Source organism: Callorhinchus milii, unplaced genomic scaffold (assembly GCF_018977255.1).
Source record: "Callorhinchus milii isolate IMCB2004 unplaced genomic scaffold, IMCB_Cmil_1.0 Scaffold25, whole genome shotgun sequence".
NCBI classification, from domain to species: Eukaryota; Metazoa; Chordata; class Chondrichthyes; order Chimaeriformes; family Callorhinchidae; genus Callorhinchus; species Callorhinchus milii.
Window position 1 is genome coordinate 5391294 of NW_024704766.1, and position 144179 is coordinate 5535472.

Here is a 144179-nt window from a genome sequence, read left to right on the forward strand (position 1 = left end):
GTAAAAGTAATCCTAAAATACTTTAGGATGTAATCAATAATAATAACAATCCTTGCATTTGATATAGAGTTTAATAGCATGGAATCCTGTAGTGTAGTGACTAGAGCTCTCGCCATGCAAACCAACAGACCCTGGTTTGATTCCCAGGCGGGGCAAAACCATAAACAAGTTTCCTTACTCCATGTGCCTCTGTTTACCGTAGTAAGTAGGAACCCACTTGTCAATCGATTGGCAGATAGCTCGCTTTTCCAGGGGTAATAATGCTTTCAAAAAAAAATACATGTAATAATGATGGTCACTCGATCCACGATTGTTTGTGGGACGCTGCTGTGTGCAATTGACTGCCGTGTTTCACCCACAAAATATGCAGTCGAATCACTTTATAGTATATTCTGTAAGCGCTTTGAGAAGTCTCGAAGACGTGATAAGGTGCTGTATTAAATGTAAGGATTATTCTTATTATTATTAGAGAAGGTTAAAAGCCCACAACATGATTTCAGATCTCGGCCTTGGTCACTGCCCCCCTCCCCCCATTCCCCACCTCCCCCCCTCTCGACGCTCGGAGCCCCTGTGTTCTTCATTCCGACCTGTGTTTCCCCGAGACATTATGAAACAGCCTTTGTTCTTCCCCACCGCACTCCTGGGTTGAGCAGGGATATGGGTTTGATCAGTCAGTCAGTCCCTTTGCAATCTTATCCCCTTTCCAAATTCTTCCAATATTTCCCCCACATGGCCTCCGGCTACCAAACATTCCAGCCGCCGCTATTCTAATTCTGTCCAGCGCGGGAACATGCAGTTACAGTTGTAAATATCCCTAAACATGGTTTTATTAATAATAATCATCAGCATCATCCTTGCACTTGATACAGCGCCTTATCCCGTCTTCGAGACGTCCCAAAGCCCTTCACAGAATATACTGTAAAGTGAATTGACTGTATATATTGTGGGCGAAATGCGGCAGCCAATCTCATACAACAGTGACCCAGAAACAATCGTGGATTAAGTAAACCCCAATTATTTTTTAAAAGGGATTATTACCCTTTTTACTCCTTGAAGACATGATATCAAATGCAAGGAAAAGCGATCCGCCAATCGACTAACAACTGGGTTCCGAGTTACTGCTGGGTAAATAGAAGCGTGCGGCGTAAGGAGACTTGCCTAAGGTTTCGCCCTGCCCGGAAATTGAACCTGGGTCCCCTCGCTTATGATACAAGCGCAATGACTACTACACCACAGGACTCCACGTGTTATTCACACCCGCGAAAAAAAATCCCGAATTGGCGACACTCTCACCCGGTCTGAAATTTCAGCTCCACATCCTTAAATCCTGGGGTTAAAAGAGGACAGAGCTGTTCTTCTAAATAAGCTATAAAGCTCTCTTGGCTCACTGCCACGGTGTGTGGCTTAGATTTTATTTTATTTTACCTGCTTTTAACTTTTATGAGAAAGTTGCCGTTTAAAGGATTTTTTTTTTTGGATCAGGATCAACACATCACCATTTTGAGTCATACATCCCTTTGCCCCTATCTGTCCCTCCATCCCTCCCTCCCTCCATTCTCACACACACACACACACACTCTTTCCTCAGAAGTCCTGGAGCGTAGCGGCTGCTGAGCTCGCCTCGCAAGCGAGAGGATCCAGGTTCGATTCCCAACCAGGGCAAAACCTTAGGCAAGTTTCCTTACTCCACACGCCTTTGTTTTCCCAGCAGTAAGTTGGAACCCGATCGTTAGTCGATTGGTGGATCACTTTCTGGGGGTATTAAACCCTTCCAAAAAAAAATGTGATCACTCAATCCATGACTGTTTGTTGGACACTGTTGGGAGCAAATGCGTTTCGCCCACAACATGAACAGTCACGACTTTACAGTATATCCTGTGAAGCGCTTGGAGATGTCACAACAACGTGATCAGGCGCTGTATCATATTCAAATATTATTATGATTATTATTATTATTAGTCTCCATTGGGTGGAATGGTTCTTAATGCAGCACCGTTGCCATCCAACAGGGGGTGGGCTTGTGACAAAGCGAGCGAGTCAAAGTGACTCAGCTTTAGCACAGTTTGCCCAAAATGAACATTTCTTAAGCATTTCTTTTGAGCTTCGAGTGGTTCTGGGCTAACCTTTCCTCCACTTGTCCTGAGTTTTGGAAAAAGTTTTCAACAACTTTTGGAGACATCACTTCTCTACCTTTCCCTCCACCATCGCTCCAGCCCCCACCTCCCACTCTCCCCCTTCCTCCTTTTCTCCAGCCCCCACCCCACTCCCTCCTTTACTCCTGCCTCCCTCCCCACCACCCACCCATCCACCCCAAGACGAGAGAGAGAGAGAGAGAGGGAGGGGAGAGGTTGTCAGGGTCACTGTAAGAGTGTGATTAAACCTCCCCCCTCCTAACATTTTGTAAAACGGGTGAACTTAGGTATGTGCGGAGAAGCTCACACTCACTATCACGTGGGGTGGCATTGAGTGTGTGTGTGTGTGCGATGGGTGGGGGGGGGGGTCTGTTAAACGATTCATTGGGTGGGGGAGAAAAGGGGAGGAAACAAAGTGTAGTCGTTCAAAGGTGAAACTTTCTATTAAAAGCGAAGAAAAAAAGTTAGGAAGTAAGGAAACCCTTAATAAAAAAAAGTTAATTTGAGGAACGTCTAAAGGGTTAAACCCTAAACTGGGGGGGTTGTTTGGTGGGTGTGTGGGAGGGGCGGGGGCAGTGTTTGGTGTGTGTGGGGCACGGGGGGTGGGGGGTGGGAGTTGGTGTGTGTGTGTTTGTGTGTGTGTGGGGGGGGGGGCGGTGGGGGTTGAAGCTTTGGTGTGTTGGTGCGGTTTGGTGTATGTGTGTGTGGGGGGGCCGGGGGTTGGTGTGTGTGGGGGGGGGCGGTGGAGTTGGTGGTTTGATGTGTGTGGGGGGTTTTGGTGTGTGTATGTGTGTGTGTGTGTGTGTGGGGTGGGGCGGGGGTTTGGTGTATGTGGTGGGGTGGGGGGGGCGGGGGGGGGGGGTTTGAGTGTATGTGTGGGGTTGAAAGAGTCTTAACAGCTGCTTCGCTGTTGGTAAGAGAGGGTCGAGACTCACGGAGAGAGTCTGAAGGGTGTAATTTCTGAGAGAACAGAATGAATCTGGCAATCATCAAAACCTGTTACAGTGGGGCCTCTAGTCTCGGCACACCCTCTGTGACAGATCAAATTTAATGAGATTGCACAGAGCCGAGATCTGGGACAGAGGCCGTTGTGTGTGTGTGTGCGCATTTCTATGTGTGTATGTATGTGTGTGTGTGTGTAGAGTCCCGTAGCTCAGTGGTTAGAGTGCTCGCCTCGCAAGCGAGAGGACCCGGGTTTGATTCCTGGGCGGGCAGGGTGAAACCTTAGGCAAGTTTCCTTACTCCACACACGCGCACGCCTCTATTTACCGAGCAGTAAGTCGATTGGCGGATTGCTTTTTTCAGGTGGTGATAGTCCCTTCAAAAATAATTGATAATTTTGTCACTCACGACGACTGTCTGTGGGACGCTGCTGTGCGCAACTGGCTGCCGCGTTTCTCCCACAAAATATAGAGTCAATCCACCCCACAGTATATTCTGTGAAGCCCCAGCCCGAGAACTGAACCAGGGTCCTCTTGCCTCGCGGTGAAGATCAGCCATGATCTAACAGAATGGCGGAACAGGCTCGAAGCCCTTTGAGACATCTCAAAGACGTGATAAGGCGCTGTACCAAATGCAAGGATTATTATTAATATTATGTGTGTGGAGGTGGGAGGGGCTTTGGGAAGAAGTGATGTCGAAAGAGTTTGCTTTTTACAAGGTCGGTGTCTGCATTTATTCCTTCCCGTCTCATTCCATCCCTCCAACTCACTCCCTCCCATCCTCCCGTCCCAGGTTCCCCTTCGAATAAACTGCGGCATTGACTGCATGACTAGCTCCTTCTGCTGGGAGATATTTGCAGTAACCTTAAACGGGGTGAAGAACGCTTTCATCTGTTCAGCAAAGTGCCTCAATTATGGGGGGGGGGGATTGGAAAGAGGCTGGAAAAGGAGGAAAGTTAAAGGAAGTGGGAGGAAGGAACGAATGGGAGGGTGCATTAGTCCAAGTGCATAGCAACGCAGGAACAGGAGAAGGCCATTCAACCCGTCGAGCCTTTCCCCCATTCTTATAGATCATGGCTGATCTGTACCTCAACTAAAATCACCACCTCGGACTGGGTGGCCTGAACATCCCTTCTCTGTGTCGCAACCTTCTCCCTCCTTCCTTCCTTCGAAGCTTAAAGTTCACAAAAGGAGTGAGGCAATTTGACCTGCCCTCAAACCCTGCTGCCTTTGCCGATAAACAAACTGTCAGATACCCTCAACTGCCATTTCCCAGGAAGACGTTCGAGGTGTTAACTGTAGTGCAGTGGTTAGCCTCGCAAGAGAAAGGACCCAGGTTCGATTTCCAGGTCGGGTGGGGAGAAACCTTAGGCAAGTTTTGTTTAATCCACACCTCTGGAGAATCCGCGCCTCTGTTTACTTAATGGTAAGTAGGAGGTTAGGAGCCCAGTTGGGTAATAAGAGATATGGAGTAAAGGCGGGTATTTGGAGTTGAAGTACAGATCAGCCATGATCTATTCTAAACGACTGGAGAAAGCGGCTCGACGGGCTGAATGGCCTCCTCCTGTTGCTGTGTTCCTATGAGATGGTTTCTTTATTCGACAGAGATGAAAGCGTAAGAGACTAGTATGGAGCGAGACCCGCTCTGTGTGTGCTGTGTGCACACCAACCACCCCATTGGCATTCCAGCCTCTGGAGAGCAGTATTCAGGGTCTTGTTACCATCTATTCGTCACCACCTCCCCCTCCCAGAGCCTCTGACTAAACCCAATCCAACTCCGAGCGGTTTCTTAGAAACCGGAGATCGAGATGTCCTGTGTTTCACTCCGCGTGTAACCCTTCCCGTGCTGGACAAATGATACGATTTATAACTTACCTTTAGGCTTTTGAGTGCTTTAAGACTTGGGATGCACAGCTTGATGACAATGATAACAATTGACTTGACAACAATGTGACTGGTGAAGCAAAGAGGTTGGAGATAGATTCTGTGTTGAATTCGATGATGATTGTTAGTGTAAGTTATTGTAGAAATGTCTCTCCGCCTCCCAGGGAACTCACTTTCCTCCTCTCTCCATAATGCTGCTTGACCTGCGACCTCTGTTTTTATTTCAGATTTCCAGCATTTGCTATATTTTGCCTTTTGTGGGTAGATGTTTGTTAGGTCAGGGGATCAAGAGATATGGGGTGAGGTTGGATAATTGGAGTTGAAGTACAGATCAGCCATGATCTAATAGAATGGCGGAACAGGAAGCTTATGGTAAATGTCATGGCCCAAGATACTAGATAATCAAATAGAAGATAGAAAGTACAGAGGAGGACTGAAAAAGGAAATTAGAGGGGCAAAGAGAATGTATGAGAAAAGATTAGCAAGTAACATAAAAGGGAATCCTAAGGCATTTTATAAGCATATAAAGAATAAAAGGTGAGTCAAAGATAGGGTGGGTCCAATTAGAGACCAAAGAAGAAATCTTCTTGTGGAGGCAGAGGGCATGGCTGACGTACTGAATGAGTACTTTAAAGGACAGTTAATAAAGTTAATAAAGGAGAGCCAACATGGGTTTGTTAAAGGCAAATCGTGTCTAACAAACCTGATAGAGTTTTTTGATGAAATAATGGAGAGGGTGGATGAAGGTAGTGCATTTGATGTAGCTTATATGGACTTGTAAGCAAAATAGGAGCCCCCGGTATTAAAGACACAATGGCAGCGGATACCGAACTGTCTGGGAGACAGAGAGCAGAGAATAGTGGTGAACGGTTGTTTTTCTGACTGGAGGGAAGTGTGCAGTGGTGTCCAACAGGAATCAATATTGGGACCACTGCTGATTTTAATCTACATAAATGACCTGGACTTGGGTACAGGGAGTACAATTTCAAGTTTGCAGATGATACTCAGCTAGTAAAAGAAGTAAACAGTGAGGAGGATGGTAGCAGACTGCAAACGGACATAGACAGACTGGTAACATGGGCAGACACGTGGCAGATGGAGTTTAATAATAATCCTTGCATTTGATATAGCGCTTTTCACGTCGGGAGGACGTCCCAAAGCGCTTCACAGAACACACTGTAAAGTGAATTGACTGTATATTTGTGGGCGAACGCGGCGGCCAATTGCGCACAGCAATGTCCCACAAACAGTCGTAGATTGAAAATGACCAATTTATTATTGTTTTTGTTTTTTTGGAGGGATTATTATTAGGCTCTGTGTGGAGTAAGGAAACTTGCCCGAGGTTTCGCCCTCTGCCTGGAATTGAACTCAGGTCTCTCACTTGCAAAGCGAGTGCTCTAACAACTGAGCTACAGGACTCCTGTAATGTGGAGAAATGCAAATTGATGCACTTTGGGAGGAAGAATGAGGAGAGGCAATATAAGCTGATGGTACAATCTTAAAGGGGGTGAAGGAACAGAGAGACCGGGGGGTCATATAAGTAAATCTTTGAAGGTGGCCGGACAGGCAGATAAAGCTGTTTAAAAAAAGCCTATGGGATACACGGCTTTATAAATAGGGGCATAGAATACAAAAGTCAGGCAGCTTTGATGAATCTTTATAAAACACTGGTTAGGCCTCAGCTGGAGACTGGGTTCAGTTCTGGGCCCCACACTTTAGGAAGGATGTCAAGGCATTGGAGAGGGTGCAAAGGAGTTTAACCAGGATGGTGCCAGGAATGAGGGGCCTCAGTTATCAGGAGAGGCGAGAGAAGCTCGGATTGTTCTCCTTGGAGCAGAGAAGGTTAAGCGGAGACTTAATAGAAGTTTTCAAAATTGTGAGGGGGATTCAATAAGGTGAACAAGGAGAAACTATTCCCACTGGCGGTAACCCGAGGGCACAGATTTAAAATAGTTGATTTAAAATAGTTGTTAATAGAAACAGAGGGGAGGTGAGGAGAAATGTTTTCACACAATGAGTTGTTGGGACCCGATATGCGATGCCTGAAAGGGTGATGGAAGCCGATTCGTTAACAACTTTCAAGAGAGAAGCAGATAATTATTTGGGGAGGCCAAGTTTGCAGGGTTATGGGGAGAGCGCGGGGGAGTGGGGTTGATCAGGGCTATGGGGAGAGATCGGGGGAGTGGGATTGATCAGGGCTATGGGGAGAGCGCGGGGGAGTGGGGTTGATCAGGGTTATGGGGAGAGCGCGGGGGAGTGGGGTTGATCAGGGCCATGGGGAGAGATCGGGGGAGTGGGATTGATCAGGTCTATGGGGAGAGCGCGGGGGAGTGGGGTTGATCAGGGCTATGGGGAGAGAGCGGGGAGTGGGGTTGATCAGGGCTATGGGGAGAGATCGGGGGAGTGGGATTGATCAGGGCTATGGGGAGAGCGCGGGGGAGTGGGTTGATTAGGGCTATGGGGAGAGCGCGTGGGAGTGGGGTTGATCAGGGCTATGGGGAGAGCGCGGGGGAGTGGGGTTGATCAGGGCTATGGGGAGAGAATGGGGGAGTGGGGTTGATCAGGGCTATGAGGAGAGAGCGGGGGAGTGGGGTTGATCAGGGCTATGGGGAGAGAGCGGGGAGTGGGGTTGATCAGGGCTATGGGGAGAGCGCGGGGGAGCGAGATTGAATTGGAAGCTTTTTTCAAAGAGCGGCACAGACACGATGGGCCAAATGGCCTCCTTCTGTGCTGTATAATTCTATGATGCATGAACAGGCTCTTGGGGCTGAATGGCCTCCTCCTGTTCCCGTGTTCCTAGGTTTATGCTAAAACTCTCGTCAGGAGCAGATTTCCTTTTACAGACTTTTTATGACTGGTTTAATCCGCTGACTGGTTGACTGGTGAGAAGCTATATTTAGTGTTGCAGGAGCTGAGATACAGACAGCATTAACCTAGATTTTTGCTTTGCCACTTTATATCTCCCTTCTCTCCACCACCCCCACCCCTCCCACACACACCCGCCACCCACTCGCCCCAACCGTTGTGCATGACAACATCCCTTAGCAACCTTTCCTGGTCTGTGATTTAAAGGAGCACCATACATTGACTGGTCGATGACAACAGGAAGATTGTATGAAATACACAGTCACTACACTCCAATTTGACGCTCCCATCTCAGGCCACCTCTAATAATAATAATAAGTGATCTCGCGTTTGATATGGCACCTTATCATTTGGTTGAAACCTCTCAAAATGCTTCACAGGATTTCGCCCTGTAGTGTAGTGACTGTGTGTTTTGTCGGCCGATGCAGCAGACGACTAGGTCGCATGGGGACGTGCTGAGTTGGGTTGGGCATCTTTACAGTCTCTTACCCAGCCTCCCCCCGTGACCCGTCCCATTCCATCCCACCTCCCCTCCTTTCCCTCCACATACTCACCCCCGGTCCGCCCGCCCGCCCGCCCGACCGTCAAAGCCTCGTAAACTGAAACGAAACAACAGGTGTGGATAGTGCAGTGTCCTAATTGCATCCAAATGGGAGGCCGACAAAAGACTGCTTTGAGGAGACAGGTTACAGTAAAGGGTGGCGGAGGGTAGTTTTACACTCGTTGGATACCGTCCAACATTCCTCTAACTCACAACACTGTAGCTGTGTTTGTATTTCAGACCTTTCCGTGCCCTCTTTGTCTCTTGTGTGCTCAGGTACATCATCCTGGGCTCCACGGACATTAACCCTTTCAGCATCCATTCATCGGCAACAACAATAATAACATTAATCCTTGCATTTGATAGAGCGCCTTATCACCTCTTTGAGGCGTCTCAAAGTGCTTCGCAGAAGATACTGTAACGTCTATTGATTGTCTATTTTGAGGGCGAGTGAATTACGCACAGCAGTGCCCACAAAATGTCGGGGATTGACTAAATTATTATTAGTTTGACGCGTTTTTTTAAGGGATTATTACCCTCGGGGAAAGCAATCCACTAATCTACTAAATCCAGGTTCCTACTTACTGCGAGGTAATACAAGGCATGTGGAGTAAGGAAACTCGCATGAGGTCTTAGCTGGTCCTCGCTGGACAACCAGTGGGAAAGCTTGCCAGACATAGCAATATCAATGGCAACCTATGTGGTTTTAGTTGGTTAGACTCCAGAACTTACCCCAGTGCACACTCTGGGGTCCCCCAAGCCTTGGCTCTTGGCAATCTGTGCCGAATACTTTCCAGGGAGAGAGTTCCAACAATCTATCTCTGGAATTTCCTTGTGTATGTGGGATGGATGGAAATCTCAATTTAGTTTGGATGCTCTTAAGCATCGTGATGGGTTTCCATGTGTGTCACCCGGCTGACCAAATAAAAACCTTTCAGCGTTCATAGGAACAGAATGAGGCCATTCAGACCATGAGTCTGGTCCGCCATTCTATAAGATCATGACTGATCTGTTCCTTAACTCCAACTACCTGCTTTACCCCATATCCCTTGATACCCTGATCTAACAACCATCTATCCACCTAAGTCTTGAAAATGTGTATGGATCCAGCCATAACCCACAGCCTTTTGGGGGAGAGAGAGAGTTCCAGATTCTGACCGGCCTTTGTGTGAAAAAGATGCGAGAATAAACCAATCTCCCCATCTACCTATGAACACTTTGGGAACACGCAGCAGGTCAGGCGGCATCTATGGAGAAAGGAAAGCGAGTCAACGTTTTGGGTCCACGACTCTTCGTCAGAACTGGGGGGGGGGTATGTTGGGAGGGAGAGGCTTTTAAGGACTAACGGAGAGGGGGTGGAAGGGGGGGGTGGTGAGAGGCGGGGCAAGGAAGCCAAAGGAGAAAATGGGGTAGAGGACAGGGGACGATGGGTTAAAGAGGTGTTAATGATGCACCTCCTTACCTCCCCTTCTACCTCCGAGCTTTGTATACATTGAGAGAGAGCGAGAGAGAGAGAGAGAGAGAGAAAGAGAGACTGACACGGAATCACTGGGCGATCGGTTGCCGTGGTAACCGTGGGATCATATTGGATGTAACAATGCCATGAAAAAATGCCGCGTTTGATGTGAGAATATGTTTTCCCTTCCCTTCCCAAAGCCTGCGCATTCCCACCGTATCTGATTGACAAACAGGTGGCGACGTATTCAATATCCTTTCAACAACGACGGCAACCACTGCGTTAAAATGGCGCCCCTCACTCAAGGTAGCGTCCCAGGGCGCTTGACAGTGGCGGAGTAGGGACGCCCCTTGCCTCGCTCCCTCCCTGGCCTCCTTTAAGGCCCGTCTCAAGACCCTCCTCTTCGATCGCGCCTTCGGTCACCCTCCGATTCCCACCCTCCCAGCCTTCCACCCCCTCCTGATCCCAACCCCCAGCTCGGGGTCCAAATCCCAACAGAAACGGGGTCGAGTGAGCTCCCTGCAGGTACGGGTGCCACAGGTGGGGGTGGGGGGGATGCGGGGGGTGGTGGGGCGAGGTGGAGGTGGAGCGTGGAATATAAAGCGATAACAGTCCCTCACACACACACTCCCACAATCAGAGCAGCGCAGAAGAGTATCACTTCAAGGAGACACAAAGAGATAGCGACCGTACAATCTGTGATCTGGGAGTGAGCTATTAATATCTGCTGATTTGTTGCGGGGCTGTAACTTGATCAAGTGATCTCTAAATCTCCAGAGTGAAGCTCGGAGCAAACCGAAGAGCCTAGAGATTGGCACTGAGCACCAGAGCTAAAAAGACAGACAGAAAGACTGACTCTTACGATTGGTTAGTCCTGTAACGTAGCGGTTAGGGAGCTCGCCCTCGCATGTGAAAGGACCTGGGTTCGATTCCCTAGTGGGGCGGAAATCTAAGGCAGGTTTCCTTACTCCACACGCCTCTGCTTACCAGCAGTAAGTAGGAACCCGGTTGTTAGTCGATTGGTGGATCGCTTTTCCAGGGGTAAATAATCCCTTCAAAAAATAATTTATCAAACGCAAACGCTTTATCACATCTTCGAGACGTCTCAAAGCGCTTCACAGAATATACTGCAAATTGAATTGACTGTGTATTTTATGGACGAAACTCGGCAGCCAATTGCGCACAGCAGCGTCTCACAAACAGTCGTGGATTGAGCGACCACATTTTTGGAAGGGATTATCACTCCCCGGAAAGTGACCCACCAATCGACCAACAAACGGGGTCCTACTTACTGCTAGTGTAATGTTTAACCATCGATAGCTTGTGGACGTCCTCCTGACGTGAAAGGCGCTTTATAAATGGAATCTTGTTGTTGTTGTTGTGCATGTAATGGCTCCCCTCTGACGCAGGGCTTAGACAATTGGCCTCAGTTGGCCCTGAGCTAGTGACGAGGGGAATCAGTCGAGATTCCCGCTACTGGGCTCTTTGTTCAGTGATCACTAGTGGACAGTGCAAAGGTGGGCGAGAAGGGGTGATGATAGCAAGATTAAGACTGGCCATATGGCCAATTACCCTGAAGGTTGGAGCTGGTGAAAGGGTGGTATTACCATGTGCTGCCCTGCCCTGATGCCCTGCCCTGCCCTACCGTGCCCTGCCCTGCCCTACCGTGCCCTGCCCTGCCCTGCCCTGCCTGCCCTGCTAGCCCTGCCCCAAGCCTGGGATGCATCGTTAAACCTGTGTTGCTGTTGACACTGAGGGCTGCTGCACGCCTCACTGGCTCAATAATAACCCAACAGGTGAGTGGGAATGTAGGTGGACAAGGCGTCCATTCATACTCGCTGTGGGAGGGACAACGTCCTTCAATTAGCAACAGTCCTTAAATTACATTCATTCTCCTCTTCCCTTGACTGGGATAAGGCAGGAGCCTGTTTATGGAGCCAGTCTATACCACTCCGTGCATTTGCAGAGAGAGAGAGAGACAGAGAGAGGGAAAGCGAGAATATGGGAACATAGGAAATGCTCGGCGAAAAAAAGACCAAGGTCCATCCATTCAGTTTGCCTTCAACTATCCTGACAGAGTGTATCCCAAGATATCATTTCCTGAAAGAAATCTAACTCGTTGAAGTGCTGCTAGAATGATTGATTGTGCGGTCGGTTGATTGACTGATTGATTGATTGATTAATCGATTGACCGATTGATCAATTGATCAATTGATTGAGGTCCGGTGGGATCCAGTGATTTATTGATTAATCTGTGAGTTGGGTTAAGGCGGCTTTGATTATGGGATTCACAGCCAATGCCCACAATGACAGACTTGCCAATGTTCATCAATTCCAAAATGCACTTGGAGCAGCACAGGGGGCAGGAAAGGGTTAAAAGTTCCTTTAATACAAAGAATAATATTAATAATAATAAGCCTTGCATTTGGCACAGTGCCTTATCATGTCAGAAAGATGTCTCAAAGTGCTTCACAGGACATTACTATTAAATGGAGTGACTGTGTATTTGTAGGCAAACACGGCAGCACAATTGCGCACAGCAATGTCCCAAAAAAAGCCGTGAAATGAGTGATCATTTTTTATTTATTTGGGGGTGGGGTGGAGCGGGGGGTGTTGGTCAGGACAGGACGCCGGGAGAGAGAGAGAGAGAGAGAGAGAGAGAAAGAAACTCCCTCCTCTTTTTGAATAATGCCTTGGGATCTTTAACGTACACCTGAACATGCAGTGAGGTTTAACATTTCATCTGAAGTACGGGGGGGAAATACTTTCCAATCACCTCTCTGACCTGGTTACCACTCCCCCCCCACCCCCCCACCCACCAACCCGCAACTCGCTGCTCCACTCGACTGGCTCTGGCCTCCTGCAGACCCCTCGTGCCCTCCGTTCCACCATTGGTGGCCGCACTTTTAGCCACTACGCCCCAAAACTCGAGGAACGCTCTCCCTCTATTCCTACGACTTGCCCCTTGCTTCTTGCCCCTTCAAGTTGTGCGACTGTGCCTACGGTCACCTCCCCACCCCCCTCCCCAGCTTGGCATCGTGCTCCACCACCGTCAAGCGCTATGGGACACTACCTGGCATGAGGTGGGGCAGAGGGGGGGGGGATGCGCTGCGTAAATGCAAGCTGTTGTTGTGGCTGTTTCTCCCGCTTCTTCGCTTTCGTTTACTCTCTCTCGCTCCCTCTCTCTCTCTCTCTCTCTCCCTCTCTCTGTGTGTCTCTGTGTCTCTCTGTTTCTCCAATAAACGCATGGGATTATTTTGCTTTTTAATTCAAATGACCCAACCCTCCTGAATTCCACAGGGCTTTGCGAAGCCGCATTAACGCGCCCAGTCACTCGTGAAAAGAATGTTCCTAGTGAATGGGTTAGGGTCCGGATCTCCGCTTGGCTGGATCGCCAACGAGGGACCTGAATTTCGGAGTTTATTTAAAAAGAACCAGTTTGTCTGGCAGGTGGATTAAACGGCTTTTGGCGGTTCCATCTTATTTTTATGTGGCTTGGTGTCACATTTCATAACTAGAGAGGGATTAATTAAAATGTTAGTGGGCAAACGGTGACCGTGGAATAGAGGCCCAAACATTCCCATGGTCGGTGATTACTGGCTCCAGCCTCCGCTCAACCTTCTGTAGGTCATATCTTCCACGCAATCCAACCAAGACACACACACTCTCTTGTGTCGTTTTGGGGGTCAGCCGGGTGGGTGTCTGACGCACCCGGAAACCCATCACCGTTGCTGAAGAGTCTCCAAACCAAACTGAGAATTCCCCGCCTCCCACCTACACACGGAAATCCCAGAGATAGATTGTTGGAATGGAATGTTCTCTCGTTCTCTCTCTCTCTCTCTCTGGAGGGAAGTAATAATAATAATAATAATAATAATAATAATAAAAATAATAATAATAATCCTTGCATTTGATATAGCGCTTTTCACGTCGGGAGGACGTCCCAAAGCGCTTCACAGAACACACTGTCAAGTGAATTGACTGTGCCAATTGCGCACAGCAATGTCCCGCAAACAGTCGTAGATTGAAAATGACCAATTTATTATTGCTTTTGGTTTTGGATTATTATTAGGCTCTGTGTGGAGTAAGGAAACTTGCCCAAGGTTTCGCCCTCTGCCTGGAATTGAACTTAGGTCTCTCACTTGCAAAGCGAGTGCTCTAACCACTGAGCTACAGGACTCCTGTTTATCTAATTCTGGATAGTATTAGGCGCAGGCTGGCAAGAGCCAAGCCTTTGGGGGGGCCCAGAGTGTACGTTGGGGGAAACAGCTGGAGTCTAACCATTGCTTGCCATTGATATTGCAGTCTAGGAAGCTTTCCCACTGCTTGTCCAGTTAGGACCACCCTACCCGTTTGGGTTTTGCCCTGCAGGGTTAACAGGATCTGAGTGGGATGACTCCCTGCCCCCATTAACTGGTCCTTGTAGGGTTGGCTGTTGGCTCTCTTGTAGAGTCTAATGGGATCCCATGGGAAGCATCCCAAACCTCGGAAGCTTTTTTCTTGTTCATAAGTTCTGTGTTGAGTAGAATATATTTACTGTGAAACTTTATAATACACAATGCGTTAGATACCATATAGTTCAGATACTGTTATATTACATCTACCTATAATAATAATAATAATACATAATCCTTTCACATTGGGAGGACGTCTCAATGCGCTTCACAGACAGGACACACTGCAAAGTGTAGTGACTGTCAGTGAACCTATGCTATTGAGTTGAAGAGTAACACGGAGCATATACAGTACACAATCTAGGATTTGGGGTGAGAGTTAAAACTAATACATAAGAACATAAGAATTAGGAGCAGGAGTAGGCCATTCAGCCCCTCAAGCCTGCCCCGCCATTCGATAAGATGATGGCTGATCTTCAGACCTAACTCTAATTACCTGCCCTATCCCCATATCCCCTAATCCCTCTACTTTCTAAAAATCTATCAGTCTCAGCCTTGAAAATGTTCGATAAATAGAAATGTTTCATCAACTCTGTTCTAAAAGGCTGACCCTTAATTTTAAGACTGGGACCCCTGGTTATAGATTCTCCTACCAGGGGAAACAGACCCTCAGTGTCTACTTTATCAGCCCTTTAAGAATCTTATAATTTTCAATAAGATTCCCACCCTCGCTCGCCTCCACTGGCTCCCCATCCCCCAGAGGATCGAATTCAAGATCCTCATCCTCATCTACAAGGCCATTCACAGCCTCGCTCCCTCCTACCTCTCCGACCTATATCCCCCTACTTACCTGCCCGTACCCTCCGTTCCTCTGGCTCTGGTCTGCTCCACATCCCCCGCCCCAACCGCCCTACCATCGGTGGCCGGGCCTTCAGCCTCTCAACCCCGAGGCTCTGGAACTCTATCCCCCAGTTCCTCCGCCGCTTCCTTCCTTTCCTCCTTCAAGGCCGGTCTCAAGACCTTTCTCTTTGACTGTGCCTTCAGCTCCCCTCTCGACTCTCTACCCCCTCCTCGCTCCCTCCCTTCCCTCCCCTCACCCTGACCATTTCACCCCTCCTCGCTCCCTCCCTTCCCTCCCCTCACCCTGACCATTTCCCCACTGCTTGGGTCCTGATCCAACTGTACAGCGCCTTGGGATGTCCTCCCGACGTGAAAGGCGCTCTATAAATGAAATCTTGTTGTTGTTGTTGTAAGATCTCCCCTAATTCTACTGTACTCTAGAGAATATAACCCTAGTTTATTCAGCCTATCCTCATAGGTCAGTCCCTTCATTCCAGGAACTAACCTACGCTGCACCCCCTCTAGGGCAAGTGTGTCCTTTGTTAAATAAGGAAACCAAAATCGCACGCAACACACGTCCCCTTTAAGACGTCAAAAGTATGAGATTGGGACTTGGTTGACAGGTTTGGGCTCTACCCTCCCCTGCCCCTGCCTCCTGCCCCCTCCCCAATTGTAATCTTGCTTTAAGGTCTCGGGCTATTTTCCACGCAATTTATTTTGGGTTGTTAAGCCATATCTTACATCAACACAACTGTAGGGAAATAATTGTCCCCGGGGGAGGAGGGGAGGGGAGGGGAGGGCGGAATTGTGGCTGCAATAACACTGCTATTCAACCTCCTCCCCCATGTGAACACTGAGCTCACAGTCCGTGCTGACGTTCCATCACGATACTGGGGTGTATGTGTGTGTGTGTGTGTGCTGCATTGTCAGAGGTGCTGTTATTGGGGTGAGATGTTAAGCCGAGGTCTTGACTGGAGGTCACGAAAGATCCATCTCTTAGATAAGAGAAGGGAGTTTTCTCCTCCGCGGTGTCCAATTCCTCAGATTAAAACGGGCTGTTTTGCGGGAAGTCGCTGTGTGCAAATTCGGCGGCTGCGTTCGTTCGACGTCAACAGTTACGCATGACTTGACGGAGTCAATGGGAAGCACTTTGAGTCACATTCAGAGAAAGGAAGAAGGAAAGAGAGAGAGAGAAAGGAAAAGAAAGTCTCATATCAATTCTGTGTAATATGTTATAATAATCTTTTTGCATTTGATATAGCTCCTTATCACATCGTTCAGACGTCTCAAAGCGCTTCACGCAATATACTCTAAATTGGAGTGACTGTATTTTGTAGGTGAAATGCGGCAGTTTCTGTTAAGTGCTTTCCGCCCCATTGTTTCTGATTAGACTGAATCGCTGAATGAATGAATGAATGAATGATTAAACAGGCCGGGGAACTAAGCTATTGCTTTAGCAAGTTGGCTGCGTTCATCCCCAGTCTGTGAAAGGATTGGCAGGGTCCCTCTGTGTCTCCGCACTCAACGCTGAGCTCTGAATGCGAAATGTTCTGGGTGAGACGAGACCCATTCTTTACCCCGTCTCCCATTAGTTTGATTGGGACACGCACACACACAAACACACAAACACAAACATACACCCACTTGCGTGCACACACATACGCACTCACACACACAAACACACACACCACACACATACAAACACACACACCACACACACACACACACATACACACACCACACTCACACACTCAAACACATAAACACACACACAGGTCCCCACAGAGTGGGCAGTGAACATAAGAATTTTCTGCATGAACGAAGACCGAGGTCCTTCCAGTTCACCTTCCACCATCCTGGCACTCAATCGCTTTCACATGCCGTGTATACTGTATCCATGAGATATTATTTCCTACAAAGAAATCTAATTTATTTTAAGGACGTCTTAAAACCTGATCCAGTGGGGAAGTGGGGGGGGGGGGGGGAGAGGGCACATTAGTTACGATGTGAGCCAGACTGATATATGGGCAACAGTCAATATTGGGTGGCACATTGGCAAAGCTACCTTGTACTGGTAAACCAATAGCACTGAATCGCTCCCCCATCATAAGGTTTAGTAAGGGCACTCGATCTAGGTGTGTGTGTGTGTGTGGGGGGGGGGGGGGGGGGGGGGCGTCGAGGGGTGTGAGCTCCTGAGGGATGCGGGAGGAGTGCAGAGCTCAGGCCCTGGGGTTAAGCTGCTGGAAAGGATGAACAATCTACACCCAACGCAACACACTCCCGCCAGCGCTACGTTGGAGCGTCAGCTTAGACTGTCCCTCTAGAGTGTGTGATGCCGAGTCCCGACATGGGGGCTTGAACCCGCAACCTTCTTTCTGACTCAGTGGCCAGAGGCAGAAGGTTGTGGGTTCAAGCCCCCACGTTGGAACTCGGATTGACACAGTCTAAAGCTTCCCTCTGATGTCATCGAAATAAAACCCACGGATAAAAATCTTTTGGCTCCTTTCCTGGTAGAAAACAAATAAGTTTTGGCCGTTAAATAAAAGCCCCGTTAATGTCCCCCTATCTCATCTGTGGTCCATTTCTTAACCCTCAGCCGTGACCTTTTGTGCTTTACATTTAAGAGACGACCGCACTTGCTGGTTTGACCCGTGTCAAACTTTGGCGTTTGACCTCGCCCTCGACCATGTTCAGTCTCTACAGTTGGATTGGCTCCTTGTGTGACTGAGCGTCCGAGTCGATCTTTAGGGTTCACTGGATGGTTGCTCGTTCGCCAGGGTTAGGGGGACGCTAACATTTGTGTGCCAGCTCACTCTCTCTTTCTCTCTCTCTCTCACTCTCTCTCGACTCTGAGTCAGAAGATTGTAGTTTCAAGCCCCCACGGCGGGATTTGAACTCACAAAGGCTAAGCTGATGATGCTCCAATTCAACGCTGGGGTGTGTGTTCCATTGTCGGAGGTGCCGTCCATCAGCTGAGACGTTGATCTGAGCCCCAGCTCCGCTTGTTCAGGTGCGTGTTGAAGATCTCCCGCGGTGCTATTCGAAAAGAGAAGGGAGTTTCTAAGTGAGAGCTAAACAAGGTTGGAAACGGAGGGAGGCCTTGGCTGTACGTCACTCTTACTTTAACGCACAAGGCGTGATATTTAGCCCCGCCATTTTGTGCTCCGCTGGCACAATAAACAGAGAATAAAAAGGAAAAGACAGTCAGTGTGGATGTGATTTATAACTGCAAGAAAACAGCGATTCAATAATGTTTGTGGTTGCCTTGACTGTCTTTTATTTGGGCCATGAGACAGGGATTATACCTTCCTCTGATTTTCTCTCGCACAGAGATGGGGTCATGGCAGCTGCCTCTCTCTCTCTCTCTCTTTCCACCCCTCTCCCCTCCTCTCTCCCCTTCTCTCTCCCTCCTCTTATGCTCTCTCTCCCCCCCATGTCTCTCCCCATCTCTCTCTTATGCTTTCTGTTTTACTCTCTCTCTCTCCCACCCCTCTCGCTCTCTCACTCTTGCTCTCTGCCGCTCTCTCTCTCGCTCTCTAGCCCTCTATTTCTCTCCCTCTCCCTCCTTCCCGCGCTCTCTCGCTCTCTGATCCTGGCCACCGCCCACTGCGCAGTCTCTCCTCATGGTTTGAGTGTGGAGCCTGGCTTCGCCCCCCTCAGCCTTTCCCCAGGAACATTAACGAGAGCTGACACAGGAGATTAGAAGCAGACAGTTGGAAATTCCAGGTCTTTGTGCCGCATGGACCCAAGCCAATGCTGTGTGCTCTCGCTTGCACTCAGGAGGGAACGGCTACAAGCAAAGGGGCACTGTCAGGGGTGCTCAGCTCGGCAGGGCTGGGGGCTGGGCTGTGGGCTGTGCTGGGCGCTGTGCTGGGGGTTCGGCTGAGGGCTGGAGCTGGGCTGGGGGCTGGGGGCTGTGCTGCGCTGGGGGCTAGGGTGGGCTGGGGGCTGAGCTGGAGGCTGGGGGCTGTGCTGGGCTGGGGGCTGGGCTGGAGGCTGGTCTTGGGGCTGGGGCTGGGCTGGAGCCTGGGGGCTGGGCTGGGGACTGGATGCTGGAGGCTGGGGGCTGTGCTGGGCTGGGGGCTGGGCTGGGGACTGGAGGCTGGAGGGTGGGCTGGGGGATGGGCTGGGGGCTGGAGGCTGGAGGCAGGGCTGGTGCTGGGGGCTGGGGCTAGGGCTGGGCTGGAGGCTGAGGGCTGAGGGCTGGGGGCTGGGGGCTGGGTTGGGTTGTCCTGCCTGATACCAACCCCCAGCTTTGCCTTCAATTCCCCACCAAACTTCAACGTCAACAACAACAGCAACTTGCAGCACTCCTCACTTACGCAGGGTAGGGTCCCAGAGCGCTTGGGGGGGGGGGGGGGAGGGCAGGGGTGGGGGGGGGCGAGTAGAATCTAGAACCAGGGGGGCATCATCTTAAAACAGACCCCGGCCATTTAGGAGTGAAATCAGGAGGCATTGCATTCACACAAAGCGGAGTGGAAATCTGGAACTCTCTCCCTTCGCAGGGAAATCCTGCAAAGCTCCTTGAGACTTGTTTGGGTAATAATGAAATAATAATAATAATAATAATGATAATAATAAAGCTTGCATTTGATTTAGCGCCTTATCACATCATTGAGATGTCTGAAATGGATGCCGGATCTATTCAAATTTTCGAGACTGAGGTGGGGGCTGTGCCGTGGGGAAGACCTGACCTTAAACCCAAACCTTTTTCATTTCTTTCTCTCTCCCTCTCCCTCTCTCTCTCTCTCTGTATATATATATTAACCTCCCCCCCCGTTTTCTCTCTCTCTTCACTTTTGTTTCTCTATCTCTTTCTCTTTCTGAGACTCTCTTTCCGTCCCCCCCCTGTTCCTCTTTCTGTTTCTATTTCCCTCTCTCTCCCTCTTGTATCCTGATCGCCATGTGAGAAAATTCAAAACAGGTGCCAGCAATTTTTGTTAACCTGTTCAACACCAGAACTGTGCTCTCACTCACAATCCCCGCCACGCCACACACCCCCCGCCCCCCACCCCCCACTCCCAGATTATAGCACTGTAAGAAATCTTGTCTCTCCCCGACGAACGAGACCAAAATCAATTTAAAAACCTCAATCAGATCAAGCCTCAACCTTCGAAACTCTCTAGCCCTCTCCTTCATCTCTCCGCCTCTCCATCTCCCTCCTTCTCTTCATCCCTCTCCTCTCTATCCACCTCCTCTCTATCCTTATTCTCTTCCTCTCCATCATCTCCCTCGTTCTCTCTATCCCTCTCCTCTTGTTCCTCCATTGGCCTTTTGAGCCGGTTGACGTCTGCGTCTCACACTGACCAGTCTGTGCAACGTGTGAGACAGACAGAGACTAACAGTCCCCCAGAGAGAGAACTCCCCACCTCCCCCCCCCCCCCCCCCGCCCCACACACACATGTTTACTCCACTTTCAAGGGCAAGTCCTGCGAAGCTGTTTGAGACTTGTTCAGCTAATTGATAATAATAATAATCCTCACATTGGGTTCAAAGCACTTCACAGCATGAATTGTAAAGTGTAGCGACTGTATTTTGTACGTATCAACTCCACATTAGGGTATGGAATTTTATTGGAGACCATACTCCAAATCTCCCCACTCCCCCGATGCTGGAGAAATGAAAGAGTTTTCACGTCGAGATGTTGAGCGTTGTTTAGCAGTGGCTCTGGTCTGGTTGTTGGGTTATATTATTAATCCTTGCATTCGGCGTAGCCTCTTTTCATGTCTTCGAGACGTCTCAAAAACGCTGTAAAGTGAATTAACTCTATACTTTGCGGGAAAAACGCGAAAGCCAATCGCGCACAGCAGCGTCCCACAAACAGCAGCGCGGTATTGAGTGACCAAATTATTGTTATTTATTATTTTTTTGAAGGGATGGAAAAACCCCTGGAAAATCGATCCGTCAATCGACTAACAAACCGGGCTCCTACTTACTCCTGGGTCAACAGAGGCGCGTGTGTGAGTGGGCGCGTGTGGAGTAAGGAAAGTCGCCCGACGTTTTGCCCTGGCCGGCCAGGAATCGAACCTGGTATCCTCTCACTTGCGAGGCGAGGGCTCTAACCACTGAGCTACAGGACTCTCAGCGGCTTGTTTTACAGTACATGTATTTAGGGCTTTGCAAATGCAGACAGACGCTCGCTTCAGGTGCCATGTCTGGTCGCATCTGCGTTTAATTTACTGCTGGAACCAGCCTCCCCGAGCAAAGGAATGGGCAGCCAGGGGTCGTGGGGCTAATTATCTGCAGACACAGTCTGGCAATCACTGACACCGCAGCCCAAATCAATGTCTGCTTATTCCCGGCTTTATTCTCGCTGAAATTTATATCTTTCCTCAGCGACGCAAAGCGGTTGTAAACTAACGTTCGGGATCTTCCTGGGGGCGGCCGAAAGGTGGCCGGTGTTCTGGAAGGTTCTGCGAGCTTCGCGTTGGGGAGCAGTGTTGGTGTTGTGGGGCGGTGGGGGGGAAGGGGTCAGGGGTGGGTGTGGGAAGGAAGGTAGTGGTATGTGTGTATATGGGTGGTGTGGGTGTTGGGGTCTCAGACCGGCGATCCCTCGTACGTAGGCGCCAAACGACCCCGCTTTGCAACCGATGCACACGCGTGTGTGAAAGCGAGCGAGTGCACACGCGTGAGAGTGGGGTTTGGGTGCGTTCGCCTGTCGCTGCTCAGAGAACAGGGCTTCAAAAGCAATGCTTTCATACTTTGTATGTGTGTATTTTTTGTGTGTGTGTGTCTGTGTGAGTTTTGGTGTGTTTGTGTGTTTTGGGATTGTATTTGTGTGTTGTGGGGGCGCGGGGTTCTGTGTGTGTGTCTGTGTCTGTGTGTGTGTGTGTGTATGTGTGGGGGGGGGGGAGCTCAGAGCACTCCCAATGTCCACTGTAATTTGTGTTATGTAACTTTGCTGAGACTCAACGCTACGTATTTTGGCTGCATTCCTGAACTGCCATTTTTCAGCGGGAGGTTAGACAGGTCAGATCTGTTAAAAGCCCATAGCCGGGGTGTGTGTGGGGGGGGTGAGAGCGTGTGGGGGGGGGTGAGAGCGTGTGGGTGGGGGGGGGAACGTGCGGGCAGCTGGGTGATACAGAAGGTGGTGTGGTTTCAGGAGATACTGATACACAAGAGGTTTTTTTTTGCTGGTAGCCAGCCTCGCTCGGTTTCTCTTCCCAACTGCCTGTCTGTGTGTGCGTGTCTGTCTGTCTGTGTGTGTCTGTGTGTGTCTGTGTGTCTGTCTGTCTGTCCTGGCCACGGTCCTGCCCTCAACAAGCAACGGCAAACAGTCAGGACACTCACTGAAGGCTGTATCGTACAAGATCGAAATAGCCTTAACACTCTGCATGTTAACAATACCGAGCGCTTTGCAGGATTTTCCTGTTAAGTGTAGTGACTGTGCAAAGTGACGGCCCCGTAAACAGCAATTAAGCGAGTGACCAATTTTATTTGGGAGTTTGTTGGTCAGGATGCCAGAGGAACTCCTGCCTCTTTTCGAATAGTGTCGTGGGATCTTTAACATCCACGGCGTGTGTGTGTCGATTTGTGTGTGTGAGACAGTATCTGTGTATATGTCTTTGCGTGTGTGTATGTGTCTCCGTGTGTATTTGTCTCTGTCTGCATGTGCGTGTATGTGTGTGCCCCCATATCACACATAGATATGTGTGAGCATGTGTATGTGTGTTGTGCGTGTGTATGTTTGCATGTGTGTAGGGAGGGACTTTCAACACAATGTAACACTGATGTGTGATGGTGTGCAACTAGTGAATTTGTGTGTGTGTGTGTGTATGTGGCGGTGGTGTGTGTGGTGGTGGGTACGTGTGTGACGGGTGTGTGTGTGTGGTGTGTGTAGTGTGTGTGGTGTGTGTAGTGTTTGATGGGTATGTGTGAAGGGTGTGTGTGTGAAGGGTGTGTGTGTGTGTGGTGTAGGGATGGTGGGAAGACAAATGGCAACGCCCTTCTCATTGTAAATGTAATTGTTAAGGGTAAGAAAGCTTCTGCCCGTCAGATGCAGAGATTCTTTTATGAAAGGCCAGTTTGTGTCATTAACATCCAGTGTCAACCAGCGAGGAGGCACAAGGTCCGATGACTCACATCAAAGCTCCAGCTCGTCACAGGACGTCGTGATGGAGGGGTCGTGGGGAGAGAAGTGTGGTGGAGGGTTTCCTTTATATTGTGTTTTGCCAATTTTCATCCGGAGAGAGAATTTAAAAATAATAATAATAATATATAACTTTTTAAAAATGACCCAGTTACTTCGGCACGGCCTGAAAGGGAGGTAGAAACAGATTCGATGATAGCTTTCAAAAGGGACTTGTGTAGGTACTTAAGAAGGAAAAAAAAATGTGCAGAGCTATGGGGTAAGAGAGGGGGAGAGTGGGGCTCGTTGGCAGCTCTTTCAAAGAGCCGGCATAGCCATGATGGGCCGAATGGCCTCCTTCTGTGCTGTAAGATTCTACCAATAATAATCTTTGGGTTTGACATCGGGCCTTATCATATCATTGAGACATCTTAAAGCTCTTCTCTGTCTCTTGTCCTTATCCAAGCGATATCAATGGCAAGCTATGCGGTTCGAGCTGGTTCAGACTCCAGCAGTTACCCCCAAAGCATAACCTGGGCTCCGCCCAGGCCTTGGCTCTTGCCAACCTGTGCCTAATACTTTCTGGAATTAAGTAAGCAGGACGCATCCCTTCAGGGAGAGAGCGAGAGAGAGAGAGCGCATTCCATTCCGACAATCTATCTCTGGGATTTCTATGTGTTGGTGGGACGCATGGAATTCTTGGTTGGGTTTGGAGACTCTTTAAGCAACGGGTGATGGGTTTCCTCAGACCGACTGAACCTGAGCCTTCACCATTGAGAAACTTCCTTTACTTAAACCTCACTACATTGAGGAGCCACGTTACTGGCAAACGCCAGCCAGACACACAATAGTTATGGTCACCAACAGCCCTTCCCGTTAGGGGAAACCGAGGACCTGGTGTAACCACAACAGTTTAACTAGTAGCCAGGAAGGGGCTCGATACTGATAGACAGAGAGAGAGAGAGACACCTAACATGGTGGCGTCTTATCTATCGGGCGGTTTGGCACAGAGCAGGCGTGACGTCTGACCTCCCATTGACGAAGGAGCTATAGAATGACTCCCGGCAACTCTTCACGGTTGCCAAGGCGATGTTTGGCATCCGTCTGCTCGTCACTGATGTACTGTACTTGTGTCATCGTGACCCACACCTTGGGCAATAAAGCAAATTGCAAAGCGGCCAAACAGGAAAAGGTTCAGCTTCCTCTCAACTCTTGTGGAGTCCTGGAGCTCAGTGGTTGGAGCACCTGCCTCACAAGCGAGAGGACTTGAGTTGGGACAGGGCGAAACATTAGGCAAGTTTCCTTACTTCACACACTTCTGTTTCAGCAGTAAGTAGGAACACGGTTTTTAGTTGATTTAGATCGCTTCAAAAATAATAATAATAATGTGGTCACTTAATCCACGACTGTTTGTGGGACGCTGCTGTGCATTTCTCCCACAAAATACACAGTATACCCCGTGAAGCACTTTGAGACGTCTAGGAGAGGTGTTAAGGCGCTGTATCAAACGCAAGGATTATTATTATTAAAACACGCTCAGTAGAGCTCAAAATAAAAGGGCGAGTGATCACTAGGAGAAAGTCGAAGCAGGACCCAGAGCTAGAAAGAAGAGGCTTAATCTCTCAGAATTCTCGCACAAATTGGGAACTCATTATCCTCATCTCTGCAGAACTAAAACCCAATTCTCTCCAGATTATCCCTGGGCAGAAAAATAAAAAACTTAGTGAGTGTCATACGATAGTTTGACTCGACGACTTATATCCTGTTTCGGTGAAACAAGCTCAGTTATATGCGGTCTTAGCTGGTTAGACTCCAGCAGTTACCCCAACGCACACTCTGGGCTCCCCACAGGTCTTGGCTCTTGCCAACCTGCGCCTAATACTCTCCGGAATTAGGTAAGCAGGGTGTGTCCCTCCAGAGAGAGCGAATTCCATTCCAACGATCTATCTCTGGGATTTCCATGTATAGGTGGGTGGAAGGCCTGGAAATCTCAGTTTGGTTTGGAGAACCTTAAGCGACGGCGATGGGTTTCCGCGTGTGTCAGTCACTTCCGGCTGACCAACAAAAAAAAGCTCAGACACAGGCTAATGAACGTGCGAAACAGTTTATTTGTCAGGGGGAAAAAAATCATTTCACACTCAACAGGTCAACGGAGGTATTTAAGAAGAAAAGAAATGTGAATGGGGAGAGCGAGAGAAATGATCAAAGGGTTGACAGACTACCACACACAGACAATTCCACATTTTACTGTCTGCCAACACAATACTCCAAAGGATATAAGGCTGACACCCACACAGGAGCCTTTAACTTTCATTAAATGCAACACTTCCTTCTTGTCATTAAAGGCTTTCGCCTTTTCCCCAGTGGGTTGCGGGGATATGCATTCAACTCCAGCCTCAAAGGCTAATGGGGAGAGGTGGGGGGGGGAGTGTGCTATTCTATTTTAAGAATGGGTGGGTGGGGGGCGAGGAGAAAAATACACAGCAGGGGAGGAGGGAAGGGGAGATTTATACACAGTCACGTTTGAATTCTTTGGACTGTGCCAGACTCCCCCCCCCCCCCCCCCCACCCCCCCAAACAACGACACACTTTTTGATTTGATTCTCTTTCCCTTTTGAGGTGAGTGTTCTGCCCACCAAGATGGGAGCTGAGCTCAGTATCCCCCCCCCCCCTACCACTCCTACCCTCCCTTCTCTCTCTCTTTCTCTGTCTCTCTTCATCTCTCTTCCCATATTTATAAATCACCGTCACTTTTGTATTAACACACGTACAAAACTGAGAATTTGATTTTTTCCCCCTCCCTCCCCCGTTCCTTAGAAAATAATAAACCTGGAGCAAGATTGGCTTCTGACTGCGGTTTATTTTTTTATTCTGTCTCATATTTCACCGCCATCTGTCGTAGAAGGTAAAAGATTTTTTTTTAAAAAAAGGGAAATCATGTATTATTTGATTTGGGTTTGATGGCTAAGAGCTGGGAATGAGAGAGTGAGTAAGTACCACTGCCTACAATGCATCTAATTAATACAATGAATCTAATTAATCATCTAATTCTATTTTGTTTTAATATCAATGAATTGTATTACCTTTTTTATTTTGGTAATAAAAATGGTAAAAAATATTTAGATGTTTTAAAATCTAATTAACAATCTGGTGAGTGCTATTGTGATACCACTAACCGTAACAAAATTTATCATTCACTGATAGTGCCAGTGTTATATCAAGTGGCAGAGTGAAGAGAGAGAAAGAGAGATGGGGAGAAGGAGTGAAAAAAATATAGGAATGAGAGAAAAGAGAAAAGGAAAACGAGAGAGAGGAAAGAGGGAGGAAAGATGTGAAAGAAAGGGAGGAAAGAGAGAGAGGGAGACTGAAGGAAATATTTGGGAAGAGACACAGAGGCATGACAGAGACTGGAGTAAGGAGGGGAGGAGACCAGAGAAAGGAGCGAGAGAGACTGAATTTGTAGCTGATAATCGACAGATCAAAATTAGAAATAGTAAATTCCTGATCCACCTTTATACTTTGGCTTCTCACTGACATCTCTCTCCGCCATTTCTCTCTCTTTCTCTTTCTCTCCGCCATCTCTCTCTCGCTCTCTCTCTCTCTCTCCGACATATCTCTCTCTCTCTCTCTCCCCCCCTCCCTCGCAGACGAACCTGTTTTCCGAAAGCCGGGATCTCGCACCTGAGTCTCCGCCAGACAAAAACACTCGAGCCAGGCTGCGACCAGCGACAAACCACTGGCGACGGGGGCAAATCTGTTCAACGGCAAAAAAAACACACACGTCTCTTTCTTTTGTGTATATATATATACACATATATATAAGAGATCTATAATGATAATAAAAGACAAATTTATCCTTCGAAAACAATCGGGAGGCACAACATGCCGCCTTTGACAAATCGCCCACGTTAACAAAGAAGTACAGATTGGCGAGACATTTTTTTTGGGGGGGTGGGGGTGAGAAATTTTTTCTCTCTCTCGCTCGCGCTCTCTCTCTCTCTCTCTCACATTCTCTGTCAAGTTCCAAGTCCCCCATGATGAATGACAAGGTACCATAATAGCCTTGCTGGTTTCCATGACAACCAGACAGCATGATCCGTGCAGTGCATATTTGCCGTGTAAATGAAAGACTGAAGCGGGAATCAGAAAAAGAAGCGTTTATGTTCTCTTCCACAACCCCCCCCCCCCCCCCACCCCTCCCCACACGCGCCACGAACCGCCGGCTCATTTTTTTTGCAGAGAAGCACAAATGACCTACCTGCCTCGCCCCAGAACTTCTCATTCTCACTGCAACGATACATGTTCCCAAAGAGAGAGAGAGAGAGAGAGAGACACACACTCAAAGGCAATCAAAATATTTTTCGCCCACAAAATATACTACAGTCACTCCACTTTACGGTATATTCTGTGAAGCACTTTGAGACGTCGCAAAGACGTGATAAGGCGCTATGTCCAATGCAAGGATTGTTATTAATAAAAACACCCCCCCCCGATAGTTTTAGAATTAAAACACACACTCGCACACAAACCCACCACATCACAGATAAGCTTTCACAATAACCATTCCTTGCTGTATCTCACCAGAAAATCATTTCACCTTTTCTTTGTATTGAAACGAATCCCCCCCCTCTTTTTTTTAAAAGAAAATACAAAGTTTGATTGATTTCTCTCCACTCCCCCCACCCCACCACCACCAAACCCACCCCCCCCATCCAAATCAACCCTGTAAATTATAAATGGAAGTGAATTCAATGTTAGTCATCCCTCCTTATTGTGTGTCAATTCGCTTGGTGAGGAGGGAGATGGGGCGGGAGGTTGAGAAGACTTGGACATATCTCCATTGATTAGAAAATTGCCTGGAAGGGGCAAGGGTTCAATGATTTGAACAAACTCCCTCTCTCCCCCACCCGCTCACCCCCACCTCTGGTTATTTTTAGGATTAAAAATTGCCCCTGTAACGGAGCGGTCAAGTGATTGGGAGTCTTTTTCAGAGATCTTCAGAGATGGACTCACGGGCAGAGAGTACGAGCGGTATCAAGGCTGTCCTAACAAGGCAACCTGTCTCAAATTCATTTTCATTTCGCACACACGCAAAAATGTGTCTCACGCGTTTTCTAACGGGGAAGGAAGGGGAGGGGACATTTCATCAGTCAGATATTAAGCACCATTAAGCTCATTACCACCCATCATTTATTAACCTCATGGTGAACGGGCTAATTACATTAGCCTCTCTCTTTCTCTTGCCTTCAAACGCAGCACAACTGTTACAGACGCAAAGCAGGAAAGGTGTGTGTGTGTGTGTGTGTGTGTGGGCGGGGGATTCACTGTATTGTTAGACTGATACCGGTTTCTCTTAAGATATTAAACCACATTAAAAGTCTCCAGTGAGTCACAAAATGCAAGCGTATGGCACAATTCTGAGTCATTGCTCATTACATATCTCTATCTCTTCACTCACTCCCTCTGATCTTCTCTGCTCACACTGACACTTTCTTTTATTCACATACAGACTTGAATAGGAAGATGGAACGATTTTTAAAATATGTATAATATACATATATTATATATATATTTATATAGGGTACATGGAATTCTCAGTTTGGTTTGGATACTCTTAAGCACGGTGATGGGTTTCCGCATGTGTCAGGCACCCGGCTGACCAAAATAAAATATATTCTGTATAGGTTAGACGATAGATTTTAAAAAAAACTCTTCTTTTTTCATTCAACTTAATTCCGAGGTGAATTTTAGTTGCTATTTATTATTTAAAAAAACAGACATCTCCCCCTAAACACACACATACTGAACACCTCAGAAATCAAAGGAAGTATGTTAAGGAGAGAGAGAGAGAGGGAGAGGGGTGGGGGGTTGACTTGAACACAAATGTAGGTGGGTGGGGGGTAGGTATATTAGAAAGATCTCTGGAGTTCCTTGGAGAGAACGAGGGGGTGGGGGGGGGGGTTGGATTTCCTTGCCTCCCCCCACCGCAGTCTTTGTGAAAAGAAATCACAACCATTTTATTGCTTCAAGTCCTTTCTTTCCCCTTTCTCAGGCATCCCCCCAACCCGCCCCCCACCCCTTCACCCCCAACTCTATTGTGTGTGCACAACGTTAGTTGGTGCAGCCCAGACTCTATTTTTTTTCAAAAAGCTGCATTTTCACTGTTAAGATCAGTATCGATAAGAAGCTGTATGTATGTGTGCGTGTGTGTGTGTGTCCGCACTAAGCTCTCCCTTTAAAGACAGCGCTAATTGATGTGTCTGGAGCAGTCTAGACATTCAGAGATTGACCCAAACTCCTCAATTATATTATTCTTCAGTGCTTGAGAGAGAAGAGACAGAATACCTTTCTCATCGCCTACACAAGTTTCGCCCACAAAAATACAGTTAATCCACTTTACAATACATTCTGTGAAGCGCTTTGAGACGTTGCAACGAAGTGATAAGGCGTTATATCAAATGCAAGGATTATTATCATTATTATGAAATAAAAAACACTGCTATTTCCTGAACTCAGCACTAATACCCACACCACCGCTCACATCTCTCCCATTTTTATAGAAAAAAATCTGCTCCTTTTTGTTCGTTATAGTTTCGTTATTTCGTCCACAAAATATACAGTCAATTCACTTCACAGTATATTCCGTGAAGCGCTTTGAGACGTCTCGACGACGTGATAAGGCGCTGAATAAAATCTAAGGATTACTATTATGGGGGGCACAGGTGAGGAAGGGGTTGATAACATCTCAAAGTGCTGCACAATCTCTTTCTGTAAAGTGTGGTCACTGTGTATTTTGTAGGTGAAACCCAGCAGTGACTGTCCCACAAACAGCAGCGAATGGAACAACCATTTTCTTTTTTCTCTCAGGGAGGGGCAGTGGTATTGTCAGCCAGGACCCCGGAGGAGAGAGAGAGAGAGAGAGAGAGAAACTCCCACCTCTTTAGGGGTAAGACATAAGGTATGCTTATCTCAGTCGTTTTAGCCTCTTATGCTATTGCGGGAGGGGCGTGGGGGGAGAGTGGTGGTGGTGTGTGTGTGTGGCGGGGAGGGGGGGGAGCCATAAGATTGGTATTCTCGTCACCTCCTCCGCACCCCCCCACCCCCATCCCTAAGCCACAACTAAAAATCCAAGATCATCTCCCGGCTATCAGTGAGTTTTCCATTCACACCATCCACTTTCTCATAAAACCTTTTCATTTTAAAGCGTCTTAAGCCGAGATATGGCCCCCTACTCATAACTGAAGTACAAAGACCCTCCCCCCCCCCAACACGGACACAACGGGTCAATTCCAAGTATTCCCTAAGAGACAATGAACAGGAATCAGTCACCCTTGTAATATGGACTGGTCCATCCATCCATCTCCCTCCCAATCTCCTCACTCACTCAATCACTCACTCGGCCTTATTTAATATTATTGTTATTGTTATTTAATATTATTTCAAAAAAGGAACCACTTTTCTTTGAAAAGAAAAAAGTCAACTGACGTTTCCTTCTCCTGGCGAGATATCACATGACCAGACTTTCTCTCCCCCCCAGCCTCCATTTCCCTTCCCAACACCAATCCCCACCCACCCACCCACCCACCCAGCCAACATACCCATCCAACAACAGCAACAACTGACATTTACACAGCGCCTTTCACGTCAGGAGGACGTCCCAAGGCACTGGACAGTCAGGGATTTGGACCCGAGCTGGGGATTGGGATCAGAGAGGGGTGGAGGGCAGGGAGGTTGGGGGTAAGAGGGTGGCCGAAGGCGCGGTTGAAGAGGATGGTCTCTCCATCACGAACTTTCTCCCCTCCGCCCCCCCTACCCCCACCCACCCACTGCCTCCCCCCCACCTTAATGAGACTTTCCACTCTACATGAGACGTTGGTACACAACACACAGATCCCAAGAGCCTAACCCGTGGATTAAGAAGTTAAACATCACAAGTTAGGGTCTCAGGGACTGAGAGCGGTGCAAATTGAGTGTGGCTTTTTGGGAGGGGAGGTGGGGGCGGCGGGGGGGGGGTGAGGCTAAAAGAAAAACTACAAAAATTAAATGAAAACAGTAGAGAGAATATTCCATAAAAATGTTTCGAAAAACAGGTTCTCTTCTCGACATTCAACGCATCGACTTTTCCCAACCTCTTCCTTCTTTCCTTCGCCCGCCTCGTTCACTCCTCCCCTCCCTCCTTCCCTCTCTCTCTCTCTCCCTCCCTCCTTCTCTCTCTCCCTCCCTCAACACCTGTCAATCAACTCACTTTCACCACATCTCTTGAACAAGTGCTTGTCTGACTGCACTGAGGAATGATCTTAAAACAGTCAAAATAAAACACACGTTAACATGATCTACATATAGTAGAAACAAAACACTAGGGGAGGGAGAGAGAGAAAGGGGGTGGGGGAGAGAAGAAGGAGCTTAATTTTTAATAAATACAACTAGATATTTATGCATATATATATATTTAAATTGCTTCAAATTCCTTCCTATTCTCAACACAATTCAACCACAAATATACAGTCAATTCACTTCACAGTATAGTGTGTGACGCGCCTTGGGGACGTCTTGCGCTATATCAAATTCAAGGATAGAAATATTATTATAATTCAGCTAAAAAAAACACATAGATGAGACAGAAGCTTATTAATAAATACTATTACAATAAATCCCCTTCTGTGTTTCCCTCTCCCCGAAAATATAAGCTCATAAAAAAAAATGAGGGTTTTAAAAAAAAAGCACAACGATAATGATAAAGACTGAGAACTGTGGAAGGAAGAGGAAGGAAGGAAGGAAGGAAGGAAGGAAGAGGCTGTTAATGTTAATGTTAATATTAATGTTAAAACAGCTCTTGTTAACTCACCCTTTCAGCAGAGTCCAGGAGAGAGATCCAAGGACAGGAGAAATCCCAGGAGTTTTTTTTTTACAAGGAGGTTTCATGCAGCTTTTGACACATCAAGAGAGGGTCTGGGGGTTGGGTGGGAGCAGACATCCCCCTGGCTGTCTGTCTGTCTGTCTGTCTGTCTGGTGTCTGCCTGGCACATCTCTCTGTCTATCTGTCTATCCAGCTGGTGATAGAGCAATGCAGAGAGACAGAGATGCCTTTTTTTTTTGCCTTTGACAAAGTCCTAAGCTTTCTGATCTCAGTCTGAGTGCATAGACAGCCCCAGTCAAAGCTAAATTAATAATCTCGACTGTGGAGTCAGGCAGAAACCCCCAGGGGATGAATACAGACATCCCCCCCCCCACCCCCCCCACACATACACATACACACATTCTCTCTCTCTCTCCTCTTGTCATTTCCTGGGGGAAGGAGAGGGAGGGAGGGAGGGAAGGGGGAAAAAAGAGAGAGGAGGGGGAATCAGATCAGATATGTTCATGCTTCCCATTTCCCTCTGTCCCTCTCGCAAAAGAAATACAGAAATGCAGTCTGCAAATCAAATTAAATGAAAAACAGCTACACTTATGGAGAAAAAAAATCAATGCACACAATGCAGTCGAGAGAGAGAGAGAGAGAGAGGGGGAGAAAAAACGGAAACTGGCAAAGAAAAAGGGGGAAAGGGGGAAAGAGAGAGAGAACTCTCCAATATTCATTCCCTTTCCCTTCCTTTCTAAAAAACACCCAAACAAATAAATCTCGACGCAGATCTCATTCGTTTTCTGCACAAACAGAATGATTTCCGCGTCTTAATGGGCAAAAAAAAACAATTTTCTTTGCATTTTCATATCGCTCACCTCTTTTTTTTAACACCTCTTCACCTCCCAAAGCGGTCTTCTCTTTCCTTCTTTCTCTCTCTGTCTCTCTCTCTCTGTGTCTGTCTGTCTGTCTCCTCTCTCTGTGTGTGTCTGTCTGTCTATGTCTCTCTGTCTGTCTCCCCTCTCTCTGTGTTTGTCTGTCTGTCTCCTCTCTCTCTGTCTGTGTCTGTCTCCTCTCTCTCTCTCTCTGTGTCTGTCTGTCTATGTCTCCTCTCTCTCTCTGTCTGTCTATGTCTCTCTCTCTCTCTCTCTCTGTGTCTGTCTGTCTATGTCTCCTCTCTCTCTCTGTCTGTCTATGTCTCCTCTCTCTCTGTTTGTGTCTATGTCTCCTCTCTCTGTGTCTGTCTGTCTATGTCTCCTCTCTCTCTCTCTCTCTCTCTGTGTGTGTCTATGTCTCCCCTCTCTCTCTGTGTCTGTCTGTCTATGTCTCCTCTCTCTCTCTGTGTCTGTCTGTCTATGTCTCCCCTCTCTCTCTCTGTGTCTATGTCTCCTCTCTCTCTCTCTCTCTGTGTCTGTGTCTATGTCTCCCCTCTCTCTCTGTGTCTGTCTGTCTATGTCTCCTCTCTCTCTCTCTGTGTCTGTCTGTCTATGTCTCCCCTCTCTCTCTGTGTGTCTATGTCTCCTCTCTCTCTCTCTGTGTCTGTGTCTATGTCTCCCCTCTCTCTCTGTGTCTGTCTGTCTATATCTCCCCCCTCTCTGTGTGTCTGTCTGGCTATGTCTCCCCTCTCTCTGTGTGTCTGTCTGTCTATATCTCCCCTCTCTCTCTGTGTCTGTCTGTCTATGTCTCCTCTCTCTCTCTCTGTCTGGCTATGTCTCCCCTCTCTCTGTGTGTCTGTCTGGCTATGTCTCCTCTCTCTCTGATTGCTCTGATCTCTGCCCAGACCGACATCATTCCAAGCTTCTCCTGAAAGTTAAACGCTGCGGACATAGCAGCGATGCTGTTGGTTTGTTTTAGGAGCAGAGCACATAATCTCAGAGCTTCCTCAGACTGACAAGAGGAGCTGCAGACACACGACAGGCAATGAGCAGCGACAGCGAGACATTGGCGATCTTACACTGCCCCCTCTCTCCCTCTCTCTCTGTGGCTTTCCTCTCTCCCTCTCTCCCTCTCTCTCTGTGGCTTTCCTCTCTCCCTCTCTCTCTCTGTGGCTTTCCTCTCTCCCTCTCCCTCTCCCTCTGTGGCTTTCCTCTCTCCCTCTCTCTCTGTGGCTTTCCTCTCTCCCTCTCCCTCTGTGGCTTTCCTCTCTCCCTCTCCCTCTGTGGCTTTCCTCTCTCCCTCTCTCTCTCTCTGTGGCTTTCCTCTCTCCCTCTCCCTCTCTCTCTCTGGCTTTCCTCTCTCCCTCTCTGTGGCTTTCCTCTCTCCCTCTCTCCCTCTGTGGCTTTCCTCTCTCCCTCTCACTCTGTGGCTTTCCTCTCTCCCTCTCCTTCTCTCTCTGTGGCTTTCCTCTCTCGCTCTCCCTCTCTGTGGCTTTCCTCTCTCCCTCTCCCTCTCTCTCTCTGTGCTTTCCTCTCTCCCTCTCCTTCTCTCTCTGTGGCTTTCCTCTCTCCTTCTCCCTCTGTGGCTTTCCTCTCTCCCTCTCCTTCTCTCTCTGTGGCTTTCCTCTCTCCCTCTCCCTCTCTCTCTCTGTGGCTTTCCTCTCTCCCTCTCCCTCCTCTCTGTGGCTTTCCTCTCTCACTCTCCCTCTCTCTCTCTGTGGCTTTCCTCTCTCCCTCTCCTCTCTCTGTGGCTTTCCTCTCTCCCTCTCCTCTCTCTGTGGCTTTCCTCTCTCCCTCTCCCTCCTCTCTCTGTGGCTTTCCTCTCTCCCTCTCCCTCCTCTCTCTGGCTTTCCTCTCTCGCTCTCCCTCTCTGTGGCTTTCCTCTCTCCCTCTCCTCTCTGTGTGGCTTTCCTCTCTCCCTCTCCCTCTCTCTCTCTGTGGCTTTCCTCTCTCCCTCTCCCTCTCTCTCTGTGGCTTTCCTCTCTCCTTCTCCCTCTGTGGCTTTCCTCTCTCCCTCCTTCTCTCTGTGTGGTTTTCCTTTCTCCCTCCTTCTCTCTGTGTCTCGTTCCTCTCTCCCCTGTCTCTCCCCATCTCTAGTCTCTCTCCCCATCTCTAGTCCCTCTCCCCATCTCTAGTCTCTCTCCCCTCTCTCCCCATCTCTAGTCTCTCTCCCCTCTCTCCCCATCTCTAGTCTCTCTCCCCTCTCTCCCCATCTCTAGTCTCTCTCCTGTCTGTCTGTCTGTCTTCTGTCTGTCTGTCTCTCTTCTCTCTGTCTGTGCCTTTCCTCTCTTCTCTTCTGTCTATTTCCTTTCCTCTCTCTGTGAGAAAAACTGGAACAGTTCCTCTCTCTGCCAACCTTTCTCTCTCTCTCTCTCTCTCTCTGCACATACAACTAACCCTCTCCCACCCACCGCGAGAGAGGCAGAAATCAATACAAGGACTTGCATTTCTTAAATATATATATATCAGGAAAGTCTTAACGTGTTTTTTTCCCCACATGTAAGAAAAAATAGTGGGTTTCATTGCTCTCCCAAAAAGCTGACCAAAGAGAGAGAGAGAGAGAGAGCAGAGACAGGGAGATAGAGAGAGAGAGGGGGAAATAAGAGAAAGAGAGGGGGTGAACCCAGACAGACAGCTACTCAGACATACAGTTATTTGTTGGTTGATAGGTGCTATTAAGAGGTCAGGCATATTGCATTCACCCACTGACTGACAGACTGACTGACCTGGAGTCTGGGCAGTGAGTGGGGGGAATGCACCTCTTACAACACTGGAAATAAGATCTCCTCCTCTCTCTCTCTCCCCCCCCCCTCCTCCCCCCCTTTTCCCCCCTTCCCCTCCCTCTCTCCAAGTTAAGTGGGAGAAAAATATATATTCCGCAGGGCTGAGCCAGACAGTATTGTGCAAATGATGCTTTGCAGCCAGACAGACAGACAGACTGACAGACTGACAGACAGACTGACATTCAGCTCAGGTACACAAGCAGAAAAGCCCTCGATATTTTGTTCCATGTGTAATTTGAAGGCTTGGGGTGGGTGAGACTGCATTGATTTTATTTAGAGAGCTCTGCTAATTAGAGCTGCTTTATATAGAGGGGGAATCTCTCCCCACACACACACACCCCCCCCTTTGGTTTTGATGGGGAGGGGGGGGAAGAGGCTCATGTTTCTGGGGACACAGTCCCCCCCCCCACACCCCCTCCTCTATCTCTGAGAATTTAATTTTTATTTTTCCTGCAATGTTTCCGCACTTTCCTTCTCCACCAGAGCCTGTGGCTCAGACACTCACACTCACACTCACACTGACTGGTACATTTCACTGGTCCTCGTCTGAAACTAACCCGGAGGTCAGGGATACAACATCACAGAGACACACAGACAGACAGAGACAGAGACCCCCCCACACACACAGAGAGACGGACAGAGAGAGAGACACACACGTAGACGTAGAGAGACACAGACACAGAGAGAGACAGAGACATAGAGAGACACACACACAGACAAACATAGACAGACACACACAAACACAGACAGACATAGAGAGAGACACACACAGACACAGAGAGATACAGAGACACACACAGTGAGTGAGAGAGACACATGTCCATACAGACATACCCACACACTGACAAACACACACACACTGACACAAAGCCACACACTGATCGACAGACAGACACATATATATATATACACACACACAGACATCCCCACATAGTGACCCAGACACACACTGACACAGATCCACTTGCATTTAAACACTCCACCAGCCATCTCCTCACTGACCAGGGCAGACAGCAGAGATCAAGTTCCCTTTACTTTAACTGTGTGTGTGAGGGGGTGGGGTGGGGTGGGGTGGGGGGAGAATTATACCCCCCACCCAATAAGCAATTTTTTTAGGGAAAAACACTCATTTAATCGAATACAACAATAAATCCAGAGATCTATGTCTATACTGTACTATAGTTTGGTGTGAGATATTTTTTTTGAGTCATGCACAAAGCAGATCCCAGGCGCGTCTGGTTGTGGGCGTACCGTCATGTATCTGATGCAAAAAGGGCTTTTTATGATAATAATAATCTGGCCTTTGATACAGCGCCTTATCACATTGTCGAGACATCTCAAAGCGCTTCACAGAATATAGTGACTGTATATTTTGTGGGCGAAGCGCGGCAGCCAATCGCGCACAGCAGCGTCCCCACAAACAGCCGTGGATTGAGTGACCAAAATCTATGTATATTTTCTAAAGGACTCAACGTTTAACACAGACAGTGGAGCGGATGGAGAGAGAGAGATAGAGAGAGACAGAAAGATCTGTGGTATCTGTGCAAAGGGTAGAGGGGAAACTGCAGAGGTTTTGCAGTTTCTTTTCTCATGGGTGGGCAACAAGCATTAGCAAGAAATCTCTCCCTCCCCCCCCCCCCAATTCCCCAATGACAGCTATGCTACAATTTACGTTGCAGAATTTATAACAATCCTTGCATTCGATGTAGTGCCTTGAGTGCTTTGCAGGATTTTACTGTCAAGTGTAGTGACTGTGTTTTTGGAAGCGAATGTGGCAGCTGACGTGTGCACAGCGATGCCCCCGCAAACAGCCGTGACGTGAGTGACCGATTTATCGGGAGGATTGCGAATCAGATCAGCGTTGCCCTGGGAGGGTCAGCTTGAACAGGGGAGTGTGACTCAACAAGGACAGTTATTATGGAGAGTACACACACACACACACACGCATGATGGGCCGAATGGCCTCCTGTGTTGCCATTATCCGCTTGTAACCCTCTTCGGGATTAGGTAACCGTGGCGGGTCCTGCCAGGGAGACACGAGCGGGCATCCCATTCCATTCACAGGGAGACTTCCGCGTTTCGGTGGTGGACATTGGTTGGAACTATGTAGGGCCTGGTTTGAATACTCTTTAAGCACGGCGACGGGTTTCCACTTGTGTCAGGCACTCAGCTGACACCCAACAAAAATCCTCAACCGTAGAAAGAAAGGCCGGAGCTGATTATAAGGATCTGAATCACTGCTTTTCTCAGCAGTTTCCAAACCAACTACTCCCCCATCAAGGCTTATCCCTTGGCGTGTCAGAACCTTACATTTATTGAGCGAGCCAGGTAAACGGGTTCACAAGACAGGACTTAGAAGAGGTTTTGAGAAAGAGTTTAGGCGGAAAGGAGAAATAAATCACGAGAGAACGGGTGGGCGGGCAGGTGGGAGAGGCCGAGCAAGGAAATGCGGGATGTGAAAAACTCCAGAGATTGAGCTGTAATTGAGATGAATGAGTAGCCTCAGCGTTTCACTGATCGTTTGGAACAATATTCCTTTCATTCAATCCGTTACCTGTGACACTGAAAGGTCTCAAAGCGCTTCACAGGCAATTGCTGTCATGCGTAGTGACTGTGTACGTTGAGGCAAGGTCCCCCTCAACACAGCTGTGAGGTGAATGACCAATCAATCTTGGGTATGATAATAAACCTTGCATTTATAAAAGACGTCTCAAAAGCGCTTCACAAAATATATATTGTGGAGTGAACTGTATTTTTTTGTGTGGGCAAAACGAAGTAGCAAATTGGGCACAGCAGTGTCCAACAAACAGTCGTATGTATGAGTGACCGATTTGTTTTGAGAGATTATTACCCTTGGAAAGCGATCTGCGAAGCGGGTTCCTACTCACAGAGGGTCAGCCTGGGCGTGGGGCGTAAAACCGCAATCCAGTGACACCAGAGAGAATGCCACTGATCGAGTCAACCGCAACTGTCCCACAGTTGTCGAGGGGCAAATCAGGCGTGAAGCATTTTAGGAAAGTTTTGGGAGATTGTTATTAAGGATAACGGGTGAAACACTGGGCTCACGGGGGTGTGCGGGGCGTGTGGGGATGGAGTGGTGGGAAGAGAAGATGGATTCATTGGGTCCCTCGTGGAGTCGGGAGAGCGTTTTATCTCTCACCCCCACCGCCCCCACACCCCTCGCCCATCCCCCCCCCCCCCCACCCACAGCTGTACGCAGTGCTTGGAACCTCACATTATCAACTTTCCCACCCGTTTGAATTTTTTGTTGTCAGGCGGGTGGGTGTCTGACACATGTGGAAACCCGTCACCATTGCTTAAGAGTCTCCAAACCAAACCGAGAATTCCAGGCATCCCATGTGTAGACATGGAAATCCCAGAGATAGATTGTTGGAATGGGATGCGCTCTCTCTTCCCGGAGGGACACACCCCGCTTACCTGGTTCCGGAAAGGATTAGGCACGGGTTGGCGAGAGCCAAGGCTTGGGGGTGAAGCTTAGAGTGTACGTTGGGGGAACTACTGGAGTCTAACCAGCGAAGCATTGATAGCAATGCCTGACAAGCTTTCCCGCGGCTTGTCCAGCTAGGACCACGCTACTGGTTAGGGCCAATAATTAGAAAAAAACTGTATTTTCCCCCCAAAAAAGGAAAGAGGACAATGATTAGTTTTAAAAAATCTCGAATTCTGCCCATCCCACGCACGGGAGCCTTATCCCGAATCCCTCCCTGGGTGCAGCAGTGACTCAACAACTCCTACACAGCATTCCTGAGAGAGCAATCACCAAGTTCCTCTCCGTTCCACTGCCCCCGACAAGGGCTGAGTGATGTGTGATCACATCATCCTGGATGGGGTAAAGAGGCAGAGGCTGGGGTCAAAGGCACCAGCTGTCTGTCCCCATCCCCCCCCCCACCACCCAGAAGAAAACCTATAAAAGTGAAATATCATCATTTATGTCTCGCTGCTTTTTTTAAAGGGATGTGCAGACGGATATTTATTTCTGTCAAGGTTTTTTTGGGGGGGCTATATCTATTTTGTGACCTCTTCACACTCGATGCTTTAAAAGTGGATAATGAACCGTGTGTTTGATTCTCCCCCCCCCCGCACCATCCCCTCCCAACTCCCCAAATTGTTGGATTGTCTCAAAAAAGGGCTTCTCAGTGGCTGTGGAGTGGAGTGACTGTGTGTGTACGTGTGTCTGGGAGACTGAGGCAGCCATTTGGAACACGAATGGTGGGTTTGACGCTAAAGGGCTTTGGGACGCCACCCTGCCTGAGTGGCGCTATATAAGTTGCTGTTGTTTGAGTCTCTTTCCCCCCCCCCACCCAAGTCAATGACCAATTTATTTAGTTGGCCAGGACATGGGGAGAAACTCCCTGTTCTTTAGCGCGAGTGAGTATACAACAAACAACAATAAAATTACTTTTGTAAAGCGCTTTTCACGCCGGAGGGGGAACGTCCCAACGTGTTGAGTAGGGAGATAACAACAACAGCAAATTACATTTACGCAGCGCCTGTCACGTCCCAAAGCCCTGGGCAGTCAGGCAACCGAACCCGAGCTGGTGGTCAAGATCAAGAAGGGGTGGAAGGCAGGGAGGGTGGGGGTAAGAGGGTGATCGAAGGCACGGTCGAAGAGGAGGGTCTTGAGACGGATCTTGAAGGAGGCGAGGGAGGGGAGCGAGGCTGAGGGACTGTGGGATGGAGTTCCACTGATAGGACTGAATGTTGAATCTCTCAGCTGAAGGATGGCATCTCTGACAAGGTAGCGCCTGCCCACCCTCCCGCCCTCACTCCCTCCCTCGCTCCCTCCCCATTCTCTGGCACTTACCTTGAGAGTTACCTCCTGCAGTGGCCAGTGAGAGAACCTCACGCAGACAATCCGAAGGGAAGGAATTGAGGTGAAGACGGGCCTTCGGGTGGTTTGTGTTTTTATAGGGAAGCTCGGAAAACCTAAAACTGTCCGGAGAAAGGAATCGGAACTGGAATGAGAGTAGTAACAGCCCTACACTGTACGTCTCACCACCGACTCCTGTCCTGCTCCAGTGCTGGGTTAGCTGCTCTCTCAGCAATGCACACGCCAAGCACATGCGACGCACACGCGACATACATACACACTTACCGCACGTACCTCCTCAGCCGAACGGCAGCCTCTTCAAGGACCTTTTTTTTTAATAAAAATGCTCGTCAAAGCGAGCGCCAGCCTGTGAAAGGAATTGTTATCTCACACACCACAGAATTCTGTTCTTCGCCGAAACGCACGCGATGATGCGAGAGAGGGCAGGTTCTGGTAACGGGATATCTTTCCCCCCCGCCCCTCCGCCCACTGTGTGTGAGAGAGAGAGAAAGAAAGACACACACACGCTGTAACTTAAGAGAGTGAGTGAGAGAGAGAGAGAGAGAGAGAGAGACGGTGAGAGAGAGAGACAGTGAGGGAGTCACACACCACCATATGGGCACCACTGAGTTTCCTTATTAATGAATCCCATTGAGAAAAATTGTAAATTGGACTCCGTTAGTTGCAGTGACGTTTGCTTAAGAACAAAACCTGCCATTTCAGCAAAAGCAGAACAAAATGGCTGCCGCAGAGGATGGGCTGATGGGCAGCGAGACAGAGAGAGAGTTGACGTCTTACTGGAAATCCAATAATAATAGCGATAATAATCTTTTCATCTGATAAGATGTTTCGCACAACATTGCAAATCCTCACAGCTCTTCAAGGGTAGTCACTGCCAAGTGAAGTGACTGTGTATTTTGCTGAGGGAATGCGGCAGCCATTTTGCTCACAGCAAGGTCCCGCAAACAGCTGTGAAGCGAGTGAGCAATTCCTTCTGGAGGGATTGTTGGGGGAGAGAAAAACTCCTCTCTCTTTTCCGATAGGATCTTTAAATGTCCGTGTGGGACGGGATGTGGGCTTAAGGTCTCGACCACAAGGTTGGCAACAACCTGGGGCCTAACCTGGGAGATGGAACCCAGGAGGACCTTTGGATTCGTCACATCCGTGGAGATGGGCTGGTCTGTCGTTCCGATTCCCCGCCATTGCTGTAACCTCCTCATCACTCACCAGGGGGCCTGGTTGAGCCCAGACACAGGACAAAGTTAATTGGCCAAAGAACCGAGGGGGGACTAGACGAGGAGACATGTTTTTACCCAAAGAGTTGTTAGGGTCTTGAAAGGCTTGAAACAGATTCGATCATAGCTTTCAAAAGGGAATTGGAGAGGTCCTTAGAAAGGGAACATCAGTGGAGCTATGGGGTAAGAGCGGGGGAGTGGGACTAGTTGGTCGCTCTTTCAAAGAGCCGGGACAGGAATGATGGGCCGAATGGCCTCCTTCTCTGCTGTGAGATTCCGTGATCCCAGGATGGAATCGGACGGAAAATGGAATCCGTAGAAATGAATGCACAGGGGAGTGGACTTCTGTATGGAATATTTTTAGTGGATGGGAGGAGAGTAAAACAGAGGGCGTTTGGGAAAGGGGTGTGTGGGGGAAATCGGAATTAACCCTTGCAACCACTGAACTAGAACAAGCAAGTGAGCAATTGGAAGGATGAAACCTGTAAACGAGCAAAAAGAAATCGCAATGATTCAACAAGCGTTTTTTTCTGGCTCCTGAAAGCAAAGCTGAAGCAAGAGTTAGTATCATTCTGGCAGGAACAGGATAAACGCTCATCAGCCTCCCCTCCTCCTCCCTCCCCCTCTTTACCCCCCAATCCTCAAAAACCAAGGAATTATCCGCTGCCTGGAGACCTCTGAATAATCACAGTAACAATCCTTGCATCTGATACAGATATCATGCCGTAGAGACGTCTCAAAGCGCTTCACAGAATACACTGTAAAGTGGAGTGACTGCATATTTTGCGGGAGAAAAGCGGAAGCCTATTGCACACAAGAGTGTCCTACAAACAGCCGTGGAGTGAGTGACCAATTTTATTTGGGGGATTGTTGGCGAGGACACTGGGAGAGAGAAACTCGCTTCTCTTTTCGAACAGCGCTGTGGGATCTTTCGGTTTAACCTCTCATCTGAAGGACGGCACCTCCGACAATGCAACCCCCCCCCCCCACCGCTGTATTGGAGCGTCAGCTTAGACTGTGTGATTCCAAGTCTCACCGTGGGGGCCTTGAACTCACAACCTTCTGACTCAGAGGTAAGAGAGAAAGAGAGAGAGAGAGAGCGCTACCACTGCGCTAGGCTGACACGTAATGGTTTGTGATCGTAAAGGAACATAAAGGAGCTTACCGTACGCCGAGGTTGTTCTCTTGACAAGGGGTTGTCCTCTGGTGGTGGACTGGGCTGGGCTGGCTGTTTTGCATGCGCCCCAGGGAAAGCTAGGAGGTTGTACAGCTATCTCCCATGGTGTATCTCTAAACTATACAACCTACTACCTCACCCTGAGTGCACACTGGCTCCCCTCCCCCAGGCTCCTCGCATTCAGTCGCTGCTCAAGAAAAGCCGCTGTTTGTTGATGTTCGTGGGGGTGGTGGGGGTGGGGTTCGGAGGGAGAAGAGAGGAGCGGCCAAAGCAGCGGGAAGTTCAGAGTTTACCGGAATGGGATGAAAGCTACAGCTGATGATGAGCCTAAGTCCACGGAGCGAGGACCTTCTCTGGAGACAGTTCAAGGCCTCAGCTCCACGGCAAGAACAAACGCGCACATAGACATACCATACATACACATAGCACCCGCACACTTACACACACAGCACACACACACATACAAACACACACACACAGACGCACGGAAGCCACTTCAGACTAAACATAACACCTTTCTTTCAGAGCCGTGAGAAATAAGAGTCACCTTGGCAACAAATGCAGGGCAGACTCCTCTCCCTCTCCTGTGCCCTCCACACTGCAACATGACAGCCTCCTCCGCAATCAGGAGTCTGTACGTGCACACGCGCGCGTGTGTGTGTGTCGCGCGGGGGGTGGGGGGGGTGTGGGGGGAGATACCCGGCGCAGTAGGGAGGCTCTGTTGCTGATTGTCGAGGAGAGCGATTCACACTCGATTCCCGCACTCGAGGGCTTGTTGCCAGATAGACACAGACCGATAGACACGAGCTTGTGAGATTAAGGGAACGCAAGTTCGGATCTACGGGTTTGTGTTGCCTGGCGCTGAGTCTTGCGGTTTCGGCATTCGTTAGCATCTCGGTTCCTCCGCCTTTGCCACCTCCGCTCGTCTCTCTCTCTCTCTCTCTCTCTTTCTCTCTCCTCCCCGTCTCACTCCCAAGGCCTCGCTCTCTGCTGCCCTTTCTCATCCCTTCTCTCCTCGCCCCCCAACCCCCACCCACTGCGTTCTGCTTTGCCTTTGCCCATTGGTTTTCCTCTGCCTTTGCCTTGTCTCATCTCTCGCTCTCTCTCTCTCACTCCCCACCCTCTCGCTCTCCGCTGCCCTTTCTCATTCTATCTCTTCCCCTCCCACCACCCACCCCTTCCCCTCTCCCCTCTTGTCGTCAGAGTGAACCTCGAGAAAGTTTAGCGAGCGGGAGAGAGTTCTAAAGCGAGTAGGGAGGGAAATCATTTCTTGGCTCAAGTTTCTCGTCATGTCAAATTAGAAAAGGCAAAACACCAACATTCCAGCATTGCTTTTCGTTCTCTCTCTCTCTCTCTCCGGGCAATGCATTAATCGAACGACATCCTCTCCCCCCCCACCCGCCCCTCGCCTTGGGTAGGTCGTACCTTGTCGGGTTAAGCTGTCCTCCTACAATCGTGGAGACAAAAAAAATGAGAGGAAAGAGAGAGTGAGCAAGAGAGAGAGAGAGAGGGGGAATGTGAGAAGCAACAACAGCAACACATTACATTTACACGGTGCCTTTCCCGTCGGGAGGACGTCCCAAGGCGCTGGACAGTCAAGGATTTGAATCCAAGCTGACGGTTGGGATCGGGGGGGGAATGGGTGGGGGGGAGGGGAGGGAGGGGCCACATTGAAAAACCTACTCGCGTGTTCTCAGTGTCACGTAAAAAGGTAAAACGCAGCAATGAAGCGAATTAAGACCCCACCCTCCACCCCCCCCCACCATGAGATTTAAACAGGATGATTATTTTTTCAAAGCGAGCTATTCCGAGTGCCCGATCTCTCTCTCTCCCTCCCTCCCTCCCTCCCTCTTCGCCCTGTGTTATCGGCAGGCATGCTGTGCCATGCTGTGGTGGGTGCAGGGTCTGGGCAGTGCCAGTGTCAGGATCTCGATCAACACTTTGGGGCCAATAGGGCAGCTGGGAGCAGAGCAGAGGACCAGAGAGCGAGACAGAGAGAGACACAGAGAGAGTGAGGGAGATAGAGAGAGTGAGCGAGACAGACAGAGATAGAAAGAGATGAGCGAGACAGACAGAGACAGAGTGAACGAGATAGAGAGAGTGAGCGAGACAGACAGAGATAGAAAGAGATGAGCGAGACAGACAGAGACAGAGAGAGAGTGAGGGACACAGAGAGAGTGAGCGAGACAGACAGAGACAGAGAGAGTGAGCGAGACAGACAGCGTGAGAGAGACAGAGAGAGAGAGTGAGTGAGACAGAGAGAGAGTGAGCGAGACAGACAAAGACAGAGAGAGAGTGAGCAAGAGAGAGAGTGAGTGACTCAGAGAGAGAGAGAGAGAGAGAGCGATGACAGCTATGGAGCCGGGCAAGGAGACTCTAATCCAAAGCGCTCACCACTCTCCACCAATGTAATCGATAAGTAAAATTGCTGACTGGTCCTGAACGCTTTGTTTTATAATGCGATGATTGGAAACAAAATCTGTCTAACGCAGTAGCAAAGAGGGTGTGTGTGTGGGCATTGGATGGGGTGGGGTGTGTGGGGGGGGGGGGCGCGATAGGGGGTGTGAGAGGGGAGAGGGGGGGTGGAGAAGGGGGAAAAAAAAGGATTTTGATGAAGATGTTTCAAAACGCTCAATCGCTCGATCAAAATAATATTTATATAGATGTATCAACAAAAAAACCTCCAAAAATAAATCAAAAGGAATGTTAGAGTATTCTCTCTCTCGCTCACGTTCTCTCCCACTCGCTTATGCTCTCTCTCTCTCTCTCTCCCTCACTCTCACCCTCGCTCTCTTTCTCTCGCCATTGTGCGATGTGGAACGCCGCTGTTCTCCTCCGGTGCCCACTCGCCCGCCCGCCCTTCCGCCTATGACGCCAGGGCATTGAACACACATGGACCGCACGAGCCACACAATCGCTTGGTTGATGGTTAGCCGTGGCAGACAGTGAGAGGAGGGAGGTCAGAGAGAGAGAGAGAGAGAGAGAGAGAGAGAGAAAAAGAGAGGGGCGAGAGATTTGTGGTCACATAAAAGACTTTGTGAAGGTAGTGAACAAACACTCGGGGTTCTCAGATGAGCATAAACTTATTCCTTCTCCCCCCGCCAACCCACCCCTCGCCAACGCGCCCCCTCACTCTCCCGTCTCGCTCACTTTTAACAAACTCATGTTGGCCTTTTCCTTTCCAACTGTTCGGTGGTGATTAAAGGAGAGCGAGCGGCCGGGCAGGGAGAGAATGAGAGAGAGAGAGAGAGAGAGGGAGAGAGAGAGAGAGAGAAAACGAGAGAGAGAGAAGAGAGAGAGAGAGAGAGAGCGCGGCAGGGAGGGAGGTGGTTTAATGCGGATCTTGGCACAAAGCAAAAACGCCGCCATCTCAATTTTATAATCAGATGGTACCTCAGTGGATCTTGTATCCAAAAAGAACGGGAGAGCCAGAGAGAGCCCGTGAATGAGCGAAAGAGAGAGAGAGAGAGAGAGCATGAGCGAGAGAGCGAGCAAGAGAGAGAGCGAGAGAGAGAGAAAGCGAATCTACTTTGAAATGCAGACCGGTTGCCAAATCAGTTTAACACTTTGGTGGCACCGAACCCAGGTCATATACAAAAAAAAACAGTGGAAAGTTATTTTTTGGGGGTTGGGAAGGGGGTGGGGGGGTGGGTGGGGTGGGGGTGGAAATCAAGCTCCCGAGACAGGATGTGTTGGGTGAGAGCTTGTGCCCGCTTCCAGGCAGCCTGGCAACACTGAGTGACGGAAGTGTGGGGGCATTCACTGCGGCTCTCTCTTTCTCTGCCTCTCTTGCTCATTCTCTCTCTCTCTCTCTCTCTCTCTCTCGTTCTTTCCCTGTCTCGCTCTTTTTCTTTCTCTCTCTCTCGCGCTGGGTTTAAAGGGATTGTCCCTGGCGTTCTGCTAAGGTTGGACTTTGTGTTTAATGGCCTTCGAACTTCTACCAAACTGTGTCCAACCAAATGGACAGGAGGAAATGGGGTTCGGGGTTGGGGGTGGGAGGAGGTGGGAGTGGGGTTGCGGAGGGAAGGGTGGGCGGTGGTGGGGGGGGGGGGCGGGGGGGAGAAGCAGCCGCAAGAACAAAGGCCGAGGAAACTGGCAGCCAAGCGTGTGTCGTACGTTACACTTACCGCGACGTCTTAACAATTCAATTCCGACAGACAATTTTGAGTGTAGTTTTGCACAGAAACCGAAGAGCGAGACTGAGGAATAGGGGGAGGGAGGTGGCCAGAGATTCATCCACTCTCTTTCCTTTCTGTTGATGGGGATATTGTACAAGAGGTTTGTTAAAGCTTCGTGTTCTCTAGGCCGGGGGCTCGAGAGAGAGAGAGAGAGAGAGAGAGAGAGAGAGAGAGAAAAAAAAATAATCACGCTTTCCAAAAATAAAGCCAAATTAACCAAATTTTAAACTCTCTCTCTCTCTCTGTCTGTCTGTCTCTCGCTCTTTCTCTCTCTCCGCAACCAGCCAACCAATGCTCCCCCACCGCTCTCTCTCTCTCTCTCTCTCTCACACACACACACACCAACTCCCCCTTAAAAAAAAAGTCAGCTGTAAATCCCTGTGCTTTAGCGGCCAATCTGCTTCTTGTTTCACTGTGTAACGGCAGCAACATCTGTTTGTAAACTGAAGCCGCGGATTGCTTTTGGCTTGGCTTTCGAGTGCAGAAAACCATGACAGGGAGCGAGAGAGTGAGCGAGAGCGAGAGAGAGGCGCCAGGGTTTGATTAAAGCAGTAGAACTCTTTTCTTTCCTCTCGTTCTCTCTCTCTCTCTCTCTCTCTCTCTCCCCGTTCTGGGTTTCTCTCTCTTCAATCTCTCCCTCCTCGCTCCCTTCTTCTCCAACCTTCTCTCTCTCGCCCACACACTCTCCTCGCTCTCTCTCTCTCTCTCTCTCTCTCCATTTCTCTTTCTCTCTCTCTTCACACTCTCCCTCCTTACTCCCTCTACTCCACCCTTCTCTCTCTCTCTTTCTCTTGCCCACACTCTCTCTCCTCGCTCGCTTTCCCTATTCTCTTTTTCTCTCTCTCCACACTCTCTCTTTCCTTGCTCCCTCCTTCTCTCACCCCTCTCTCTCTTTTCTCTCTTGCCCACACCCTCTCTCTCCTCGCGCTCTCTCTCTCTCTCTCTTTCATTTACTGGTTTGGTTTGCAGGGCAAAGTTGTACTGCACTTCGACATGTTCAGAAATATTGAACCATAGCTCTGGGTTATTAAACACTATTCCTAAATCAACAGTCTCTGTCTCTCTGTCTTCCTCTCCCGGTCCCTTTCTCTCACTCTTTCTCCCGCTACGTCTCTTTCTCTTTCTTTCTCTGTCTCTCTCGCTCGCTCTTCTCTATATATCTATTTATCTCTCTCTGTCTTTCTTTCTCTATATCTCTGTCCCTTTCACTCTCTCTCCCTCTAGATCTCTTCTTCTCTCAGTCTTTCTCTCTTTCTATCCCTCTCGTCCTCTGTCTCTTTCAATCTCTCTCGTAAAGTCAATACTTATATTTCAGAAAGGAGTGTGTGTGTGTGTGTGGTGGGGGGGTTGGGGGAGGACGAGAGGGGATGGGCGTTCCTTTACACAACCTTTCCCCAAAAGTTGTCGAGGGAAAGGCAATGCTTGTGTGTGTGTGACGGGGTCTATGAGGTCTATTAAGACACCTACAAAAGTCAGCACCTATATCAATCCTCTGGCAACCAGAATGAGCTCAGTAATCTCTATGCTGGGAAGCTTTGCGAGCAGTCGGATCCAATCTGGTCATTTATATATTTAAAAAGAAATGAGAAACATTTCTGCAAGAGAGAGGGAAGTGGGTAGAGAGAGAGAGAGAGAGAGAGAGAGTGAGAGAGAGAGGGTGATAGAGAAAGAGAAAGAATGAGGAAACAAAAAGCTATAAAATAACCCAACTGAAATCTACAGTAATTGTGTGTTGAAGTCGTACAGTATGAAACCAGGCTGTGTTACTGCAGAGAGACCTGTGTAAGGGAAGGCACAGATCTTGACCTTTCTCCTACATCCCATCTCGCATGCGAATCACGAAACACTGCGACATCCCTGGACCAATCCAGCACATTAATCTCAAACTGCGAGCCAGCGAGCGAGCAGCCTGGCAAGGGAATGTGTGTGAAGAGAGACAAGCAGAGAGGGAGGAGAGAGAGAGAGAGAGAGAGAGACAGGGGGAAAAGAGAGACAGACAGAGAGGGGAGAGACGGGGAGAGACAGAGGGACAGAAGGGGAGGGAGAGAGAGGGAGGGGGAGAGGGACAAATAGAGACGAGTGAGACAGATGGAGAGGGGAAGAGACAGAGGAGGAGGGAGGGAGAGAGAGCGAGAGATGGAGGGAATGAGGAAGAGGGAGAGAAATCTGGGAAGAAATGTACAGTGCAGAAGGAGGCTATCCGGCCTATCAAGCCTGTACTGGCTTTCACAGAGGGCTGCCCGCCCCGCCCCAATGTAGTGCCTTATCCCTATTCACCCCCCCCAACAAGAATGATAATACACCGTGCATTTCATAGAGCACCGCACCACCTCGTCAAGAACAAGCACAGCTCTGACAGCAACACTGAGGCCCTGTACAGCAAATGGGAACAAAGGGATTAACACACACACACTGCATCTCTGCACGTGTGAGAATGTGTGCCGTGCAAGTGTGGGTGTGTAGGGGGGGGTGGGTGGGTGGTAGTGGGGTGGTGGGGGCTGGAGAGAAATTGTGCTAAATGCACAAAAGAGAGCGAGATGGGGGATGGGTTGGGTTGCGGGGGTCGGGGGGCAGGAGTGGGGGAGGGTTTGTGGAGGGCAGACGGTTGCAGGAGTGGGGGTGGCGGGTTTCGGGGCACGGAGGGGTGCAGGCGGGGGGTGGGGGTAGTTGTGCTAAACGCACACAATCTCCTGTGACTTAACATGTGCCAATGAGGGGCTGGGAAGCTGCATAGAAAGCTCAGGTTGGCCAGGAGCCAACTCATTTCACTAGCAATTGATTGTGGCTCTGCCATCCTCCAGGGCCTCTCAGACTAGTCCCGTCATGCATCTGACACTCAGCCTGTGTCAGAGATAAACTCTCCATTAACAGGAGAGACAGAGAGAGAGGAGAGAAAGAGGGAGAGGGGGAAGAGGACTCTGAAACTGGCAAAGGAACCTCTGGCCTAAGGTGCCTTCTGTACATACTCTTTCTCAACCTTAATTAACTCCCCCACTGCCTTGTTCGCTCGCACTCTCTCGCTCGCTCCCCCTTTCCTTTCCTCCCTCCCTTTCCTCACTACCAGCCAGGAAAGTGAGGGGGTGGGGCACCGAACATAAGCCCCGATCGCCGTTGGCGTAAAGTAATCCAGGTCTCGGTACGCGGTTCATTAGATGGATTTTTTTAAGCTATAATTAGTCCTCCTGTTATTCCTCTGCTCTGGGCAGCTGCCAAGTGTTGCTTCAGATCCTGCCTTGCCAATCGAGCCAATAATTGGGGCCCTGCTTATAACTCAAGGTGGTTTGACTAATAAGATACACACACACAGCGTTAGCCCATTAGACACGCAGCCCGGTTGAGTGATTCCAACCTTCTCTCTCTCTCTCACCTCAGTTTCTGGTTCTCCCAAGCTTTGGGTTCCGTCTCAACTTGTCTTCTCCTCGTAGCCAGCCAGCGCTCTTCATAATCCTCTCCCGTTTAACGACGTCTCAAAGAGTTCGCAGGCAGCTCGTCCGTCTGGCGGAGTGACTGGGTGCGTCTGTCGGTAAACGAAGCAGTCATTTTGCACTCAGTGAGGACCGATCGATTTAAAAGACTGAGGCCACCGAGAGAGAGAGAGAGAGGGGGAGGGAGACACAGAGAAACTCCCTTCTCTTTTCCAACTTCTCCACAGGATCATTAACGTCCACCTGAACAGACAGGGAGCTCGGTTTAAAGTCTCATCCAAAGGACGGCATCCAGCACTCTTTTCCCAGACTCTCCCCTCCCTTCCCCTGACCGAGGGCTGAAATGTGAGGCTTAAACACACAACCTTCTGGCGTAGAGGTGAAAGCGCTACAGGCTGACACCCAGCCCTTCCTCCTTCCCTCCCTCGCGGTGTCTTGACTGGAGAACACCTCCAGATAAATTGGTCATGCACGTCACCATCGATCAATGCGGAATTTGGGGGGGGAGGGCCTTGCTATGTGCAAAATATCTGCCGTGTTTGCTTACAAACGCAGTCACTACGCTTGCCAAAAATTCCCTGTGAAGGCGCTTTGATGAAAATGTGAGGATTATTATTATTATTGATGAAGAGTGGGAGAGAGTCACCTCCAATGCGGAATGAACTACCATTGTCCCTGAGCTGTGAGCCTCTGCTGAAGAGTAGTCGTGCAGTCAGAGCTCTCTAAACAGGAATACAGACGCACAGATTTGCACACACACACACACACACAGACCCACACACACAGATGTGCACACATAGAACACAAACAACAACTTGCCCTTCATGCAGGGTAGGGTCCCGGAGTGCTTCCTAACCACAGACACACAGACACACAGACACACACACTAAGCTGATCAATGGTGCCTATGGAATTCTCGCCTTGAGACGAGAGAGAAAATTGGATAAACTCCCGCAGAGAGCGGTGAACCCGACCTCCAGTGTCCACGGCTTCCCCTTAACTTTGTGTCAATTAAATAAAAAAGGCAGACCGTAATTAGCGCAGCCTTTCACACCCACAGTTTCCTGGAACCTCCCTCCCTCCCTCTTCTGTTCACATCTCTACCTTTGAGAGTAGCACGAGAGACCGTGCTCCACTTGCCAACTCACCCGAGACAACCTGGGCAGATTTGGCAGCCGATCAGAAGAGGAGAGAGAGCCCTGCTTTGTTACACAGACTAATTTAGGTTCTGTGCTTTCTTCCGCTAACTCCTTGCCCTGGCTGCTCCCCCCACCCCCCACTCACTCCCCACTCCCATTGATGGTGCAGGTGTGCATTCATTCCCTCACAGAAATCCCCGCCATTTCCCGCTGTGCTCAGGATCTGGTTGAAGGCTGACTGAATCCCAGAGAAGTTACAGGAAACCTTCTGCCCAGTGCGTGAAGCGGTCAAAAGACTCGTTAAGGCAGGAGGGACACGCAGGAGGAGCAAGTTATACACAGTCACTCCATTTTGCAGGCTATCCCGCGAAGCGCTTTGAGACGTCTTGACAATGTGATAAGCTGTTAAATCAATAATAATTATAATAATAATAATCCTTGCATTTGATTATTACTATCAAATCTGCTTCCCATTGGAAGCAGATTTGGGACGTCCTCCTGACGTGAAAAGCGCTATATCAAAATGCAAGGATTATTTGATAGTAGCTTTCAAAAGGCGAACAGAAAAAATCTGCAGAGCTATTGGGAAAGAGCGGGGGAATGGGACTAGTAGGTAACTCTTTCAAAGAGCCGGCACAGGCACGATGGGCCGAATGGATTCTATGATTCTAAGCTCGAGGCTTGAGAAGCTTGGGGGAGGGGGGGGTTGGAAACACGTCAAAAAAGCCCAAAAGAGAAATAAGGCCATCAATCGACCAATGTTAAAAGAGTGATAATAATAATAATAATCCTTGCATTTGATACAGCGCCTTATCATGACATTGAGATGACTCAAAAGCACTTCACAGGATATTCTGTAAAGTGATTTGACTGTTTATTTTGTGGGCGAAACGGATTGAATAATCACATTATAATTATTATTTCTTTTTAGACAGTGCTTCTAGGCAATGGTAAATAAGGTCAGAGCTCGTGCTCTCTCCGTTCCCCTAGCGGTGCTCGGGGAGTCTGCAATGTGCAATAAATACACAGATTTATGAAAGCCGTGACTCAGAGGTGACTAAGCATTCGTTCGCGTCAACTATTCCCCGAACCTCAGCACCAGGCTCCAGATTTTTTTCTTCCTCTCTCTCACTGCTCTCCCCTCCTCCAAAAACCAACGCCTCATTCTGTTCATCTGAGTCACACGCACTCGCTCGGCAATCTGCCAATGTGAGAGCCTTGGTCATGTGGTCAACAGCAGGACCTCTCATGAGCACAGGCCAGGTTTGGGGTGAAGACCCCCTTAGGCCATTTGATCTCTTCCTTCCCAAATCCCCCCCCTCCCCGCCCGCCCACCTCTCCTCCCAGTGTCCTGGCCCTAACCACCCTTCCTGCTAACCCTGTTACACTTGTTAATCACAACAACAACAAATTATTTGTATAGCGCTTTTCATATCGGGAGGACGTCCCGAGGCGCTGGATCACCATCTATGTGAAGACGTACTTCCCGGTGACTGTCCTGAGATTGACCGTGGGGTATGGGTGGGGGTGTGGTGGAAGAATCACTGCTGTGAAGGCAGAGGGAGAGAGAGAGAGAGAGAGGAGCGAGAGAGAGGGAGAAAGTGAGAGAGACCAAGAAAGGGAGCGAGGGAGAGGGAGAAAGAAAGAGGCAGAGGGGAAGATAGAGAGTGAAGGATGGAAGCAGGGAAGGAGTGAGGTCTCTGTGTGTCTGTGTCTGTTTGTGTGGGTGTCTGTATGTCTATGTGTCTGTGTGTGTGTGTGTGTCTGTGTCTATGTGTGTGTGTGTGTCTGTGTGCCTGTGGATGGCGGCCACGGAATGACTCATGGTTAATAAAACACATCCACGTTAGAGAGTTGCCACCAGCCCTTTCCTCCGCAGGGACAGACCAGCCATTGCTAGCCACTGATTCACTTCCTGAGCTTGGAGTGGTCTTAAAGGGGCCTCACTCCACGAACCCCGGGAGGGAACACAGTAATATTCCAGCCCTGGTTTCCTCAAGTCATAAACCAGGCATGTGACTGACCATGTGTCTGCACATGGTCTACCCCACCCAGAGCTCCCGCTTGTATATAACATCAGGAGACTAGCCTCTGCCCCCCCCCTGCCCTGCCACACACACAACCTCCCCGCCCCACCCCACATGCACAACCCTCTCTCTTTCTCTCCTCCCCAAAATGGTAGCAATTTCTTAAATGGCCCTCGCACATCTGTCTCGCGAGGCCTTTAACCAGGTGTGTGCCTTGATACAGACATTTGAACGCACACAAATACTCATGCGCACCACACACGTACAGACACACACATACTCACGCACGCTCACACAAGCACTCACATGTGGTGTGCGCACACACCAAGGGGGTGGGCGTAACTAGGCTGATTGTAACCCCCAACTGCTTGGGGGAACGGGGGAAGAGTGGGTGACTGGCCAAGTCTGACTGAACAGGAGGGAAATTAGAAGTGGGGGGGGAGCGGAATTGGACGCACATGGAAACAAGCAGAAACTAAATGGTGGGATTGAGTTACGCAATGACTTACCTGGGTCTCTCCACACTGTTGTGGAGGGGGGGGGGGGGCGTAAATACACTCCTTCCTCTCCCCCCTTCCCCAGCCCCTCCTCTCGCTGCTGACTTCCGCTAATGCTTCCTGCAAACCCCATCGCTTCCTGGAAATATTTGTTTTACAGGAAAAGGAGCGTGGCTGATCCCGGCTCAGGGAGATGGGAGCTCAGCCGGCACTGACCAGAGGAGAAATAAAAAGAAACAATAATATTGTTTAAATGCTGACATTTAGGTGCTGAAATAAATAATTATAATCCTTAATAATCCTTGCATTTAATACAGTGCCTTATCACGTCTTCAAGACGTCTCAAAGACTATACAGTAAAGTGAATTGACTGTATATTTTGTGGGTTCAATGCAGCAGACAATTACGCACAGCAGCGTCCCCACAAACAGTCCTGGATTGACTGTTGCCTGAATTATTGCCCCGGAAAAGCGATCTGCCCATCGACTAACAACCAGGTTCCAACTTATTGCTAAGTAAACAGAGGCGTGTGGAGTAGGAAACTTGCCTACGGTTGCACCCCGCCCGGGAATTGAACCTGGGTCTTCTCGCTTGCGAGGTGAGTGCTCCCACCACTACGCTTCAGGACTCCACAATAGAATGGTGGAACAGGCTCGAGGGGCTGAATGAACTCCTCCTCTTCCTGTTCCGAAATGAGTCTTTCTACTGTATCGGTGCTGATTATTTTCCGCTTCCCACATCGCCCCGTGGCCTCTCAGTGAGAGAAGCTGCCAATTCAGAGCACTCTATGTGACCCTCAGCCCAACGCCCCTCGAAACCTGGGCTGGAGCTGCCTGAAGTCATTTGAAACGTAACCTTTTCCATCCCACTGCACCGGGCCGGGTTATGAGCCAGTGAGTCCTCAAACACCGCCTCGTCCCGCCTGGGTGACCATTTTGTTGGCCCAGAATTGTGGATGATTCTTAAACGCGGTCATTTCACCCCCACCGCACCCTCCCCCCACCACCCCGCCCCCTGCAGGTTTTTATTAAGAAGCAGACTGGAAGGTCTGTGTGTCTATGTGCACGTGTGTATGTGTGCATTCATGTGTGTCTGTGTCCTTGTGTGAGTGCATGTGTGTGTGTGTCCGTACGCATGGCCGTGTAAGTGTCTGCGTCCATGGACATCAGGTGAGTATGGGTGGGATTAAACTGCCCCCCCTCCCCTGTGTCTGACCACTCTCATGACACTCACTGTCTGGCCTCACAACAATAACAATCCTTGCTCTCAACGCAGCGCCTTGTAACGGTGTCGCGACTTCTCAAGAGATTTACTGTAGAGAGGGGCGACTGTGTGTTTTGTGGGTGAAATGCGGCAGCCAGTTCCATGGCTTTGGGGGGTGAGAGAGAGATAGAGAGAGAGGGGGAAAGGAAAACAGGAGGAAGAACAGAGTCCGAATAACTTTCTCCTAAGTAAGTCACAGTGTGGACGTGAGCCCGGCAATGAACCAGTGCCTGAATCAGAACATGCATCACTCCTGCTTCCCAAAGAGCTACAGTGGGTGATGGAGGGAGGTGCAGGGGGAGAGTGATAACACAGTGAAGTTTAATGATCACAACACAACGCTGTGAAACTAAGGGTGAGATAAGAACGCTGGTTGTCACCTTAAATGCCTTTCGCCCCCAACTGTGTGTCCTACTCCCCCTCCCCACTCCCTTCCCTCCCTCCCGCCCACCCTCCCCCTCATCCCCCAAAGGCATTCCAGTTCCGAGCTCCGCGATGGCTGGATTCCTTCACTTGACACCTCTTCCCAATGCTGTTCAGATGTCAGGAAATGGGGTGGTGGGTGGGTGGGTGGGTGGGTGGGGGGGGAAACACACGTCAATAGCCTATCGGGTGGGACCCAGGCAGATCGGAGTGAGCGGGCGAGCGAGCGAGTGGCTTATTAATTAATTGTTACCGGCCTCGTCACAGGGTCAGGTTTGCCACCCGGAACAATCGAAAACGAAAGAAGAAGAAGAAGAAGAAAAAAAAGGGCTGTAATGTCCAAAATTCTCACCCAACTCATGTTCGGCAATGCTCTCTATTGCAACAACGTTCGCCTCCATCCCTCAAACCCCCGCCCCCCCCCCCACCCAACCCCACACACAAGACCAACCCCCACCCTCAGACAGCCTGAGCACAGACCATGGGGGGGGCCACGGGTGCTGAGGTTTAAGCTCGGTTCACAATGCTTCTCAATCCCTGACTGTTTGTGGGACGCTGCTGTGCGCAATTGGCTGCCGCGTTTCGCCCACGCAGTACGCAGCCGATCCGCTCCACGGTATACTCTGCGACGCGCTTTGACAACGTCTCGAGGGCGTGATGAGGCGCTGGATCACGTTCTATATACTTGTTTACTGATGAACTTAAAATGAAACGTGGATGAGTCACGGCAGCTGGACAAAGCTTCTCAATGCTGCGCTGTCCACCCCCCCCCCGTCCCCCCAACACCCCACTGAAACTCTGAGCTTAATAAAGTCAGACTGGGCGCGTGGGTGAGGTTGGCTCGGCCAACGGTGCCTGATCCACACGTCAAAGTCACTGTCTCCTCACCTCGCCCTCTCCCTTGCCTCCTTCAAGGCACATCTCGAGACTCTCCTCGGGTCACACTCCACCCTCCTGATCCCAACCCCCCCCCCCCCGATCCGCTGGGGTCCAAATCCCTGACTATTCAGTGCCTCGGGAAGTCCTTCTGACATGGAAGGCGCTGTGTGAATGTAATTTGTTGTTGTTGTTGTTGCCGTGTGGAGTGATTAAGGCAGAACGCGCTCTCTCTCTCTCTCTCTCTCTCTCTCTCCTCCCTCCAGCCTCCTCCACCCCCTAACCAGAGATTGTGTCTCTGTCCTCTCTCCTCTCCCCCCCTCCAGCACCACCGCACTTCCTGGCACTGTGTCTCTGTATTCCAGGCAGTATTACCGAGCTGCGGGAAAGAGAGCGTTTCCCTGGCAACGGAGAGCTGGAGAAACCTGCCGCTGTGCCAGCCCAGAGCCGGCACGCACAGCCCAGCGAGACCCTCCGCCATTTTACTCGATCCCGGCTGATCCTGTATGCCATCCCCCCCTTCCCTCCCTCCTCCCCCGGACGCTCTCACTCTGTGTCTGTGAATCCTTTTCTATGGATCCCTCTCTATGTATCTCTCCCTCTATGTATCTATCTTTGTTTCAATCTATATAACTGTACTGTGTCTATCTCTCTATGTATCTCTCTCTCTATGTATCTCTCTCTCTATGTATCTCTCTCTCTATGTATCTCTCTCTCTATGTATCTTTCTCTCTCTATGTATCGCTCTCTCTATGTATCTCTCTATGTATCTCTCTCTCTATGTATCTCTCTCTCTATGTATCTCTCTCTCTCTATGTATCGCTCTCTCTATGTATCTCTCTCTCTATGTATCTTTCTCTCTCTATGTATCGCTCTCTCTATGTATCTCTCTATGTATCTCTCTCTCTATGTATCTCTCTCTCTATGTATCTCTCTCTCTCTATGTATCGCTCTCTCTATGTATCTCTCTCTCTATGTATCTCTCTCTCTATGTATCTCTCTCTCTATGTATCTCTCTCTCTATGTATCTCTCTCTCTATGTATCTCTCTCTCTATGTATCTCTCTCTCTATATCTCTCTCCCTCTGTCTATCTTTTCTCTCTGTCTTTCTATCTGGCTTGTCTCCCTCCATCTCTCTTGTTATGGAACTTGAACCCACAATCTCCTGAGGCACAGGCGAGCGTGACCCTGTCTGACTGAGCCAGGCTGACACCTCGCTGGAGGTTGCAGAGGGTCATTAAACCCAGCGCTGTGCCGAGATCCGGTAATCAAACAGGACTTACCGTTTGTTACTCTCCACCTGTGTGTTCCATTCCTGGTGATGGTGAGCGGGAACGTTGAGGAACTATCTCAGAGGCTTTTCAATTGTCCAAAGTTGGCCTAAAACGTAGCAAATACATAATTCTTTTGAGTCTCTGTACTGTACGGTACTGCAGCAGAACTGAAGCCGTGTTGAAGTGGTTGATCTCAGCCAAGGTCAGGGCTAGAACTATCCTTACCAGCTCCTGAACCCACAACTGCACGGTGCATGCACGTGTGTGCGTCTGTGTGTGTGTGCAAGTGTGTATGTCTGTGCGTATGTGTGTGTCTGTGCATGTTTGTGCTCTGTTTGTGAACATTGGGTAAGGACAATTTTGGCTGTGACCTCTCCTCCCCCCCCACCCACCTACACCTACCCCGGTTCAAATATCTTGCTATGTCTGAACTACCCTGTTTGGCAGGTCTTTGGTTCGCATGTGAATGATGTGGTGTGTGTGTGTGGGTGAGGGGGGGTGGGGGCAGAGCCATCAGATAGAAAAATCCCAGCCACGGGCCAACAGAGAGAAAGGCCAGCGGTAAAATTACATTTGTATAGTGACTATCGTGGTGGGAGACTTCCCAAGGTGCTGGACAGTCAGCGATTTAGACCAAAATGGAAAAGAACGAGAAAAGGCCTTGGATCTCAGGGAGAGATGAGATCTCAACTTGCTCAGTTGTGGAGTTCTGTGGGCTCGAGCCCCACGCTAGGCCATACAATACCATTTACGTTTATGTGGCAACTTTCATGTTGGGAGGACATCTCAAAGCTGCTTAACGCTTTGTAAGTTCTTGGCTGACACTGTCACTGCAGTGCGTTACCAAACGAGACCCGGTTCCCTCCTCGTCCTTCCAGTAGACATTAAAGATCCCATTTTGGAGGAGCCGGGGGACTATCTCTCAGCATCCTGGCCGAGATGTGGCCTCATCCACATTCGCTCAGAACACAGGTGGAATAACAACAACGCCACCAACAGATTATATTTCTACAGCGGCTTTCACATCGGGAGGACGTCCCAAGTAAATGGTCCCAAATGAACGGTACCATCACTGCTGGTGAGTGCAGATCAGATGCTGCGCTTGTCTCCAGAGCAGCAATGGGCGAGGGGTGTGTGTGTGTGTGTGTTCCAAGTTAAGTCGCAGAGATCTGCTTAATCCCGACTATGAGAAAAATACATCAGGTGGGAATTTCTCATTAGATACAGCACACAGCGCCCTAAATCCCCCCCCAATAAAATTTGTTCTTTGTAGTTGGTTTAACTTCGATCTCCCCCACACCTACCCGCCACCACTCCAAACCCCGCTCTCTGCGTGTGAATCACAAGCCATCCAGGGCGAGGTGGAGGGAGACAACAACAAAACATTACATTTATGCAGTGCTTTTCACGTTGGACAGTCAGGGATTTGGACCCAAGCTGGTACTTGGGATCAGGAGGGGTGGAGGGTGGGTTGGTGTCAGTAGGAGGGTGGTCGAAGAAAAGGATCTTCAGCGGGCCTTGAAGGAGGCAAGGGAGGGGGCGAGGCAAAGGGACTATGGGATGAGACAGTTTGAAATCCAGTTCAGTCACTGAACACGGCAAGACTCCCCTCCCGACAGGGGCAGTCGGGCGGGCGTGGGGTGGGGTGGATGATATGCTCCCAGAAAGGAGCTTAAAATTGGGCGGGCGGTGTGGGGGGTGGGTGTTGGAAGGAGAGGAAGGGGTTGAGGGAGGGGGGGGGAGAGACAGAGAAAGGAAAGAGCTGCGGGTAAAATGGAACAAAAAAAGTCTTAAAAAGAGCTTCCTTTCACCCGTCTGGTCAGACCGAGTGGCAAACGTCTCTATATTACATCCCGGGCAGCAATTGCCAAGCACCACAGAGAGACCGTGCACTGAAGTAAAAGGGTTTAAACACTATGGGTGTGGGTGTGTGGGGGGGGGGGGGAGGAAGGAAGGAAGGGGGCTGGTTTATTCACCAACCCGACTGTTCCAAAATGACCCGGTTCGTTCGTTCGTTCATTCATTTCTTTCCCCCTCCTTTCTAACCGAAGCACAAAAAAAAATCCCCCTCCGCTCTCTTTCTCCCGCACTCGCTTCCCGACACCGACCCCCCCCACACCCCTCCACCACCCCCCACCCCTCCACCTCCCCCCCCACCACCTCCTCCCCGCGACAAAGGCAGAGTCGGGAGAGAAAAGAAGCGAGAGCCCTGATTTCAAACCTTGCTGTGTCCCCGTGAGCTCTCCGTGCCTGAGCACCGCTCGGTGTCTCAACAATGGGCTCTTGTTCAAGGGAGATGGCAGCAGCTGAGAGATGACTGCATTGGAGCTCGGTGCCAAACTAGCGGTGCCAACTGCATGACATCACCAGGCTTCCTTTCACCCCCCCCCCCCACCACCCCCCCACCCCCCGCCCACCCTCCCACCGCCCACCCTCACCACTTAGCCGTGCCTCAGAGAGCACACAGCATTCTGGGGAGGCTTGGCACTGACCATCGGCACAACTGGAATAACAAAGCGTCTCTCTCGCCTCCCCCCCTCCTCCTCCTCCTCCTCCTCCTCTCTCTCTCTTCTCTCTCAACCCTCCTCTCACCTCGCCCCCATCTCCCCCCCCTCTCTCTCTCTCTCTCTCTCCCTTCGCCTCTCTCGCCAACCCCCACCCCTCTCCTCCCTCGCCCACCCCCGCCCACTCGCCATCTTCTCTCTCTCTCTCTCTCGCTCTCTCACGTGCGCCCCCCCCCCCACCCTCTCCCCCTCCTCCTCTCTCTCGCCTCCCCTCCTCTCTCCTCTCTCATTCGCCCCCTCTCCCCGTCTCCTCTCTCTCCCTCCCCACAACACCCCCCCTTCTCTCCCCCATTCCTTCCCTCCCGGTGGGTCCACATCGCAGAAAAGCAAACATTTCACAACAAAGCTCGCTGCCAGTTTCAGTCTGTTACAGGAAATGACCGGTTTTCAAAAAAAGGAAAGTTATCATCAATTCAGAATAAAACTCCCACTAGACTGTCTGTCCAAACTCCCAGGTCAGGGATAGAGACGCAGTAAAGTTCCCTCGAACATTGTCTGGCCAGCCACTTAAACTCTTGCCCCCCACCCCCCACACACACACATTTAGTCCCGAATTGTAACTGGTGCTAAATAAACAGAGCACGTGGGGGACGTGAGGTGAGGCTGTGACCCAGCCATGAAGAGCAATCACAGGGTGCACTTGTGTTTGCAAACAAGGCCATCAGTCTTACAAGCATTTTATTCCCTTTTACCAGATGATGACCCACTCTCTCCCTTTATCTAAAATAAGGCTATAAACCCAACTCTGTTTTACATAACCTTATTGGAGGCGTTGTCCTTCGAACGAGAGGTTAAACTCAGGCCCCCCATCTGTGTCCTGTTTGGTGGACGTTAAAGATCCCGCAACGCTGTCGGAAAGGAGAAGAGAGTTTTTCTCTCTCTCTCTCTCTGTGTGTCCTGGCTGACAATCCCCCCACCCCCACACACACCCCCCCCTCAACCTCCGCAGGATAAAATAGTCCATTCGCCTCACTCACGGCTGTTTGTGGAGCGTTGCTGCTGTTAACTGGATCCGTGTTAGATTATATCTTATATAAGGGAGATTCCTCTTCCTGCTATTTGTGGCGATTTGTTTGGGCGATGTGTGTTTGTGGCAGCGACGGGCGCCTGCGAGGGGAGGAGGGGTGGGATTTGCGATGCTGGGCGGAGGGAGGTGAGGGCGAGGGGGTGGTGGGGGGGGTGGGGGAAGGAGTCCCACAATAAGCTCACTGTAACGCTGAGCTCTTAATGGGCCAGGAGACAGATCACATCAGCCTGACCTTGGGGGTGACAGAAGTCTGGCGGAGATGAGTGTCGCAGTCTGAGCACCTATTTTTAAGTGGTGACAGATCATCGAATTCCCCCCAGTCTGCACTGCAGCCACCACCGTTCTGACCTAGATACCTTCCAACACTGCCTCCTGCCTCCCACTAAAAGTTACCATCAGTCTTTCTATTCTTACACCAAGTCTGGCCAGACAGAATGCACTCGATGAGAGAGGGGAGGAGGAAAGGGGGTGGGAGATGGGGGGAAGGGTCTTTTATTAGAATATAAACTAATAGATAAATTTGAGGAATTTGTCTGCTCTCTGGCAAAGTCTGTCTGCAGCAAAGACAGAGTCCGTGATACTCAACGTTAAACTGTTGGTGCTTTGCTGTGTGCTCGCTTTTGTTAAATGCATGACCATCACTTCAATCGCCCCAATCTCTTCTTCTCTGACCTGCTTAATCCCCAACCCACTACCCGTTTCCTCTGCTTGACTGGTTCCGGCCTCCTGCTTGTTCCCTGTTGCCTTCTGCTCCACCATCAGTGGCCGCGCTTTCAGCCACTGCGCCACGAAACTCTGGAACGCTCTCCCTCAATCCTTCCGCCTTTCCCCATCTTCAGATCATGCCTGAAGACCTTCCTCTTCGACTTATGGTCACTCCCCCACCCTTCCCCCCCCGGCTCGGCATCAGACTCCGCCACTGTCAAGCGCTCTGAGACGCTGCCCCGCATGAGCGGTTTTGTGTAAATCCAAGTTGTTGATGTTGTTATGTCCTACGCACCTGAGGGCACTGACTTCAAAAGCCTTTCAAATCCCCCAACCTCTTTCCCTCTCCTACGATCTCTCCCCCCCCCCGTGGTCCCTGTTGCTTTGCCCTGCACACTCAGGCTTGCCGTACACTCCTTGCCCCCCTCTCCATCCCAACACTGGTGGCCAAGGTTTCAGCTTCTGTCGCCCCCCTGCTCTATGGCTATATGGATTCCCCCCCGCCACTCACCCCCGGCCCTTCAAAACTCTGTCTGTACTTCGCCCCCTCCCCTCTTGCTGGGTGATGTGCATCATCTGTGTGAGACGTTATCCTGCGTAAAAGGCTTCAGTCTGACTCGGACCGGCCAGGGAGATGTCAGTGACATAAATACCGTACGGGTGCAGTAGAGGGCGCCGTACAGAGGTTCAAGGTAAAGAGGATATAGAACTCCAGAATCTTGCAGCACAGAAGGAGGCCATTCGGCCCATCGTGCCTGTGCCGGGTCTTTGAAAGAGCTGCCAACTAGTCCCACTCTCCTCGCTCTAACCCTAGAGCCCTGCACATTTGTCCTTTTCGAGTACCTATCCAATTCCCTCCTGACCAAACCTCTTCCATTGCCCTTTCAGGCGGTGATGAGGTTTGAGATCAGATGAGGGTTTGCATTTGTTGCGCCATTTGTTGCATCCTCGCATCTCAAGGAGCTTCCCAGTATCCACTGGCAGGTTTTAGCTGTCTAAACTCCACAGCAGCTAATTCGCGCAATGCAAAATCCCACCAACAGACTCTCTGAAATATAAATCTCTCGCCTTAGCTTTACTCAACACCAGCCTCAGATGAACTCTCTCCTCTCTCTCTCTCTCTCTCTCACAGATTGCAGCCTCCTGGTTGGTTCAAGAGACCTTACAAAACTATTCCCCTCCTCTCCCTACAACCCCCACATTGCACCAAGTATCCGTTTTTGCCCAGAGTTTATTCCTCGGGTTGAATCTTTGTGCTTGGGATTTCCTTGCATTTGCTAACTGTGATTGTATTGACCATCTATATCGGGGCGAAGCCTTTAGGCGAGTTTCCTTACTCCACACGCCTCTGTTCGCTTTCTGGGGGTGATAATAATCCCTTTAAAATAAATGAATGAATAATAATAATTATTATGAATAATAATAATTTGGTCACTCCATCCATGACTGTTTGTGGGACACTGCTATGCGTGATTGGCTGCCGTGTTCCGCCAATGAAATACACAGTCACTACACTTTACATTGTATTCTGTGAAGCACTTTGAGACGTCTCAAACGTGATAAAGCGCTATATAAAATGCAAGGATTGTTATTATTGCTACTAGTATTCCCCTCCTTGACCTGTCCATCCTATGTTCCTCTACTTCTGACACAGGGTACAGCTAATTTCTACCGCCCCCCACACCCCCCGCCCCCTCTCCCCAGGTGTCTACCGTCGCTGTACTGTGAGTGACTGCTAGGGGGCGCACGTGAGCAGTTTGTCACAATCTTATCAAAACTCTGAGCACCAAAGGGAACCAGTCAACCTGTGTCACTGCCCCACCTGCACCCCCGGTCCTTACTAATCATCCAATTGCATAATTAATTAATAGAATAATAATCCTCGCATTTAATACAGCCTCTTCAGGAACGTCTCAAAGTACTTCCCAATATTTCTGTAGAAGTGCATTGACTGTGTATTTTCTGTTGGCGGCAGCCAATTTGCACACAGGAACTATCACCAGAACAGCCACAAAGTGAATGACCAGCCCGGATAAAATTTCAGTCGATCGGGGCACCGGGAGAAACTCCCATCTCTTTTCCAACGGCACCGTGGGATCTTTAACCCCCTCTCCTGAAACAGCCACAGGGGAGCTGGGATTAAGATCTCGTCCTCCGAAGGCCAGCGCCTCTGACAGGACAGCCCTACCCAAGCCCCTCATCCACCTCTGTGCTGGGGAGTCAGATTGTCAGACGATTCCATTAATATTTGCAGAAATATTTATAGAATTAAATGTTGCTCGCTCTGTCCGCTAGATTCCGGCTTCGTATCTACCCCCAGAAGTGACAGCAGCTGTGACAGGGCTGAGCTGTTGCTAGACAGTGATTTCACTGTGTATTTACAGTGGGGTGAATGCTAATGGGATTCTGAGATCTTTCACATTGTCTCGTGTTACGTCTGAATCCTGCGAGCGACAGAGAAATTCTAATCATAAATAACAATCCCTGCGTTTGATCTTGCGCTGAGGATGTTGACACATCTGCTAGCGCTTCCCGAATAATTGCTTTCAAGTGTAGTGACTGCGTATTTATCGGGAGTTGTTTTACAAAGTCCCCATAAACAATCGTGAAGTGAATGACCAATTTATCTCGGGGATTGTTGGCCAGGACACTGGGAGAGAGAAACTCCCTTCTCGTTTCCAACAGCGCTGCAGGATCTTTAACATCTACCTGATGGGGACTCAGTTTGATGTCTCATCCAAAGGACTGCGCCTCCAACAATGCAACCCCCCCTCCCCTCACCATCCCCCCGCAGCACTTTGCTGGAGTTGTGAGTCTCAAGTCTCGACTCGACCCCACAATTTTCAGGGGCAAATCTGAAAGCGCTCTCACACACCGTGTTAGTTTTTATAACAGGAAGCACTGAATGTTCCCACATCGGCATCGACTGAAACACAGTGGATTAAAAGCAACCGTCTCTGCTTTGAATTCAGTTAGAGCAGTGCTTAACACATCATCAGCAATACACACACCCAGGCCCGCAGGGGAAATTATAATACACAGTGTTATAGCCAGTAACACATGGTGTGTTATTACACACACACACACACACACGGCGGTGTTATATCCAGTAACATACACAGCATTATTGTACATACATACACACACGCGCGGTGACATTGTGTATTATGATGTATAATACACACAGGAGTGTTTGACGGTCACTGAAGCCAGTGTAAGGTGCACAATCTTACCTTGCTCGCAGGCTCTGAAGGCGAGCGCATCGCTGGAGGCAGGTGACAAGTGCTCACTGTCCCACTGCAATAGGTTCTACAATAAACCACAGAGAAAGTGTTGCTTAGACTTAAGATTCTGTTGAGCTTTGGGGCAGATAACTTACATTGTACCACTTGCAAACAAACCAAAGCTGTTTCGCCAAACGCTTTTCCACGACAGCGGAATCCCTTTCAATGTTGGTTATTCTGTTGTTAAGACTATACTCTCCCGGGAAGAAATATGTCTTCGTGGGCGGAGGGGGAGAGCGAGGGAGGGACGGGAGGTGAGGGAGGCAGAAGAAGCCTCACGTACCGGCCGTGGAGCGCTGGGAGACAGTGGAACGCGCTGGGCCTAGATTTGCAGAAGCCGGTTCGCGAGGCCGAAGAGAGGCCTTAACACCAGCCACGCACGCGCACGCGCGGTGGTGTGTAAGTGTGTAGGTGTGTAAGTGCGCCACTCTGCGGCCTCCCACATTGAAGCAAATACGAGGCCTAATTTCTTTGCAGTTATTTTTCCTTAATAAAAAAAAATCAAACGGTTCGGTTATTCGATGCGAGACAATTTGCCGGTTCGGTCTCGGGACGAGTCCTTGCCATTGACTGTTTCGCATGCGAAATGCTTTCCTCTCCACCGTCCGCCCTGCCCCCCCCCCGCCCTGCGCCCCCGCCGTCCTGCGCCCCCGGCCCCCAGCGCGGTCACATTCACGTCCCGGCTTGTCGTGCATGCGATACGAGCTTTCGCACAAAATGGGGCCGGGAGGTGCAACGAATGCAATGATTATTATTAATTTTCTTCTCCTGAGGTCTAGCTCCCCCGCCCCCCCCGCCCACCCAGCACCGCTGCCGCACCCCCCCTCACCCCCATATACACACACACACACACACGCACACACCAGCCATCGTATCCAATCCTGAAAGTCATTCTCTTTGTGCTTGAAGCCAGTGCCTCTCTAACACGCTCAACCGCCCTTTGATTTGAAAGCATCTTTCATCAGACTGCATGTCACCCGCTAGTCGCTTGATAAAAGCGTTTGGGGGGAGGCGGAGGGAGGGAGGGAGGGAGGGGAGGCGGAGGGGGGGGGGGGGCAGGAGCGGTGGAGGGAAAGAGAGAGAGAGAGAGAGAGAAAGAGGGAAAGAGAGAGCGAGAGGAAGGATCTTCGCGAGGGTGAAGTAAATCCCAGTCTGTTGCTATGGTAGCAGACATCTCCTTCGCTCCCATTCATCGAGTGGCGAAAAAAAAAATCTCCCAGGCCCACCGAAGGATGAAGTGGAGGCTTCACACGAGATTAAATTAGGTTCCTCAGAAGCAAAAGTGTTAATTAAAGTATTAGTCTGGGACGATTGATTTCCTGAGCGCAGACTTCCAGGGGCTTGTGTAGTCACCGATACGGTTACAAAACCCCCGGCCTTTGACCTTGGTTCCCCCCATTCAAAATGAGCGATAATAAATGTGTGAAAGTGATGATGAGCTCCCAGCGCGCTGAGCACACAGGCATTTTCTCTCCTTGCCATCTGCTCGCGCATTGTTGTGTCCTGACGGATTTGCCTAATTCCTTATCTGCCTGCTTCCTGAGCGATCGGAATTAGTCTGAAGGCTACTCGTTGCCAATTCACACACCGAAACCCTCCGCCGCCCCCCCCACCCCACCCCCCCGCCCGATTCTCCCCCACCACCCTCCTCTCTACCACCCCCCCCGCCACCCCCTCAAAAAAAAGCATTTAAAAGAAACCACACACACACACATCCTGTACCATAAATATGCAAAGCTGCGTCCCGCTATTCTTGCTCAGTGATTACCCTGTTCGGTGTCAATCTTGTCATTTAAACGCCACTTTCCCCTCTTTATCCATCCTAATCATTTGGATACCGCTCTCAAAAGCCTTTCCCCTTCAAAATCTTGTGCGTGCGACTATTTATTTACCTATCCAGAACTCAGGCCCATTTCTCCTTTCACCCCCCCCCCCCACCACCCAACGCAACCCACCCACCCCTCCTACCCTCCCCCACTCTCCCATCCCCCTCCTCCCCTCTCCCCGCCACTGACCTGTGCAGCAATGTAATTAACCAGACGCCCGTCGCCCTTCACTACCTCAACCAAATGACCCTTCTTTATGCCTGAGTCTAGACAGCGAGTGTTGGCAGGTTATTCGACCGAGCGATGGGGGAGGGTCCGGGGGAACAGAGTGAAGCACCTCTTATTCTATTTGTTTTTTTCTAAAAAGAGGTGGGTGGGGCAGGGGGACCTCAAACCAGAGCCACTCGGAGCACTTAATATTAATAACAATAATAATAACACTTGCATTTAATACAGCGCCTTATCACGATGTCTCAAAGCGCTTCACGAGATACGCTGTAAAGTGGATTGACTGTATCTGTGGGCGAAACGCGGCAGCCAGTCAGTGTCCCCCAAATAGTCGTGGATTGAGTGAGCATGTTTTTTTTGAGCGATTATTACCTGTGATCTGTCAATTGACTAACAAGCGGGTTCCAACTTACGTCTATGTAAACAGGGGCGTGTGGAATAAGAAAACTAGCCTAATAATAATCCTTGCATTTTGATGTAGCTCCTTATCCCATCTTCGAGACGTCTGAAGGAGCTTCACAGAATATACTGTAAAGTATAGCAACTGAATATATTTTGTGGGCGAAATGTTTGTGGGCCTAAGGTTTCGCCCCACCTGGGAATCGAACCTGGGTCCTCTCGCTTGTGAGGCGAGCACCTGAACCACTGCGCTACAGGACTCCACTTAATCCAACACAAATAATCATTGCATTTGTTTGCGCTAAAACGTGAAACATTGAAGTTCGCAAATGAAAGGAGGCCGATAAAAATCAATCAGCCTGATTGATTGATTGATTGATTGATTGTTTGATTGACTGAACGAATGAACGAACAAAGACAAAACAAGCAGACATGAACTTGATCCCCAATTTGCCTCAACTGAGGACTGGAAACAGACAGAAACACGGGGGACAGGATTGTTCTTCCTCGCTGGCTCCCCTCAGCCCAAACCCCAAGGGCTTTGCCAAACTGCGGGAAATGCTCATAATGACAAGCTGCCGGGCTTCATCCGCAGTTACCCCCAAACACACAGAGTGGGGATGGTTCTCGAGCCTTAACTCTTGCCATCTTATGCCCAATGCTCTCCCTCTCTCTGTCTCGATGGAAGAAAGCCAGACATAGGTAGGATTCCTAGTCGTTTGGTTTGGAGTCTCTCTCCTGATCCCAACCCCCAGCTCGGGTCCAAATCCCTGACTGGCCACTGCCTTGGGACGTCCTCCCGACGTGAAGAGTGCCGTGTAAATGTCATTTGCGGTTGTTGTTAAGAGATGGCAAGAGGGTTGGCTCAGTCTTCTCTGGACCAGAAGGGTGTGGGTTCCGAGCCCTCCATTGGGGCTTTGAACAATAACAAATTACAAATTACATATGTGGAGCCCTTTCACATCAGGAGGACATCCCAAAGCACTGGGACTCCTGAGTTTAGACTAAAGGTCTGTTGCGGTACTGGAGGTGGGGGGGGAAGGGTGCAGTGGGGGGAAGGGTGCAGTGGGGAGGAGGTGATCCCGAGGTGGCAATGCTGGGCCAAGGGTGTGCGCGTTTAATTAACAAAACATCACAGCCAGAGAGGATCGAGTGCTAGTGCGAGGGGTGGGATATTGCCGGCTGACGTTGGCTTCCTCACAGAATCATACAGCTCCAGGCGACTCAGCAAATTTGCTGTTTATTGACGTGCTGGGTGCGGTGAGGGGGCGAGCCTCAAAAACAGCGCAGGGAGAACCATGGTAACACAGTCTTGCTGAGCCAGGAACCTGGTCTTATGGCGCGAGAGCAACAGCAAAAAATCTCACCGCTTCACTGGCCCTTTTTAATGATAATAATGGTTCTTGCATTTGACCAGTAACTGGACTGGAGTTTCACCCCGGTTTGTAATAATGATCCTTGCATTTGACACAGCGCCTCATCACGTCTTCTCGACGTCTCAAAGCGCTTCACAGAATATGCTGTAAAGTGAATTGACCATTTGTGGGCAGCCAATTGCACACAGCAGCGTCCCACAAAAAGCCGTGGATAGGAGTGACCAATTTATTATTGTTGTTTTCTCTTTAGGGATTATTATCAGGCATATGGAGTAAGGAAACCTTTCGCCCAAGGTTTCGCCCTGGTGGGAATCGAACCCAGGTCTCTCGCTTGAGAGGCAAGTGCTCTAACCACTGAGCTACAGGACTCCACTTTGGGTTTGTGAGCTCAGAGTCTACAACGTGGAGCTTGAGGTACTGATCTAGAGATGAGAATGTGACCCACTGAGCCACGATGATAGCCAACCCCACCCCTATCCCGTCCCCCCAACGTGAAACAAAAGATGGTATGAAACGTGTCACCTTCCTGTGCGCTGCTATTCTCAGCTACACCATTGGAGGGAGGAAATGTCCACCATTTGTGTCTCTGGTACTGATCGGGTAAAGGCTTTGAGACGTCTTGAAGATGTGATAAAAATGCAACGGTTATTATTATTGTCAATAGCTGGGTGGCCTCAGTGCCGGGGGGGCAGGAGAGCGGGAGCGAGGAGGGGTTAGGGAGGAAGGGGAGGTGGTTTTAGGGGGAGGAGGGGAGAAGGGAGGGCGGAGGAAGGGAGGAGGGGGGAGGGAATCCAGCCGGCATTTCCCGATCACTAACTCGTGACCTTCTGAGGGAGAGTTCATATGTCTGAACATTGGATAAGGACAGGATGGAGCTCAGCTGTGACCTCACCTCCCTTCAGGGGTCAAGGAGCCTAATGGCAGTGTCTCGCCATCCTCCCACACACACAGACACACACATTCACACACACAGACACACACACACACACACACACACAGAGAGACACACGCGCAAACACACTCAGATGAGACGGTTTGGGTGAGATAACAACAGGATTTCTCTCTCCCTGGGCGAGTTGTGAGCGAGTCCCTGGAGGGGAGGGAGAGAGAGAAATACTGGGATCAAAATTAAAATTGCTAAAGATTGAATCGATTCAGCCCCGAGAGGAGCAGGGCAATGGATGGAGGAGGGTTTGGCTGAAGGACACTGGCTATCATTCTTGTTCTTAAGGCAGGTTTCCTTACCCCACACGCCTGTGTTTACCGAGCAGTGAGTAGGAACTCGGTTGTTAGTCGATTGCGGACAGCTTTCTGGGGGTAATAACCCCCCAAAAACAAATTGGTCACTCAATCCACGATTGTTTATGGGACGCCGCTGTGCGCAATTGGCTGCCGCCTTTCGCCAACAAAATACAGTCAATACGTTTTACAGTATATTCCACGAAGCACTTTTGAGTCGTGGATAGGACGCTATATCGAATGCGAGAATTATTAATATGTTAATATCTCCTCTACAAATCTTGTCAGCACTTGGAATTCGCCAGGACATTTTGTAACAACTCGGGAGTCACTCAGTCGGTTGCGACCAGTGGGTCTTTTTCCAGTCCATTTCTTTTGTGTTTGGCTGGGATAAGTGTACCCAGATGGACCAGTCTTTTGTCTTGAGTGTGAGGCTCAGACAGCAATAACACATGTCTCAGCCATGGGGGTGGGAGAGGGGGGGAGCGACACGGCTCTGTGGGGTGGGACGATGGAGTATTGGAGTTTATCCCCATGCCAGACAGCCTCCGAGGGAGTTTCTGTTCCTCCAATTAAACCCAGAGACTCACAGGGCTCTGCACAGTGCAGTCAGGCACTGCGTGTCTCAGATTTGACTGATATTCACATGCTTAAAGGTTGAGCTCCAGCCAATATAACTGGGTCATAAGATAGGGAGGAGGAGGAGGGGCAATGGGAGGAGGCGACTGGGTGGGAGATTGAGAGGAAGGGTCCTGGTCCTTTCTTGTGTCGCGCATATGCAGCCCCCTCGTGGCCACACTGTGGAACTTAGGCCACTAACTAAAGCCAATTGTTAGAACGAGGCAGTTAGGAAGAAAAGCTCCTGTGGGGTCAGTGGGTTCAAGGCTGCACTGTGTTGGTGCTGGAACTGTCTTTGAGCTCACGTGTTGGGGTGGGTGGGTGGTGGCTGCGGGAGGAGGGGGGAGACGCGGAGGCAGCACCGGTTAGCCAGAGGCGCCCTCATTTCGAACGAGACGTTAAAAAATTCTGTCTGCCCTTTGAGGTGGACGTGACAGATTGGGCAGATTGCGCGACGCTGGCATAAAACGAGAAAGGGTCATGTTCACTCCCCCCCCCCCCCCTCACCACCCAACAACACTCATTCGCTTCAGTGTCTAGTCTGTGCACAATGGCTGGCACTTACACGATACGAACCAATTCACAGTCACCAACCTTCAAGCAATTCACCGTGAGACCCGCTGAAAGCATTTCAACATTAAACGCCCTGGATCGGGCGCGAGGATGATTATCGCGGGTTTTTACTAGTGGAGTTCCGTAGCGCAGTGGTTAGACCAATCGCCTCACAAGCGAGAGGACCCAGGTTCGATTCCCGGAGGTCTCAGGGCGAAACCTTAGGAAATTTACTTACTCCACACGCACACACACACACACACACACCTCTGTTTACCAGCAGTAAGTAGGAACCCGGTTGTTAGTCGATTGGAGTATCGCTTTCTGGGGTTAATAATCCCTTCCAAAAAAATGGTCACTCAATGCACGACTGACTGTTTGTGGGACACTGTGCCGCGTTTCGCCCACAAAATATACAGTCAATTCACAAAATTTACAGTATATCCTGTGAAGCGTTTTAAGACATTTTAACAACATGATGAGACTCTACATTAAATGCAAGGATTATTATTGTATTTAATTCCATTACGAGCACAAAGGGAAATCGTCAGTGACGAACATGAGATGTTGTATAAAAGCACACGTCCCTTTAAATGAGACTGTAAGAGGAGTGAGTGGCATCGGTGGTGATAGACTCACTATCCGGTTGGGGGGAGGGAGAGACTGAGTTCAAATCCAGGCTTCTTTGTCCTTTTGAACTCGATTTCTTTTTTTCTCTCCCCAAAAAAATGTGTTAGCTTCACTCCCCTTCGGCCAGGCATCAGCTCTACATGATAGCAGAGTGCACAGCCTGTCAGAGTTTGTGTGCGTGTGGGAGGAAGGCGGGAGAGAGAGGGAGAGAGAGGGAGAGAGAGAAGAAGGAGAAATAAAAAAATGGAAGATATTTTTGACACCGAGTCACACCGACCGTCCTTACGTTAGTTAGTCACACTTTTTAAAAAGCAAAATTTGAACTTTTTTAAGATCGAAAACACACGCAACACACGCACAAACACACACGCGCGCACACACGCGCATGAGCACACTCACACACATGCACTCCCCCACACACATACACGCACGCGCATGCACCCACCCACCCACGCACGCACAAACACACACACGCACGCACGCGCACCCATGCACGAACGCACACACACGCACACCCCCATGCACTCACGCACGCACAAACACATGCAAATACACGCACAAGCACACACGCAGACACGCACAGGGGAGGTGGGGTGTGGGGAAATAATGTTTTGTCTGTTTAAGAAAAAGCATTAAAGTGAGAATCGATCAAACTGAAACCCGCATCGTGCCTCACTGGCTGTCTACACGGCTGAATCCAGCACAGCTCTAAGTGAATCAATAATTCACCACAACTCTGGGAGCTGTGCTGAGGGACAGAGGTTAGGCTGTTTGCCCGCGAGTCCTTCAGACACTGACCTCCAGCACGTCACGCAGGGAGAGGACGTTGGCACCACCTTCAACTCAAACCTTAAAACGTCCCCCCACACCCCTCCGCCCCCACCAACAAAAAAAAGCTTTGCTCCCAGTTAACAGCAGAGGATCGAGCTCATTGCTTGTGTTTTATACAGTACTGCGGCAATCTCGCTCCATTAGACGCTTTTGGCCTGGGAATAAATAATACTTCCCTCTGATACAACGGCTTGTCATGTTGAAATGCAGCAGAGAAAGGAGTTACAGTTGCACGTGTAGTGACTGTTTTATGAAAGCAAAGGCGACAACAACACCCAGACACAGACATCGACACACAAACAGGCAGAAATAGACACTGCTTTTCCTAATTCCCTGATCTTTCACCACAGCCTTTTATATATATATCCTTCCTCTTCAGTTGCTTAAACTTTGGCTTTTAAATTACTATCATTGTCCATGAAATGCTTTGAGATCTTTCAACGTGATATAACTCTGTAAATATGTTCGTTCGTTTGACTGTAAAGTGAAGAGAACGAAGGCGGCAGCAACACACATGCGCACACACCCACGGACACACACCCACAGACACACACACGCACAGACAATTCCCCCAGATAAACTGTCCGTGGCAAAATGTCTACCGAGCTTGGCAAGTCAGCCTCGACACAGTCACTACAATTGGAGCCGGTTCCCTGTGAAGCACTTGGAGACGTCTCAGCGTCATAGGCGCAGGATCAAACGTGCGGAAGAGAAGGGTTGGAATGATGAAGTTTATGATTTAATGTGAAGCGTCGCGCACACGGTCTAAAACCCTGCTTTGTTATTTCTTCGCCACTGCCCAAAGCCACCTGGCCCTTTTTGCTCCTGCACCTTTGACCCGAAGTTTCTCTCACTCACTGTCAGACTGGCACAGACCTCCCCGACTGAGCCCTGGCTTCAAAGAGAGATGCACGGGGGAGAATTTTTTCAGCTTTAAGTTATTAAACCGTTCGCTCTGATTATTCCTGGGAAACGCAAACCCAGAATGTTGACCACAAAACCCACAGTCAATTCACTTTACAGTATGTTCTGTGAGACGTCCTGAGGATTATTATTATTATTATTATTACTATTACACTCCTCGGGGTGACTGCTCTTATGATGTTTTACCCTCCTGAAATGTCGTGTCTTCAGTCAAAGCTTGTAAAAACTGCACAAGGCGTCAGCCTGGCTCAGTGGGTAGCGCTCTCGCTCCGAGTCAGAAGGCTTTGGGTTCACAAGGCCTCATGTCCACAGTCTAGGCTGACGTTCCAGTGGAGGGCTGGGGGGTAACACTGCTTTGTCGGAAGTGCTGTCCAGTTGGAGGAAAGGTTGAACTTAAAGTGAGGCTCCAGTCCGCCCATTTAAGTGGATATTAAAGATTCCCTATTCGAAAAAAGAAGAGAGTTTCTCTCTCCCATCGTCTTGGGCCATGGTCTTAAACCAATGTACATCTAAATGCTCTTCAGATGCAGTTGGAGGAGGCTTGTGGGAGGGAATGAGGGACTGGTGCGATCTGGTAACACAGTATTTATTTTATTTTTTATTTATAAAATCTGACTTATACGTAACTTTACATAACTTATGCAAGTTTGCCATGATTCATACTTTGCATAAGCCATGTTAAATGTTATGGTCCCAGACTGGTACGACTTACTGTATTTCAACATCTGAAACTACTTTGGCTCCTCAGTGTGGGGATCTAACATTATAATCACTAGTGTGTTTGTGCCTGCCCCCATCCCTCCATCCCTGGGGTTAACCCCCATTGCGGTCACACTAAACCCTCGCAGGATAATCATACAGCGAGCAGAAAGAGTTTGGCACCGCGGGTGGCATTTCTGGGAATGAGGAACAGGTGAAATTGATCCACTTTATCAAAGACCTGAACTAAATCTCTTAAAACAAAATAAATAAAATTAGTCCTGCAGCAGAGACGCCTTTCAAAGCTCAGACACCAGAGTCTGAGTGCGGTATCTGGCTGTCCCATCAACGCACACTCACACACTCAATGCACACACGTGCGCACACCACCGAACGCGCACACTCTCGCACACACATGCACACATCCAACACATAATACACACTTGCACACACACCAGCACACACACTCACGCACACCCAACAAATACTCTCACGCTTACCCAACACACACACTCACGCAAACCCAACACACACACTCATGCACACCCAACACACACTCATGCGCACCCAACACACACACTCACGCACACCTCCAACACACAATGCATACTCACGCACTAAAACACACACTCACACACACAATACATACACTCAACACACACAACACACACAATCACCCAACATACAGCAGACCCACACATATCCACTCATACACATATCCCCAATGTAGTCACACCACAGATCACCACAAAATACAGTCACTCTACTTTACAGTATATTCTGTGAAGCACTTTTTGAGACGTCTCAACAACCTGATAAGGTGTTATATCAAATGCAAGGATTTTTATTATTAATTATCTACAAAATCGCTTCAATTTTTTAATATATATTTTACCCATGAGATGTGAACTCCAACATCTCAGCCACAGATCACTAGTCAACCCACAGTCCATAAAGTCTCTCTGTCAGAGACTCAGTAAACAACCACCCCCCACTCCCCCCTTTCTCTTTCTATCTCTCTCTCTTCCTCTCTCGCTCACTCCACCGTATTACTGTATGTGTAGCTGCACTTATGAAAAATGTTCTGCAGTTGCTAACACACCCCCTCAAAAAATTTGTTCACTTAATTCACGACGTTTGTGGGACGCTCCTGTGCGCAATTGGCTGCTGTGTTTCGCCCACAAAATATACAGTCAATTCACTTTACAATATATCCTGTGAAGCGCTTTGAGACGTCTCAATATCGTGATAAGGTACGGTATAAAATGGAAGGATTATTATTATTATTATTATTAACACAAGAACAACTCCGGAAAAAAAATGGAAAGAGAAAAAAAAACACACAAATAGTCTTTTCTTTCATTCCAATTTCAGGAATGCATTTGACCGAGATATTACCATAACGATGTGGGGTTTTCATACAGCAAACCTCACACACATTCCGTTTCTCTCTCTCTCTCTCTCTCCCCCCCCCCCCCCCCCCCGCCCCCCCACACACCACTGACAAGACAAGGGTGGCGCTCGCTCAGACACGAAGATGCCAAAGGAATAGGAGACAAAAGGGCAGTGGCGATTCTGACAAGAGGCCAACACTACACTCCCAACTCCCCAACGCTGAGGTGACACTCGGATTAAAAGGCGCAGAAACGTTGGCGAGGCTACAAATGGACAGAAAGACGAGGACATGACTGACAGGGACCAGGCTGAGAAACAGACTGAAAATCGGTTCATGGTGGCAAGGAATCAGTCTCACCTTTTGACTGTGTGTCTCTCTGTGTGTGCACGTGTGTGTGTGTGTGTGTGTGTGTGTTTGTGTGTGTGTGTGTTTTGAGTGCCTGTGGTCACCTCCCCATGGCTCGACATTATTCTCCGCTATTGCCAAGCGCCCTGGGCGCTACCCTGTGTGAGGGGCGCTATATAAATGCTAACCCCCCCCCCTTAGAGTTTTTGTCTGGTGACAATCCTTCCGAGACAGGATCGCCTCCTCCTTCCCTCCACCCCTCCCTCCCCACCTCCCTTTCCCCCTTCCAAAAAAAATGACTTTCCAAATTATCGGAGATATATACTTTTTTAACTCCTTCCAACTTCGCCACTCTTCTCTTCGTAGCTCCTCAAATCTCCCAATCAGTCCCTCGTTCTTCCTCAGTTCCTGGTTCTGTGTCAAGGTCCTCATGCTTTCCTCATTTCTTTCTCTCTCTCCCACCCACCCCCACTCTCCTTCTCCCTTTTCTTCTTTCGCCAAGTAAGTGTAACTATAAGTATGTCTCAACGTTTCAGTCTAACTGGTGTCTAGCAGTATCCCAAATACAGGAGACTACATTGATAGCACAAATATCCGCAACATCCCCTCCCACCGACTCCTTCTCTTGATGTACTTAACAAAGCTGGGGTGAGGGAGGGAGAGGGAGTGTACGTATAAAACATCTCTGTCATCTACAATCTCTGCTCGTTCATCATGAATTCAGAGTCTTATCAGAGGTCAACAAATTCATTATTGTGTTTACCCGTTTGTCTGTGATAATCAGACCTGTGTTCCTCTCCGTGAAAGAATTTTTTAAAAGATTGATCACTCAATCCACGGCTGCTTGTGGGGACACTGCTGTGCGCAATTGGCTGCCGCGTTTCGCCCCAAAACATATGCAGTCAATTCACTTTACAGTATATACTGTGAAGCGCTTTGAGACATCTCAAAGACGTGATATCAAATGCAAGGATTATTATTAGCATGAAAAAAATTATAAGTAACTGCAGCCAAGGTGCGTGTGTGTGTGTGTGTGAGTGTGTGAATGTGCGTGTGAGTGTATGTTTGTGAGCGTGTGTATTTGTGTGTGTGTGAGTGCGAACACAGACAAACACTGGGATGAGTGGAGGAGCATAGAGCCTGCGAGTTTCAGGTCTGCAATGAACACGGGTTAAGGGAGAGAGGCTCAAATGCTTGTGTCAAACTTTAAGCAGTGGGTTTGAGAACAAAGTTAATTGAAAACCTGGCTCAGTGTCAACATTTAATTGCTTGCCAGAAACGCAGCCTCTCTCTCTCCTTCGCTTCCATATCAGTCCCTTTTTCTAGCCCCCGATCTGCAAAATATGTTCTTTCTAATTGTGATTCTTCACAGCAAAAGTCGTGTCCTGAGGAGTTATTTTAATTAAAAAAAGTTTTTGTGCTCAATACACCACTCCCATTTTTTCTCAGTGATTATTTTTTTCTCAAAATGTGCTATAAAATCTGCCTCAAACTGATCCATAAATGACCAGAAAACAAAAGCAGAAACATTCGGTACGGAATAATTTTTTTTGCTGTGTGTTTTCAACAAAAATGGCACCGGTTGCAAAGCAATTATTTTTTTAATAGATTTTTTAAAAAAAATTCACCTTTTAAATCCTTCAACTGCGAGCGACAGCCTTATAATCGCATCCATTTTATGTTTAAAAAAAACGCTATCCGAATTAGTACGTGTAACAAATAAAATGCGGCTCATTAAAAAGTACGCAACAAAAAAATATTTATTTATCTTTAAATGGTCTGCATTTTCCCCACCACCTTGCAAATTCGGGAATGATGCAGCTGTATTTCAATGCACCTTTTGCTGCTGAAATGCGCTTCGCAGGATGTACTGTAGAGCGAAGAGACGGTGTATTTTGGGGGCGCAAACATGGCAACCAATTGCGCACAGCAGTGAGGGCGTGCGTCCGTGTGCACTGAGAGACACAGAGAGAAATTCTCCTCTTTTCTCNAAAAAAAATAAGCAAAGCACGGCCAGAAAAATACAACTAATTCACCTCACATAAAGGCTTTCGATCAGTTTCGAAATGCCTTTTCCCTGCGCGGAGCTAGGCCAACAAATCCTAGGCATCATTCATCATCGTGCCCCTGCCTTCAATTAAAGCCAACCGCACTGAGATCAATGAAATGCAATAAGAGAAAGCTCTGCATTTCTGCACTTATTAATTCGCTGACTAACTCTGACCGTGAACGTGACCAGAGAGAAAATAAGCAAGCGGCTCTCATGAGGGCTGTGGCGTGTTTTGAGAAGGTGGGGGGGGGTGTGGGGGGGGGGGGGGGTTGGTAGAGAGAGAGAGAGAGAGAGAGAGAGAGAAAGCCACGCTGTTAAACAATAGACAGAAAGAGACCTGAGATGATACAGGCGTAACGAAAGAACACATTTGCAATGTCCCTATCTGTACCAACGATACCTAGGAGGACAGATGTTAGGAAGCCCACCCCCCACACACGCGCGCACACACAGTTTTAACTGCCCCCCCCCACCACCACTCAATCAAAAAAAAAAAGCCTTGCCTTTTATGATAACACTGAAACTTACAGGAGAAACAAGAAAATCCCACCGTCTCTAATTTCCTTTGTTAACTGTGGTTCTATCCCATCCCCAATGTCAAGTTCCCTGACGACATTATCAACAACATCTGGTGCTGGAGGTCTGGACACCTCTGTCTGTCACCACCCATTGAAGAGGGGCGTGGAGGTGGATGGGGGGGAGTGGCGGGGAAGGGGGGAGAGAGAGGGAAGAAAAGGGGGCGAGATTGACCAGTGTAATGTATCAGACTTCAATAAAGATTGGAAGGAAGGTGTCTTTTAGAGCCAAAGTATAAATAAAAGGGATTACACTCAGACAGCTTTCATGTCTATATTTACACTTAACCCCAGAGTTCAAATTTCATCTATTTATCTAATGCATTACCATTCGGGACCCTTAATAGGAGAGAAATTCGAGACAAATGGTACTTTGGTGGGGGAGTGGGGAGGGGGAGATACTGTTGATATTTCTTCAAACATGCTTTTATCATTCTTTGTCTTCATCGGAGAGAGTGAGAGAGGTGGAATATTAATAACTGAGTTCAGCTCAGGCTGTGTGTGTGTGTGTGTGAATGCGTGTGCGTGTGCTCAGGCTGTGTGTGTGGGTATGTGTCTGTGCGTGTTTGTGTGAGTGTGAGTATGTGTGCCGCTGTAGGTTCCCTAGAAATTACCGAAAGCTGCATTTTAAATATTGAGTTTTTAAATACACGGCGTGGATATATATATATATATATTTGCAAACACAAGAAATATTGTGTTTATCTACTGTATATTTAAAAAGTGGCTCCTTAAACCCTTTCTAGCCACAACCTCCGTGAACAGAGAAGCCTCACTGCTCTCTGACCAAACTGTTTAACACCAACAACAACATTGGCGACTGCATTTATCTGGTGCTTTTCACGCCGGGAGGATGTCTCAAAAGGCTGGAAACAGCAGCACCGAGCCTGGCTGACATTCCGGGGGTATGGATTGAGTTGGGGGTGGGGTGGGGTGGGGGGGGGGGAAAGCTATGGTGCAGTCACGCAGAAAAATATCGACCCTCCAGAAATTTGCTACGAGCTACAAATTTATCTTGTCCGCTGCATTTGGTTCGGTAGGGGGTGAAACACACATCGTGTTACTCATTGGGAAACAAAGACACGGTGAATTCTAACACAGCCCTGCCTTTAACTCATCCCCCTCCCTCCCTCCCTCCCTCTATCCCCCCAACAAATATTGTGACACAAAGTATTGTGGTTATTAAACTACCGAGAATTGGATGACATGACCAGCTGGCTTATCTTCTCTTGTCTTTTGACTCTTCCACAAACTGATCGTTCAAATGCTTCTCATTTTCCCCCGCGCACTGACATCCCCCGGCTTACACTTTCCTGGGGACAATGCTGACAACAGAGCCGGCATTCATGAGGAGACTCCAGGCTGATGTGAGAACTATCTCATCTCCTGACCTCCATTTACATATGAATCGCTGATAAAACAGCCCTGTGAAAGGACGATTCTGTGGCTGAGCGGCATCACAGGGAAATAACTTGCGCCCGGGATAGGCGACTGAAAGCCCTGGGAATCTTAGCTGTCTGCCCCACTTGCATCAATACAATCTAATCTATCAGCCGTCTGCAAACGGAATAATAATTTCAAGAGGACAATATTCTCTGGCATGTGTCTTTTCGCTAAACTTTTTAATTCCGACTTCCCCTCTCTTCTCTCTCCGATTGGGGAACTCTCCCCTTATAGTTACTTAGCTCTTGCAGATCTCTCCCTCGCTCGCGCACTCTGTCCCTCCATCTATGTTCTCTGGGACTCCCACTCTATGGCCTCTCTACCTGCCTTCCACCCACCGCGCCCCCCTCCACCCACCTCCTCTCCTCCCTCTTCCCACTTCAATAGGTGATAGAACCATAGAACCTTACAGCACAGAAGGAGGCCATTCGGCCCATCGTGACTGGGCTGGCTCTTTGAAAGAGCTGCCAACCAGTCCCGCTCCCCCACTCTTACCCATAGCCCTGCACATTTTTCCTTTTTATGTACCTATCCAATTCCCTTTTGAAACCTACTTTCAAATCTGGTTCCATCACCATTTCAGGCAGACCGTAACAACTTTGGGTAAAAAAAAAGTTTCTCCTCGCCTCCCCTCTACCAATTATTTAAAATCTATGTCCCCTGGTTACCGACCCACCCAACCGTTAAGTGAAACAGTTTCTCCAGCTCAATGGTTAGAGCAGTTGCCTCGCAAGCGAGAGATTCCCTGGGTTCGATTCCCGGCAGGGCGAAACCTTGGGCAAGTTTGCTTACTCCACCCGCCTGATAATAATCCCTCAAGAAAAAGAACAATAATAATTTGGTTACTCAATCCACGACTGTTTGCGGGACGCTACCGTGCGCAATTGGCTGCCGCGTTTCGCCCACAAATACACAATCTATTCACTTTACAGTCTATTCTGTTAAGCGCTTTGAGACGTCTAGAAAAGTGCCATATCAAATGCAAGGATTATTATTATTATTTTCTTTATCAAAACCCCTCATAATTTTGAACACCTCTGTTGAATCTCCCCTCAAGCTTCTCTGCTGTAAGAAAAACAACCCCAGCTTCTCTATTTGGGCTCCTTCACAACAGAGGCAGCACTTTCTCCCATTCTTCTCCCTCTTTGCCTTATTATTGCTGTGTTAAATGACGGAAGACGGTTCTATTGGGTTGAAACACAAACATAAATTTCCTCTCCCTTTGCAGTAAACCATGTCGAAGAAGCGAGCTGGGCTGAGCTGGGCTGAGCAGCCCCTGCGATCCCACCCAATACTGAGATGGGGGGGGGGGTGTGAATAATAATAATAATAATAATCACCTCCACCTCAATAATAATAATCCTTGCATTTGATATATCGCCTTATCGGGTCATCAAAACATCTCAAAGTGCTTCACCCCATTCACTGTAAAGTGTAGTAACTGTGTATCTGTAGGCGAATCAACTTGTGCACAAGCAAACGTCCCTGCAAACAGCCACAAAGTGAGCAACAATTTTATCTGGAGGATTGTCGGCCAGGACACCGAGAGAGAGTGAGAGAGAGAGAGAGAGAGAGGGAGAAAAACTCCCTGGTTGTCAGCAAGGCATTCACACTGGCGACAGGAAATTAATTTCTCCGCTTTTTTTTGTTTCTCCTTTAATGTCAGAAGCCACTTTTTCTTTTACGAGCCGAGGGGGTGGGGGTGGGGGAAGGGTGAGCCGTGAGATTGAACCGGAGGAATTCCGCACAACTCCCTGTGAGTCTCTGTAAACATTCCGAGGAACGGAGGTGAGGCTGAGACCCTAAGGAATTTTTGGTGCGTGAAGAGAACATTTAGGAACATAGGAACAGGAGGAGGCCATTCAGCCCCTCGAGCCTGTTCCTCCATTCTATAAGATCATGGCTGATGTGTACCTCAATTCCAATTTCCTGCCCATATCCCTTGAAACCCTGAGCTCACAAATATCTATAAAATTTAAAATTTGGCAACCCGTTTTGTGGGTGGGCGAGAGGGGTGGGGAGAGGTGTGGGGGGGGGGGGGGCGTGTATTGTATTTACATAGCGCCCTTCAGGCCCCGAGATGTTAGCTCACATGAAGAGCGCTTTATAACAACTGCAAGAGGTTGTTGTTGTGTCACCAGACGGCACTCACTCCCCTCTCGTTCACAACAGACAGAAAGATGGAGCACTCTCCAGTGGCAAAAGGAATTTTCTAAAGAGCGATCACTGCCAGTTAGATAGATCCTTGGCTATCTGTCTAATCTTATCCTCAGCCACTTTGGAGTCTAGCCTCCATCCCCAACCCCCCCTCCTCCCCCACCCCCTCACCAGTAACCTTGAGGACTGGAGAAGACAATTAAACATGTTTTGTTTTCAAAGGATCCTCAAAGACCTCGTCTAGGTCGATCAATCTCCTGACTCATTTAATCCCGCTGCCAGGACTGGGGCCAGCAATGATCCATTGCCTTGATTAAGCACTTGCTAAATAACATGTTGGAGATCAGGGAACAGACACCTCTGAAAGCTTTCTCTCCATATCCCCCACGCTCCCCCCCCCCCCCCCCCCACCACCCCCTTCCTTCTCTCCCGATCTTAATTCCCAGCTTCTTAATTGCTTAAGGCCAGTCAGACTGCATCAGGGGAGAAAAGCAATGACTTGATGTGATTGCAGTGAAAGGGAAATCAAGTTTACACTTCAGGATGACACTGCAGCAGTGTTGGAGCTGTCTGAGACGAGCCTGAAAATCACACGGGCAAATCCAAATGCCTCTCAGCGCAGGTTTCCGACCGGGCTAATTTCCCTCCCGCCCATTTGTCTCGCATTTCAGAGGGGAAAATAACGGTCGCTCTGTTTCACCATCAATCTGCTTCGACGACGTGACAAGGTGCCGTAGGAGACGCGAGAAAGGATTATCACGGGTTATTATTTATTCCGAAGCTGGTAAATTTCCTTTAAGGGACTCCTCCACAATAAAAAAAAACCTACGGTGTAAAAACTGGATGCAATTACGCGTTTCTTGTGAAGAAATCTGTTACCAAGCCGCGTGATTCAGACCTGAGGGAGAGTGCGAGATTACAGAATGAGATAGGCTTCAATTCCGGCTCCACCTTAATTGTGGGCAAAGATGCAAGTGACAATGAATTGGGCACAAGACTCTCCGACGCATTGCTTTATGCTGCAGTCATATGACATTGGCAGCTTGCACAAATGGGTGATACAATGCGATAGGGTAGAGAGAGAGAGAGAGAGAGAGAGGAAGGGAAGGAGGGAGAATTGTCAGGACCTTGTCTCTGGCTGACACCCAAACGAAGGCTCGTACCGACAGCAGAACCTCCAGACGACATCGAAAACAATTTCTTACTAAAACGTGTTACTCGATTCAGTATTGACTCTGAAGCTGTTTTTCTTTCTCCTCTCTCTCTCTCTCACTGTCTCTCTCTCTCTCTCCTTACAGTTCCTTCAAGGAAAGTTGCAGAAAAAGAAACGCGAAGGCTGCGTTTCAGAATCCGCCCACATCTGGAACGCTCTGAAACACTACAGAAACAGAGTTGATCTGGACTTTTCCAGAACAGAATACTGCGCTGTGGCAATCTCTGTTATGTTGTTTATTTGAGTGAAATCACAAGAGCAAGGTCTGTGCATGTGTGTGTGGGAGAGGGGGGGAGGGAGAAGTGAATCACGTCCATCTACAAAATGCAGTCACTGCACTTGATGGCGGTTACTTGCGAAGACTTCTGAGATCCCGATGTTATGGGCACCGAATGAAATGATTAAGAAGTTTAAGCGTTTCCTCGATGATTAAAAAAGGAGATATTGAAACACATATAGAGCAGTGTAGGCCAACCTGCGGCCCGCGGGCCGGAAATGGCCCACAGGTGCGTCAAGACGTGCCCTTCCCCCCACCCCCCCGAACATTGCTGACATTGTTAACGAGTCTAGTTAAGTCCATGTTCGACCTGTAGTGTGTTTTCATTTTTTTGCTGATCGATCTATTTATCTATTTATCTATTTATTTATCTATTTATTTATTTATTTATGGCAAAAATCAAGAAATATTCAATCAAGAAAAGTATTTTGTTGGCCACCACTGGTGTAGAGTAAGAAAGGAAACGCGCGAACGAGAGAGAGAGAGAGAGAGAGAGAGAGTAAAACCTCGGCTGGGATATCATAGGAAAATAGGAACAGGAGGTGGACATTCAGCCCCTCGAGCTGGTTCCGCAATTCTATCAGATCATGGCTGATCAGTACCTCAACTCCAATTACCCGCCTTTGCCCCATATCCCTTGATCCCCTGACCTGACAAACATCTATCCACCTCAGTCTTGAAAATTTGAATGGATCCAGCAATAATCCACAGCCTTTGTGAAAGGGTAATGAACATCCGGAACTCTCTCCCCCAAAAGCTAAACAAATTCCCTGATAAGAAAAGATGCTGCAGCGCCAGCACATCACTTACACAAACTGCACAAGGCGTGAGAATCCTTAAGGATTCCTGGGTCGCTGGGTTTATTCACTCTCCTTTTATCGTGGAGTCGTGTCGTGTGGTGGTTAGAGCGCTCGCCTCGCAAGCGAGAGGACCTGAGTTCGGTTCTCGGGAGGGGCGAAACCTTAGGCAAGTTTCCTTACAACACACTCCTCTGTTTACCTGGCAGTAAGGAACCTGGTTGTTAGTCGATTGGTGGACCGCTCTTTCGAAGATAATAAACCCTCCCAAAAAATATTTGGTCACCGACTGTTTGTGGGACGCTGCTGTGCGAAATTGACTGCAGTGTTTCGCTCACAAAATATACAGTTAATTCGCTTTACAGTAAAGCGCTGTGAAGCGCTTTGAGACGTCTCAAAGACATGATAAGGCGCGATATCAAATGCAAGGATTATTATCATTATCATTAATATTATTATTGTTGTTATGAAGCCGCCTCAGCGGGACGGGAGGCCTCAGTGCTCCCGGTGCCAGAGTTTGAGTGTCTTTTCACAGTGAGCTAACACAGTGCGTTCCATTTTGAGCCAGCCACAAGCGACAGACGGAGTTTAACACCTGCTCCCTTGCCTTCCCTGCCCTGCCAACCACTTTAGCACTTGAGTGACAATTTCGCCAGCGCCGTGATGTCTCTTCCCTCCTCGTGAGCAGTGATTGATCTCACAGCACCGTGCGCATTAGACCATCCTTGTTACCTGACAATTGCTTGTCCGGAGGCGAAAAAAAAAACCCTCCCGAGTTTCTGTGGCATCAGCTCGTTTATAAAAGGGCTGTGGGTTTGCAAAGCAATAAGAACGTCATTTATATACCAGTCACGTCAGAGGGGGAGAATAAACAGCTCACGTGACCCCATTTATCATTTCAGGACGCTAATTTGTCTGCTGCTTTTAAACAGACAGCTGGATGGATATCTTAGCGAGATCCACGTGAAATATGATTGCTGCGGGATAGATTGCGTGATTTTGATTTGAGGGATGTTAATTGAACACCGTAACGACCCTCCCATTCACTGATCCAGCGCCCCGCACAGTGGCGCAGAAAAGTCTCAAAAATACTTTGCAGGGAATTGTTGTCAAGCGTAACAAGTGTCCGTGGTGCTTTACTGGCAAACGCAGCAACCGATTTGTGCATGATTGTTTTCTGTCTGACTCCGGTGCAAACCCATTGATATGATTAAAATAATAATATAATAATAATAATAATCCTTGCATTTGATATAGCGCTTTTCACACCTTCTAGAAAAGTTTCCAAACTAGACTGAATGTTCCATGTATGTATGTCCACCACCCATAAATCTCCCGTGTCTGGAATGGAATGCACTCTCTCTCTCTCTCCCTCACCCAGGAGAGGGACGCACCCTGCTTGCCTAATTCCAGAGAGCATTAGGTGTAGGTTGGTGAGAGCCAAGGCTTGGTGACCTCAGAGTGTGCGTTGGGGTAAGGAGCTAAAATCCGCAGAGCTTACCATTGAGACAGAGCACCGACAGAGCTGCTCATCCAGCTAGGACCATCCTACAACGATAACAACTTGCATTCATATAACACCGTCCGCGCATGGTAGTGTCTCGGAGCGCTTAAAACCTCAGCTTTCGTGAGGGATACAAGAGAGAAGTTTCGACATAACTGTAAGACTTATAAATGTGACCCTACACACCTGCACAGGCACATACTCACACTCAGATATACTAATGAGATGTGCATAGACTCACACCTGTACACACGCGCATCCTCACATAAATACACAATAAAATATGCATGCGCTCACACACAGACACGCGCAAACATGTGCAAGGGGGAGTGGGATTGATTTGGGTAGCTCCTTTCAAAGACCCGGCACTGACACGATGGGCCGAATGGCCTCCTTCTGTGCTGTATAGTTCTATGATGAATAAGCAATGCGCCCAATACAGATACAATCAATACACACACACACACACACACACACAGTTACACACATGAACAAAAACATAAGAATAAGACAAAGTGTACAGGTAATATAAACCAAGACCTTTCACATCGGAAGAATATCTCAAAGTGCTTCACGTGGAGGAGTGGAGGGCGGATTTAGGGTTATTGACTAAAGGCACGGTCAAAGAGAGAGAAGTTTTTAAGAGGGTTTAAGAGACCCCAGAGACGCACACAGACATAAATCTGCAGATCCTCGCACACAATCCAGATCGCCATAAAATATGCGCACACAGCAAGAGGGTCAGGGCACTCACAGACACCCACTCCCGCAAGTGCGAGAGCCCGTTCTATATTTCTCCACTTCAGTGCCTGCAGGAGACTGTGTGATAGATTGCCTGTGTTAACGTTGCTGTCTGTGCATTGGGATGCCTCAATCCCACTGTAATAAGCAAATCCGTCATCGTCTGACAGGCCAGCCTTCTCTAAAGCCCTGAGCTGCTCGAGCTGAGACACACGGACAGACACACATACATACACCAGCGCCTGGTGAAGGGCCGATATTTTAAATCTTCAACATAATATAATAATCCTTATATTTTGCATAGCGGAGGATGGCTCAAAATGCTCACAGGGTATACTGTACCATACCGTAAAATGCAGCCAATTTGCACACAGCCTCAAAACAGAAGAAGGAGACAATGAAACTGTACACACAGGGAAATAGCAAGGAACCAGGACTCGAGTGGATGGCTCCAACAACAATAATAATAATAATCCTTACATTTGCTATAGTGCCTTATCACGTCTTCGACACGTTTCAAAGTGCTTCACAGAATATATTGCCAAGTGAATTGACTGTATATTCTGTGGAGTAAGGAAACTTGCCCAACGTTTCGCCTTGCCTGGGAATCAGACCCAGGTTCTCTCGCTTGCGAGGCGAGTGCTCTAACCACTGAGCTACAGGACTCCAAAATGGGGGAGATTACAGACTTGCTTGGCTGAATGGCCTCCCTCAATGCTGTAACTGTATCATCATTAACACCCGTCATCAGCTATGACCGGTGTGTCACATAAGAGGAAGTGGACCAGCTGTAACATTCCCCCCTCCACCACCCTCGCCCTCACTCCCATTAAGAGAGCGCAATATTCGCTCCCGGGAAATAGAGAGAGACAAGGAACGGGGATAAGATGGGAAAATGTGGGATAAAGGATCCAAAATAGCTCTCGATCCGGACATGAGGTTCTTGGAACAATGGAGCTTGAATCCATTTAACTAGCGCTGCGCAAAGCTGTCTGGTGATTTGGCGGAGCTGGTGTGATCGCAGTTACACACAGCGAGCACAGAGACATCAGCCAGAGCGGGGGATAAATTCCTGATTTTTAACACCGTGGTAAGTCGCCATATGTCAGGCTAGGGAGCTGCGCACAACACAACATAATCCCTCTGATGTTGAGAAAATCACGAGTGACCATTATTCACATCAGATTAATCTGTCCAGCACGCCAGCTGTCTGTGGCACTGACTTTTAACCCAATCATATCATCCAAATCTACGTGCTGTTTAAAGAGGAGCGAGGGAGGCAGGGAGGTGTGGGGGTGGAGGATTGAGGGAAGGGGTGGGTGGTGGGGGGGTGAGATGAGAGTCCAATGTCAGGATCAATGACACTAATCATTGGCCCGCCTCAATTGGCAAAGGCACCGCTTATTGTGAAACTCACTCACGGTGACAAGCAAGGCCCCAGGCTCAGGTCTGGCCTTCAGCCTCTCTGCTCCCATCCTCTGGAACTCCATCCTACAGCCCCTCCTCATCGGTCCCTCCATTATCTCCTTCAGTGCCCATCTCAAGACCCTCCTCTTCGATCGTGCCTTCGGTCACCCGCCAATTACTATTTAATTGGGTCACTCAATCCACGACTGTGTGTGGGACACTGCTGAGTGCGCAATTGGCTGCTGCGTTTGGTCCACAAAATACAGTCACTCCACTTTACAGTATATCCTGTGAAGCGCTTTGAGACGTCTCAAGGACATGATAAGGCGCTGTATCAAATTCAAGGATTATTATTATTATTATTATAAGCATTCCCTCAACGCAAGCCGGTGTCAAAACGCTAATCCGTTGTGTGAAGAGGGCCACATTCCATGGGATAAGGTTCCCTTTCAAATCCAAGTCAGTTTATTAATTTTACAGTCACCCCAGTTGACCTGTTGATGTACAAAGAGCCCGGGTGGTAATGGCTGATTAAAGATTAGATCGCTCGCTGGCTTCCAACCTCACACCTGCTGCTCGGTTGCTTATTTACCAGGGATCCCCACAGTCTCAGCGACAGGTCGCTGGAATCAACTTGGCTGCAACATTCCCTCATTATCACTCACTGGTTATAAAGCGCCCGTGATCACGTCACAATCATCGCACATCAAAGAGAACGACTTGCACTTTTATGGCACTGTTGCACGTCAGTCTCAGTCTGGGTGCTTCACGTCTGTAACACGGCCAGTAACAAGGTGACTGAGTTCTGAGGGCAAACCTGGCAGCCATTTGTACCCAGCACAGCTGTGAGTTCTGTGACTCGTATTCACGAATGAATATTAATCCGGGAACTCATTAACTGAGCGAAACTCTTCTCTTCTCTTCTAAAAAAAGGTTGCAATTGATAGGCCCCAGCTAGTGAGATCGGGCACTCAACACAGCCACTTCCAATACAATACAAAATTGCATTTTCACAGCCCTTTCACTTCGGGAGGACGTCCCAAGGCGCTGGACAGTCATGGATTTGGCCTACGAGAGTCTATCGTTACCCAACAAGCCATAGGTGGCAATTCCTCTGCCATAGAACCATCGAACCACAGAAATTTACTGCACAGAAGAAGGGATTTTGGCTAATCATGTCTGCACTCAATCAAAGTTTCTGAAGCAAGTTTACGAACACTGACCTGCGGGCAATCGCTTTGGTCCTTGTACCGCGAGTCTCTCTGCTGCAAGGCGACCTGCACCGGGAAACCCGAGAGAGAAACAATCGCAATTAGAAATCGTCACCGAAGCCACCAAATAGGTAAAAGCAAAAAAAAAACTGTTCACCTGCAGAGTTTACTGAGCATCGAGAGATTTGCACTGACCTGCTCGACATTCAAGTGGGAACTAGTTATATGGACGTTTTTATTTTTCTTCTGTAATCGGTTATTCAGATTAATCCAATTCAGTCTCTGAATATCCCAGACGAGGGGTGGCTTGGCTAATCTCGCTGCGTGTGCTTTATCAGTGCTGAGGACGCTGTGCGGTTTCACAGCAGCCTCTGCCGCTCTCCTGATCAATCAGCAGATAGCACAGCCTGAAAAGAAATCATGTCCTTCCGTTCAGCCTGGCACAGGGGCAACCTCAGCAAGGACATGGCGGAGTGTGTCTGTGTGTGTGTGTGCACACATCGCTCACTCTGCTCCCAGCTGCGTGTTTGTGTGTATTTACACAGTGTGTGTGTACAGTGTGTGTGTCCACAATGCGTGTCTGCGTGCATGCTGTGCATACGCACATGCACAAACCCAATCGCATGTGCGCGTACGTATGTGCTTATACACACATATGGGAGTTTGTACGTGAGTGTGCATAAGAACGTGCATACACAAACACACACGCATGTTCTTTCCTCTCCCCTCAAACCTTCTCTAAACAAAGTGTCGAGTGAGTTCCAGATCGGTGTGTGTGCACGTGCGTGTGTGTGAGTATTGCTCCTTAAAAGGAAATTAATAAAAAGGAATAGGAAAACAGTAAGGTCAGGAAACACGCCCTGGTCCCAGGACAGGCGATCACCTCATCACATCAACTTCTGCCAATAAGGGCGCTGGCTCCGAGTCGATCGAGAGAGATAGAGAGCGAGAGGAGAGGGGGGGAGAGAGGAGGAGAGAGAAAGAGAGAGAGAGAGACGAGCCAAGAATCGCTGTAACCCAAGCCACTTAAGACTTAAATATCTTAAGACAAAAGGAAACGCCCAAACAGACGAAGGAAAACTGAACGCAACCTCATTCTTAAGATGTGCGCCCGCCTCACTGTGGCATTGAGTCAACTCGGGGTTTTTTGAGATTTTTTCCCCGCCGGTTCCCTCTCATTCACCGGCACAAACGGTTGGTGGGATTCCCTCACCCTTGTGCCCATTCTCTACCCGGTTCGAGCCAGTGAGGGAGTGTGGCGAGGTCAAGCCGCTCCTTGGCACATGATGGCCAAGCTGCCCTCCCTCCGCCCAGAACTCCTCTCTTTTTGTTTGGCCAGCGGGTGATAATCCCTTCAAATAAACATATGCGATAAATAAATAATAATAAGGTGGTCACTCAATCCACGGCTGTTTGTGGGACGCTGCTGTACGCAATTGGCCTCCGGGTTTCGCCCACAAAATATACAGTGAATTCACTTTACAGTATATTCTGTGAAGCACTGTGAGACGTCTCGAATACGTGAAAGGGCGCTGTATCAAAGGCAAGGATTATTATTATTATTATTATTATTATTATAAGGACAGGAAAGGAGAAGCTTGGGAACAATTGAGTGGGTGGGCTGCGGAGTGGGGCCTGCAGTGTGGTGGGAAGGGCACTGAGAGACTGCTATTGGCAAAGAGTAATGCATACATCGTGCTCTACGTAAATGGGGCCCAGCTCAGCATTCAGAGCTGGTTACGGGTGATGTAAGTAAGGCTGAAGAAAGGATACAATCTCTGGCTCTGTGCCTATAATAAATAAGATATGCCTCATATACAACGGTGTCACTCAATACCCTACCCTTACTGCCTTGATTAATTAACCAAACTACATGGAGGTAGCTATCAAAGGGGCCACTATCCCTCTTCTCCGGCCTCACAAAGGGGCTGGTTATGCTGTTAAAATCCCTCGAGACCGCCGCAGTTTAGGGTCAGAAAGTATACTGAGGAGTAACAATTACGTTTACACACAGAGTTACCTCGGACTCCCATGTACAGGACACCAGCTAGGCTGAAGACTGGAGAAAGGGCAGCCATGGATTGGGATGGGAATGTAACGAGGGAGGAGGGATGGATGGAGGGAGGGAGGGAGGGAGGGAGGGAAGGGTGTCCCACAATCTTGAGTTCATGTGAAGACTGGAGAGCGATTCCCTGGGATTTATAGATAGATCAGTTGCAAAAAAAGTCTGTATCCTGGGCTGGTCAGAGGCTGCTGTCTAGACTGGAGGGACTGCATCCTTGGCCCCTTCCGGGGGAAAGACAGGATACGGTCACTCCACCAGCCTGAACAACCCAAGTCCCAGGAGGTCCCGTCCACTGCTGCGTTGTGCGCAATTGGCCGTCATGATATTAAATGCAAGGATTATTTTTTATTGGACCGACAAATGTTTTTTGGACTGACATATTAAGAGTTCTAGTTTTCGTACCCTCCTCGGATCTCCCCCCCCCCCTCTCTCTCGCGCTCTCTCTATCTCGCTGGAATAAGACTCCACTGGTGCTATGACACTAGTACCTTACACCCGAACTGACATAAGAGAGCTACACAGCGGGAGACGACATGAAAAAGGCCATTCAGCCCAACCAGTCCGTGCTGGTGATGCCACGGAATGGGTCACATCTCTCAATCCTGACGCCTGTCATCACCTGATGTCTTTGCCCATCTCCGGCAAGCTTTCCTGCTGCTTGTCCAGCTGGGACCACGCTACCCGTTAGGGCTGTGGCTTGCAGGGCTAACAGGAGCTGGGTTGGAGGAATTCCTACCCTTAACTGGTTTGCCCTTTACGGTCCTGCAGATCAGCCAAGCTGGCTGCCCTGCCAGCAGTAATAGTAATCCTTATCAAGTATTAACAACGTCTCAGAGCGCTTCACAGAATATACTGTAAAGTGAATTGACTGTCTATTTTCATGAGCGAAATAGTCTCAGAATCTGCAGGAACATGAATCCTGGCTGTTTTGCCCGTCCCTGAGTCAGGGGAAGAGGGGTGGGTGGACGGGGGTGGGGTTTGCTGGGGCCAGTTATAGCTCCACTCATTGCTCCAGGTGAGAGCAAGAACCTCACAGCAGATCGTAGCTGTGACTATGTGTCCACACAGCTCAGCCGTGTGTGTCTTATTCATAATTGAAACAGTACTTTGTACAAAAGGCTGATGAGCTAATCTCGGGTTTGGTTCCCACACCGGCTTCGTGGTGTAACTGTAACTCGCCTTTTCACTCGCTTGAATGAAAGCTTGGCTCTGGGGGGGGGGTCTCAGAACCTGCCAGGTAAGGACACACCTGCCTGGAAACCCAATCGTGTAATTACACCGTAGCCAACCCAAGCTCGGGTAATCTACACTTGAGACTGGCGAGCGAGCGCGCATGCGGAATAGAGCTAGCGTCAGGGAGAGAGAGAGCGCACGTATCCTCCACAGGGTAGAATGTGACAAGTTCACGCACTGTCCTCTCCCAGTCCTCAAGATTTCACTTGGACGATACCGGGTACTGGTACCAAGTGAGGCTCGGTAAATATGAACCATAATCCTTGTGGTTGACATAGCGACTTGTCACATCGTTGAGACGTCTCAAAGGACTTCACAGGAAGCGCCTTATACTGTAAAGTGGAGTAACCATGTGTTTTGTGGTGCAAAACGCGGGAGCCAAGTGCGCACAGCTGAATAGAGAGGTGGGAGCGAGTCGGATCCTTCAGGAATCCTGAAGAGATACGACAAGGTTAGAAACAGAGAAAGACTTATTTCCTTCTGTTGGAGAATTGGTGACCATAGTGTGCTGACTCACAGGGTTATTAGGGGGTGGGACTGATTGCCACACGTAGCTATTGAGACCGGATCAATTGTATTACTCGGAAGGGAAGTGGCTAGAGTACCTGAGCAATAAAACCATTAGGAAATGTGGGAGAGAGGAGGGGAGGGGAGAGAGGGGAAAGGTGGGGGGGAATGATAAAAAGGACAAGTTTGAAAAACCAGCAGCTGTGGCAAGGACACGATGGACTGAGTGACCTCCTGTGATAAACATGTTTGTGTCTATGTTAGACTCCGATGGCAGGAAGCAGAGAGATTTGCTCCCCAGTGAGTGTATCACTGAACCCAGGTGTTCCTGTGCCTTTCAGAGCAGCAGGTTTAAGGATAATCCTGGCATTTGATACAGCTCCTCATCAGGTCTTCGAGACGTCTCAAAGCGTTTCACAGAACATACTGTAAAGGAAGTGACTGTATATTTTGTGGGTGAAACGCGGCAGCCAATTGCGCCCAGCAGCGTCCCACAAATAGTCGCGGATTGAGTGACCACATTTTTTTGGGGGGGGAAGGATTATTACGCTCCAGAAAAAGCGATCCGCCAATCAAGCAACAAGCTGGGTAAACAGAGGCGTGTGGAGTAAGGAAACTTTAATAATCCCTTTAATAATCCCTCCAAAACAAAACAATAATAAATTGGTCATTTCCAATCCACGACTGTTTGTGGGACATTGCTGTGCGCAATTGGCTGCCGGTTCGCCCACAAATATACAGTCAATTCACTTTACAGTATATTCTGTGAAACGCTTTGGGACGTCGAGAAGACGTGAAAAGCACTATATCAAATGCAAGGATTATTATTATTATTATTATTATTACTTGTCTAGGGTTCAGTCCTGTCCGGATCCTCTCGCTTGGAAGGCAAGCGCACTAACCACTGTGTTACAGGACTCCTCCCGTTCATCTTGACGCTGAAATGGCTGATCTCACACAGGGCAGAGCTGGACAAACCTCAGGCTAAGGGAAGTGAAAGAGAAAGACTATTCGTGTCCCCTGGAGACATTCAGCAGGTTGGAGATTCACGATAATAATATCTTTTAAAAAAACAGCCTAAATAATATGTTTACTTATGACTTTCGGTGGTAGGGGGTGGTGGGGGAGAGGAGAGGGGCTCATTTATCTGCAGGTCTGTCACTTCAAAGGAGATCGCAGTGTAAGGCTCTTTAGACAATAGCTGGACATGTAGTGACAACACAGGAACCTCGCACGACGGGAAATCAGAGCAGGAAACGTCACTCAATTGTCTGAGCAGTGCAGGACTTATAAATACCTTCAGTTCAGTCAGCTATCAGGGTCTCTCTCCATCATTCCCTCGTTGTAGAGATTTGGGACAGTTTACAGAAGCTCATTGCGGACAATTCCAAAGGAACTTCCTTGCAAGCCAATAAATCCCAGCATGGGGACTATCATTAACATCCACCGCCTCAGGATTTTGAACTCACAATCCAGGCTGACACTCCAGTGCAGAGCTTTGGGGGTGGGTGGGTGGGTGGGTGAGGGGGGGAGCACAGGAGCACATCGCATTGTCAGAACCAACATACGTCAGGTGAGACGTTAGACGGAGGCCTCATCTGTACCTGTTCCGGTGGACGTTAAAGATCCCGCAACACGATTAGAAAAGACAAGGGAGTTTCTGTCTCCCGATGTTCTTGCCAACAATACCCCCCAGTTAGCTTTCATTGCAGTCTGTGGGGCTACGGCTACATATTGCCTACATATACACAGTCACTATACTTGACAACAATTGCCTGTGAAGCGCTTTAATGCGACAAGACATCAAATTCATGTAATATTTATATTTTGTGGGCAAAACACAGCAGCCAATTGCCCACAAACAGTCGGGGATTGAGTGAGTGAGTGAGTGAGTGACCAATTGAGAGGAAGCGCGATGTTAAATTACCTCTCGTTCAGGTAACTCTGTAACAAAACGCGATAAGACAGATGGAGAAATTCTCACCTTTATGGCCTGGTTTATCTGCTGATGACTAATTGCCGTGGGGAATGAAGGCACCTGGGTTAGCATTCAGCAGGAACTGAATCAGCCCAGCCAGGCTCCTCCACAGGGTTCCTCATCTTCTCACCATTGTTGTGTCTGCATTAAGGCCTCTAGACTTTGCTGAAAGAGTAGAAAAGAGAAGGAGAGAGGGGGAGGGAGGTGATTAGTGTAAATATTTGATGTTTTTACAATGCGACAAGGCTGCCAACCCACTAGACCAAATAACAATCTAACACTCCAAAAGCACCAGTCAAAACACACTCCATTATAGGCCACTGGAGCTCAAGGCTCCCATTAAGCCAGCAGAGGAGAGAGACACAGACAGCCCTATTGATCCTTTCCAATTGGGATCATGCTGATCTGAATTGGATCTGATTTAACTGCTCCCTCGCTCTGTCCCATGCCTCAAACCCGCGAGTACAGACTCCCATCAAATTTGATGCTTGCACCCATTAGTCAACAAGATGTTTTACCTGTCTGACCACAGAACATTGATGGTCTGACTTATTGCCAAGGCTTCCTGAGAGAAGGGAAGCAAAGTTTGGATGAGTTGGAAAGGGTGGGAAATGTTCTGTCTGACACAACCTTCTCGTACTTCTAACCGGCATGCTATTGTTCTGTCGTTTCGCCCACAAAAAAACAGTCAACCCCCTTTATAGTATATTCTGTGAAGTGCTTTGAGACATCTCAACAACATGGCAAGGTGCTACATCATATGGCAAGCATTATTATATTATTATCTCTCTTTATTATTGACACGATTCCACCAAAATGTCCTATCTTATTGCTCCTACGACCCAACTTGTCCCATTCACTTGTTTCCTTCCAACCCCTTCTTTGCTCTTTCAAAGAACCAGAACAGGTACGATGGGCCAAATATCCCCCTTTTATACTGTAAGATTCTATGATTCTACGATAACATGATTCTGATACTATGATATTCTGCCGCCACAAGTTTCAAGACACAATGGTCCCACTGAGGCAAATTTCAGGCTGCTTTTGAGCAACAGGAAGTGCCGTTAATTCAGGGAAAAACATTTCACGACGAGCCAAAAAATATAAGGAAATGAGAAAGAAAGGAAGAAAGAAAGAGAGAGAGGAGGGTTCCCCCATAGTCGAGTTTGTACCACTGACGAATAGAGAGTGCGTTCTATCTATTCCTTTACCGGACTGGTAGTCACTTTATCCGGATCCTGCTCTGCTCCCTGTGTGCTCAGATTATCAGCTGGAGATACTGTGTGAGGTGTGGGCCAGGCTGAGCTCGGTTACTATTCTCAACAACAACAAAAAGTGACAGTTGTGTAGAGCCTTTCACATCAGGAGCACGTGCCAACCCCAAAGAGCAGATCCCTTTACTAACAGAGACCACACGATGGGGAGGACCAGGGACACCGCAGTTGATTGGCGCTTTGGGACGTCCTCCCGACGTGAAAGGCGCTCTATAAATGGAATCTTGTTGTTGTTGTTGTTGTCAGCCAGGACAACAACGCCCTCTACGCTGGACGGCATCTCGGAGCGCTTAAGAAGGGGAGAACTTCCCTCTCTTTTCCAACTGCGCCACGGGATCTTTAACGTCCGTCTAAACAGAGCACGGATGGAACTTTGGGTTAGCGTCTCATCCGAAGGACAGCACTTCCGACAATGCAGCGCTTCCCCACCCCCAGCACTGCAGCGGGAGCTCAAAGTCCTGACGTGGGGGGGTGGGACACACACACACACACACACACGCACACACGAGCACTTCCTGGCATCTTTTGCCAGTTGATGCCTAGGGGTCATTGACATCGACACGGGAGTCAGAGCAGGGCTGCTGGACTCCAGACAAAAATGGGGGAACGGATGTCAAATAATGAGGAGCGGGAAGGGTAAAGTACTTAAATATCTACGCCTCCCACCCCCTCCTCCCCACCCCCTCCTCCCCACCCCCTCCTCCCCAAAGAGGCTTTCACGGCACGAGTGAAACCCAAAACACACAGGAGTTATCGCACGTTAGTAAATTGGAAGTCCCAAGGGTGCAAATGTGTGTCGAGGTTTTTTTTAATCTGCTGCGCTCTGTACAAAGTATTTTAAATCAAATAAACAAGGAGAGGGCACATCAGGATAAGGTCGTTCAGAAGCGGAGCAGAGAGAAAAAAAATTATAACTCCGGCACAAGTTATTTTATTGCTGCGTCAAGAGCCAACTTTTGGGGAGGGAACGAGAGGCTAAATCAGGTGTCTCTGAGCGGGGACGGGATGTGCGGCTGAGCTGGACTCACACTCACACGCATTCACACACACACACACACACCAAAACACAGGCCGTTTACCTGCCCGGAAAGGAAATCCTGACAGCAGGTTAAGCACACAGCCGAGGCTGCTCACTGTATGCCAGGCAAGGTGCTTGGCTGTGTTGCTGCACATCAGCCATTTTAAGCCTCCACATCCCTTTTGACTGAGGAAATGTCTGCCGTCGCTCGCTCGACTGAGGGTTAACCCATCTCCCGGGCAGCGCAAGGCGGCATCTCAGACGCTCTTGTTCATTTAGTCCCCGGGTATGGATATTTTATTTTTTTTTCGCGTGGGTAACGGAGCTCAGCACAAATTATGCACAGATAGATTAACCCCTCACCTGCCGGAATGGTGGGAATCGCGGGCAAATGGATTTGGACAATCTTACAGCGCTGGAGGGTTGGGGGGGGAAAACAGCTGGCACGTCGTGCCTGTGCCAGCTCAGGGGGGCACACTCATGGAGAGGGTTTGGGGGAGGGGGGCAAGATCGCATGTTTTGGTGTTTCAGACGTGCTGTAAAGCCGCTCTCCATTATCAAGCCCGGATAGAAACTCCAGGGAAGTGGGTCTCTTCACACCTCAATCAACCCAACTGAGACTAACGGCCCCCAAGAGCTGACAGGAAGGAAGCTTCTTTGCAGGAGCCCCGTTTCACGCTACACCACCCTCTGCAGTTACAAAAGGTTTTATGTGGACGACCCCGTGCACACCTTCCCCTTTATTAAGAGGAATTTACTTTCCGAGGGTCTCCCATCCTCTCCTTGTCTTGTGAATGGTTATGTGTGAGAGAGTTATGTGTGAGACACAGAGGGACACCGAGAGATAGAGAGAGTTAAGGAGAGAGCGTGTGAATGAGCACGAGTGTGTGTCACTGAGTGTGTGTGACTGAGCGCGAGTGTGTGTTCACTATAGACAGCGCAGTCTCACAGTGAAATTGGAGGGATGGTTTGGATGACACGCAGAGAGATGGACAGCCCATGTACAGTGCTCACACAGTTCAGCAGCTCCTGTCCTGTCCAGACTGTGAACAAAGGCTCTATTCCTCCCCCATGGCTATTATTGTCCCTCCTTCTCCTCCTGCACCTTTAAATCCTCTACTTACTCCCTGTTCCTGGTCCCTTTTGTTCCAAACAACTATGACAGGTGGACTATGCACTAGTTGTGTGGAGGGTTATACCAGTAAGGTGTGTACTGCACAGCTGTTGCATCTATCCTGAGGGAACGGTCCGCACTACAGAGGTAAAACACACACTTCACTGATGATTATTGCTCCCCCCCACCCCGATGCAATTTATTATTGCTCCCCTGTTCTGCACTCCTCACTGGTCTCCCCAGCTCCACTGTAAACAAGGTCCAAATGGTATCAAACTCTGCTGCACGTGTCCTCACCCATACCAGGCTAGGCTCTCCCATCACCCAAGTCCTTGTCAGCCTCCATTGGCCCCCTTTCGTACAACAGATTGATTTCAAAATCCTCACTCTCACCTTCAAACCACTTCATGCCCAGTACCTCCCTACCTCTCCGACCTGCTCACACTCCACTCCACTAGCCACCCTACATCCCCCGTCTCCCTCAGTCGGTCTGCTAAATGTCCTTGTAACCTCTGCTCCACCTTTGGTGGCCGTGCTTTCAGTTACTATTCACTGGAACTCCCTGCATTAGCGCCTTGGGACATCCTCCCGACGTGAAAGGGGCTATACAAATGTAATCTTGTTGTTATTGTTGTTGCATCAATCCCTCCGTCTTACCTCCCCTCTGCCCATCTTCAAATCACATCGGGCTTTCGGTCGCCTCCCCTCTCCTTCCGGCTCAGCGTCAAACCCACAACCCTGTTAAGGGCTCCGAGACGCTACCAACATGAAGGGCGCCATACAAATGCAATTTGTATTCTTCTTCACACGCACACACACACACACACACACATGTTCACACACACACCCGCGCTGTTAACCCAACTCAGAAGATTGATGAGAATCTATTCCCAAGCTAACGTAGAAACATAGAAACAGGAGTAGGCCATTCAGCCCCTCGAACCTGTTCCAACATTTTAATAAGATCATGGCCGATCTAACAGTGCACGAGGCTGAGAACAGACAAAGTTAACCTATAGTTCACAGCGTCAGTGCCTGCCCCTCAGGTTGGCAGACGTTTAAGATCTATCGGAAAGAAGAAGAGAGGTTCTCTCCTGGTGTCCTGGCCGACAATCTCCTAGATTGATCCATTACTCTCCTCGTAGGGGTCTGTGGGATATCACTGGCGCATTTAGTGCTCAACGGGTCTGAAACAGCATCTGGAAGATCAAAAGGTCTTACAGGAAACTGCTGTCAGGTAGAGAGACTATTGTTGGCCATCACCAGCCAATTTACACACACAGCAAGGTCCCACACAAGGTAAATGACCAATTTATCTGGAGGATTGTTGGATAGGACACCAGGAGAGAGAAACTCTTTTCTCTTTTCTGACAGTGCCATGGGATCATTAACGTCTACCTGAACAAGCCGACGGACCTTGGTTTAACGTCTCATCTGAAGGACGGCAATTACTGTCAACAACGAGCTCACGTTTTGAAGTGGGGGGGGAGCTGAACGCACAACATGTCTTCATGTCTTCAAGGAAGTTTGCTAGGCTTTTCTTCTCTAAGTTAGGAGGCGAGACTCAAGAGTGGAATTGGAGGAGAGAAGGTATTGAGGGGTTCAATACTCCAGAGAGGCACGGAGAGGGAGGGCTATTGTGCTTACACCAGAAGGATGGGAATGAAAGGAACGGGTTAAAAAGCATCAAAACAAGTCCTGCGTTTAGTAGACTCTCTCTCTCTCTTTCTCTCTCTCTCTCTCTCTCTCTCTCTCCCCACCTCCTTCCCTCAACCCCGAGATAAGTGGCCGTGTGGAATGTGAACTTGGAGCAAAACCAATTGTTGTGATGATTAAACTCCTTTAAGATATAATTAAATACTTGCGGGTGAATGTGGCGTTTGGCGAGAGTCAAAGAAGCCAATCCGCCATTTGTGACTGGCTATCCAGTGTTGGTGTTGGTGGATGGGAGTGGGGGATGTCTCGTTAAAGCCCGGCTGGCCTTGTGATGATGGGCAGACACCACCAACAACAACTAACATTTATATAGTGTAGGGTAGTGTTCCAGAGTGCTTAGTCCTCAACAGACCAATGGTACATAGGAAGCTAGGACAGGCAGACATTGAGATGGGCAGATAATCTGAGAGGCCATCTCTGTGCCCCTCACGGTCTGGGAAGAGGCGAGGAGAGAGGGGAGGGGAGTGGGGGATGGGGGGAGGTGCTAGTGTCAGAATATTCCACAATCAGCAATGAGATGGATAACAATAATAATAATATAATAATCCTTGCATTTGATACAGCGCCTTATCATGTCTTTGAGACATCTCAGAGCGTTCACAGAATATAGTGAATTGACTGTATATTTTGCTGGATGTCCAACTAATGCATATCTTTCATATTGGGGGTCGGGGGTGGGGTGGGGGTGAATAGCGACGAGGGAGATGATTAGTGAGCAGGACACCCACTCTGCTTCCGAATGTTTGGTTAAAAATAGGTCCACAAATTGAGGAGGCCAAGAAATGGGAGTCACTGACTGTACATAGAACGAGACAAAGAGACACGCGGACTTGGAGGGTCGTGGGAGAAGCACGAGAGACGGAGCTGAACTGAACACAGGAATCCTAGTCGTGCGGGATTAAATGCCAGCGCTGAGCAGACATTCGGTGGAGACTTTAAGTAGGTTTTAAATCAATCGGCAACAGAGAGAGAGAGAGTGGAGAGGGAGGGGGGAGGGGGTGGGGAGTCTGAAAAAGAATGGTTGTGGTTAAAGGAAGGAGGGAGGGCGGGAGCGCTGGAGGGTGTTGTGTGACAGCAGGGAAAGAATAATTACCCACACTGCGAGACGGTGTGATTAGGGCAAGGGGAAGCGGTGATCACAAGAGAAATGCTAAGCAGCCATTTACAATATTCTAGCAGGAGTTTTTCTGGCAGACACACAGGGCAGAGAATGGGCAGGAAGCAAGGAACCTTGGAGTTGCGTCCATCGCCACCTCTCTCTCCGCCTCTCGTCCCTCCTCTCCCTCCCCCCTCTCCTCCGCAACCTGTGCTCCCAATAGGTGCTGGGCCTAAATGGGAAAATCAGCCTCTTACTGATAATAATAATAATCCTTGCATTTGATATAGCACCTTATCGCGCCTTTGAGACACCTCAAAGCGCTTCCCCACAGGATTTACGCTGAAGTGTAGTGACTGTATATTGTGGCGAAACGCAGTAGCCAATGGCGCACTGTACCCTGGCTCCCTCCCTCCCAATGTACGTTCTCTGGCTGAGTCAGGCACTGACACAGATGTCCCAGTGAGGTATTTTACATTAATGAAAACTAAATGGAACTGCACAAGATCTCGCCCACAAAAACACACGGTCGATTCACTTTACAGTGTAGTCTGTGAAGCGCTCTGAGACATCTCGAAGACATGATAAGGCACTACAACAAACGCAATGATTATTATTATTATTTATTATTAATATTTATTATTATTATTATTTGGCGCTCTCGCTAATTACACTTTTGTTTCCAAAATAAGAGGCTTTGGGATTCTGAGCTGAGTGACAGGCCGTCACTTTGGATTGAGGGCTGTGGTATCAGAGGCGACTGGTTATGGATGAGATGTTTAAACGAGGTCCCATCTACCTGTTCGGGTGGGTGTTAAATATCCCCTGGAGCTATTTGGAAAGGGTTGTTCCTGGTGTGTCCTGGACGACATTCTTCCAGGTAAATTTGTTTTTCACTATATGGCTGTTTGTGGGGCACTGCTGTGTGTAAATTGGCTGCTGTACCCAGATATCCAATTACTACACTTGACTCTCTCTCTCTCTTTCCCGAAATTGGGGCGTTATCAAATGTGAGGATAGTTATTATTGTAATAAAAGACGTTTTCGCCTACAAAATGCAGAGTCACTACACCTTAGAGTATATTCTGTGAAGCGTTTTGAGACGTCTCAAAGACGTGATAAGGCGCTATAGCAAATGCGAAGATTATTATTATTATAATTATTATTATTATTATTATTATTCTGCTCTCACAGAGACCAGGGAGGGTTGAAGACACCGTCTCTTCATACCTATGAGTTTGGGTCTTGGCGTCTCCACAGGCTACAGACCTCCTGCAGCTCAGTGGAGCCGGGTGGCCTCACACCAACAAGCCCTCATTATTGCCCTAAATGAATGGTGAGATACAAAGCTCTGAGATGCACAGACCTGCCACAGGCCTCAGAAAGCCTGGCAGTCACCTGGTCTCCACTCCGCACTTGAGCTACACTGAGAAAGGTTCGATTGGCATGTTTTCCTTGAAGTCAGTGCGTGGCTCAGAGACAGAATGTGGAATGGGTGGGTGGTGGGAAGGGGGAGAAAAGGGACTGCTTTTCTCACTTAAGATCAGCACCTAATGGAACGCTGTAACATCTCCGTGTAGTCTGAAGGCCAGCAACAATCTGCCACATTGATATCTGCCATCGATCCAATACTGATCAACACCCCACCTCCCCGGATACATAAGGACATAGGAGGAGGAGACCATTCGGCCCATTGATCCTGTTCCGCCATTCTATTAGATCATGGCCGATCGGTACCTCAACTCCAATTACCCGCCTTTGCCCCATATCCCTTGATTCCCTGACCTAACAAACACCCTATCCACCTCAGTCTTGACAATTTCTATGGATCCAGCATCCAAAGCCTTTTGGGGGAGAGAGTTCCAGATTTCCACTACCCTGTGCAGAGACACACTCACACCCCTTGTAATATTGGGAGTCCACTCCCAGGATCTGTTATTCTATATATAATCCCCACACCCCCCAAAAAAACTTTTATTGGATTCCATCCTGTTGGTAGTGTGGAAAAGTTCCCTCTTCACACCTTCCTGAACAAAATCCTGTAAAAACCGTGTAGACTATAAATGACTGGGAACTGACCAAACAGCCTGAAGTTCCACCTAGTCTCAGTCTTAACATTTTTTTATTTTTTTAAAGAGTTGCGGGGGAAAAAGAAATGGCTTCTGAGTTAAGGCCGGATTTAATATTAATAATAATAATAATATTTTCATTTGATATAGCGCCTTAGCATGTCTTTGAGACGTCTCAAAGCGCTTCACAGAATATACTGTAAAGTGAATTGACTGGATATTTTTGTGGGCGAAAATATACAAAAAAGTAAGAAATTTTCACCTAGTTCTGCCCGACCTTACCAACCTTTAAGACAAAGCGATCGTGCAGAGTAGAACGGGGGAGTGGGTGGTGGGGAGGAATATCCTATATGTATATATATATAACTGCACCAATAAAATAAATCACAACAGAATTAACTAACACCCGAGACTGTGGGGTTGGGGGTGGGGCGGGGAGTGTGGTTTGGGAATGAGTTCTGTTTGCTCACGTCCACTTTTGCTCAAAGACATTGCAACGCAAACAGTTTGCTAACTCCGATTAAGACTTCACTGAACACGGAGGTTTCATTCCCTCTCACAGGCAGAGTGCGGGAGGGAGAGAGGGAGAGAAGGAGGGTGGGAGGGAGGGTGGGAGGGAGGGTAGGGGGGAAACGTGAAAAGTCGTCTTAAATTCTCCAGGTGGGGGAAGGGGAAAGAGGGAGGGAGGGAGGGGAAAGAAGGAGGAGAGCGATGAGGGGAGAGATGGTTGAGGAGGGAAAAGGAGATGAAGGGGTGAACGAACGCGTGGGGCAGTGAGGAGCAAAGGAGAAAAAGGATTAAATATCTCAAGCAGTCTCTCTCTCTCTCTCTCTTGCAAAAAGCCATCAATCTAGACCTGGACACCGATAAATCACTCGTTCTCTTCTCCCCCCTCCCCTTAAGAAAGAAAAGCATATTAAAAGACGGGGATCGCCGAGACTTGAAGCGCTCATATCTGCAGCATTGTGCGTGTGTGTGTGTGTGGGGGGGAGGTTTGGGGGGGGGGTGTGTGGAAAGTGGGGTGTGTGCGAGGATCTTATTATACTTAAAGCTCCGAGCACTTTGTGGTGAGCACAGTATAAATAACCTAACCTCTCCATCAACGTTAACTCCTCATTGCAGACCAGGGAAGTGGGGTGGGCTTTTATAAAAAAATTAATATCACAACTAATAATTTGTGTGGGGGGGCTGCGTGTGGAGGGGGAAGTCATATAACTTTTTTTTAACGATTCAGAATAACTCAAGGAGTTTCCCAAACGCACTCTCTCGGAGGTAGAAATAATAATCCTTGCATTTGATGTCGTGCCTTAACTTATCACGTCGTCGAGACGTCTCAAAGCGCTTCACAGGATACACTGTAAAGCGGAGTGGCTGTGTAATTTTTTTGTGGGCGAAACGTGCCAGCCAATTGCGCACAGCGGTGTCCCGCGAACACTCGTGGATGGAGTGACCGAATTTTTCTTTGTGTGTGTTTTTTTGGGGGACATTGTATTATTGTTGAAGAACCGAGAAACAAAGAGCGATGTGGGATGACCCCTAACCCTGCTGACTGTACACACAAAGCCAGTCTTTCAAGCATCTCTAACGGCAGATCTCCTACCCAACACCCCCCCCCCACTACCTCCCCCACCACCACGCGCACCCCTTCCCACCAGATCTCCGACACCGAAAAGCACAAGGGTTTCAGGAGAAGCGATGGAAGCAGCGAGAGAGTGAGAGAGAGGCGGCAAAAGAAAAACAACGTGAGAGAGAGAGAGAGAGAGGGAGGGAATTCAACAGGGGAGGGAGGGAGGGAAGGGGAACAGAATTGAATTGCAGAAACTTTTTTCTAAAACAGCGTGTTTTTTTTGGCGGAGTGAATAGAAGCAGAGATTAACCCGCAAACACACTGAGGGAAACAAAAAGATATTTCACCCCCACACCCCCTGCCCGCCCACCCACCCCCCCCCCAAAGAAATTGTCCCCCTTCAAACCGAGCCATTTACCTCCGATTGTGGTTCCAAGAAAAAAAAAGTCTTGTCTACTCCAAAATATACAATACCTCGCTATATTATTTCATACATAGCTGCAATCCATCCTAAATATACATTTACAATCATAAATCGTTAATGCGTATCCTGGTAGCAATTCGCCGAGGAAAAATTCGGAAGGCAATGGTCACAGGCAAGACGCAAGCATTTTTCTGAGAAAAATACATAGTTTTTTTTAAAACTATTCTTAGAAAAACGTTAAATCATTCACCGTCGATCCTGTCCCCACCACACCAACTCTTATTACACATAATAAGCACCCCCGCTCCAGTACTGACCTATAAGAATCCTGAAGTCCCACAAGTTGTTAAGAATCCTTTTTCTTTTAGCAAAACTTTCACTCTCTGCCTCTCCTTTCCTCTCCTCTCTCTCTCGTATCCCGTCTTTGCCAAAGAGAACATTTTTTCTCAGTCCCCGCTGCTCTCTCTTCTCTCGTTTTCGTCTCGTCTCTCGCTTCTCTGCTGTTTTTCACCCTGTAAACTTGCTCGCAGGTGCTCTCAGTCACCCCTGGCTTCCTCGAAGGGCTAAATAAATCCACTTTATAATCTTGAAAAGTTCCAAGGGCTTTTTTTTAAAAAAATATTAATTAAGTATAAAAATAAAAAAAATCTTCTTCTCAAGACCAGAGGAGCGATGCCTGAGCATGCTCAGAGAGAAAGAGAGCTCAAAACTGTTTTAATGAACATTACTTCCTCTCCAATGGCTGGCTACTCCTACTCTTTCCACCAGTCCCCACCCTCTGCAACCTAGGAATGTGCCTGAACCAAAGTCCAGACAACGAACGAGCCAGACAAGCCCCCCTCGCTCGCCTCCAACCCCCTCCGCCCCCCACCCCCCCCATCGCCAACGATCAATAAACCTGCAACCACAGCTTGTGACCTGTGGGGGTCAGATTGCCAAATAGGACTGGATTCTCAGTCGCCACCCTCTGACCCTTTCTCACACAGCTTCGCTGCAATTACAAAGGCACTCAGCCTCCTGAATACAAGTGCTGAAGTGATACCCCGATTCCACAAATGGATTTCAGGCTAAACCCCCCCACCTCCATCGCCCCCATCGCCCTATTCCCCCCTCCACCCCGGCTCCAACTCCAGCTTCCCCCTTCACCACAAAAAACACCCACACCCACACCCACACACAAATGTTCTGTGTCAGGCTACCCACTGGTTTTGCAACAAAGCTCCTGAACTTTAGATCATTTTAAATTCAGTGCACAAAACAAATAAGAAAGGGGAGAGCGAGAGATAGAGACAGCAGGTTAACGCACAGACGAGAGAGAGAGAGCGTGTTACACACAGGATAACACAGGCTGAAGTGTTTTCACATAGAATAACACAGGCTGGAGTATGTTACATCCAGGATAACACAGGCTGGAGTATGTTACATCCAGGATAACACAAGCTGGAGTGTGTTACATACCGGATAATATAGGTTGGAGTATGTTACATACAGGATAACTAGGCTGGAGTATGTTACATGTAGGATAACATAGGTTGGAGTATGTTACACACAGGATAACATAGGCTGGAATGTGTTACACACAGGATAATATAGGCTGGAGTGTGTTACACATAGGATAACACAAGCTGGAGTGTGTTATATACAGGATAACATAGGTTGGAGTATGTTACACACAGGATAACACAGGCTGGAGTGTATTAATTATCAATTTAACCACAAATACAATAGCCGACTGAATGTGGGGGAACCATCCCTGGGGCTTTGCCGTGCTGGTTGGACCTGGAACATTTCACCAGAGCGGTATCTGTTGCCGATCCTTGGCTGCCTGTCACCGCCATTGCTGTTTGGGAGCGCGGTGTCTGAGTCACACCGGCACGAGATAGCAGCAACATCACCGGCAACAACCAAATGGTGGGAAGAGGCTGGATGAGCGAACTGCCTCCTGTGAGAGGCTGGTGTGGGGGGGAGGGAGGGAGGTTGCTGGGGGGTTCTGTGCTGACTCCTACCTTCATCGAACTTCGAAGCTTCGGTGCCTCTCGTTGGCCGGATCCGAATTCACCAGCCGCATAACCTTCGGGTCCTATGACAAAGCACAAACACCCATCGGTTGGTTATCTCGGCGAAAACGTGACAGACACAAGAATGGGTAATAATATTATTTTACCCGCCATGACGTGTGGAGTGTGGAGGAAGGTCAGCTGGGAGATCGCAGGGGAAGTTGGCGATGCACCATCTGAAGCAAAGTGCGATCATATTAGATTAAATACTAGGGAAAACCGTTGCTCTACTTGTCAGTGAATTTGGGGGGGGTGTGGGGGTGGGAGCACCCGATTCATCGTTTGTCTCCGTGACCATTATAATACTAATAAGAATCCTTGCATTAGATACAGAACCTTATCACGTCTTCGAGACGTCTCAAGGCGCTTCACAGGATGCACTGTAAAACGAATTGACTGTGTATGTTGGGGGAGAAAGGGTTGAAATCAATCGGGGACTCTACCCCGTGTGCGTGAGGGGCGCTATATAAGTGTGAGTTGTTGTTGTTGTTGTTGTTGTTGGTGGTGGTGTAGCTTACAGTTCTATTTCAGCCTCGGGAACCCCGCAAAGGGAGGGAACCGGGGAACGAGACACAAAGGCCATTTAGGGCACCCTCTCCTGCCTCCTGGTGGTTGTCAACGGCAGTGCAGGCTCGGCCGGGCTGGGGCACGTCCGTAAGGGATGTGTCCGTGTCTTGGTACAGGGTAAGCGGCAAGCTACGCGGTTCCAGCCGGTTGAACTCCAGCAGTTTACACCCCAACACACACTCCCGGGGTCCCCCCCCCCCCCCCAAGCCTTGGAACCTTCACCTAATGAATCAGGTGAGCAGCGAGAGAGAGAGAGAGAGAGAGAGCGAGAAGGTGCATTCCATTCCAGACACCAGGTAATTTCCATCCAGAGATGGCACACATGGAAATATCAGTCTGGTTTGGATGCTTTTACTTAGTGATGGGTTTCCGCAGTTGCCCAAACCCCCCCCCCCCCCGCCCACTGCATAATAATACGATAATAATACTAATCCTTGCATTTGATACGGCGCCTTATCACATCTTCGAGATGTCTCAAAGCGCTTCGCAGGACACACTGCAAAGTGAATGGGGTGTATTAGTAGAGTATATTTTGTGGGGTGTGTAATTGTACTGGCACTTGACGTAGTGCCAATAACAGTGAACACACATCGCCTTATCACACCTTATGATTCTATAATGAGGAAATAAGCACAGTGCTGCCATCTTTGTGCCCTGTGATCCTGGGAACTTGCCCTTGGCTTCCTCACTACACTTGACAGTACAGTAATTGCCTGAGATGTGCTTTGAGGTATTTTGACGTGAAAAGGAGGTGAGGGGGTGGGGGGGGGAGGGGGCGGGTTGGGCGGTGGGGGGGGGTTAGGGAGAAGAGTCTAAATTACGGTGATGGTATTGCTTCATAAGGAATTCCCAACAGAATTTTGCTCCCATCTGAACAGAATTCACGTAGTGACGTGTCACCAATATAATAATAATCCTTGCATTTGATACAGCGCCTTATCATGTTGTTGAGACGTCTCAAAGAGCTTCACAGAATTATACTGTAAAGCGAATTGACTGTATATTTGGTGTTACCCATAAATTAGCCCCCCCCCCCTCTCTCTTTCTCTCCCAAATTCGAGTGACGATATGGGGTGGGTGAGGGGAGAGGGGGTTTTCCTGGGCAGCTATAGGCTGGGTACTGTGTTGAAATAGTTACCGTTGAATTTCAGGCTATGTTCAGACTGTGGGGGGGTTGGAGATTTGGGGGAGGGGGGGGGGGTTGTGGGTGCAGCTTTCGTTCCTGAACAGGCTGGAATCTCTATATTTATATTCTGCATACAGCATATTTTGTGAAGCGCTTTGAGACGTATCAACGACGTGATAAGGCGTTCGATCAAATGCAAGGTTTATTATTATTATTATTATTGAAGCCCGGTGTCTCTGAACACAAGCACAAATCCAGCCGCCAACTAAATCCCACGGGACGCAAAACGCAACCGGAGACTTAGACGCGGTTGAGGGAACCAACAGACGGGACGGACCAAGAAAAAGATAGAGAAAAAATATTCACCCTGGTGACCGAAAATTGTCATGAGACAATGCACCGTTCAGACATATTGTCTCAAAGCCCGTGCTTCCCGTTTCATATCACAACCGCTCGCACAATCGCCCAGCTTTGACATGTTACATGACGGCTTGCTTACCTCTCGCATCTTTTTAAAGAACAATAATAATAAATAATAATAATCCTCGCATTTGATATAGTGCCTTATCGCGTCTTTGAGACGTCTCAAAGTGCGTCACGGAAAAGTGAATTGACTGTATATATTTTGTGGGCAAATAAAAGACGAATAGGCAAATACTGTATATATATATTCAAAAAAATTCTACATCTTACATCGCGGCTCCGAGTCTCTCAAAATGTTTGCCTCCTGGCGTGCGTTTGCCCTGGCGTCGGTCTGTGTGCCCTCCGAGAAGACAGAACAAAACAGCAATGGAGATTTCAGCCCAGCGGGTATGTCGGTCGGAACAAGCCATGATGTGAAGGCAAACAGCAAGGATGTGCCATGCTTTGAGTTATGCGTTTTTTTCCCTCATGCTTTTCGCTTGTGCAAATCCGTTACAACACCACCCTCCCTCCGACCCGTCCCCCCACTCCCCCCTCTCTCTCTCCTCCACACCCCCCTCCCCTCCGCCTCGCTCAACACCCGCCCTCCCCTCCGCCTCGCTTAACACCCACCCGCATCAGTATGGTGCATCCCCTCCTTCTGACGTTTTAAGTTGCAGCAACAGAGCAAGCGTTTTAACTCTTGGAGGATCAGTGGCAGCCGCTGATGTCTGGCGATGTCCCTGCAATGCCCTCCACCCACTCACCCACCTACGACCGCAGTGCACCATCTTCTCCAACAACCCCCACCCCCAACACGGACAAATGTTACCTCATGCCTCGTTGACCACTGAGTATCCCACTCCACTCTCTCTCTCTCTCTCTTCGCTCTCCCATCACTCCACCCTCCGAGGCTGTTCCATACTGACCTAAATCTCAACGATCGATACCACAAATGCAAATCGTCCTGCAGAGCTGTACACGATACCAAGCTGTGTCAGGCTGGGCTGGTCTGGTCTGGGCTGGGCTGGGGTGGGAGACAAGCCTGGCGACTGGTTAGACCACGTGAATAAGGCTGCAAAGAGTCCTGACGTGAAAGCGTCCGTCCACGTGAATCCATCGCTGTGAAACGGGGGGTGAGGGGGGGGAAGAAATGGCACATTTGCACCTTTCTGCCGTGTTGCATTCAGGTTGCAGGAGCTTTTAATCTGAATTTCCCGCTGGGTTCGGTTACCGAAGTCCCTCTCGGTGTCAATCCACGTGAAGGACGCTGTACAGGTGCAAGTTGTTGTTGTTTATTGACTCCCCCTGGAATTGCACAGCACACAGAGAGAGGCTGTCTGGGCCGTCGTATTTGTGCTAGCTCTGAAAGAACTCTCCGCTCGCTCGCTCCCTCCCCCCCCGCCCTGCCCGCCCGCTCGCTCTACACACACCCTTTATATTTCCCCCTCATTTGTCTAATTCCCTTTCAGAAGCCATTATGAATTGTGCTTCTTTCCGGTTTTCGGATGAACAGACACTCCACGTCCTAATATAAGGTTAAGATCCAAGGAACAAGTTCCGAGTTATAGCGTTATTGTCTGACATAACCTTTCACTGCATTTCCCTGCAAACTCCAGTCTGCGTTTGAATCAGACACTTCATCTCACGTCTTGCACAGTATAATCAACAGCACAACTTGCATGTCAGATGAGAGCGCTTATCACTGACTATGGGGAGGGGTCACTGAGCAGTGAGCAGACGGGGGGTGTGGGGTGTGTGGGGGGGGGATTGGCTGATCGCGGAGACAGTCAAAGAGACAGGGGTTTTGTGGGCAGGGAGGGAAGGAGCAAAGAGATTTGGGGAAAGGGTTTCAGGCGAGCGTTTCAAATCTCACCATTTCAACTCTGAAGAAATTAAAAGCCAACGTGCTTAAAACGAGGGGGGCGGGTGAGGAGGAGGGGTGGGGGGGGTGAAATGCGGCAGACCAGTACCTCTCGCCAATAGGAAACCAGGCAAACCGAAGCAAAGTCTTTAATATTTATGAAATATAACCTTGTCCTGACCCAGACGCTGTGACGGACGTCAGTCAATTATTGAAGCACTTCAGGCGGATAAACATTGGGCCTGAAAAAACACAGGGGCTCGGTCACAAGTCTCAGAAATCCTGACAGCATCGGAGGCCCCAAATTCCTCATGCTCTCAGCCTTAGACCCGCTGCACGTCCCCCGCCCAACCATTGGCTACCGCGTCCCCACCCTCTGGAACTCCCTCCTTCAACCCCTCCGTCTCGCCTTCTCTCTCTTTCTCGCTCTCTCTCTTTAAAAGCCGGCTAAAGGCCTACCTCTTCATGCCTGTCTCCCCCCCTCTCCCCTCCCCACCCCCCACTCAGCGTTCAGCATCATCTTTGAGAAGTGCTCACAGATGACATTCGTGGCTGTATGGAAATACAAGTTGTTGTTAAGGCATTAACACTGAAGATGGTGCAGAAATCTGGGGGGCAATTCTTAAATCCGGTCCTTATTGAATTGACTGCCACGTTTCACCCACAAAACATACAGTCACTCCACTTTACAGTATGTTCTGTGAAGCGCTTTGAGACGTCTCAATGACCTGATAACGCGCTGTATCAAATGCAAGGATTATGGTTATCAATCTGAAAAGCGGATGCTTTGTAAGAACTGCGGGAGGAAAACCTGTCTCTCCCTCCCCTTCCCCCTCTGTCTCCCCCCCCCCCCCCTCCCCCAGCGCTCGCTTGCTCTCCCTCCCCACTCCTGCACAAGTGTATCCAGTCACTCTCTCTGGGGCCCCCCGAGTAAGTTGTGTTATCATTGGGATCACGTTTAGTGCCAGACAGGAGGTTAGAGGCCACGGGATGAGATGAAAGACAGGGCATGCTTTTGAAGGCAGGAGAGAATGTCTGAGCACAGTTGCCAGCTCGCTGGCTCGCTCGCTCGCACACACATACACACACAGTCGCTCTCTCACACACCTACATACACACAGTCTCCCTCTCACACATACCCACGCAGTCTTTCTCACACACGGTCCCTCTCTCTCTTAACACACACACAGTCTCTCACATACAAACACATAAAGTCTCTGTCACACACACAGTCCCTCTCTCACACATACACACACACACACACACAAGAGTCTCTCACACACACACACACAGTCTCTCTCATACACACACACACACCACACAGTCAAGGAGCAGAAATAAAGAGTAAAAAAGAACTATAAAGTGATTTCCACCCCCCCCTCCCCTCACCCCCACTCACCCCTCAACTGTGACTTAACTTTAAAAAGATGGCTCTGATAGCTTGGGTTGGGCTGAAAATTCATGAAGGGTAAAAATGAATAATGATAATAACGTTGCATTTGATATAGCGCCTCATAGAACGTAAAAAAATGCGGTCACTCAATCTACGGCTGTTGGCACTACTTGCACGGATGGCTGCCGCATTTCGTCGGCAAAATACACAGTCACTCCGCTTTACAGTGTATCCCTGTGAAGCGCTTTGAGACGTCTCAAATACGCAATAAGGCGCTATATCAAGTGCAAGGATTGTTATTAATATTCTACTTTTACAACGCCCTCCCCCCCACGCCCCCTCATCCCAAAGAGGGCAGAAAGGACCACAGATATAATAATAATAATCCTTGCATTCGATTTGTTCTCTTATCACATCTTCGAGACATCTCAAAGAGCTTCACAGCATAAAGTGAATCGACTATATTTTATGTTGAAAAGCGAAGTGTTTTTCCACGCAGTGAGGTTGTATTGGATACTGCGGCTGTCAGGAAGAGAGTGAGACGGAGAGGGAGGGAGAGGGAGAGAGCTCACACCGCTTCCTGGGAATTCTCTCAGCCCGATACGTTACAGCATTGATTCACAATTCGATCCGGAAAGGATGGCGGGGAGGGTGTGGTGACTGCACTGTGCGTTACAGGAAATACCAAATACATCAGCGATCGATAGAGATCAGTAATTGAGAGAGACGGAGTTTGGAACAAGAAGCAGGCTCTCCGACATATAAAACCGCACGAGGGCTTTGCTCGCAGGTGAGCAGTCTATCTCTGTCAGTGATGCATATGAGCTGTAAAACCATGTAAAGGTCAACGATAAACACAGGGCTCTGTGTGTGTGTGTGTGCGTGTGTGTGTGCGTGTGTGTGCGCGCGTGTGTGCGCGTGTGTGTGTGCGTGGAGCTACACCATCACATCGCGCGAAAAACGAGCAACTTTCCGATTTTACCACTAACTCGTCAGCCAGCAGCTTGGCTGTGAACGCACCCTGACCCACCCGACCACGTGCTCACCAAACCCATCGTCCCGTCCCCCTCTGAACGGCTGTTTGTGGGACGCCGCTGTGCGCAATATACTCAGTCACTCCACTTTACAGTATAGTCTGTAGTCTCAGGCGTCTCGAAGATGTGGTAAAGCTCTGCATTAAACGGTAGGATTATTAGTAGTATTTTTTTGGCTACTTACTCTGCTGTAGATTTGCAAGGGAGTCATTATAATAATAATAATTATCTAGCCCAAATCAGCTCACGGAGGTTAACCCCTGCACTGCCGGCTGGAGTGCGGGGTGGGGGGGGGTTGGGGGTGTTTACGGACACCACATCTGGGAGAGCGTGTTCTGAGCTGTTCGAGGTGCAGCGGTGGGGGGGGAGGGAGGGGGAGCTTTCTCATTTGGGTGTCAGGAACAAACCCTCTCAGATCGGAGGACACTTCCCCCCCCTCCCACCACCTGCCCCCAATGTCTTAAAGAGTGCCTCCTTCTGCTCTCTGATTCCAGACTCTCACACCACCCGTCTCAGCCCTCTAGTTGGGATACTGCATATGTGAGTAGTTCAGGACATGACTGGTGCACGCGACTGCCAAGGATGGTGGCAGGCGAACTGGATGGATGGACCTTGGCCTTTTTTTGTCTGGGATTCCCTGAGTTCCCAGCTGCTGGGTTAAGGTAGCCCTGAGCTCAGCCCACAGTGAACCTCACAGACAAATTCTATACATAAGACCGATAGCCAAACCCAGGGCAAGCCAGGACCAAACCTACTGGACGGATTTGAGTAGATAAACTGGGGATATAAGGCCACAATGCTGTTGCACAACTGTTGAGAGAAGGTGGCTAGACTCATGACTTATAAAGAGGTCAAAAAAGCTACGAATCGATGACCAAGAGGCTCCAAGGAGAATTTACTGAAGCGGTCGGGATGCTAGAGGGTGAAGACAAACCCAAACCTGATAACATGATTAACGCGGTCAAAAGATCTATCAAGGAGGCATGGACTGGAGCTGAGGGGGAGGGAGGGGGTGAGCAGGAAGTTCACATGTAATTATGAGAGAGAAAAGAGGTGAACGTGGCAGTGAACGGATCCAAAAGCAAGATTGGATTGAGGAACTTTTCGATATCCTGCACCATCGTACATTTTGACGCGATGGTCTTAAGACTGAGGCTGTGACTGATTTCAGGCCCTCGTCCTCTCGTTAATTGGCTGAATGTGCTTCTGACTTCATGTTAAATCAGTGATGGCTGTTTAGATTGTGCCATCCAAAGCAAATGGACCTGGTCAGGAGATAATCAATGCTCCTGAAAACACGGATGGCTTTCTGATGTCGTCATGCACTTAAAGACATTAAAATATAAAGATCCCGCACGGCGAAAGGGGTGAAACACTGGAGAGAGAAAGAGAGAGAGAGAGAGAGAGAAACCCAGCTTATTAAAGCAGCACATTTAATAAGTGGGTCTCGTTAGGGGAGATCAAATAATAATAATCTTCGCAGTTGAAAGAGTACTGTTAACAGGGAAACCACTCAAAGCGCTTCACACGCAATTGTTGTCAAGTGCAGCGACTGCGTACTTTGTACACAAATGGCGGCAGCCATTTTGACCACAGCAAGGTTCCATAGACAGCCATGAAGTGAATGACCAGTGTCATCTGGAGAATTGCTGGCGAGGCTACCAGAGGTGGCAACTCTCTTCGCTTTCCCCAAATCATTGCGTTATCTTTAACAGTGGGATCTGAACAGTCACAAACCAGAGCCTGACCTCTCAACTTGAAGATGGCATCTCCGACAATGCAGTGCTCCCCCCGTTACAGCGCTGGAGAGTCAGCCTGGGCTGCAAGTTCAAGTCCCAACATGGGGACACAACCCCACCAGCTTCTGAACCAGAGGCCAGAGCGCTACCAACTAAGCCAGGCTGCGACGGTGAGTCACTTGAAATCATAAATGACCCTAAGTGGAGTTTTAGAACTGTGCAACAAGACACATTGGACGGAGGTCGAATGATTGAAGTTTGCCTATAGGCGATAGAGTGCAACGTTACAGACTTACTCCTCTTAGCTGGTTGGACTCCAGCCGTTACCCCCAACGCACACTCTGGGGGCTCCCCAAGCTTCGGCTCTTGCCAACCTGCGCCAAATACTTTCCGGAATTAGATAAGCAGGATGTGTCCCTCCAGGGAGAGGGGGAGAGAGAGAGAGAGAGAGGGAGAGAGAGCGCGTTCCATTCCAACAATCTATCTCTGGGATTTCCATGTGTAGGTGGGAGGTGGGGAATTCTCAGTTTGGTTTGGAGACTCTTAAGCAATGATGATAGGTTTCCGCACGTGTCAAACACCCGGGTGACCATAAAAAAAATCCCTCCTCGTGTCCTCTACATCCACAACTTGGGAATTTGTGTGTGCGGGATGGGGGGAAGGCAATGTCTTTCAAATGACTTGCATTTAAAAAAGCCAAGAGAACACAGGTCTGAAACACTTGACTATGCAAAGCGATGTGTTCAATATTTTTAAATTATTAAACAACTTATTATTATTTATTAATCGGGGGAAAGCGATTTGTTTTTTTATATAAAGAAAAGCCCTGGAGTTTTCTGTAGAAATCCATCAAACAATTAAAAAGTACATAATTTGTTCCGTTTTCTCTCAGCCTTTGTCGGATTAATGCTAATTGCTGTTGTTTAATGCTGATTATGTGGGGATTCCCCCTTTAACCGCGTAGATTCTGAATTGATATGAGGAACGAGAGACTGGCAATTTGCTAATTACTAAACTGCTTCCCCCCGACATTCGGAACAGTTGATAATCCCGGAAGCACCAGCAACGACGACAACAAATGACATCTACGCAGTGCCTTTCATGTCGGGAGGACATCCCGAGGCTCTGGACAATCAGGGATTTGAGTTGGGGGTTGAGATCAGGAGGGGTGGAGGGCAGAGAGGGTGGGGATAGGAGGGTGACCAAAGGCATGGTCGAAGAGGAGGTCTTGAGATGGGCCTTCTGGCAAGAAGTGTGGTGACCAGCCACAGCCAACTATACCTAACCGTTTGAGATACAACCTCAAAACACCTCCAAACACTTTGCAGGTAAATGCCGTCATTAGCGTGGACATTGCGTGTTGTTTGTGTGACTGTTGTATGTGTGTTGTGTGTGTGTGTGTGTGCGTGTGCGCGTGTGTCTCCAGCAGCCATTCTGGGAGTGGATTGTTGGCCGGGAAACTGAGCGAATTTCCTTTCACTTGGTTTCGCCCAAGCACCCATTATGTCAAAGACACCGAGAGTTATCTCTCGCAAAACGTTACAGTGCAGGGGTTGGGAAGGGAAGAGAGAACGGTAGTAACAGATTTGTAAACCTCTCTGTTAAGCAAGACACACAGGGAAGTCCCTCGATGGCATGGTGAGAAAGGCATCGTCCAATAGCACTTGCCTCAAAAGCGAGAGACCTAGGTTCGATTCCCGGCAGGGCGAAATGTTGGGCAAGTTTCCTTACTGAACACTCCTGTTTACCAGCAGTAAGTAGGAACCCGGTTGTTAGTTGATTGGTGGATCGCTTTTCCGGGGTAATAATCCCTTCAAAAAATATATAAATCATAATTTGGTCACTTCAACCCACGACTGTTTGTGGGGACGCTGCTGCCCGCAATTGGCTGCCGCAGTTCGCCCACAAATATACAGTCAATTCACTTTACAGTATATTCTGTGAAGCGCTTTGAGACGTCTTGAAGATGTGATAAGGCGTTGTGTGAGGTAGTGGAGGGAACAAGATCCTACGAGTGTGAACGCATTGACGTCCACACGACAGCACACGACATCCATAAATCACAGGGAAGAAGTCCACGTCAATTCTATCTCGGTGTTTAAGGGGCACTTACAATGTTATATACTGCAGGCCAGTGCGGTGGAGTAGATTGGCCCCTGCGTTTCCCAGCAAAAACACAGTCACTACACTCGATCGCAATTGCCTGTGAAGTGCTTTGAGACATTGCAACGTTACAGTGCACGGGTGTCAAAAGCGAGTTAAAAAAAAAGACGATTTAAAAGAACAAAAAAATATAAGCTAAACGGGTCGCCAGACTGTCCGGCTTTGGGAAAGTTGAATTAAAAGTTCAGTTCGACTCGCGAGGCTCCGACAGCAGATTATAATTCAAAGGGAGAGATTGAGAGGCACAACGCTGGGTCCCGGAAAGGGTTAATTAACATGGAATAAAGGAAACGTCCACCCATTATCTTCCAAACCAGCGTGCGGTCATTTCCCCAACACACCGGCTTCCTGACTGAGCGAGAGCCAGATACAGGCAACCTGTGACCTGCCCTCTCCGGTGGGCGGGCGGGCGGGCGGGTGGGCGGACGGGCTGTACCGTTCCGAAGGACGCAAAGGAGGAAGATTTGACTGCAGTGTGTGTCGTGACTGTGCATTCTGCCCTGCGAACGCTCACGGAAAAAAAAAAAAAAGGACGCGTTGCGGTGAAATCCCGCCAAGTGTCCGCGAGACGTCCTCCCGAGGCGAAAGGCGCTGTATTAAACGCAACGATTATTAGCAATGAAGAAGTCCAGTTCATTCCCGCGGCCACAGGGTTTCATTACATTTCAACACAAATAACCCTCGTCTCTCTCTCTCTCTCTCTCTCTCTTGCCCGTTTGGTTTAGTTGCCAGAACTGCGCAGAATGTCAAGGGGGTGGGGGGGGGAGGAGGGAGATTAAGGAAAGGAATGAGGAATGAGGGAGGGGATTGTTGTATGTTGTAAAATGCTCCGTGAACTGGTATTAAATAATATATAAAATATATAAATAAGGAGCGTAACACAGTGTGACAAGAGGAACACAGTTCGTCCCCCCCCCTTCTCTCTCTCTGCACTCTGATCGAGATGCACTAATGAGGCCACAACAGCAAGCAAAGCCCCCCTCCTCTTCCCTCCCCTTCCCCCATCGCGCCACCCCCCCCCCGCCCCACACCCCATCGGGCCTATCCCTAGCGCAGTGTCCCTCCGATCACCAGGGCTTGATCCTGTATGACACGGAAAACAAGAATTTGCCCCTTTTATTCCCCCCCCTCACCCCCCCCCCCCCCCCCCCACTCCCAAATCTCCAAACCCCTCGCCCGCACGCCCACCTCCCACTGAAATATTTTAGCCAAGAAAGGAAATGAAAATATACTGATTTTTTGGGGGAAAAGAACACACAAATTAATTCAAGAACTGATTTGAATTCAAGTACCTTTTGTTGTTACAGTGCAAACGAATTTTGGGGCCATTAAATTGGGTGATAAAAAGCAGCGAGAAATCGCAAACCGCTCCTGGCTTTTTTGCTGCCCCCACGTGTTGCCCTGGAGACTGACTATATATATTCCACCCCCCAACCACTCTACCGCCCCCCCCCCTCCCCCCCCGACCACCGGTCTCTCACCCATTAATACTCGTCACCATGACTTTCAAAAATCTCATTATTTTATAATGAATTGTGGGGGGTGAGGGGGGGAATGATCAGGCGGACTGACAGACCGGGGATAAGGGGTGGTGGGGGGGGGTGGGGAAGCGGGGGGAGGCGGGGGAATGATTCTCTCAGTAAAATAATGGGCGAAAGACAGCTCGGGGTTTAGTTAGCTCAAATTTCTCGGTTGCTGGTTGTCAAAATGACATAACATCATCAGTAACATAAACGCAGTTGAGATTTTATACTGCACACAGTATATAGTAATCCTTAATAATAATCCTTGCATTTCATATAGCGCCTTATCACGTCGTTATATAGATATAGACACACGACAAGCTCACACTGGATGCAAAGTACGTTAGGACTCATCTGGTGCAGTGCAACTGAATGGTCTGTGCATATTTATCAGGAAGGGAGGGAACGAGGGAGGGAGAGAGGGAACGAGGGAGAGAGGGGGGAGTGAGGGAGGGAGAGGGGGAGCGAGGGAGCGAGGTGGGGAGGACAAGATAACTTACCGGCCAGCATCTTTCTCTGCTTACATCCCACCGAGCATCTTCTCTCCCTCTCCCTCTCTCCCTCTGTCTCTCTCCCTCTCTCTCTGGCTCGCTCTCTCGTCCTGCTCTGAGGGAAAACCCGTGACAAAGAGAAGCAAACCCCTCGCTGTACCACAGCAGCAAAAGCTCAGCAGCACAAACACACGACTACATGTGTGTTTGTGTGTGTTTGAGTGTGTGTGTGGATGTGTGTGTGTGTGTGCGCGAGCGTGGGTGTGTGTGTGTGCGTGTGTGCGAGTGATGCCTAGCTTGAATTTATTAAATGGCGATCAGCGACGGCTTCTGCTTACTCACCCAGATTCGACCGTGCCAATTAAGGCGCAGGTTTTTTTTTTATATGGAAAATAAACAAAACTGATTTTTTTTTCTCAAAGAATTCTTTCTGGGAAAAAAAAACTTTTTCGGGTTTTCAGTTTGGGTCGGGGTTAAGGGAGGGAATCGGAAATAAATAATTAACGGAAAGAAAGGCACAGACTGGTTCGTTTTGGTGGGTGACTCTACAAATCCATCTTCCCTCCCCGCGCCCCCCCCCCCCACAACTTATCACAATTATCCCTCCCTCCCCTGACAGAGGTGAACAGAGACACCATTTTGTTCCCTGAGCGAAACACAGACAGAATCTGCCAGGCACACACTCAGCTTTGGAGCCTGAGGAGAGCAGCGTTAACATAATAATAATAATAATAATCCTTGCATTTGATACAGCGCCTTATCGCATCGTTGAAACGTCTTAAAAGCTCTTGACAGAATATACTGCAAAGTGAATTAAGTATATTTTGTGGGCAAAAAGCAGCAGCCGATTGCGCGCAGCAGCGTCCGCAAACAGTCGTGGATGAGTGACCAAATTCTTCTCATTAGTTTTTGGAAGGATTATTAAAGCCGGAAAGCGATCCGCCAATCGACTAACAACCGGGTTCCTATGTATTGCTGGTAAACAGAGGCGTGTGTGTGGAATAAGGAAACTTGCCCAAGGTTTTGCCCTGACCAGTACAGGAATCGAACCGGAGTCCTCTCGCTTGCGGGGCAAGTGCTCTAACCACTACGCTGTGAGACACGGGACTAGACTAAAAACAAGAGGTGCCGCACACTCTCTCCCCACCACCCCCTTGGCACAGTACTGGTTACCAGCCTTGGTGCCAGGCTTGCCAGTGCAGTGCTCTCCTGTAAGTGAATAGGCATTTGAGCTGCAGCTGCCTCAAATGGACAGACGGCTGGCTGGCTGGCGACTGCAAAACAAAAAATAAGGAACGAGACGTGAGTTGTCGGTCTGGAGCAGTGGCACAGGGGAAGTGTTATACCACAAAGCGCTCCTGGCAATTAACATGGCGCACACACGCACACAAACTCACACGCACACACACAAACTCACACACACATACACGCTCACACACACACTCACACCATACAATCCATTTTACAGTATATTCTGTGAAGCGCTTTGAGATGTCACCACATCACTATATCAAATGTAAGGATTATTATTATTACTATTACTATTATTATAGTCATAACACCCTGCCTCTTTTTTGCTCTGAATAAAAATAAAAGCCGAGGGTAAAGCCCAGAGGAGTCCGAAGGGCTGTGCCATTTACTGCAACACAAGAGCCCCCCCACCACACACCCATACACACACCTATACACACACACACACACATACACAGCGAACCCGATGACTTAACGCATCTAATCCTAATTACATTAACGGCTTAATAACGCATTAGCCGACACAACGATGGCAATGACAGCACTGATTGGATGAACTAAAGAAGGCAATAATTTTGACATCACTAAAGCAATATAAACCCGTTCCATTGGATAAATCGTAGCTTTGCTCTGTCACAGCCAAGACTTGCTTACATCTTTACGGTTCCTTTCCTCTCCCTTTCGTTCTTTCTCTCTCTCTCTCTCTCTCTCTTCCTCTCTCGCGCGCGCACGCGCGCACAGCAGTGGTACTCAGTCACTCTCACTCTCTTTCTTTCTCTCTTCCTCTGTCGCTTGCTCGCCCACTCGCTCGCTCAGCCGTTGTGCAGGCACGGCAGTGTCTCCAATACTGGCTGGCCTCCTAATACCTCGCTCTTTTCCTCCATCAAAGTTAATGCACAATGAAGTTTGGGATGATTTCTGGCTTGATGCCAACAGGCTGGTGCAGCTACTAATGCCTTCAATCAGTTCACAGTAGTCAGGCACTTCACTGTGGGAGTCTTTGTTTAAAAGGCTTCAATGCGAATCGCTGCTGTACCCTATTCACATGCCCGTTGGGGAAGAAGATATATATTTTTTTCGCATCAGACGGAATATAATTGACAGCCAGCTTGGTGCAGGATGACATTCAGCCAGAGGAGAGAGGAGAGCAGAAGTGGGATGGCAGGAGATAAGAAGAAAACCCCTAAAATAAAAAGCTTCTGTATTTTCGTGGCCAAGAGGGTGAAACGGATCACGTCATCCCAAAGAGAGAAGGAGGGAGGGAGGGACGGAGGGAGGGAGGGATGAAATGAAAAGAGCCAAGTTTCCATCGGAGGGGGAGGGTGGGGTTCAGAAGGGGGAACAATTTTGCCCACAAAGTACACAGTCACTCCACTTTACAGCATATTCTGTGAAGCTCTTCGAGGCATCTCAACGAGAGTGAAAATACCCTGTATTAAATGCAAAGATTATTATTATATTACCCTGAGGCGCAACAGCGGAATGTGATTAGGAAGGAAAGTGTATAATATATCACGACGCACAAAAAAAACCCCAATAGAGATTTAAAGTCCTCCCCACATTCCCCCACTTTACCAGCAGACAGCACAACACTGTGCCTTATTTGTGCATTTAAAATAAAATTAAAAAGGGAGGATGGGGCAGGGTTGGGGTTGTTGGGGAGGGGGGGGGGGAGGAGAAACATTTTAATTATTAAAACAAATTGATAAATCTCACGGGCGGAAATGTCCGAGATGCACAAAGAGAAAATGGAAATCGAGACGAGACTGAAGCAGCCCAACCTTGCTGCGTTTTCCTCGTACCCGCCGCTCATTTACAGCGGCTAATGGAATAATTCTGTATTTAGTCTCTGCGACTATTTCATTACAATCACGTCCTGAATGGCTCATTATCGGAAATGAATAATTATCAGGCGTTTAATTAAGGCAAGGCTGAACCGCGTGCTGCCTTTTTCATCTCTCTTTAATTGGGAAACGATACGGGAAGCATCAGCTTGCGAATTGCACGTGTGAAATAAAATAAAATAATATAATTTAAGTGCTTAGGGTAGAGGGATGTGTAATTAAAGGCCAGGTCAGACTTTGAGGTTTTAAATAGCGTTGCCTGGATATGCGTTTAAATAAAGGCATGTTGCAAGCTTTCTCACCGGCTTGCAACAATTATATATTTTTAGCTTTAATCGGTTTAATATTTTCTGCCTGTTTTATTTTATTTTATTTTATTTTTTTCAAACCAAACTATCCACGTTTGCATGATTTTTGCATCATTTCGCTATCTCGTTCAGAGAAAAAGATACGGGAAAAAAAGAGAGTGCTGGAGTGAGAGTGGGAAAAAGAGAGAGAGAGAGAGAGAGAGAGAGAGAAATCAGAAAAGGGAGAGAAAGAAGGGGAGCTAGACAGAATGAAATAGAGAGAGAGAGCGAAGAGAGATAAAATATTGCTTTCATTTTCGCTCGCTGAGTTTTTTTTAAAAAAAACCTCCTTTGCAATTTTTTTCACTTCCAAATTAATTTAAAAATCACAGACACTTCAATAACTGACGACATTTACATTTATCTGTCTTTGCAAAGAAAGCTACCCTGCCCGATTAATAATAATAACAACACAAACCACAGCCAATCCACTTTACAGTATATCCTGTGAAGTGCTTTGAAACATGTTGAGAATGTGATAAGCCGCTATATCAAATGTAAGGATTATTATTATTAATTATTTACAATAATAATCTTTGCATTTGATACAGCGCCTTATCCAGTCGTCGAGACGTCTCAAGGCTGCGACTGTGATTCAACTGTGTTCCAAGAGGAATCTTTTATTTTAAAAAGACCAGAAAGTTGTGTCGCTGGATGCGGCACTTTACAGACCTTGTGCACACTTACACACACGCCACGAACACGTGAAAGCACGCGGAGACGAGCAAAAATCACGATTGCGCATTGTCCCTCCCGTCATAAGAAATGCACCTCGAAATATGTTTTGCTGGCAAAACACAGCGGAAAAGATTATTCACCGAGATTTTCAGCCATGAATTAGTGGCAAAGATTCAGAAACAACACCCAATCAGCACTGGGATTAAAGGGAAAACCCATAAATAATCTGGAATTAACCCTTTACTGGAATAAATCTGAACATCAATTCCCAGCAATTGTGGAGAGGATTTAAAACCATACATCGCCATTTTATAAAACATCGCATGCATTTGAAACAGCGCTGTTAACGTCTCAAAGTGCTTCGGGAGTTGGGGAATTGCCATATTGGAAGTGTAGTGACTGTGCTTTTTGTCAGCATACATCATGTTGTTTGATTTTACGCTTTTCAATGGTTCTTTTTTTTCTGAAATCGAAGGCGTTTTCACGTGCCAAAGGACTAAATGGGGAGGGAAGAAGCCAGTGCTTTGCTTTGAGAAAATTCTACTTTTGACAAGAGAATTCCCATTCTCATCCCTCGCTCTGTCTCTCTTCTCTCTCTCACTCACTCATTCCCTCTCTCATCTTTCACTCTCTCTCCCTGTCTCATAAGAACGTAGGAGCATAAGAATTTGCTGGACGAAAGAAGACCAAGGTCCATCCAGTTCTTCTTCCACCATCCTGGCAGTCGCTTACACATGTCTTGTCTGAAACTATAGACTGTATCCGCGAGATATTATTTTCTCTTGCTAATCCGAACCCTCTCAGAGGCAGAGAAGTGGTGATTAGGAGTTCCTGGCATTGCTATAAGGTGGCTAGTGATGGAGTTATCACAGGGAGGGCCAATGTGGGGAGCGCACACAATATTGCTGTATCCTTTGTACTGACCTCTGCAGCTCACACTACATTTGCCGTCAATGACAGAGCCAGAAACTGAGGACGGAGGGCAGGGTTCAATGGCACAACAGCTGTAACAGGACAGGCCTGAACTTGACAACTGCTGGAAACACTTGAATGTCTTTACAATGATTCTCAGGGATTGTATTGATCTCGACTTTCCCGTTGTGCAGGTTCTATAGTCACCTCTGTCTTCCGAGGGGAGAGGAGAGGAAGTAAGAGAGGAGGGGAGGTAAGAGGAGAGGAAGGGAGAGCAGAAGTGAGGAGGGGAGATGAGAGGAAGTAAGAGGAGAGGAGGGGAGGGGAGAGGAAGGGAGAGGAGAGGATGGGAAAGATATAGAAACAGGAGTAGATCCATTCAACCTCTCGAGTCTGTTCCACCATTCTACCAGATTTTTTTTTAGAAACACGATTTTGCAAAATAAAATCAGCCATTGTGAACCGCACCACAAATTTACACGTACACTCAAGACTTTGCACACATACACACACTCACTCACTCACCCTCTCTCTCACACACACACACACACACACATTCACAAGGATACACACACACAATCTGGTCAGAGATATGCTGACTGAGAGCTGTCTGTCCGCAGGCCAGCCACACTTTACGTAAACCCCCAAAATTCACAACACAACGAAAATACGTGATGATCTTGATTTGCTGACAACACACTTGCTGCGAGGAGAGAGAGAATGCAGAGGCAGGGCGAGGGAGGTGGGTGGGGGAGCTGAATCACGACAGCAGATTATTAAGTGGTTTGTGTGTAACAGGGAAGGAGGGGGAAGGTTAGCTGGTGAACAATTATCTCCTTAATCCGGCGCATTAAAGTCTAAATTAGAAAGAGCAAACTACACTAATAGGACTTTTTAGATGGCCGCAGCCTCCTCCTTGTAAATATTTATCGCGGGAACAACAACAACAAAATTGCATTTGAACCGGGGAGCCGGGGTAATAATAATCAGAGGGGTAACAATCCCTTCAAAATAAATACATTTTAAGAAATAATAATTTGTCATTCAATCCACGACTGTTTGTGGGACGCTGCTGTGCGCAATTAATTGGCTGCCGTGTTTTGCCCGCAAAACACGCAGTCAATTCACTTTACTGTACATCCTGTCAAGCGCTTTGAGACGACTCGAAGATGTGATCAGGCGCTGTATCAAATGCGAGGATTATTGCTATTATTATCCAATTTGGATTTTCCGATTTTAATTTAAAATTGGATCGTTTTATTTCAATAACTTGTTTCTCAGATCACAGACACATTCCCACTGCCACCGCAGCGTGGGGTTAGGTCTGGGATTGCGTTACCTTCAAAGACTCGATATTATTTGGTTTATAGGCAACCGATATTTTGCTTCGACGGATAATAATTCTAATAATTCCGATCCTTGTATCTCATAAAGCACCTTTAAGTGTCAAAACATCTCAAAGCGCTTTTCAGGTCATTGTCATTCAGTGTAGTGACTGTGTATTCTGTAAGCGAACTCGGCAGCTGATTTGCACGCAGCAATGTGCACAAACACAGCCATGAAGTGAATGAATAATAATAATAATCCTTGCATTTGATATAGCGCTTTTCACGTAGGGAGGACGTCCCAAAGCGCTTCACAGAATATACTGTAAAGTGAATTGACTGTATATTTGTGGGCGAACGCGGCAGCCAATTGCGCACAGCAATGTCCCACAAAGTCATGGATTGAAAATGACCAATTTATTATTGTTTTTGGAGGATTATTATTAGGCTCCGTGTGGAGTAAGGAAACTTGCCCGAGGTTTCGCCCTGACCTGCCGGGGATTGAACTCGGGTCTCTCGCTTGCAAAGCGAGTGCTCTAACCACTGAGCTACAGGACTCCACAAATGACCAATTTATCAGGAGGATCAGTCAAGCAGGAAACCTGGTGAAACTCACTTCTCTTTTCTGATATAGTGGTGGGACTTTTAAGGTCTCTCCGAACAGGTGTAGATGAGGTTTAATACCTCATCCGAAGGCTGGCGCCTCTGGCAATGTGTCTCCATCTCTCGCACCGGAGAGTCAGCCTGGACTCTTTAACACCCCAGTGATGTGCTGGGAAGAGAGAACGCAGAGCGGGTGGTGGGGCGAGGGGTAGCTGATTCACGGCAGCAGATTATTAAGTGGTTTGTGTGTAAGAGGCAGGGAGGGGGAAGGTTTCGCTGGTGAACAATTATCTCCTGAATCAGCTCAGCCACAAGAATTGGCCTTTTTTAGTTGCAGAATTTCAGGCTGTTAAATAAATACAATTTTTTTTGCCCAGCCGGGTGTCTGACACACACGGAAACCCATCACTCTGCTTAAGAGTCTCCAAACCAAGCTGAGATTTCCAGGCATCCCACCTAAACATGGAAATCCCATGGATAGGTTGTTGGAATGGAATGAGCGCTCTCTCTCTCTCTCTCTCCCCCGGGAGGGATGTATCCTGCTTACCTAATTCCGGAAAGTATTAGGCGCAGGTTGGCAAGAGCCAAGGCTTGAGGGGAGCCCAGAGTGTGCGTTGGAGTAACTGATGGAGTCTAACCAGCTAAACCCACATAGCTTGCCATTGATATTGCTGTCCAGCAAGGTTTCCCCCTGCTTATCCAGCTAAGACCAACCTACCTGTCAGGGCTTTGGCTTGCAGAGTTAACAGGAGCTGAGTGGGAGGATTCCCTGCCCCCAGTGACTGGTCGGCCCTTCCAGGTCCTGCCGATGAGCCGGGCCGGGCTGTGCTGCCATCAGCAGTGAGTGCCCTGGAATACTGCGGACCCGCCTGGTTCAGGAACCGGAATAGAGACCCTCACAGAGAGCTGCTCGATTGCCAGGCACAACACCTTGGGGCAAGTTTAGCTCCAAGCGGATCCTGCTTACCTTGCCCCCAAGGAGGGTAGGAGGATAAATAAATAGAAGGTATGGTTGATCCCACAATACAGTAACTAATTGCTCCTTCCAGCCCCAATACTCTGCCAACTTCAGGTCACCAGACAGGCAGAATGAGAGAGTAAATCAGTCAACAGTTTACAGGGGAAATCCCACCCTGCCTGGCTCCCCTTTTACGCCTCTCGTGCGGCCTTGAGACCGTTTAAAATTATGTTCCACACGAAAAAAAAACATTGTCAATCTGTCTGCCATCTGGTTATTCTGTCAGCAATCATACCCCCCTCCCCTCCCACCTTCTAAATTACACAGAGGGCAGTGAGGGGGTGGGGGTGGGAGTGGGAGCTCACACTGTAACAAGGTAGTTTGGGTCCACAAACACAGACTCCGCATTATAACCGGGCGTTAAACAATGGCCACCGATCGGTCAGCACTTCCGGTATTGTTAGATCGCCCCTGATGTCACTTCGTGCGCGTGCACACTGTGCGGGGAGGGAGAAGGGGGAGAGGGGTTTGACCTGTCTCCGTGTTATCCTCGACTCGATCTGCTTTTATACAACGCTCTTTGCGTAGTTTACATCACGCAGCGCTTTATGGTGATGGGGGTGTGGGAGGTGGGGTGGGGGGGGTGTGGGGGAGATTGGTAGGCAAGGTTAAAGAGGTAGCTATTTAGGCAGGATTTAAAGCCAGACGGAGACTCGGGGAGAGCACAGGAAGAAAGAAAGGAAATCACGATGTTTAGAGAAACATTCTCTATTCGAGACTGAGAGATGGGAAAAAAAGTGTGTGGGAAGGAGGGAGGGGGGGAGGGGGCTGGAGATGGGGGAGGGAGCGATGGCCGACACAGACCCACGCTCCGGCTGTCCTGTGAACCCATCATCGCAAACACAACGCAACACAACAAAACACCCGATTTAAACGTCACCGCGAACTGGCAGCTGTGTGCTTGAGATTGATAAATATCTTCAGGTTCCCAAACCACCATTCACTGCGAGCGAAATGTCACTGGGGGATGAATTCCCTCAAGGTGCTATCCACAGCCGGGCAAATTACCCCCAGCATCCCTCCTCATAAACCTAATAACAGTCTAGACACGATAACAGGCCCCAGAACACACTCCTCCAATCAGTGCCTGGACACCAAGGACTTGCTGACAGACATTATGGTTCATTCAGGGTCATTTTGTCCCAGTGCAATCTCTCTCTCTAAACAAAAAAAACAGGGGGTGGGGGTGTGTGTGTGTTGGGAGTTGGGGGGGTGGGCTATCGTGTATATTCAGTTGAAGGAGGCAGAGAGCTTGCCCCAGACCAGGAAAGGCATTAAACAAGAAGGAGACGTTGGCCTCTGGGCTCTTCCAGTGCTGGGCTTTGGCTATTTGCTTCCTGCGTACCATGGTAACGAACCGGGCGGCTGATAATTGGCGTATCTCGTTACAATCCACAGACCCTGGCTCGGCACGTCGCTCCCCTCCCCCCCCTCCTCCTCCCCGCTCCCTCCTCCCTCCCCCTCTCCTTCCCTCCCTGCTCCATCTTCCTTTGTGCCTCTGCGCGCTGTTTTATGAATGAAGGACAGATGACGATGATTAATCGACGAGTTTTTAAACACTGTTATTTGGCCGTAGAGGAGGGGAAACATGAAGACGACTGAACACAACTGTCTGAGAACAGTGACAATGAGAACAGGCTGCTGAGCGGCGACTGGGTCACTTTGAGTCACTCTCACTGCGTTTCACACTGCGTTGCAACCCAACGATTCACGTTCCAGTATATCGCATAAAGCCCTTTGAGACGTCTCAATGACATGATAAGGCTCTATATCAAATGCAAGAATTATTATTATTATGACAGACCCACAGCACAGCGGAGGGAAAGCTCTTTGTGGGATTTATGCAGGTCTCGTTGTGGTAGAAATGATCGGATAACGGACGAGCGCGCTCTACGGGAAAACAGGCCGGAGGGCGAACCTCTACACCTGGTTAGAACCACTCCACGTGCGCTGTCTAACGCCGGGTCTATTATTTAGATTTTTTTTAATAAATAATGAACATTAGAGTTTTAAAAGGCTGAAAGACGTGGTGTGTTGCTCGGGGGGAGCCGGTGTGATCGGCTGGCAGTTTTGACGGAACGCGGGGCTGATTCTATTGTTGTCTGTTAGGAGCGATGCGCAGTGAGGAGGGACAGCAAGGACTGATCAAAACCACATGCCAACGGCTGACTCCAGGCTGTTAAACATGTAATTTATAAATAAAGGAAGGCGTCTAATCATGATAATGAGCACAGAAAGAGCAAAGAGAGGCTGCAACGCACCAGCCTTGCCATGCACTGCCATCAGGTAATTAGGGGTTTATTGTCACAGGTTAATTTGGCCAAGTGTCTCGGTTACAATCTACGCTGCTATTCAGATGTGGTTACGTCAGCTATCAGTGCTTCCACCATCGGCGGCCGGGCCTTCAGCCTCTGTGTCCCCACCCTTTGGAACACCATCCCACAGTTCCTTCGCTTGGCCCCCTCTCTTGCCTCCTTCACAGTCTGCCTCAAGACCCTCCTTTTAAACTGTGCCTTCGGTCACCCTCCTACCCCCAACCTCCCTGCCCTCCACCCCCTCCTGATCACAACCCCCAGCTCGGGGCCAAATCCCTGACAGCCCAGTGTCTCGGGACGTCCTCCCCATGTGAGAGGCGCTGGGCTAAATGTTGTTTGTTTGTTAGTTCCTCCTTTACTTTACGTCACCGGTTCCGTTCCCCCCAATAACGAAAATATTCCCGCCTCGGTTTAATCCTCCAAACAAGAGACTGAGCAGCCATTAGCAATGGCTTGGCAAAGGGGAATTCATTGAAAAATATTTGAAAAGGGAGAACGTGAAAGGGTGTGAGGAGGAAAAGGCAGAGAGCATCACTGAACAACAACAACAACAAATTATATTTGCACAGCAAAACGCGGCAGCCAATTGCACACAGCAGTGTCCCACACACAGTCATGGATTGAGTGACCAAATTATTATTATTATTTTTTCTTGAAGGGATTATTACCACTGGAAAAGCGATTTGCCAATCGACTAACAGGTGGGTTCCTACTTACCACAAGCTAAACAGAGGTGTGTGGAGTAAGGAAACCAGCTTAAGGTTTCGCCCTTCGAACCCAGGAGCTCTCACTTGCGAGGCGAGCGTTCTAACCACTACGCTTCCGGACTCCGCACAATGTTATTCTCTCTAACCCTCTCTCTAAAAAAAATTACCTTAGCCGGCAGCCAAAGTTCATTCACCAGAACATTCCACACCTCGTGCCTGGGGAGCGCGACAGCACGGGGATCATTTAATGCAATTTATCTGCAGCCGTTAGACGTGAAAGCGGTCAAGCAGGGAAGGTTTTTAAAAGCATTGAGTGATAGCAGATTACGCCAGGAGTGCTTGCCCTCCCATTTAATAATAATAATCCTTGCATTTGATATAGCGCTTTTCATGTCTTCTCAACGTCTCAAAGCGCTTCACAGAATATGCTGTAAAGTGAATTGACTGTATATTTGTGGGCGAACGCGGCAGCCAATTGCGCACAGCAATGTCCCACAAACAGTCGTGGATTGAAAATGATCAATTTATTATTGTTTTGTTTTGGAGGGATTATTATTAGGCTCTGTGTGGAGTAAGGAAACTTGCCCAAGGTTTCGCCCTCTGCCTGGAATTAAACACAGGTGTCTCGTTGGAAAGTGAGCGCTCTAACCACTGAGCTACAGGACTTTACCATCACTAACCTTGTCTATTAACCCAGGGAATTGCGGCTCAGCAAGGAATCCGGTGTCCCTCGCTCCCTATCATCACGGTAATTTGCCCGCGCCTCCTGTTGACATAATCCATTAAGTGAAAAAAAATAAAAAGTCCGTCCAAACTATTACCAGTGCAAACACTGAATAATCTCTAAGTGGAAGATTTAAATGCTCCCTTCGTGGAGTCTCGTAGCTCAGTGGTTAGAGCGCTTGCCTCGCAAGTGAGAGGACCCGGGTTCTATTCCCGGGCAGGTTGAAATGTTGGGCAAGTTTCCTTACTCCACACAGTTGCTAGTCAGGTCGCTTTTCCGGGGGTAATAATACCTTCAAAAACAATAATAATATGGTCACTCAATCTATGACTGTTTGTGGGACGCTGCTGTGCACAATTGTGTTTTGCCCACAAAATATACAATCAATTCACTTTACAGTATATTCTGTGAAGGACTTTGAGACGTCTCAAAGACATGATTAGGCGCTATATCAAATGTAAGGTTTATTAACATTATCATAACTGTACCCGGGTGTAAATCGAACTCTAGTCTCACCCCTTCACAGGCAAAATTATTCCCCCAAGTGAGCTTGAGCTCCATCTAGCAAGCGAGCAAAATTCATCCCAGTTATTCCCAGTGGGCGACCATAAAAAAAGGTTAGGGTGAAAGAGAAGGAGGAGGTTTTTTCTTCTCCGCCACGGCTGATGGCTGGGCCTGCGGAGGTCAAAGGTGCTGAGAAAGTTGAAAGACAAAGGAACAGCGAGAGACGGGTCTGCCACAGAGGGGAACTTTTGATCGGGGTCAAGTCAAGGGTCAGACTCGACGACCGAGTGCATGCATTCAGCTGCAGACTGATCTATTCTAGACTGAACAGAAGGGCTGAAGGACATGTGGGAAAATCCTAACAGGGGCGAGAGCTGCCGTGCTGGGGGAGGGCAGGACAGCCTGGGGGAGGGGGAGGAGTGTGGGGGCGGTGTGTGTGTGTGGGGGGGGGGGGGGTGTGGAGGGTGACTCTGTGTCACATCTTCCAATTAAATAACAATATTAAGAATATTCTTTGGATTTGGTACAGAGCCTGTAGCATTCCCAACGCCAACAGAACATGCAACTGCTGTCAAATGTGGTGACTGTATGTGTTGCTAACTCAGCCGCCAATTCGCCCGATGCGATGTCCCACAAACAACCATGAAGTGAATGAGCAATGCACAGGGAGGATTGTTGCCCAGGACAACGGGAGAAACTCTCGCTTCTTTTCCAACGGTGATGAGGGAGAGATCTTCAACCACTGCCCTGAACAGGCACACACAGGGCCTCATGTCTGATCTGAGGGACACCGCCAAACCACCATGTTACAGTGACAACAACAAAAACAAATGATATTTACACCGCGCCTTTCATGATGGGAGGATGTCCCAAGGCGCTGGACAGTCAGGGATTTGGACCCGAGAAAAACAGGGGTCACCCATAACTGTAACTCGCAGTCAATACGGTGCTGCTCCTCCCGTCTGTAAACTGTTAGTTGCCATTAAAATCACAACAACAAGGCAGAAAGTAGCTTGGACTTCATATGTATCAGCTGAGTGTTGGTTGGCGTAGACTCTGTTCTCTGTTTGGACAGAGAAATGGAGCTAGGAGTGAGTCGCTAGCATCCTTTTCCGGGAGGGGGGGGTGGGGGGGCAAGGAGTTAATGTTAGCTCCTCTCAACTAATAATAATCCTTGCATTTGATATAGGGCTTTATCAGCGAGACAACTCAAAGCACCTCACAGAATATGTCGTAAAGTTAATTGATTGTCTATTTGTGGGCGAAACGTGGTCTAAGCATTACTGTACCACTCCCCACACAAGGAAACAGCACAATCATCAGCCAGGTATCTGGGCACCTTGGAAGCCAAATTAGCTTTGTTCCACTTGACCTTCCTTTGGTTATTAATACACTCTTCTTTCTCTCTTTAACATTGCTTGGCTCTCAATGCCATGTAGGAGACACAGGAATGTATTTTTGTCAAACTGTGGTCTCGCGCTTTGATGCCCTACATTTTGCAACCTCAGTTTAGCTCAGTGGGGGAAAAAAAACATCCTCCACAGTACCTTCCAAATCCACACCAGTCTTAACGTAATGTCTAAAGCTGCTGCCTGACCACTGAAGAGTGTCAGAGCACAACTCCTTTGCCAAGGAACTTGAACCTGTTCCTTGGAGTCCTGTAGCTCAGTGGTTAGAGCACTTGCCTCGTAAGAGAGAGAACATAGGTTTGATTCCTAGATGGGACCAAAACTTGGGCACGTTTCCTTACTCCACATGCCTCTGGTTACCTAGCAGTAAGCAGGAACCTGGTTGTTAGTCGATTGGCGGATCGCTTATCTGGAAGGTAATAATTCCTTCAAAAGTGAATAATTTTTTTTATAAATTGGGTCACTCAATCTACTGTGGGACGCTGCTGTGCGCAATTGGCTGCCGCGTTTCGCCCACAATATGCAGTCAATTCACTTTGCGGTATATTCTGTTAAGTGCTTTGAGACGTCTTGAAGATGTGATATGGCGCTATATCAAATGCAAGGATTATTATTCATACCTCACTTCACATTTTAAGTAAAAATAGCACCAACTTTGAGTTGGTTGGAATGACCTTTGGTCTCTCGCACTTGAGTGTGTAGTCAATGCTGTTGGCAAACCTGTGATGCCCAGTGATGCTGACTAGTCCCCAAAGCAAAACCAGCCGAGGTTCAATGCTGAAATGGCAGAGTTTAACAATCTCAGAAAGGCCAACAGGACTATTGGGGGAGGGGGGGGGAGGGGGAGAGAGAAGTAATTCAAAGGAAATATTTCTATTGATAATAATAATAATCAAAACAATTTTTGCATTTGATACAGTGCCTAGAACAGCAAACGTTCTTAAAGTTCTTCAGTTAAGCGTTGTCAAGTGTAGTGACTGTGTATTTTGTAGGCAAAGATGCCTGCCAATTTGCATAGTGCAAGTGTCCCACAAATAGCCATGAGATGAAAGTCCAATGTCTCTGGAGGTTTGTTGTCGGGAGAAAAACCTCTTCTATTTCCAAAGGTGCCATGGATCTTTAATATCCACCTGACAGGCAGATGGGACCTCTATTTAATGTCTCACCCGAAAAATGGCAAGACATAAGAATGTAGGATGCCCCCCATTCCCCACACCCTCCCCCTGGCATTGCCCTGGAATGTCAGCCTGCATTGTGAACTCAAATCCCAGCTTGAACCCAACAACCCTTCTGACACAGAGGCGAGAGAGTGAGTGAGTAACTGAGTCAGGCTGATGACAACTACAAAACACATCAGATGTTTGGGCATGGACTCCATGGGACGAATGGCCTCCTCTTGCGCTGAAAACAGCCAAAAATAATAATAATACTGGCATTTGATACGTCGTTGAGACGTCTCAAAGCGCTTCACAGGATACACTGTGAAGTGAGTTGATTGTATATTTTGTGGGTGAAACACGGCAGCCAATGTCACAAACAACAGTGTCCCACAAACAGTTGGTGGATTGACTGACCAAATTATTATTTTTGTTAAAAGAAAACGCCTCGAGCATAATACGCCCGTCACCAAGACAATGCCTACCTTTTCTGCGTTTCATTCCCCTCCCCCCTTCCCCTCTCGGAATAAAATAAATAAATAAATAAATAAATAAATGAAGCAAAGCCAATATTTTCCGATGAACAGAACTGACAATTAAGTGGCTGTTACTCACTTGGCTTTGTTCCCTGTGGGTTGGAAGCTATCCTGCACCCCGTCTTGTCTGTGTTCAACAAGTACTGCAGTCTCTGCCCCTGGCAAGGAGCTGAGAGACACTGTGTAAGACTGTGCACACACACACACACACACACACACACAGCCCAGCCGCCCGCTCGCTCTCTCCCCGCACCTGTTGCGACACATTCAAACCCCCTAGACAATAACCGCCGGCTTTTAAAATTCTCCGACGGCTCAGGATTTTTTTTTTTGGGGGCGGTGGGGGAGGAGGAGGGGAGGCTGTGTTGTCGATCCGTAGAGTCAGCCTGTGACAAGGGAGAAGAGAACCTCCCGAACACAGTCAGGGGCTCGTCTGAAGAATACCCCTCGGAGGATCAAAGCGAGGGGAAGTTTCAACTCTCACCCCAGACAGATGACCCCTTGACACCGGCTTTTAGTCTGCCTGTCAGCTGTGCACTGGCATGTACAAAGCCCAAAGCCCTTGGAGGAACTGAGGAAACTAAAAGCATTTTAAAGGCTGAGAAATTCTAGTCGTACACCATTACCCCGAGCGGTTATACATGCGGAAAATTGTCCTCTCACACAGCCCGCCACTCAGATAGGTTTCCACGCCTGCTCTCCGCTAGCTGGCCCTTTTTTTTTTCCTAAGGTATCGTCTTGTTCGAGCGCATGTTAAAAGGGCTGCCGCAAACACACTCGCGAACAAAATGACAAAAGCCCTCGCCAGACCCTCTCTCTGTCGCCCCTTTAAGGATGGGAGCAACAGCAGGCTCTAATCTGCGGTGCTTCTTAACAGATTTCTCAGTCGGAAATGTGCGATTGGCGTCTTTTCAATGGCGTTAGGCATTCAATGGTCTGGGAATAATAATCCTTGCATTTGATACCGTGCCGTTTCGCCTTGTTGGGACACCTCAATGCGCTTCACACAATGTACGGCAAAGTGGAGTGACTGTGCACTTTGTGGGCGATACATGTGATAACTGTACGTTTCTTATCCGAAATTACAGCTCCTTGTCAGTATACTGGGGAGGGGAGGGTGTGAGATGTTATTGGTAGTGATGAGGGGGGGTGAGGGGGTGGTCTGTGTTTCAAAAACCATGATTAATCTCCCCAATGCTTTCTGTTCCATTCGCAGATGCTAAACCAGACGCCTTTGCCTTGCAAAGCTTTGCAGAGCTTCGAGGTCTGAGCTGAGCTGATTTAATGTGAAATTGAATATTTTACTGGTGAGCAATGACGGGAGCCCTAATAAAGTCACTCCATCACTGGCAAATGGTTCATCATATGACCCACAGCGGTCCTGGTGCTGATGTCGGAAGCAGCACAGCTGTTCATTCGCTTTAAACCGTGTCCTTCTCACAGCGGCGTTGGAGAGAGGGGCTTCTCTCCATCCCCGGCCCAGGCTGGAGACTTGTTTAATAAACGTTACCGTTTGCTCACCACAACTGGCTCGGGCTTCAACCAGAGGACTGGTATGCGAGTCGGGGGAAAAAGTGAACCACAGGGAATAATTGTGGAGACTCGTGGTGTAGTGGTCAGAGCATTCGCCCTGCAAGTGAAAGAACCTGGGTTCGATCCCGGGCAGAGCAAAACCTTAGGCACGTTTCCTTATTCCACACGCCTCTGTTTACCCAGCAGTAAATAGGAACCAGGTTGTTAGTCGTTAGGTGAATCGGTTCCTGGAGGTAATAATTCCTCAAACACGACTATTCACGACTATTTGTTGGGACGCTGCTGTCGTGTTTCGCCCACAAAATACAGTCACTCCACTTTACAGTATATCCTGTGAAGCTCTTTGAGACGTCTCAACAACGTGAAAAGGCGCTATATCAAATGCAACGATTATTATTATTATATAGAGAGAGAGAACGAAAAAGAGACAGAGAGAGAGAGAGAGAGAGAGGTAGAAGTGCCTCGCTTAGCGTGCTGGTGTCCTTCTCACCCGAACGTTCAGCCCCACCATTTAAAATCCCCGTTAAGTGCACGCGGACCCGATCGGTCTCAACCTTCCCCGTACTTTTGGGGGGGGAGCGGGAAGGCAAGATTCCACATCTTCAGCATCTATAAATACAAAATCAATAGAGGATCAGATGGTGCAGTTTGCTGGATTTGTCCCCATTTCCTACCACGGGCAGTAAGCTCCACACCAGCTGTAGTTTTAACAACAAATGACATTTACATGGCGCCTTTCGCGTAAGGAGGACATCGCAAGGCACTAGACTTTCAGAGATTTACACCCGAGCTGGGGGTTAGGATCAGGAGGGGTGGGCAGGGAGGGTGGGGGTGGGATGGTTGTCGAAGGTGAGGTCGAAGAGGAGGGTCTTGAAACGTGCCTTCAAGGAGGCGAGCGAGGGAGCGAGGCAAAGGGACTGTGAGATGGAGTTCCAAAGAGTTTCAATCTTTGAGAAAGCTTCACTCAGCCACACTCGCTAAACCCTTTTATATGAAAGTCAAATCGAGATGATTGGATTCTGCGGGTACATTTATTTCGCGCATTATATATTTAATCCGCAGAGCAGGAAATATGGGCCGCCAGGATCTTTAAAACGTCAGCTGTTCGACACGTGGCGAATGTCGCAGTGGCAGAGCCCAGGCTGTGGATGACAAATTAAGATGCCACATTATAGCCTAATAAAGTCAAGGACCTTGTCGAACAACGGATAGATTTATTTCTGCGAGGAGACACCATCTCATAAACTACACGCAAGCATTTTCAGCAGCTCTGCTGTCCATTGACTCTTGAAAGTTACCTGTTAATCGCTGGGGGCAGGAAGGCTGGGGGCTGGGGGGACAGTTAAGGGATTCTCTGGCTCTCATAGTGAGGGGCACAGGGCTATCAGAGAAAGCAACGTTAATTGCTCCTGTGATGTGATGTCAGTGAGTTTCTAGCGACAGGGAATAGATAAATCTCCAGTGGAATCTCTTAGTGAAGCATTAAGGGGTGAGGATAAAAAGGCCGGAGACAGAGTAAAACTCCCTCTACACTGTCCAAGGTTAGCGACTGCATGGGTTGGAGACACAGTAAAGATGCACAGAGTGTACACTGTTCTCCACACTCCCAGGCCAGGGGTAGAGACACAGTAAAGCTCCCTCTACACTGTCCGTCCCAGTTCTGTGTCTGAGCTCCCGCGCCCCCTACTGTCAATGTCACTCCTCCAGCCACTCTGTGCTCATCAGCGTACAAGCATTTTGATAAAGTTCGGCTGGGAAATTCCATTAACCCTTCAGAAGATATCAGCGCCCGGCGCATTGATCCCCCACTCCCCCGAGTGACAATTTTGTGCCAATCAGGGCCAAAATAAAGGTGGGTTATTGCAGCGAGCCCCCTAACCCAATGGACAGCAGGTACCAGGAGCCTGTTTGACCAGAGCCCCACCCTGTGTGAACACTGCCCTGAACCCACGTCAGCCAGGACGCACTGCGGACAGCAAGCACACTGACCTCTATGGACGCCAATACACTGGAATTACATCTGCCACTTCCGATTTACAGAGAGTCACTAGACAGCTTGTTCCCGAGAGAAATACTCGTTCACTTCACTTAAACTTAAACTTTACCCAAAGCCAAAGTGAGGAAGGGACACGGAGAGGAGGCCACACAGAACAATCCGCCCCCACTGAACCCCAACTCATGCCTTGCCCACTGTAACTGCATGCAGGAATCACTCAAACCTTAGCTGTGTGAGATACCTTTCTTGTGTTATAAAGGGAGCTTCTTGTACACTCATACACTCACCCTCAAATAATGTGGTCACTCAATCCACGACTGTTTGTGGGACGCTGATGTGCGCAATTGGCTGCCTCGTTTCGCCCACAAAATACTTGGTCATTTCACTTTACAGTATATCGTCTCAACGACGTGAGAAAGCGCTATATCAAATGCAAGGATTATTATTATCATTATTATAAGTTTGTGGTCATGTGCGTGCAAAAGAGCAGGAGGCTATTCAGCACATCGAGCGTGTTGTGCTAGTTTGTTTGATCACGGAAGATCTTTGAATCCCATTTCCCTTGCCTTTTCCTCCACACCCATAGCCTCTCACCGGCCCCAAGTATGAATTCAAAGCCCCTTTTAAACGCCCCAATCGATTCCGCCTCTTGTGGGGCCTCTCGCTCCACATTCCCCTGTCCACAGTGTAGAGAAATCTGTTATCTTACTCGCGACAGAAAAATCGCTAACATTTCAAAGGAACTATTCTGTCCAACAGGATGCCAAGTACAATGCAAACTGCACTCGAGCCTGTGAAAAAAAACTCTTAAAAAAATACCTTTCTTGACTAGAAAAATCTCTCATCATCTCCGTTCGGCCCTAAGATGTTTGTGGGACACTGCTGGGCGCAATTGGCTGCCACGCTTCGCCCAGAAAATCTACACAGTCACTACACTTTACAGTATAGTCCATGAAGCTCTTTGGGGGGGTCTCAACGACGTGATGAAGCGCTATATCAAATGCAAGGATTGTTATTATAGTTTTTTTAAAAGAAGGAATTTTATTTCTTAAAAGTGAAAAAATCCCGAGTATTCTCTATTTCCCTTTTTTTAAGGATTTTAATTTATCTGCAGTAACAAATATAGCCAACGCCTTTAATATCCCATAGTAATTTTATCTCAAATTGATTTTTCCGCCCTCCCCATCTTTTTTTCTATCTCTCCCACCCACCACCCAACTAAGTTACAGCCATCCACTGAATGAGCCTGGCAAAGTTCCATTACAATTTGATTCAATGCATTAAAAATAAACCTGTTTCTGTAAAAATGAAGGAACAGAAACTATGTCGAGTTGTACTGGTAACTATTTAACTATACCACCTGTCTGAGCTGGCGGTGGTGGGAGGTGTGGGGGTGGTTGGGACTGGGGGAAGATAAAACACTCCCTCCCCGCAGTGAAATACAACAACACTGTTCCCCACCACACTGATATTCTTTGGAATAGATGAATTATTTCTACACACAATAGAAAATGACCACCCACGAAATACACAGTCAATTCACTTTACACTACTTACATCCTGTGAAGCGCTTTGAGGCGTCTCGATGACGTGTTAAGGCGCTGTATCAAATGCAAGGATTATTATTATTATTATTAATCAAAGAAGACCGTACCTGATATTTCCTGTGTCAAGTTCAGTTGAGAAGACTAAAGTGCTGTAGAGGCTGACAGCTGGCACAAGTCTGTTGCATTCTTCTCCCCCACCCCCCCATACACACACACACACACACGCACACACCATGAATCCAACACACCAGTGGCTTCCACCAAGCCAAACGGCTGCTGATACCTCGATGGTCTGTTAAACACTGCGCTTTTAAATCCCTTCGCCCACCGCCGTTTACCAGTTTATATATCACTTCCTATTATTCATGACTGGTCACAGCTCTACGAGGTATGGATTTTTACCCCTTTTTAGGTTGGGTTTGAAAAAAAAAGCCATTGATTTTAAGCAGAAAACAGATATCTCCGCACTGATGGGTTCCTTGCCATAAAGTGAGCTAAAAAAAAATCCAAATTGCTTCATCCATTGAACTTCACATCCTATCTTCAAGTCATTGTCATTATGCATCAGGCGTATAGACAGAGGCAAGCCATCCTTCTGTGTGCTGCCTTTCCACTTCAATCGATCAGAAATCAATGACCGCAATTGGAGACCAGGCAAGAATGTTGAGAGGCAGACTTTACTGTAGCATATACCTCCCTGGCTGGGCTGGGCTGTCTCAATAGATTTATTTCTAAAGGAAGTTATGTGTATAATAAAGAAACACTATTTCAGTTATCGAGTAGTAAACATATGGAACAGGAAAGTGTTGTTTGCTTCAAGAACAAATTAGATAGATTTTTGTTTTGTTCAAAAATAATATCTGGGGGATACAGTGTATAGTTTGGGACACGACATATCAAGTGATGGTCAGGATGATGAACTGGATCCTTGGTCTTCCTTCACCAGTACATTGTCATGTTCTTCTATAGAAAATAATATTTTTTCACTTTCATGGGGAAATTTCTCTCTCTCTCTCAAGTAACTTTATAAACTCTCCCCCACCCCCCGAAAAAAAGCTGGAATCTATTATTCTGCTGACTTCACCATTTGCCAACTCCAGTCATGACTTAAGTGTCTGGTATTGAATACAGATACTTGTGAGGTTTCCGAACATGACTGCTTTGTAATCTCCCATCCAATTTGGTGAAACTCTAGTCCCGTTCAACCTGAGGAAAGCTGCATGGATCCGTGGATCAGCCTACCCTGGGGAGTCAATCACCGATAATTAGCGATCAATCAGAAATTACTTAAAAGCCAGGGAGGACAAGGGGAGCGTTATTAGATTGTAAAGATTCACTGTTCTCCAATAGTCACTTGGTTCTAATCTCGGGCAGCATCATTCACAGAAAAACAGGAGAAACTTGGAGTAGGGGAAGAGAAAAAAAATCTTCGACCGCTCCACATATTGAGGCGTAAGTGTAAAGATCAGGAGAAATATGGTCTGACACACACCAGGGTATTGCCTTTCTCACTGTGATGAATATTTCTTATTAAAGGACAATGCTCTGATTGTTAGAGGGGTTGATTACCTTTGCAAAAAGAAATCAAGAGCATTGAATAAGTGTATCCCATCCTTCGCCTCGCTACAAAGACGCTATTTATCTGTTAATCAATATTAAAAAAAACGGCCTTTGGTATTACTTGAGAGAAATGGGCAGGTCAGAGGGGTTCTCGATCTGTGAGCCGAGCCTTGATCTGGTGGACGTTAAAGATCCTGCGATGCTACTGGAAAAGAAGAAGAAGTTTCTCCTGGTGTCCTGGCCAGCAATTCTCCAGATAAAATTGTTCATTCACTTCACGGCAGTTTTGTGGGACCTTAATGTGCGCGGTCACTACAGCAATTACCTGTGAAGCACTTGACTTTGTGGGTGCTGTACCTAATGCAAGATTTTTTTATTCTTATATTAATGGTTAGAGCACTCGCCTCGCAAGCGAGAGGACCCAGGTTTGATTCCCAGGTGGTGCGAAACCTTAGGAAAGTTCCCTTACTCACACACCTCTGTTACCAAGCAGTAAGTAGGTTATTAGGCAATTAATTGATGATCGCTTTCCGGGGGTAATATTCCCTTAAAAAAAATGTGGTCACTCAATCCATGACTGTTTGTGGAACACTGCTGTGCACAATTGGCTGTCGGGTTTCGTCCACAAAATACACAGTCACTGCACTTTAGAATATATTCTGTGAAACGCTTTGCGACGTCTCGATGACGTGATGAGGCACTGTATCAAATGCAAGAATCATTATTGTTTATTAATATATTATTATCATGTCTCAGGTATACCAGGGCGGGTTGTGTTTCGCTCTGGGAGCTGACCAGCCCTCGCACTGATTAATTACGAATCTTCGGCAATCTTTCTTCTGCGGGATCCGTTTGTTCCGAAACAACGCTCTGATGGAAATCTCTGTCTGTGTGTCTGCCTACAATTCCCTGGGACGGATTCTAAACCAATTAAAGTTGGCTTTATCTGTCTCCTAAGCGGTTAGGAGACAGACTGCAGTTAGTCATGTAAAAGCTTGTTTAGAAAGGCTAAGCATTTGCAAATCCCTTTATTAGCATTGTTAAACATTTAATAGCATTAACTAAGAGCGGAGTGAGAACAGCGGCAATGCCACCTTATTTCCATTGTCAAATATTTTCGTCGCCCTCTCTCTGCCCTTGTGAGTTTGTAACCTGTTCCTTGTGCTGGGTGTATGACCAGGTCTGCTCAGATATAACTTATTGAACCTTCTCCTACAGTTCCACCTGTCAAAGTTAAGAATTGTTAATCTTTAACCATTTAACTTTTACCGTTGTAGAAAGGGAAAGTTCTATTAATAATAATAATTAACAATAATTATCCTTGCATTTGATATGGCACCTGCAATATCGAGGCGAAGGGACTGTGGGATGGAGTTCCCTCACTCCCAAACCTTTCCATTTACGGTGTAAAGCCTGAAAGACTGGGGGAGGAGCTGCGAGAGAAAGGGATTCAGGGAGTCAAGGAGAGAAGCTGTAAGCTTAGCTTTTGAGGGCTACAGAGAGTAACAGAGAGTAAATGCAGTAACATAGACCAGAGAAGCAGGGAGCACAGGGCTGGAAAACACCACAGAGTGAGGGAGGGAGTGGTGAGGATGTGAGGAAACGTGAAGATCGAGATGAAGATTCTGAAGTTGCTGGGCGTTGGGAGGCAGCGGGGTCTGCCGAGGCATCATAGACATTAAACTCTGCAAACTCTACAGACATGTAAACTTCCTGATGTGAAATGCGCTGTACGAATGCAAATTGTCATTGTAGTGGATCTATATTGACTGCAGACCCACACCCAAGGCCATTGAGTTCACTGTTAAGGCT

General features: G+C 48.5%; 2 long non-coding RNA genes and 1 other non-coding gene across 5 annotated transcripts; all 3 read right to left on the reverse strand.

Moving 5' to 3' along the window:
• Positions 1 to 43706: 43706 nt before the first annotated feature.
• LOC103190218 lies at positions 43707 to 50651 on the reverse strand. Of its 2 annotated transcripts, none has more exons than XR_489132.2 (2): positions 50407 to 50651; positions 43707 to 44308 (listed from the first exon to the last, which is right to left on the reverse strand). It is a non-coding gene; the product is annotated as an uncharacterized LOC103190218 (long non-coding RNA). The 2 variants fall into 2 exon arrangements; XR_006085741.1 differs by lacking the exon at positions 43707 to 44308 and adding an exon at positions 47023 to 47113.
• Positions 50652 to 54161: 3510 nt separating this feature from the next.
• Positions 54162 to 106870, reverse strand: LOC103190396. 2 transcript variants are annotated; one of them, XR_006085740.1, is made up of 6 exons: positions 106360 to 106870; positions 95771 to 95929; positions 89994 to 90047; positions 65493 to 65568; positions 57973 to 58069; positions 54162 to 54338 (listed from the first exon to the last, which is right to left on the reverse strand). It is a non-coding gene; the product is annotated as an uncharacterized LOC103190396 (long non-coding RNA). The 2 variants fall into 2 exon arrangements; XR_006085739.1 differs by lacking the exon at positions 54162 to 54338 and having other exon boundaries at positions 57808 to 58069; positions 106360 to 106869.
• On the reverse strand, positions 69670 to 69741 carry trnae-cuc. The gene has a single exon. It is a non-coding gene; the product is annotated as a tRNA-Glu (tRNA).
• Positions 106871 to 144179: the final 37309 nt, after the last annotated feature.